Below are 123055 nucleotides of genomic sequence, written 5' to 3'. Positions count from 1 at the left end.
TTCCAGTGCACGAGGAACCAAGCCCTGAGAAAAGCTCCCCAGGCTACTCATAAATCTTCAAACCTCAGTTATAAATCATGTCTTTCCCTGGCTGCTTTTCAGCCTTGCTTACTCCTTCCTTGTTTGAATGTCTGCTCCTACAAAGGGTCATCCAAAGTGGAAGATTTCTCCCTTTGGGCTGGGCTGTTCCACCCCATGTGGCCTCAGACCTGGTCACCGTGGGTTTGGCAGCTCCCTCCATCTCTACTGGGCTCCCACCACAGCACCTACTCCCAAGTGCTTCTATTTATTTTCTCTGCTGTTCCATGAGCAACTGGGCCAGCTTGGCCTGTCTGGCCCGGCCCAATCTGCCAGCTCAGTCTGGCTTCTTTATATTTGCAAATCCTTTCCCTCCCCTGGGCTAGGTTTGCAAGCCTGAGTTTTGGCTAGATACATTCAGATTATATGTCAAAAATGGGTATAAATTAATAACCTGCTTTTGTGGGAATCAGGGTTTTTATTCCAACTGGGCCACAAAGTGAGCTCTTATTCTTATTTTTTGCTCATTAATTCTCAAGGAAAGGCTTCTTTCTTTTTTTTCTTTTAAAGTGCATTGTTGCATTACAAAAATTTCTTAGAGTCATAGGCCTGGCACATGGGGAGCAGAACTGAATCTGCTTCTTAGCCCTTATGAGAAAAGGCTCCAAAATGTGCCAGGATGAGTTCATAAATGGTTTAAGCCCCTCTAATTGTCCTTTTCTCTCATAGATTTGAGTTCTTTTGAAGAGTTTGCAGACTGTCAGTTTAAAAGACTTAAGCTGGAAGGCTTCTCTTCCTGCTCCCAAGAGGAGGGACAAGGTGAGAGGCAGTGCTGGGAGAGCTGAGGGGTCCCCATCCCTCACCCCAGTGAACACAGCCATGATCTTCCTGCCTGCTGCTGCACGGCTCCCTGCTCTTGAGGCCTGGCTGTGCAGATGGTGAAGAGCTGGACAAATCCATGCACAGAAGTGTCCTTGGAGTGAGCCACAGGCCATGTTTCAGGTGTGCTTAACAGGTCTCAAGTCCCACTGGCAACGATTTTGCAGTGTTGATATGAGCTCCCTGTGTAGGCAGGTCCCTGTGTCTCTCCATGCTGTTTTCTTCCTCAGAGAATAAACCCCAGCTAATCATCCTTCTGCCCCCTCTGTGTCCTGCGGTGCCAGCTCTGCAGGTGGCAGATGGCTGCTTGCCACCATGGGCTGGGTTGGAGCTCAAATCCCCTGGGGGTCTCGGGGTGCTCCAGCACTGCACAACAATCCCAGGGAGGGCTGGCAGGGAACATCTGGCTCCTGCAGCTGGGGCCATGGGAAACCTGCACCCACATGTTCAGGGAAAGCAGCAAGTGAAAGAAAATACATGCCGGGTTGGAAAACACTGAGGGGGAAAAGGTGAAATAACCACTGCACAGCCTTGCAGGCGTCGCTTCTGCACCAAATCCTGCCACTGCTCCCCAGCCGGCAGCGTTGCTAAGTGACAGCTGATTTACCACATCACTCACCATCCAGCAGGCAGCAGGAAAGCCGGGGAAGAGCTACAGACAGGGCTGCCCAGACCTTGTCCCCACCATGGCCAGGCAGTGCATAAACTACATCTGGACAGGTGATCTTGATCTTTCACAGGTGTTTAAGGTCAAACCCCGGTGTGAAACAAAGCAGGCAGAGAGATTCAGCTGCATGGCAGGAGCTGCCAGGACCAGTGGGATGTGTTTGGCATCACCAGGCAGTGGGAGAACTTGGCCACCAGCAGTTTTGTCCACTTGTGCCTTCTGCAACAGCAGCGCTTAATGCTCCTACAGCTGCAGGTTGTATAAGCTGCAGAAGGGAAAACATGCTCCCCTGCAAAATTTCCTATGCAAAATTAGCAGGGAATGGGGTCAGGATTAACAAAAAATTCAGCTGTCACCTCAACTTCAGCCTCTTCTGTATAAAAGTAATCAGTGAAGAATCTTCTCATAAAGGGCACACCCCCATATTTCATATCAGGGCAGTTGTACCACCCCCAGGGGAAGGGGTAGGACACCATCCTGAGTGGGAATGCCCAGGAGACGAGCACCCATTTCCCTGCTGGCAAGACCTGTGGTTTAAAAGGCAGAGCTATGCTGTGCACAGTACCAGTGGTAAACTGCAGAGGCACTTCTTTTTCCTAAAGTCATGAGTCTCTCCTTTTCAGGGTAAGCTTGGAAGAGCAGCAGAGGAAAAAGCCCAACACAACCCCAAAATCTAATCCCTTAGAATCATCCATATGTCCATGCAGAGCCAGTTAGAAGATAGAGCAGGGAAGGGACAGAGCACACCACCTGTCTCAGCATCTCTCTTCCTCAACACCAGCTTAGTCTGAATTAAAATTCAGGATAGAAATATAACCCCAAGGGCGTTTCCACACCCCTCTGCAGTGAGACAGACCACCCCTTGCTATCTATCAGTGTGTGCTTCTGAGCGCAGCCAGGGCCTCCACAGCAAGGATTTAAGGGTTCCCTGAACAGATTCAGCATCATCTTGGGTTCATTCCCTAGTGGTCTTGCTCCTTCATATCATTCAGGCTGATGAGTATCCCAGCACCTGGCTGAGCTGAGAGGGAAAAAGTTTTCGAGCAAAAGACTGTAAATAATTAATCTTAGCAGGAGAAGAAGAAACATAGCACAGTTTTGTGGGTAGGGCTAAAAGCCTCTGCCATGAGAAGGCAGAAATTAATGTCTGGGGAGTGTCCTCTTAAGGACAGAGGAGGAAAACAGATGAAGGTAGCAAGGGAGACCTGTTGGTGGCAAAAAACTCCCTGCTGAGAGGAAAATCTTTGTGTAGGAGCTAGAGATAGGGCCAGGACAGCCTTCAGGAAGGGGCTGAAGGCAGCTGCATGCAGCCCTTCTTAGTGGCTTTAAACAGAGAAGGCTCTGCTGGCCCTAACTCAGGGCAAGGAGCTTCTTTAGCGGAGAACAGCAATGCTGCAGTCCTAAAAATGAGACATTTAGAGAATTAGACAGCTGTGTAGTCTGGTACTAGTTTGCCTTGCAGTAAAGTCTGGTTTTTGGTGAATGCATAGCGTCTATTTAATGTTGGTCTCTTTCAGGCAATGAAATTGATGTGTTGGATGAAACTGAAGCCCCACAAGTTATTTTCCCTGTAGAACCCCAGAAACGGGTGCTGCAGCAATGTTGTACTGGGGCTGGAGCAGCTTGGAGACCTATGCAGGTCCCAGGCTGGGACCACCTGAGCAGCAGTAGGAACACAGGTAGCTGTTCACAAGCACTGAGTTGTGCAGATCACAGAATCAGGCTGGAAAAGACCTCTGAGGTCATCAAACCCAATCTATGACTGATTGCTACCTTGTCAACTACATCATGGCATTAAGTGCCGTGTCCAGTCTTTCCTTAAATACCTCCATCACCTCTCTGGGCAGCCCATTCCAATGTCTAATCACTCTTTCTGTGAAGAAATTCCTCCTGATGTCTCTCGGCCCAGGACTATGTCTTCTTGTCCTGTCGCTGGTTGCCTGGAGAAAACACTGACCTTCCATCGGGTTACACCCTCCTCTCAGGGAATTGTAGGGCGTGATAAGGTCACCCTTCAGCCTCCTCATCTGCAGGATAAACTCCCGTTCCACCTCCGCAGTCCTGGGGATGCCAGCGTGTCCCTGCTGCGCCTCTGTGAGTGTGAGCGCGCCCCGAGCGGATGCGTGCCCATCCCTGTGTGTGTGCACGGGCGCAGCTGTGCCGGCCGTGTGCCGCTGTCCCCGCCGCGGGACGGCTGTGTGCCCGCGGGCTGTGCCCGTGAGAGCCCCCGCACACACGCGTGTGTGGGACCCCGCGGGGGGCGCGCCCCGGGCCGCGCTGCCGAGGGGCGGCCCCGGCCCGGCTCCCGCAGCCGCGGCGCCGCCCCCGCTCCCGCCCGGCCCCGCTCCATCCTCCGCCCTCCTCCCTCCCGCAGCCGCACCGAGCCTCAGACCGCGGCGGGGCCGGGCAGGGCCGCACCATGACCGAGACCACCAAGACCCACGTTATCCTGCTGGCCTGCGGCAGCTTCAACCCCATCACCAAGGGGCACATCCAGATGTTCGGTCAGTGTCCGCGGCGGCGGGGCGGGCCGGGGGAGGGGGGAGGCCCGGGAGAGCGCCTGGGGCCGCAGCCCGGGGTGGGGATGGGGCCGCGGTGGGGCTCGGGGCGCGTTTCGAGGCGCGGCTCCGCTCCCGGGGCCGCGGCGGCGCCGGGCGCTGTCCGCGGCGGGTGGTGCTGAAGGCGCCGCAGGCGGGGACCGCCGGGGCCTCCCGATCCTGTTCCCCATCCCTGGCAGCTGTCCCCAGCCCTCTGGGGCTGTCCCCCTCGGATGGCCGCGGTCCTCTCTCTGCACTCACATTCTCACGCTCCCGCCCCGCAGCCCCCGGGGTCGGTCCTGGCGCTGTTTGTCCGCTGCTATTCGCCCTCGGGTCTGCGAGACTGCAGCCGCTGCAGCACTTCCATTTCCTCTGACCAGGGAGGAGATATAACCAAGCAGCCATAGCCAGGTACAAAAGTCAACAGAAATGCAGGCACTTAATGGAGATACTGGAGTAGTCAACCATTAGATTGATACTAGGTCGAAGGAATGGGAAACGTTTGTGTGAGATGATGGATAGTACCGGGCGTCCCTGTGATGATACAGATGATGGGAATGCTGGAATCACTGCTACAGCCTGGCAAGACAAGAGGGAGGGAAGGAGGGAGAGAGGAAGGGCAGTCTCCATCAAAGGCGGTCTGACGTGCCGTAGATACTGTTGGGGTAAAGCTCAAAATGCCTGGAAATCCCAATGCAAACTGTGGCTCGCTTGGCTGGGGAGGAGTCCTGGGAGGGTGAAGTGTCCACTGCAGACCACCTTGGAGTGCAGAGACAGGATTCATCCTTTATGTCTGATAGGAGATCTAAGGCTGGGAAGCAGATACTGAAGGTCGTGTGCTACCAGTGAGAAGCATCCCTGGGGTTTATAAAAGCTGTATATAGGTTTCTAAATATATAAACTATATAAAAATACTTGAAATCAGCTTGGGGTATTTATGCATTAGACCTTGTTTTTGTAGAACATAATGAGTTGCACACCAGGTTAGAAAATTATGCTTTTCTAGATGCAAAGGATCACATTGTTATTCCATTTCATAAGTGCCAGCAAAATGTAGGCCTGGACACCAATATGCTTGAAATTAAAAAAAAAATATATATATATATATACTATCCCCTAAGCAAAAAGAAATTGCCAATAAGGATCAAGAGGAACTATTTAAAAATAAAAACAATTATTAAACTAAATTACAAGGATTTGGTTGATGGCAGCAACCACTGATGAAAAAGATTTCTGTAATTCACATTGTCTTATTTTGATTAAGCAACACTAAAGATATCTATGCAGCCCTTATTCAGTGGACAAGTAACAACAAGTAACAAAATGTATTTTAGAAAATAAGGATCAGTGAGATATTAGTATTCAGTGCATGTTCTTATAGACTCACAGTAAGATTTTCTTTTTGCTCAGTACTCCTCAGTATCTTTATCAAAGATGTGAAAGAAAATATATAATCCCTGATGGTAAAAAGTGGCCATGACCCCAAAGTGGGCAGAATAGCAATTTCTGCCGGTAATGAGTCAGTTGTGCTGCCTAACTCTGGTTGTTTGATAAAAAGGGCTTGTTCAACAGCAGAGTCAAAGGCAAAGTCATATGTCCAGCAGGGAAGAACACACTTCAAATATAAACAAAAGGCAAATGTCTTCTGCCAAAGAGCAGCGGTGTCAAGGACTGAGGGGGGATTGTGCACAACCCACTGAATGCAAACTCTGTGTGGTGCTGTAAATAAAGCAGCAAATGTGACCCTTGTAAATATGAGCAGGGGAATATCAAGCAGAAGAAGAAAGGTTGTATTATTTTCATGTACAGCATTAGCAAAACCCTTCTCTGAGGAACAGTGAGAAGAATTGTGTTAGTTTTGGAAGCCAGGCTTTGTGACAGAAGAGTAGGGAGGCTCAGTCTAGATCCATCCTTAAATATGTTGAGGGGTATCACGTATCCCTGCCCTATGCTTAGGGGAGGGATATGTGATATGTGATGAAAGTGGGCAACTTTGCTCAGCAGAATAAGTACGGGTGAGATGCCAAGAGTGGATCATGCAACCACTTCCAACTACAAATCTTTTGTGTGGGTTTGAGTGAAGGTAATCAAGTAATAGGAGAAAGTACCTGGGTACCTGGTGGATTCTCTGTCGCATGAAGGCTGTAAATGAATACTCAGACATCTTTCAGGAAGACAGGTTTTAGCTTAAAAAGGATGGTTTGATATGGAATTTTTCTATGCATGCATCCTGTAGAGCTCCTGGAATACAATACTTGAGATACCTGATAGGGACAAAGGAGACTTCCATGAGGAAAGGACATAGAATTTAGCTTCTAAATCCATCATCATTTTTGTTCGAGGAACACTTCTCCCCCAAAAAAGTGTAATCCTGTGAAGTCGTAGGAATCTCAACCAAAATCTGAGTTACTCTTCTAGCTCTGCACTAGAGAGTCCAACCAAAACACTGCTCTATTCTGTAAATGATACATTTCAAACAGCTGAATTTGGGCAAAAATATTGTCTTCATAATTCAGACAAATATTTGGGCTTTGAGAACCTAATAGGAGAATTTTTTTGCTTAACATAGAGAAAGACAATTTATCTCTTTAACATATGGCACTAATTAAGCCAAAAGGAAGTACAATATTTGCTCAGGTATGTCACTGTAAGCACATCACTGTATGTCAACCATAATTTTTCTCAGTGTAGATTTTACCATGTTTTATTCAGACCAAAACCCAACCTTTTCCCATAGGATTTGTGCCTGAATAGGGGATTAGTTAATTATGTGGAAGTCTCTTCTAGTGGGGGAAAGATTTCCATTGAGTTATCCTTTCCATTGGTCATATGAGTTTAAGACTCATCATTAGGATTCCAGAAAGCTGGGATTCTTCTTACAACCCCAAATCTGCAACTGCATCCCACCACTGAACCTTGTGAGCAGCTGAACTTACTGCAACAGAGCTCCCTGCTTCATCTGCCAGTTAAAATTCTGGATCACTGGGGCTCCCCAAATAAGGCTGAATCGTATCTGTGTATACAAAATGAATATCATACATATAAATTAATACTTTGCCTAAGATATATGACATATAACAAAAAAGTAGGTGATACACAGTCATGTACAGCCATCCCTACCAAGGGGTTGAGACAAACACCCACATAGTCCTGAAAACACTCTGAGTTATTTGTGGTATCAGCTGCACTTTGAGAGGGTTCTGAATCACAAATTTCAGTTGTATCTTCCAGCTTTATGTGGCTATGAGGAAAAGTTTGGGATGTTACTGTGATGGGGAGGAAAGACAGAAGGACAGAGAGGGCAAAGGTTGTTTCCAAAGCTTGACATAAACATTGGTGGCCTTTAACCCAAAATCAAACTCCATTTATAGCCTAAGGAGGTATGGAGAAGAAAAAGCAGAGCCCAATCAAAAAGTCTTAATAACTGAAGAAAAAATAAGATTCAGAACAAAGTCCTGCATTAAAGCCACATAAAACCCCACCACTGTTGGATGCAGGGAGCCCACCTGCCCACCTCAGCCAGCACACACCAACTCCAGAATGTTCACTTTCCTTTCTGCTGCCACTCGGAGGACCACAGAGCATGGGCTGCTGCTTGCCCCTCCTGCCCTGCAGCCAGCTCAGGAGGGGAACCTCTGAGCATCCCCACGCTGATTTTAGGTCTCAGCAGAAGCACTGGGGCACACTGAGTGGCACAGACACCCAGCAGCAGGATCTGCTATCCAAAGTGCATCTTCTCCATCTTGGCCTCCTCACAGTTTGCCTCCTCCTCCCTTCCCATGCAAGCAACGCCACCCAAAGGACAAAAGCCAAGGCACCAACATCAAAAGCAAAAGCTAATCCATGCAGCTCTCCTCACACAGCACAGACCATGCTGGCACTCTGCCAGACAACGAGCTCGTGCTTGCTTTGACAATTAAATCGCTTCCCCATGTGGTCCCAGCTCAGGGAGCCCTAATACAACTGTGCCCAGAGCTTGAAAACCAAAAGGCAGCCCTATAGAGCTAGGTAGAGGGCAAATTTTTTAATTAAAAAAATATATAGTTCATTTTGAAGATGGTTTTGGTAAAATGCTGGGATTAAAGGCATCACCAGACAAGGTCAGAGGCTCCAGGTTCTCTGTCATGGTGTTTCAGAGTTAGAGCCAAAAAATAGCTGGATTTGGAAGGAAGGTGCTGACAGTAGTTTCTTTGTAGGTTCTGCAGTGGGAAGGGCTTGTACTGTCCCGTGGATAGGTGAGAAGTGGAGGATTGTTCTGATGATTTCTTCAAACTGAAATGTGGGTTTTGGTGAAGTGAAATGGTTGATCAACATGCTGTGTTTTCATACTGATTTTTTTTCCCCTCTCTATTTTCTTTAAATAATTTTTCCTCAATTGTAGTAGAAAAGGCCCCTCTGGAATTGCCCACACTCCCTATTTTGGCACTTTAGACATTTTTTTTTCTTGCCTTTTTAAAGTTCCAAAATTCTTCACAATCCAGTCTTTTCATGTGGAGACTTCTGTCTTCATTCACAAAGCCTTGCTCATCAACCACAGTTTTATTTCTACCCAGCTCTAAGAACAGCTTCATCTCCAGGGACTGGATGACCCCTCGATTCCCCTTTCTACCTCTGCTTATCAGCCTGCAAGTAGCAGAGCTTCACTGGGGCTTCCCTGCTCTTGCAGAGGAAGATTTTAGCCTTCCTCCCTTCCTTCTGGATGCATAGTGCCCACAGGGTCCAGCAAGGTGGAGTTTGGGGTCCATGGGGATGCTCAGAGCTGGTCTCAGAGGAAACAGGTTGGGTAACCCCCCCAAAAAATGGGACATTATCTGACGTGGCTTTTTTACAGCTAGTTTTTGGGTACTATGAAGCACTTGATGGCAAATAGAGGATTCTAATCAAATCTATATCATCTGACTGTATCCATGCTACATCTCCTACATGTGGATTTATGGGGTGATGGGTTGCTCCAGGTCAGCTTCTTTGGGAAGAGACCTGGAAGAGATTTGTAAGATGCCACTGCGATGTGGCCCTGTAATAGGGAATTTTGGTACCTCAGATACTTTAAACCTGTTTGACTATGGAGTTTCCCCACCTACCTCATTTCAAGCAGTGCCCAGGACCTGGACTTGCACAGAAAAACGCTGCCAGTAAATGGCCTGAACCCTGAAAGTCAGCAAATCCCCACCATTCTTTCCTTTTTGTCTAATTAAATTTTCCTTAGGTCCTATGTGCATCTGTTATTGAAGAGAGTTAATATCCCAACCAACAGTTGGGTAAAAAACATTTCTGGTAGAAAACAATGAAAGCGGACTCTATCAAAACATAAAACCCTCTTGCTTGGTCCTTAAGAAAACTTGAGCAATTAAAAATCTCAGCAGGCTGCTCTTTGATTATCCACTGCAATCCTTGTAGAGGAGCAGCACTGAGGGCTGCTGCATCCCATAGCAAGGGATTTGAGATGAAAGGATGGAGTCTCTAAGCAAAGAGGAATGAAGAGGCAGGAGCTGAGGCTTCTGTTAATGATGTATTGTCTTAATGTCCTGAATTTCAAAAATCACTTTTTCTTACTTGATTGAGATGACTGAACTACAGAGCAGTTTAATGAGAGCGTCACTGCCTGGGACAGAGCTGGGAGAAATGCCTGAGCAGTGTGACAGCTTCACCCTTTCCCCTTTGCTTCAACAAGAATACATGGGCAAATGTCCAGAAGCAAAATTCCTTCCCCCTCCATCTAACAAAAGCTGCTCAGGAGCTTGAGAGAGACTTTGCTGTCTGCAACACGAGTAAGAAGTGGGCCCCTGTGAGGCTGCCTCGTGGTTCCATTTCCTCCTCGGCTGAAATGGGAACGCGTAATGAGCAGGAGGGATCGATGGATGGAGCGGGAGGTGCCGTGCGGCTCCGGGAGGACGGACGGACGGACAGGAAGAGGCTGGCTGAGCTCCGCCCGGCTTTGGAGCTCAGCAGCATCGGCAGAGCGCAGTGGGGATGACTTGACCAGGGCAGAGCCAGGACAGATCTCACTTAAAACACCCGGGCTGCTGTACCAGACACGGGGAGCTGCGGCATCCCTGCTCATCCCTCCTCAACACAGCGGAGGAGCCTCCACTGACATCCGAGCCGCTGAAATCACAGCGAACAGCCGAAACCTTTCCTCGGTACAAGGGGTCTGGGAAGGTGAACTGTGCCGAGCGCCAAGTGCCCCTGGCTCAGTGGGGCAGCGACACCGGCCAGCCCAGCCTGGGGCCGCGGTGGCTGGGTCACAGCACACCTCCGTGCCCAGCACTCGACCCAAACACACTGAAACTGCAGATACTGGGTGCTGTGCTGGGAGGACAAAGCAGCACCGGCAGGACTGCAGCACCCATGGCTCTTCTGGGGACCGTTTTGTATCAGCTGATGTCACATTCCCATCACTGCACCCCATACAGACTCATTTTTCACAGCCTTTATCGTCAGCTTCCTGCATCTCAAGCATGTCCTCTTCATAACCCAGAGTGAGGAGTTTTCCTGAGCATGAGACTCATCTCCATCAATAACTATTCAGGGATTCTTTTAAAACATTTATGAGCTATTAAATATTTAGCAGTATTTATTACAGTCTCTGAGACATCACATTGGATCTATGATAATGCCACCTCTCAAAATGTGCCACATACCTTCTTTTACTTCCACTGACTATAAACAAACCTGGCAGTGAGAAATCCAGACCTACAACCTCATTCAAGAAGGAAACAGGGGCTTTGCTTCTATTTAAAAACCATTTGCACTCACTGTGATGCTCTCACCTTCTGCACTGTCTTCTCTGATGCTTTTTACCATCAGCCCGTGCAATGCCAAGGTATCAATTAGCTGCATGCTAAACACCAGCAGGCCACATCTCTCATGTAACCTTGGGCAGCTCATTTAGCTACTTGAGTGGTGCAGTGGGGGTAACCACATCCTTCTGTCACCAGGCTGCTGTGGGTCAGGTACCCCAGGGATGGGGGCCAGGGGTAGGAGTGGGTCATGACTGGGCTGATGCTCCTGAATCTGAGTGGTAACTGGCCCAAAATGGGCATCCTCACCTCTGAACGCTTTGGCTTCCAAAATCCCTTCTGGCAGCAAGGCTGGGGGGCTGCAAGAGGTCCTCTGAGCCAAGGAAGTGCACCTGTGTTGAAGTGTAGCACAAGTACCTCCACCCTTAATCCTAACCCTAACCTCAACCTCCACCTGGGACCAGGGAGCCCAAAGCAGCTCCGGGAAGACCCAACAATCTCTGAATACTGAAAAATCAGCATAAGATAGAGACAAAGCCAGGGCCCCTCTGGATTTTGACATGAGCATGCCCTCTCTGGTATTTATGCCCCCTCAGTCCAAGCACTTCCATGATGCCACCAGTGCCCAGCCAAGCTGGGAGAGATTTTCAGATGCCTGTGTGGAGAAAGTCAATAGTGCCCATCACAACCCTGAAAATAAACCAGAGCCAGGGCACAGCCTCTCATTCCAGTGAAACACTGTTGTTGCCACTAAGGGCAACCTGGCTCTGAAACACTTTTTTTTTTCCTCTCCCTTTTCAGCATCAACTACTATTCTTTAAGCTTGCACCACTGGATGAATCTTGGTCATAACAGCAGAAATTTGCTAAATCAATATTTGGGAACAGGAAAGCCTAGATTCTTCAGAAATATGCATTTTCAAAAGCCCCTGTAGGGCCTGCCCCTGGAGAAGATTAACTGAGATAAGTCTGTTTCAGAGCTGGACTAGGAGGCACAGGCAGTCCCCATGGGATAGGTGGAGAACCCATCTCCGAGCCAGGCAAGGAAAAACTTGCACAGCCCCTGCTACACAAAGGTTTCTATTTTCACTGAAAATCCAACAGCCCCTAATTGAGCTTAAGCCTTCCCTGAGGAGATGACGTTTCTCTGTGGTTCACTGGCAAGGGAAAGCAGAAAATCCACTTTTCCCAGGACGAGCTGGGTTGAGGATGTTTAAACACGCAACTATGCTTCTGGCACCTTTGCTTTGTGCAAAGACATGGTTGATGTTTCTTTTTGGGGAAAATGGGGTCTTGGGAATGAGTCTGCAAAGAGACAGGGTTTCACTGCTACACAGCTGCAGTAATGGGAATGTGACATCCCTCTGGTGTCACCTTGAGCCTGAAATCCTACCATGGCTCTGTCATCCCACACCCTCACCAGCCTTTCTGCCTCTCTGTAGCTGGGATGTTTTCTGCCTGCACAGTCCTGGTTCAGCCAACACAGATCCCAGACAAGGTCAGCATCTTCAGATACCTTGCCAGCAAAGGCAAGCCCTGGGTCACACACACGGGAGTCAGCTCCATGTGGAGGCAGCCCAAGACCAGCCAAGAGCTGCTGGACAAAGGCTCCTCATCCCTGCTACATGGGGAATTGGGAACCATAAATCCTCTGCTCCTGGTAGGATTGTGTGCCACGTGTCAACCCAAAGGAGCAGCACCACACATGCCAGAACGTAAAAAGCACTGCCTTTGATGTGCTACAACAGCCTGGAAATGAAAACAAACAGAGTGCTTCCACAGGGAAATTAGGGCACTGGAAAACAAGTGTGAAAGTCTGTTGGGGTTTTATTTCCCCTTCTTTTTTTTTAAAGGCACTGTGTGACACCAATTTCCCTGAGTGAGATGGGGACTGGGACCTCTCCAGGGATGTACATTAGGGTGCCTGTCCTATTTTGGATTTTTTATCCATATTTTGACTAAATTGACATATAAAACCATGGCAGAATAGTGAAAATCTTGCCTTTTGCTGCTACCCTTTTGCTGGGTGGGGTGACAGCTAATGCACCAGACAGGAAAACGTACGTGACCTTTCACTTTCCACTTCAATTCAACATATACAAAAAATCATCTTACCTAGAGATGCTTAATCCTTCTCCAAGGGCTTCTAAGCAAGTTGTTTCAGTGCTGTCTTGCAGAAGACTGTTCAAAAAACTTCCTTTAGGTGAAGGCCTCTTCTTCAGCCATTTTTAGAATCACTGAATGGTTTGGAAGAGACCTTAAAGATCATCTTGTTTCAACAGCATTCCCTAGACCAGGTTGCTCCAAGCCCCATCCAACTATCTGGTAAGAGTTGCTTTTACCTCAGTAAATGCTTTCCCTTACCTCTTTATCCCCAAAACCTCTAAGATACCCAGGTGTTGAACATCTCATGGAGGTATTTAACATCCACCCACTCAGCTGCACATACCTCAGGGGAGATCCAGCAGGGATCTTCCTGCTCTCCCTGAAATACCAGAGTGGAGATCTCCAAGCAATAAGTTATATTGCTTCTCTGTAGAAGTGGAGAGAGTGGCAGCACTGTGCTGATCACAGAAAACTAGGTCCAGTCCCTTCCTGGAGGAGCTGGTGGCACTTCAGCTCAAGAATAGCTCCTTGTACTTCTCCTTATGTTGCTCACCTGATGGGCATTGCCTGCTCCCTCTCCCACTCCACAGCAGCAGGAGTAGCAGCTACTGGAGGGAAAAGCATCTTGGCCTGGGTTGCTCTGCCATGCTTTTCCTCAGATGCTCCTTCTTAAATTCTAGGACCTGAGAACTCTTCTTCCTGGACTCCTGTGTCACTTCTCAGACACACTGACTCTTGCAATACTTCACTTCTAATAAAAGAGGGAAAAATAGGGTGTCTTCACTTTCAATTTCAATTATATCAAACAGGTTGTCCCTCTGCAGCTTCACAGAGGAAACCCAGATACTCTGGGACCAGCCAGGTCCCCTGCCCAGCCCCATCTAGCTGGGGCTCCAGGAAATGCTCTGCTATTTCTAGATCAGCTTACTGTGACTCAGTCTCCTACTTTTATTATTTTTAGTTAGTTGGTTTTAAACACCTAGTTTCACCTTTCTGCTTGAAGCCAGGAGTGATCAACAGATGGTGATAGCATGAGACTCATTAGTCATCACTTGTGTGGCTCTGAGCTGGACACTGGTGGGGACCTGGGTGGGCTGGCAGGGTCAGGTCCTGCAGCATCACCTCTCAGGGCCTTTCACAGCCTCCTCTTCCACCACAAATCTTGAGGCATTTTGTGGCCAGTGCTTTTTTTTAAGTTTATGAAAATCCGATAAAACTAATGTGCAGCAACACCTGAAGCCCTGTCACAGCACATGCCACAGCTGAGACAGCCACAGTACACAGAGTATCTGCATGCAATTTCAGAAAGCTTCAACCCATACAGAGCAATACCTTACCACTCCAGAAGGCTGCAAACATCCACCCTTCTGGTTCTTTAGCCCAACCTTTTATCCCCTCCTGTTGATGCACTGCCCCTGTGTGCCCTCTGTTCCCTTTGGTGTTGGTCAGTGCCCTCCATGGCTCATTGCTGTCAGTGCTGCTCACCTGCTGCTCACAGCTGTGCCCACTGGGGATGGGGCTGGGCCAGCCCCACTCCCAACCACCACAAACTGTGTGCCTACAAAGCCCTTCTCATATTTGTTATTTCCACAGTGCCTGGGTACAGCTATGGACTAATGGGGTGGGGGAAAGTGTAACAGAGCAATTAGCTCAGAGATTAAAATCTTTTAAAAAATCATTAGGGGGCTTAATGGGATTTTTCTACCAGCTAGAAGTCTCCTGAGAATCTGACTGAAATTGTCTAAGAGGCACTGAGCACGAGGTAGGACAGGTTATTTGGGTCAGTGGGACACTAGGATCTCCCCAGGCTTGCCTTGGGAAGGGCCAGCCCCACGGTGAAGAATCAGTCTCCTGCTTCTTCCCAAAGGAGGGACCTCTCTTGAAGAGCAGCCAGGGCTTGCTCTGGCAGAAAGGTTTCTTCTGGGATCCCAGGGAAGGGAGATGCCAACAGTGTCCCCAGCTCTAACCCAGGTCTGACAGTGAGTGAAGACACTGGTTGGGACCCAGAACAAGGCTCTAGGGCAGGCAGGAGAGCTGGGCTCTGCGAGAAGGACACCTCTGATGAATACATCCCTGATCTGGCATTCAGAGGGGGCTTTTTTTCAATATCTATATATATATCTATATATATACACATCATTCAATTAGACTGAGAGTAACTGCTGGCTCCGTGCCCACACTGAGCTCTGGAAGCACCATTTAGGTCCTGCAAGTGCTGCTAGCTTGAGAATAAAACAAAGTCTGCTGGCATATCTGGGTCACTCTCTCCTGCAGAAGAAGGGATTTTAATGGCCATGTCCCACCTCCTGTCCAAGGTTGTCAGAGGCCAAATTGCTGAAAATAAAAATGAGACACTTGGGAAATGGTTTTGCCTTCTCCATCACCTGGGGTTGTGCAACTTCTCTGTCCCACACCTCTCAGGGCCATGCAATGAAGGCTGTGCAAGGTTTACTTGCCTCCCTACTACCTTGTGTGTGTTTTCAGAGAGCTGGCACGGTGTGAGCAAGCTGCAGCTTCAATCCCCTCTGGAGGGAAGGGCATAAATCAGAGCAGGCCTGTGGCTTTACTCTGTAAGGAAAAAAAATAGAAAAAATGAAGTCTTAGGGGTGCAGATGAACCAGGTACAAAAGCAAAGCAAATACAATTTGAAATTACACCTTGAAAAATTGAACATGAGGAATATTTGATTTCAGTAATGTCAATTTAGGTGGTGGAGCACTGCCAGAGAAGCCCAAACATTGTGATTAAATATACTCAGTGAGAGCCTCCAAAAAGTAACATCTCTTAAAAAAGGATTGATTTCCTATTGGGCAAGCGGGATGCTATTTTTTCATTCAAACTGGACAAAACCATCCCTTTTCAGTTTTGTAGCCCTGGAGCATATCCTCTGACTGGTCTTTCTCTTGGAAAAGGAAAGCAGCAGAGATGAAAATAGCTGAAGTGCATTTGCAGGGCAGACGAGCAAAGCTGGGCTGAGAAAGCCAGAAAGTGTCACCAGTGCTGGGATGGGTCCAAGTGTCACCCCTGTCCCTTCCCTCCCCAACACAGCAAGGCTGTGGTCATCCAGCAGCTGCCAGGCACAGAGCCATGGCTGAAAGCTTCCCATCCCACAAGCAGGCTGCCAGGGGGCTAATGCATGTCTTGGCAGAGCCACCACCCCAAGTTTATTTATGTCAACAACTTTAAAAAGCCATACAAGCTGCCTGGAGCATTACAGACAATTTACTCCAGACAAGGAATGAGCTCTACATTTACAAGCTGACATCCTTGCACTGGTGTGGCAGGATATAAAGTGCTCATAGAAAATACTGGAGGGGGTTTCTGTGGTCTGGTGTAATCTCTGGATGTCACAGGTATTCAACAGGCAAGAAATGGGCTGGGAAAGGGATGGGAAGCTGTGACAGAGGACAAGAGGAATGGAAAGTTATGGGCAGGAGAGAACCAGAAGACAGGTGTTCCCATTCCCTACACTCTACTGCTGGTTCTTAGCCCACCTTTGCCCAAATGCTTCCTTTGCAGGGATTTAATTGTCAATAAATGTGTTCCTGTTTCCATGCATATTTAAATTATATGTGGTGTTTCTGAGGTAGACAACAAGCTCTTGGAAATGCAGATGCCAACTCAGAAAGCAGCCTCATTTTTACAGATTGTGCAGGTTAAAACCCAAATGAGCAGTTTTGATGGCAATACAGAGCAGCAGCATCCCTTTCCTGCCATCAGCAGAGCCTCCCTGAGCGCTGCAAGGCCATCAGCAACCCCTGAGATCCATGCCATGGGCAGTGACGCCTTTCACTAGAGCAGATTACTCCAAACCCCAGCCTACCTGGCCTTAGCCACTTCCAAAGATGAGGTATCCAAAGCTTCTCTGGGCATCCTGTTCCAGTGCCTGTTTTCTGCAGAAGAAATGTTCTGTTAAGGCAGAAGGTGGTGGTGGATGTTGGGTGTGAGCTGGGAGCTGGAGCTGAGATGACATGCCAGCAGCATGGGTCACATTGCCTGAAGATGTGGAGATGGTGCCAGGCTGTTTAAATACAGACCTTGAGATATTGGTAGCCAGGAAAAATTTTTGGCTTTTGCCACCAAGAACTCAAGGCAAATTAATACCATCAGCCACCCTTGAGAGCTTGAAGCAGAGTTTACATGCAAAGAGTTCAGCTCCTCTGAAAGTTGAACTTTATAAAGGGGTCATACGTGAAGAGGGACAGATGCATGTTTTTAATCTTCCTTTGGCAAGAAAAATCAAGTCAGGGCAAATCAGGAAATAATGAAAGGATGTGTTCATTTAAAACTCAACAGCATCTCTTTTGTTAGGGATTTCCCTTTTTCTTTTAATTTGCATTATGATAAAAAGGTAACTGCTGATCCATCAATCTTTGCCTCTCCCTACCTGTACAAAAAAACCAAATCCAAGCATACTGTGTTTTGCTGCATGTGATCTCATGGGATTTTGAGGGCAGGAAGGATAATTTTGGTGCATCCAATTCAGGCAATCAAATTTTACTCCCTGCACCAATCAAATGATTTAAGCCCACTTTTCCCTCTCTGGAGGCTGGTGTGTCCAAGGCACAAGAGCTGGGAAGGCAGCCAGAGTGAGGATTTCAGGTGAGTCTGAGGAAGAGGCTATATTAAGGCTGGCAAATTTCCCACAGGCTGTCACAGAGGCCTGAGGCTGCTCCATGCCCTCAAGGGGGAAAAAAGGTCCATGGCAATTATATTTCCTTAATTTACTTTTAACTGACAGTAACTGGATAATATTCCCCAGCAGAAATTTCAAAATTTGGAGGAAAAAAAAATATTGCCCAAGTGACTTAGAATCCTGAATGGTTTGGGTTGAAAGGGACCTTAAAGCTCATCCCATTCCAGCCCCTGCCATGGGCAGGGACATGTTCCACTAACCCAGGCTGCTTCAAGCCCCATCCAACCTGGCCCTGGACACTTCTAGGGATGTGGCAGCCACTGCCCCACTGGGAACACTCACCCTTTAGGAAGGACCTCTCACCACCTCCCAGGGCAATGCCAGACACTGAGTTCAGTTTCTGACAGATGTGATGCACAGTAATATCTTGGGATGGCTGATGAATCCTGGAATCACCACCTCCATGCAAAAATGCTCCTTTTATTTGCAAATCCAAAATATTTTGTAGATCTTGAAGGAAAAACTAACTTTCTAATGGCTCATCAATCTTATCTGCCTTTTTGCTCTTACCTTCCTTATTTTCTTTTCCCTTGCTACTGTCTCAATAGCTGGGGTAGACATGTAGGAGACCAGGTGAGTTTGGGAACTTGTCACCAGCACTTTTATCCTCAAATGTCATACCAGGTATGACATTTAGGTAAATACCAGCCTGAAACTGAACATCTCTTAGCATAGCTGGGGCATGGGCAGCACACGGTGCTGACACAGGCCAGGGAGGGATGGAGCAGCTGTGTGGCTGCAGGGGACTGGCTGGGCCATGGCTGGTGGCTGCCACGGTGGTGCAGGGCTCAATGGGTCCTGCTAAACCCCCTTGCACTCTTTTCCTTGTGCCCCCTCCAGAGCGAGCCCGGGATTACCTGCACAAGACCGGACGCTTCATCGTCATCGGCGGCATCGTCTCGCCCGTGCACGACTCCTATGGGAAAACGGTGCGTTGTCCCCATTCCCTCTCTGCCTCCTGGCCCACGTGGTATCTCTGAAATTAGGGCTGAGCACTGGGCAGCACTGCCTGACCCGTGCTCCCTTCATGGCCCTCTTCTGCCTGTGGAAGCTCCTGACCTTGGGAAAATCTCAAGAAGGGAGAAGGGAGAGGATGAAACCTCTCGCCACTGAGATAAAAACTGCAATGAGACCCTAAAATGAGCCAAAATACTTGACAGCAAAGAGAAACAGTCCCATCCAAAACAGCCGTGGTGGTGATGGGGGTGGTGGGGGTTTTTTAGTTGTTTCAAAGCAAATTGGGGGTTTTTTTGGGGGGGTGGGAATATCAAAGTTATGCAGATGAGTGACCTTTAGAAGAATTTGTCTAATTAGGAGTGGTGAGCTCACTTGTCTCCTGAAAGCTGGAGGAATTTCATCAAGAACCACCCCCTCAGGTTGGCCCCGTTGGAGCGCAGGTCTGGGAGTGGTGCTGCTGGGCGCCACCCGAGCACCTAGCCAGGGCTGAGCCCAACAGAGACTCCTCCCCTCCAGCAAACAGGAGCTTAAATAAACCTCTGTGGGCAGGAAGGAATCCTTCTGGCCTGTCTCACATGAGTGAGCCTGATGTTCTGCCCCAGAAGGGTTTGCAAGCCCAGGCTGGCCAGAGCACAAGGCTTCATGACTGTTCTTCCTTCCCTCTCTTGTGCAGGGGCTGGTGTCCAGCCGGCACCGCCTGACCATGTGCCAGCTGGCCGTGCAGTCCTCCGACTGGATCAGGTGGGTGGCACAGCTGGCACTGCCACGGCACCAGCAGCCCCTGCCCCTTCCCTGCACCATGGGGGCAAAGTCCTGCATGCACAGTGGAGATGCCACCAGCTGGTAGAGCTCCAGGATGAATTTCCTCTCTACCCAAGCTTGTCTAAAAATCAGAAACCTTCCCCTCCCAGTCCAGCAGAGAACAAAGAGGGTTATACTACCCTTCAAGGGAGCTCTCAGGATTTGGGGAGTCATTCAAGCCCCTCACTGAGCCTGAGGTGTCTGGGTGATACCCAAAGTCCCTCAGCTCACTCCTGCCTTGTGCTGTGGCACCTCCCCTGTCCACACATGTAGCACCAGCCTGCAGACTTTCACCTTCCCAGCACTGCCATGTGTCATCTGGTAGTTGAAGTGAGACCAGAAGCACCTTGAGCTGCTCTCAGAAAGAGATTTATGACACACATAGTCACATCCAAGCCAAAAAAAAGCTGGTTAGTTGGGTACCAAGCATGGAAAGATGACCAGGCACACATACAGCTCTCCAGAGCTGCTAGGGATCTCTGTGCAGAAGGGCTGGAGGAAGGACATGGTCCATGATCCTGAGGGATCGAGGATGGCTGCTCATGGCACTGCTGGCCAGCCCAGTGGGGAGGAGGTGGCACGGGCAGGAGGTCCAGGCAGTGGCCATGAGTGACACTGTTGCCTTGCTGTACTTCTGGCAGGGTGGACCCCTGGGAGTGCTACCAGGACACCTGGCAGACCACCTGCAGCGTGCTGGAGCACCACCGTGACCTGATGAAGGTGAGGCAGCCCCTGCACCGTGCAGGGTGCACCAGGGTGAGGGCATGGGGACAGTGCAGGGGTGGGGGTGCCCTTCCCCCAGCTCATGGCCATCAACAGTCAAAGCACATCAGAGATTGAGAGCGAGGAGAAATACATCAGAGACTGACAGTGAGAAGACTTGCAGGAACACAGTGAGATCCTGACCTGGAAGGGGTGAGACCTTGTCACAGCTGCTTTGAGGTCTGGGCCCTGATGGCAGAAGGAAATGGAGCCCTCCAGCTGGAGCCAGCAGCCATCCTGAACCCAGCAACACCAGGAGGGCAGCAGGGCTTCAGGCTGACTCAAAGTAGGGGTGGGCATACACCACATCATTAGTGACACCCTGCTTCCTCCTCCCTGAGGGAGGGAAGGGGGGGTAGAGGGGCCTGCCCACTCACCAGCTGAGCCAGAACTACTGTTTGAACCTGATAGAGAGATCTGACAGGAAAATTCAGCATCTGGGAAGTCCCCAGGGAGCACAGCCCCAGGAGGAAATGTTCGAGGCAGTCCTGAAAGACAAGGAGGAAGGTGACAGTCCTTGGGTGACAGGGGTAGCAGAGCTGCTGATGCACTCAGATATAGGAAGAAAACCAAAGACAGGAAATGGATGAAAGAGCACTGCACAAGCTCACAGACAGCCAAGACAGGAGGCACAGGAGTAGCATTAGCCAGCCCAGCAGGATGTCCAGCGCTGGGCTGTGATGCTGAAACCAGGTAGCTGCTGGTGATACCTTCCTTTTCCTGCAGGGATGGGTGGAGGAGAAGAGGACATGTATGCTCCTTGCTAGCCTACACAAAAAACTTGATACCACCTTAAACACAGGTCATTATCCACAGGGTCCTGATAGCCCCAGGCCCATTTGGTGAGGTTAGATGGGACTGGAGACCCTAAAGTGAGCTGGGATGTACCTGTAACAAAAGGTAACCTTGAACCAGGGGTGCAGAGCCTTGCTACAGGGTCAGAAAGGTTTTGTGAGGTTGCTGGGGTGAAGACACTGTTCCAACTCCACCCTTCCCTGATTGCAGAGAGTGACTGGCTGCATCCTCTCCAACGTCAACACCCCCTCCATCACCCCTGTGATCGGCCAGCCCCAGAACGAGTCCTCGCAGAACATCTACCAGAACAACAACAGCGTCTCCAGCAAGCCCACTGCAGGCAGGTGGTGGTGGCAGAGGGAACAGAGGGGTGGCTGCTTACCCCCACTTCCCAGCCAGGGCTGCCAAATATTAGAACAGTGCTCCATCACCTTAATTTTGGACAGGTGTCTCATCAGTCTTGGTGCAGCAAGTCCAGGGTGGGGCAGGGGTGTGATGCAGGAGTCAGTATCCAGCACAGCAAGCGCAGAAGGCAAGAACAGCTTAAAATGGCTGTGAAATCTCCTTGGACTTCAGCTGGATATTGTCCAGGCAGCGAGACCAACAAAAGGAAAGGCTACCTGGTACCAAGGGATGAACTGGCAGGAGAGATGATGTAGTGGGATTCCCTACAAGTCAGAGGGATGTGCACCATAAAGGTACTAGCTGAGAAGAGGGAACATTACTTAAATCCCATTAAAATGGACATCTTATGATTTTCTTCATGATTTTAGCTGCCTAGCTGGTCCCTTCAAGGCCCAGTGGAGCACTCTTGGGAGTTAAGACCAGGAGAGGAGGTGTTGGGAGATGTGGGAGTAGTTGTACACCCAGGCACAGGAGCATTTTGCAGAACCAGGGTGGCTGAAGCACGTGGAAGGGTTAATTGCACAGTCTCTCTCCCACTGATTTTCCTTCTTCCCCTTTAGCAAAGATCTTGGGGAAGGTGGGAGAAAGCCTGAGCCGGATTTGCTGTGTCCGCCCGCCCATGGAGCGCTTCACCTTCGTGGGTATGTAGAGGAAAGGTCCAGCATCACCTCTAGAGACCCCTCCCCACCCTTCCTCCCAACCCCTCTTCCAGGCTGGGCACCAGCAGCTCTCTTGCTGCCCTTTTTCAGATGAAAATGCCAACCTGGGGACAGTGATGAGGTACGAGGAGATTGGTAAGTACACAGCCCCTCCCCACACCGCTCCCACTCCTCTGGGCGAGCGCTGCATGGCTGGGGAGCATCTGCACGACAGCTCTGGCAGACACTGGAACAGCTCACTGTGGTGCCAGCTGCTGGGGCTCAGGAGTGCAACAGAAACTGCTCTCACTGGGCTGGGCCTAGTCCTGCTGACAGACAACAGCCTGAAATAAGGGAGTGCAATGGGAACACAGCCCCCAGCACTGGCACAGACCTGCCATGGCAGCCTGTCCTGAGAGTCCCTTCAAGTGCCATCAAACTTGGCCTCCCATGGTGGTGTCACCCCATGCCCACATTGCCTGCAGCCCTGCAGAGCCTCACACAGCAGCAGGAGAGATTTTGGCTGCCTGACCAGCCACAGTGCCCCTTGCTCTAAAGGTCTTTAGGGGTTTTAGCCCCACCAGACATCACCCAGAACTCTGCATGGGGAGTTTTGAGACCCTTTTCACACACAGCCTGGGACTACAACCACCCTAGCACTAACACCATGCAGAGCCTAAAGGCTTTGGCCACCTGGGAATGCCAAATAGGGAAGAATTTTCCTGTGTAGCCACTTTTTCTCACCCCTCTGGGGGAGAGGGGTTATGGCTTTTATCAGGCAGTTGTTCAAATAAATTAATCTTTATGGGCCTGCCAGAGCAGAAAACTCCTTCCCACAGCACAATTTTCTTGCTGAGCTGCAAAGTCAAAGTTGGGGGGGGGGGGAGGGGGTTCTTCTCAGCCCCCTGTGCTCCCACCTCTGGGCTTCTCTCCTCTCTTTTCCAGAGCTTCGCATCTTGCTGCTCTGTGGCAGCGACCTGCTGGAGTCCTTCTGCATCCCTGGCCTCTGGAATGAGGCAGATGTGAGTCACCACTGCCAGGCACCCCTCCATGCTCCTCCTCCTCTGCCTCCCACAGCCAGGGCTCCTGGGAGCCACTAGGTCCCTTGGGATGACAGGAGCCATGCTCACCATCTCCTCTGCCTCCTCCATCCCAGCCCTGAGTGTCATCTCCCCTACACATTTCCACAGGGCTCCCATGGCCCCAGCCCTGCAGAGGGTGTCACCTGGGGTGGAGGGTAAGCCCACCCCAAGGCATGTCCAAAGGCTGTGCTCCCACTCCTTGTCCCTTGGAAGGCCAGTATCAAGTAGATGCCAATCCCAACAGAGTGAGGTGTGCAGGTAGGAAATAAGGTATTTACAGGAGCGGTCCAGATGTTAGGAATTAAACATATTTAGAGCCAAATCAACATTTTTCACTGTTGGTTCTTGCTGGAAGAAGCTGTGTTTTCATGGGAGAACACCAGCCCGGGAGAGGGGCTGGGCTGCTGCCCCACCTGCTGCTCCTGGCAGCTGGAGCCATGCTGGCTATGAGGGCTCTCTCAGCTCCTCCCTGAAATCAGTCAGTCAACACAAACCTCCCTCCTTTAACTTCTCAGCCTTCAAAAATCAGTTACCACATTTCAATCCTTAACTTCTTTAAGCATTCAGGCAGCAGGCATCTCCTTTGAAGGGCTGGAAAAACTGAAATGAGCTGAGCCAAACCCTGAGCCCAGCACAAAGGATGCAGAAATGACATGAAAGCACAGGCAGAAGATGCACTCTGCAGCAGCACCTCCTCATAGACTCCTGCTGCCTGAATTTGCTGACCCAAAGCTGTTTTGGATGAGCCTGATTTGTCTCATCTGAGAGAGGTGTAAGCACTATGAGTGGTCCTCATGCAGCAGCAAATTTGGCCAAGCAAGCCTGGAAGAACAATCCTCCCAGACCTCTGTCAGGACCAATACATCCATCCTGCTCATGAACCCTTCCAGCGAGGCAGAGATCACATTCACCTTGGGCAACCTCTTCTGCCATCACCCCCTCTGCCTTTTATTTGATCTGTTGCTGACCATTTGCCTGCACAATTCCATGTTGCTGCCAAAGGCTGCTGACATAGCCTCAAAGTCCCCACCATCTCCCTCCAGACCATGGTCCAGCTTTCACAGGGTGGGCTGGGGTTGGCAGACAGTGGCAGGTTTTGCATGGGGTGGCTATAAAACTCTCCCCACTCTGTGTTGCTCCCAGATGGAGGTGATTGTCGGGGAGTTTGGGATCGTGGTGGTGCCCCGGGACGGAGCAGACCCCGAGCGGATCATGAACCACTCCTCCATCCTCCGCAAGTACAAAGTGAGTCAGCGGGTGCACCTGTGCCCAGGGAAGGCTGAGAGAGGACTCACAGTCTCTCTTGCCCAGGGGGACACTTTTGTCATGGGCCACAAAGCATCTCAAGGTCAAGTGCTCTCAGCTGGTGGATGGGATGAGCAATGGGTCACCACACAGCAGGGTGGGGAGGCTGGAGTGGCAGATAGCTCCTTTCAAGCCATCCCTTCACTCCTCTTTCCCCTACAGAACAACATCCTGGTGGTGAAGGACGACTCAAACCACCCCATGTCAGTTGTCAGCTCCACCAAAAGCAGGTGAGTGAAGCAGGGCTACTCCCACTACAGAGCAGGCTGTCTCCAGCCAGCCTCTCCATTTGCAGGGGCACCTGACCCACCCAAGTGGGCTGACACCTTTCTCTCTCCCCACGCCCCCAGACTGGCCCTGCAGCACGGGGATGGACACGTTGTGGATTACCTCTGCCAGCCTGTCATTGACTACATCCTCAAGAGCCAGCTCTACATCAACGCCTCTGGCTAAGTGCCCGAGACCTTGCAGCGAGACAGCCCCCGTGTCCCGCCTGCCTGCAGCTCTGCATCACTCCTCCCTCTCTCTCTCAGTCCGTGTCTCCATCTCTCTCCCCATCCCATGGCCTCCTGCCTGTGCCTGCCTCTCACCCCCAGCACCAACACTCTGTTGTGCAGCCATGTCCAGGGAATGGTTTGGTCTCTTGTTCCGGGGTACTGCCCTGCCCTGCGTGCATGGGGAGGGAGGAGGGGCTGGTCAGGGAGCGACGTGCTCCGTGTGCTCCCAGCGTGTCCCTGGGAAATGGTCCCCTCAGTCCATCTTCCCAGCATGCTCAGAGCAGGGGCTGCCTATTCTGCATCATCTTACACAACCTAAGCTCAATACATCTGGGTGGATTTTTTTTTTATCAAATAACTTCAGTGTGAGCCCTTTGGGCCTCTCAGCCCAGTGACCAACCAAACCCTGTTTGGCAGCAGACAGCTGTAACACAACCAGCTCAGCGCCCCGCAGCAGGGGAACCTCCTCAGGCCAGCCACGAGACAACCCAGCTAAAAAAATCCTTTTCCTGACCCTGAAAATCATAGAGAGGGCATTTCTAAAAGGCAGCAGAGGCCTTGGTAAGCGCTGCTGCTGAAGCATTATGCAGAGAATGTCACATCTCACCTTCCCCTAGCTGCAAGAACTGAAGCCACTCCCTAGGAGGGTGAAGTTAGGGTGATGCTCTATTCTTACCCAGTGTCAGAGAGGGGCATCCCACAGCACCTAGAAAGGGATCTGCCTTTTATGGGGCCAAGAAATTGGGCAGAAAGAAGCAGGTGGTGAGCCAAAGCCTCTGGTGAGAATTTGCCCCAAACCTGGCCGTGTCCATCCCCATCCCCTACCCTCCAGATCTCCATTTCTGCTCCATCCATCTTCTCCTGCCGCTCCTACTCTCTGCCTCTCCTTGAAGAGCTCATTAAATGCATGATAACCTCCCCCTCCCAAACCAGCCATGGCTACTTTGCACATTCCTTGGGACAAGCCAGGCTCCTGTGTTACACCCCCTGATGCCAGGGATGGATCCTAGTGGAGATGCTCACAGAAAAAGCAGGACAGGTAATGTGGAGCAGTTACTGAAGGCTTGTGGAGAGGAGGATTGCTGGAGCAGGGCCTTGTCCTGCTGATCATCCCTAGGGCACAAGGATCCTGAACAGCTCCTGGGGAGGGTCACAGCCATGGGGAAGGTTGAGCCCTCACTTTCTCCTGTCCCTTTGCTCCCTGTACCCTTGTATCACATTGGGTACAGTCCTTCTGCCTGTCCTCCAGGGTCTTTCAAGGAAAGATGTGAAAATTCTTTTATTTTGTCCCTTAGAAGTCCATAAAGGGTCACAAGTAACTTTCAGGCAAGCTCCAAAGGTGGGGCTTTGTGCTAAATTTGGTGACCTGCTGGGTGTTGCTGGCATCCCTGGAACAGCAAGGCACTTTGGACAAACAAGGAAATCCACAGCCACGGTGTCCTTGCAGCAGACAGGATACTAGGAGCAGTACTCAACAACTTCTCAGGAAGGCACAGCCCTTCCCAGAAAGACAGAAGTGATGTGACTCACCCAAAGGCCAGAAGAGGTGTTTCCTTGTCAGGGATTTCCCTCTGCATGGAGAGATTTGTTTGGTAACTGCTCTAAATTTGGCAGCTGAGTCCCTCAGTGCCAGCTCTGGTATCTCCAGGTGGTTGAGTACATATGTACCCCATGGGATGAGGAGATATGGAGATGCCAAAGCAGAGAAGGTGGTGACTGTGTGGGGGACTCTGCTCCAGGGAGGCCTTCAGCCAGGTCACCACTGCCACCACCCCACTGAGCTCGCCTGGCAGAGACACCTCTGAGTGCCCTGAGACACCCAGGGTACGTCAGCCACTCGCTGGACTGCTGTCTGCCTGCTGCTCTGTTTGTCAGCCTCCCTTCCCTCCCCACCCCAACACACAAGTTATCCCAGACAGCAGCCTCCCCTCCTTTCCAGATGTCCCTGTGCTCCTTAGCTCCAAGCCACAGAAACAGCAATGGTGGCAACCAGCCTCCAAAACACACAGAGGGACTGAACCTGCTGGGGACTGACACCTCTGGGGTGGGAGCAAAGACAGAAAACTAAACAATGGAGGGGGGAACGAAAGAGTCATGCCCAAAAGTCATCTCTGACCCTCCCTTCCTCCAGTACACAGAAAGGGACCTGGGAATGCCATGGCCTCCTGATCCACGTGGTTGGGATGGTGAAGCTTAGCTGTGGTGAGGACGCTGAGTTTGTTCTGTCCTACTGCTCTTACCTTTGTGTACCCACTCAGTAAAACTCACAGGATGGGGGGAGGGACGGGGGTTTGTAATGGGGCCTTCAGCTCTGGGACTGGTTTGGAAAAATGTCTTTGGGTGGGCATGGGAAGAAAATAATCATCTGTGATGATCCATGTGACCGCTGGGGAGGTGAGGATGGGGGTTTCCAGGGTGCAGGAAAGGTGTGGGAAGAAGCTCGTGGGTTTTGGTCTTTGAACCGCCACTTTTTAACAGTCAACTTGCTGAAAGTGAAATGAACTTCAAATGTCTTTTGGGAAAAGAAAATAAATAAAGGGGGGAGGGAAAGGGGTTGAAATTGCCATGCCACCAATTTCACCTTTGTCAAAAGTTTTGGAGCCTTTTTTTTTCTTTATTTCTGTTGCTAAATGAAAAACCAGTCATTGACAAAAAATACTTTATCAGCAAAATGTTTAAATTATGTAATAAACAAAACAAAACAGAGATGTTATTGGTGTGATTTTAAAACAGCCCCAAGACCGAGTCAGAACAAGAGAGCAAATGCCTGCACTACTGGGATAACCCATGGCCAAATCCCCACAAACAAGGAAGCCTGAAAAAAAAAAGTAATAAGCAAGATCTAGCCAAGAGTATTCATCATTTATTGACCTCTTACCTGTCACAGTTGAGACAGCCATGGTACACAGAGTATCAGCATGCAATTTCAGAAAGCTTCAGTCCATACAGAGCAACACCTTAATCACTTCAGAAGGCTGCAAACATCCACCCTTCTTGTTCTGTAGCCCAGCTTTTTATCCCCTCCTGTTGATGCACTGCCCCTGTGTGCCCTCTGCTCCCTTTGGTGTTGGTCAGTGCCCCTGGGCACTCCATGGCTCATTGCTGTCAGTGCTGCTCACCTGCTGCTCACAGCTGTGCCCACTGGGGATGGGGCTGGGCCAGCCCCACTCCCAACTACCCCCAGCTGTGTGCCTACACCTGCCTTTCAAAAAAGCCAAGTCATGGAAAAACAGTTTCCCTAACAGCTGTCCCTATGCTGTACAACAGGAGAAGGGACCATGCCAGGGGCTAAAATACATCTCACTTAAATAAAAGTGCAAAGCAGACGTAATACTCATGAAGCAAAAGCATGGATGGTGCTTTATCAGATACCATTTTATCAGAGGCTTGAGAGATAAGGAGGGGTGAGTGAGTCCCCAGTGTCCTTCTCCATCTGGGACCTCCTCTTTCACCACCATGCAGGGCAGGGGCTTCAGCAGAGCTTCAGCTTCCAGCATCTGGTGGCACTTATTTCCCCTGAAACTTCTTCCCTCTGCATGGCATCTGAGGAAGGTGGGAGCAGTGTGCAGTGTCCAGAATGCAGCTGCACCCACATGAGAGCTGCAGTGAAGGGTGAAGGGAGCACTGTGGGCTTTGCCTCATTCAAGCTCTGTTCAGAGGAACAGTGGGAAGCCCCTGTGGAGAGCTACCTTAGTGGTGGTGGTGGCCTCTGACAAACATACCATCAGGGAGGGAGGACAGGCAGCACCAAACCAGAGGTTGGTTTGAGACACACTCAAGACATCTTCAGTATTTTTAAACTAATGAAATCAGGTTATGGGCACTGCAGCAGAATGGGATGGCATTCTCAGGTACAAGAGCCACAGCACACCAGCACGGGGAGCACTGCCAGCCTGGGAGGAGACACCACATGGAGCATCACCAGTGCCACAACTCAGAACTCATCTCCCCCAGCAGCCTCTCATGCTGCTTGCTCCCTGTCGCTGCCAAAGGTGAGGAAAACCCCATGGAGAACAGGAGGAGGAGCGGGTGGTGGCAGTGTCAAAAGAATGGACAGAGACCCCAGTCCTTCTGTGTGTGCTGGACCGGGACAGGGCATCCACAGGTGATGGGAACCTGTCAGTTATGAGTTCAGGGTCCAAACTGTGCAAACTCACAAGGCTGACACCTAACCCTGCACCTCAGAGATGTATTGTAGGGATGGGCTGTTCTTCAGACAGTAGCACCTTCAAAACCAAGAGTCTCCTTCCTCCCATGAGCAAGGGACGGAGCACTTTGAAAAATTAGGGACTTTCCAGGGCCAGTGGAACATTGTGAACTTCATGTGCCACACTGATCTTGAGGGTAAGGATCAGTTTAACACAACCAAACACAGTTCTGCCAGATTTGGGGAGGCCCTCCTGCCTTCAGCCTGGCAGGTGCTGCAGCCTTTCCAGAGCTGGCTCACGGCAATTCAATGGCTTTTGTGTTGTAGCAGCCTGGAGGAAGACTCTTCTGGATATCCTCCAGGTTCTTAATATCAGCCAGGATGTCATCGATGCTGCTCTCCAGCATGTGCACCCGGGCCTTCTGCAGGGCTGCCGTCTGCTCCAGCTCTGACATCTCCACCTTCAGCTGCTTGCTTCTGCTCTGGGCTTTGCTGAAGTTCTCCTCGAGCTGCCTCAGGCCATCCTCATCCACAGCTCCAGGCTGGTCTTTTGCAGAGAAGGAAAACAAGGAAGAGGAAAGCACTCATGGAGGCTGAGGACTGGATCTTCCTAGTGCTCTATTCCCACCCTGCTGCCCAGCCTGTTCACAGGCATCACGTAATTTAGCTTCCCACTAAACTCCCAGAAGCCCTGCCTAGACCCCAGAGGGGACCTGTCTCCATCCACACCCCACAGTGCCATCACAAAACCTACTCATGAGACGCAGCAGCTCCTCCAGGGCACTCAGCACCTGCTGCACAGCTGCCCCTGCCTGGCCAGCCTTGTCGTGGACCCTCTGAGCCTCCTGAGCTGTCTGCAGGAGGAAAGGCAGGAGCCGTGAGGTGGAACCCAGCCCACAAGTCGACAGGGGAGGAGACAAGGCAAGGGAGATGGGGACCCACCTTCTCTATCACAGCAGCATCTGCCTCAGCCTCAGAGAGTTTCCTCTCAAAGGCATCCTCCACTTCCTTGGCCTCGAGCTGCAGGGTGGCCACTGCCTTCTCCAGGGCAAGGACGCCATCAGCCGTCTTGTTGGCTTCCTCCTTCAGCCGGGCAATGTCCTGGGGTTGTGTTTAGGAAAAGGCACTTTTAGAGGGCAGAACACAACCAAAATCCTTCTGGGTGCACATGAAAAGGGAACTGGTAGAAACTGATTCCTTCTACTAGGGATCCAAAAGATCACACGCTGTCCTCCTGTTCTCCCACCAACACTTCCAGAGAGATGTTTCTATGCTCATGGCTCAATCCCTCCCTCACACATCAGCAAATCCCTGGGGAATTATAGCACACATCTGGGAGGTGAACCCACAAACACCAGTTTTGGGACATCACAAGCCTGCCAGTGACTCTGGCTGCAGGAGTAAAAAAATCCCCTTGGTCACTGAAAGGTGGCTACAGTGAGATGCCACAGAGGCCCTCATGGAAGAAATCTCATGCAGACATCACCTACGGCCAAACTGGTATCTGCAGGACTCACTGCAGAGAAACTTCAGCTCAAAAATCAACCCACCAAGCACCAAGAGGTGCTTACCATCTCCTCTTCTTCCATGTTTTTCCCCTTCCAAACCCTTTTCTGCCAGCAATAGCACCAGAGTCTGTCCTCACCTCTTGGATCCCCGTGGTGATTTCCTTCACCTCCTCTGCCACGCTGCTGCCTGCCTTGGACTCAGAAGCAGCGCTGCCCACGATTCCTGTGGCTCGGTCTGTCTTCTCCCTGGCAGTGGTGACCATGCTGCTGATCATGGGCAGCCTCCTCATGGCATCTTTGGCTTGCCTCCTCTTCTCATCTGCTTGCAGGTTGAACTCTGGAAGAAACACACGTGGCAATGAAGCCATACCGCCTCTGTGAGACCCCAGATGGAAAGGAAAGTGAAGGGTTTCTGGGATGCTACCCTTGAGGCTCTTGAGGATCTGTTCCACCTCGTAGAAGGTGGCATTGCCAGCGCTCACGGCTTGCAGGGCTGTGCTCCTGGCAAGGGTGGCTCGGGACAGCAGCTGTGTCAGCTTCTGCAATGCACCAAGGGACACAAGGGGTAGGAGAAGGACACGGTATGGGAGCATCACACGGTCACAGAGCAGTCTGGGAGGAGCTGGGCTGGAAGAGACCCAAGAGTCTGTTCCCAAATGCTTGCTCTGGCCCCTTAATCAAGGCTACCACAGGCTGATCTGCCATCAGAAGCTTATGCTGGCACTCCTCAACCAGCTCCAGCTCTATCCCAACTCATCTTAGCTCTAATCTTTACAGGAGCAGGTCTTCATCCCGCCTCACATGGAGGAGACGTGCAGGTGAGACCGTGCACCAGCAGCTCCCTGCACACACTGAGGTCTGCAGAGCAGCCCCAAGGAAGGGCTCAATCCTGCACCAGGTAGGCAGGGCTGCCTTTGACAGCCAGGCAAGGACATGGTGGGGCCACAGGCACTGCCCCAAGGCTGCAGCCCCTGCTGGGGATGGGATGAGCCCTGGCCAGCCAGCCTCTTACCGCTCTCTGTCCCTCCTGCCCCTGCAGCAGCTCCTTGGCTTCCTGCTCCCACTGCCCCACGCGGCTCCGCAGGCCCCGGTACTGTGCCAGGGACGTGTCCACCAGCCCCAGCAGGGCACCTGAGTCGTGCTTCAGCCTCGAGGCTTCCTCCTGAAACACAGACACGGTGAGGTCCCCAGCATCTCCCCCGTGCCCACCAGGAACCAGAGGCAAAAGCGGGAAAAGGGTAGGAAGGTGCCTATCCAGGGGCTCTCCAAGAGGATGGAGCCCTGGGAAGGGCTGAGCTGGTGGTAGGATAAGCAGGGAGGGCATCAGGAAGAGCAAAAGGGGATCTCCTGGTCTGACAGGCACAAAGCCCTCACCTGAAAGGAGCTGATGTCCATCTCTGTCAGGCGGGACAGGGAGCTGAGGAGCACCAGGCTGCCCTGATAAGCCGTGTCTGCCTTGGAGGCCATTCCATCAGCATCAGCCTTCAGGCCTCCAGCCAGGGACTTGAGCTCCTCATACCTGTACAGATGTGAGGCTGGAGAGCCTGGTACCAGCCAAGCTGCCAGCCTCCCACCCCAGCATTAATAGCACCATCTGCATTGACTTGTTCACATTCTCCAGGGCTCCATGCAGCTTTATCACATGTAAAAACTCAATACAAGCATTCCCTGCATCCCAGCCCCTCCAATGAGCACGGAATCTGCTGGCTCCTTACTCCCACTCCAAAATCAGAGGTTGTTTCACACAGCTGAACCCTCACAGGCTCCATGGTGGCTCTACTAATCCCTGCCCTACCCCTGTATGTTTTCTCCTGCACATCCCTGTTTAACCTCTTAACTTCCTTCAAGGCTGCTGCTCACATCCCACCCATGGTGTGTAAAGTCCCAGCACCACCGTGGTGGGCTCTGGCGAGGCCAAGTCTGACCAAAGGAGACACCGTGGGCTTAAATTCACCCTTAGACTAAACCCAGCCAGATTTTTAACCACACATGGAAATCATCCCCAGAAGCCTGTTCACACATGGAGTGATGCTTCCCCCAGCTGCAGGCAGTCCCCAGGAGCACTGAGGGCTGTGAGGTGGGAAGCAAACCCTCCGCAGAGCTGCTGACCCTGCACCTGCACCCCTCAGACGTGCCAGCCAATTCCCTGCCTCCAGCTGCCCATTTGCAGCTCAGATGGGAAGGGGGCCGGGATCCTTGGCCATGCCCCTGTTCCTCCCAGGTGCACACAGAGGCTGAGGCCAAGGCAGGCTGTGCTCACCTCCCGGGCAGGGAGCCCTCGGTGCCCTCTCCGCCGGCGGCCGCGCGCAGCAGCTCCAGCGCCTGCCCCGCGTCCTCCCGCGCTGCCTTGGCCGCCTGGGCGATGGCGTTGGCTGCCTGCGTGTGGCTGCAGAGCACAGAGGGGCCTCGTCAGAAAGGGCTCTCACCCAGCTCCCTCCACCAGCTTCCTTTACTGCTGCATTCACTGATTCACCTCCCTGGGAAACACAGCACGCCTGCAAAGCCAACCTGTATTTCGCTCATTCTTCCTGCATCTCCCAAGGATAGAGGAGCATTGGCACAAGCTCTGTGTTCTAACTGGATATCCAAGGGGGAACTCTGATCCCAAAGATGCTTCTAAATCACATCCAATTACATCCTCAAAGACAGCTGAGGACAAGTCTATAGGGCAGCAAAGACAGCCCAGCAGCTGTATCTTCCCCTGCTCCAGGGCTCCAGATGTCAAACAGAACCCCCCAAAAAGGACCTTCTGGGCATCTAGCAGGATCTCAGTCCTCCTCTCCTCTCCCTTGGCTGGCAGTGGGAGCAACTCACCTGTTAGCCAGTCTCAGAGCCTCCTGGGCCAGCAGCAAGAACTGATTGGAACCCCCGGGAAAGCTTGAAACAGGAATGGTCTGAGGAAGAAAGAGAAGTGTGAGTGCTCCTCCCTGCTCTCCATCCAATCTGGCAGTGAAAGAGGCAACTACAGCATGTTAAACCTCCACTGCCCCAAGACCCTTGCCAGCTCCTCTCCAGGTCCTGACCCCAAAGAAAGGACCACCAGAACACCCACATTCACAAAACAACATCTGTAATCCTTTAAATCCTTGCTTTCTCTGTAGATCTTTTTCAGCCCTGAGCTGAACTAGGAGTGTGTCACACAGGATGCTCTTACCACCCGAAGGAGAGCGGCACCGCTGCGATCCAGGTCCAGCCTGGCTCTCTCCAGCAGCTGACGGGTCTCCTGCACCTGCCTCTCATACTGGCTGCCCAGAGACCTCAGTCTCTCCACTGTGGCCTTGACCTCATCCACACGACTCTGGGAGCTGGACCCCTGCCCCTTCATCCTGGCCACACGGCCTTCCAGAGACCTGTCGGAGGCTGGTGAGAAGGAAAGAGAAAGGCTGAAGGAAAACTCATTGCTGTGCAAAAAGGCCCAGGCAGCAAAACCCTCCCTGATACAGCCCAGATGGCCCCATCCAAGGGCAGCGGGCAGGTGGTACCTTGAAGGCTCAGGGTTTCCCTGAGGATGGTCCTCAGCGTCTCCTCAGCCACCAGCATCCTCCCCTCCAGCTCCTGACTGGTCCCACCGCCAGCTCGCACCTCTGACAAGAGCAGCTCCAGCTCTGCCAGCTGCTGCAGGTACAGCTCCACCTGCAACCACAGACCAGGCATCAGTCAGCAGCACACTAACCCCACGGGGAAAGACCAGGGGGAACCAGGGCCACAGTCAGGCCCGAGGACAGAGACCAAAATGAAGGCTCATTTTAGGATGGGACACAAAGGATCGGTTGAACCAGGTACAAAGCCAAGGCTTGAATTCACATTTCACCTGCACCAGGAGTAGATGCTTGAGGAGGACAGGAGGAGACCCTGAGGGTGAGCAAGTCACTGCACTCCTTGCTGCTCAGTGGCCCTGGGGCTGGCACAGATGCTCACCTGCACTTTCACCTGGCCATAGCAAGCTGGGCACTCACTCTCTTCACAGCGGGGACCCTCAAAGCCAGGTTTGCAGATGCAGCTCCCGTCACTCCTGCACTTCAGGGGCTCGGCACCAACCGAGTCGCAGTTACAGGCTGCAGGTCAGAGCAGCACAGGTTCAGGGCCCTGGCCCACCTCAAGCCACAGCACATCTCTCCCTGCTTTCCTCCCACCATTCAGCACTGTGCTTTGGTTCCTGCTCACCGTTCCCACTTCCCAGCATCCTCCTTCCCATCAAACCACTCCAAAGTCAGTCATGGGTTTTCTTACTCATCCCCAGCTCAGACTGCACCTGGGTCTCACCTCTGCACTTGTGAGCAGGGTCAGGGGCCAGGGGGTTCCCGAAGAAGCCGTCCTTGCAGCGGTCGCAGTAGAAGCCAGCAGTGTTGTGGATGCACTTGAGGCACTCGCCGGTCCGGCGGTCGCAGTTGCCCACGGCGTTGGGCTCCACGTTGCCATTGCACCGGCACAGCTGGCAGGGCTGGGAAGCCGCTGGATCTCCAAAATAGCCATCAGCACAGTACTCACAACTGGCACCTGGGAAAGGAGACACGAGCAGAAGTTAGTGCTTGTGCCCGGGAGGCAGAGGCTGACTCACTGCTTGTGCCCCACAGAAATGGGGGTGCTCAGCCCCATCAGGGCTGGCACCACAGCTGCTCTGCTGTCAGCACCACCACGGCCAACACACAATGCCCCACACAAGCTCTTGAAAACTGGGTGCCACAGCTGATCTTCTCCAAGTCATTTTGTATTTGTTTATTTCCTTATATTTTGCTCCCCTCCCTTTCCTACCCATCCTTTCTCCACCCATGTTACATTTAGAGGAGAACTTTTCCCAGAGATCTGGCTGTGTTTACCCAACCCTTGGGGCTCAGACACCCCGCTGCAGGCAGGAGGGGCAGCGTCACACACAAGCTGGGCTGAGAGGATGGTGCTGATCTGCCCAGCTCCAAGCACGCCTGTATGAAAAGGCAGAGCAGAGGCAAGAAGGGAATTACCAGCAGCTCCAGGAGGGCAGTGGTCACAGATGATCTCCTCACCCCCCGGCCCCACGGAGCAGCCCTGGCCGGGCCCGCAGGGGCAGGTCCTGCAGCTGTGGGGCTGCCGGGGGTCTCGGTAGGAGCCGAAGGGGCAGCTGGCACCATTGCCCACGTTTTCATCTCCTGAGTAACATTCACCTGGAGGAGCAAGGAAAGGGCTTAGGGCAGTTTACTCACATTCCTGGTGGGACATCCTCCACCACTGCAGCCACAGCGACAACAGCACCCATGGTCCAGCAGCCTCCACGAGATCTCCTCAGATCCCCAGCATGCCCACATCATGCACCACATAAAATCATGAAAGGTTAGTGTTGGAAGGGACCTTTAAAGGTCATCTAGTCCAACTGCCCTGCAACAGGCAAGGACTTCTTCAATTAAACCAGGTTGCTCAAGCTCTGTCCAACTTGAGGCACTGCCATGCTTAACTTTCAAATAAGAAGTCAGAAGTGAAGAAATATTGCTATCTGGGCAGCAGGAGATGGTTTTTCTCTCTCCAACACGCATCCAATTTGTTCCAAATGCATCTGACTGCAGTGCTTCTAGGCTCTGGGGAGTTTTGTCCTGGATGGTCCCCACATTTCAGACCCAAGTACAGAACCTCAGAATCACAGACAAGGCACAGAATCACAGACTCATTAAGGTTGGAAAAGCCTTCCAACGCCGTTGAGTACAACCCCTGGCAGATCCCCACCTTGTCAACCAGCCCAGAGCACCAAGTGACACATCCAGTCCTTCCCTGGACACCTTCAGGGATGATGACTCCACCACCTCCCTGGGCAGCCCCTTACAATTTCTAATGACACTTCCATGAAGAAGTTTCTGTGAAGCCAGTGGTCCTGACTCCCCTGTGTCCCTGTTCTCAGGACACAGGCAGCCTCCCTGCATCCCCACACATCCCAAAAGCACAGCGTGGTGCTGGCTTCTCTCACCGGTGTCAGGATCACAGGTTCCTCCCCCCTGGCAATTGCAGGGCACGCAGGTGCTGAAGGGTCCCTGGCCGGGGGCGTCTCTGCGGTAGCCGGGGGCGCAGCTCTGGCAGAACTGCCCGCGGTACTCGGCCGGGCACTGGCAGCGCTCCACCCACGGCGCGGGGACGCCGGGCCCGGGCTGTGCGGACACCAGGGTGACGTTGTCGATGTAGCCGGTGCCTGCAGGGAAGCAGGGCCAGTGACCCGCGGGGACAGCGGCTCCACCCGCCCGGCCCCCACCGCCAGGACCGGCACAGGGCGCGCATTCCATCGCAACGCCCAGGGGCAAATGGAGCAGCCAAATCCGGTGCTATCCTGCTCAATCTCTTTGCTATTTAATTTTGCCCCCTTGGAGCACTTACTGCTTTTATCTTTTAATAAATTTTAGCAAAGGTGTATCCATCCAGAGACTTCTTGTCTCCAACAACTAGGAGAAGCCGACCTTGTCAGCTCTCTCTGCACTTACTGTACTCCCCAAAGGTGGCTCGGATCCAGAGGGCCGTCAGGTTTCCCAGCAGCCTGCGAAATTCAAAGTGATTCAGCCTTGGGCTCCACTTGCTGCTTGGGTGCTCATCCAGCCTGCCATGGAAGAGGGAGGAAGTGGAACTGGTTTCAAAATACTGAGATGCCTCTTCCAAAAAGCACAACAGCCCTCGTCCATCTCCCTCCTGGGAGCTCAAGGCTTTGGGCAACGACCTCCATGTGTGCAACTGATCCAGAGCTGAGAACACAACCCAACCTCAAGCCACATTTTCTGCCGCCCCTCTCACAAAGTAACCTCCTTATTCGGGACAGAAGCACCTGAGATGCACCCAGCCCAAACCAGGCAGCCGTTTGCCACCACCAAGGGACCACAGCCGAACTCAGGACCTCCTTGAAGCTGCAACCATTCTTGCTCCCCCTGCCCCAAGCAGCCCAGCTTCCCACTTTACCTGAACGTGTACGTCTGGCTGACGCCACAGGGCAGGACCTCTCCCTGGGGCAGGAAGGGGGCAGTGACTCTCAGGCCGTGTCCCTCCAGGACCACATCATGTGGAGATGGCTGGCGGCCCCCTCGGTCCAGGCGGAAATCGAAGGAGAGCGTCTGACCATAGCTCAGCTGCTGGTTCCCAAGGAATTTTGCTGCAAAGGGAAAATCAAAGGCTTAAAATCTTTCCTTCCTCCTAAAGGCTCAGTTCATGGGATCAGAGCAAGCAAAGGGTTCACTCTGACCCCAGACCTACCAGGTGCCATAAAGTATATTGGCTCCGGTGTCCTTGCTGCTATGAAGGCATCCTGGTGGCGTGGGGACCACTGGAGCTGGGCTGGGGAGCCGCTTTCATGGACACCTCGCCAGCCCTCAGTACCTGGAGCACAAACAAGGAGCAGTCAGTGTGCACAGGGAAGGTATTTCTAGGACTCCAGCAACCTTCTAGAGCTGTGCCTTATCAAAACTCTCCAGCTTCCCACCCTGACCTCTGAGGGGGCAGCACAGTTATCTCCGTGCCCACACATCTGTAAATCAGCCTGGCTGGGCACAGAGACCTCCTTCCAAGTGGCAGGAAAGACATAATGAAGAAATCCTATGCTCCCCTCAACCCTTGGACTATACTTCTGCCTGTGACCAAGCCATCCCATCAAAGCAAGGTTGCTGCAGCCACAGGCAGGTGATGAGCACCCAAGGAGCAAGCACAGCTCAAGGCTGACTTCCAGCAGGGCCGTGAACCACGCGGTTCCTCCAGCCCCCTGAAGAGAAGGGATGGCAAACAAACACGCCCAGGAGCCATGGGGATGTCCTGCTTGGGCTTCACCTTGCTGGAAGGTAGAGGTGATGTTGTGGACACTGTGGTTGTCCGCACTGATGCACGTGCCCGAGTGCCCGTAGCAGAAGCAGGGGGAGCATCCTGCAGGGTTTCTGGCATCCAGGTTGTAGAAGTGTCGCTTGCACCTGGGAAAATGCAAGAAGGTGACAATGTTCAAGTTGTTTTCTCCTTTTACTGGCCCACACAACCACCCCTGTGGGGCAATACAGCCATCAGCAGGGTTTAAGGTCATCACTGGGCTGGGATGGCAACGTGGGCATGTGCAATGGCTTTGACCAGACAGAGGACAGGGCTAGATTGGACACTGGGAAGAAATTGTCCTGTGAGGGTGGTGAGGGACTGGCCCAGGTTGCCCAGAGAAGCTGTGGCTGCCCCATCCCTGGAAGTGTCCAAGGCCAGGCTGGATGGAGCTTGGAGCAACCCGGCGTAGTGGAAGGAGTCCCTGCCCATGGCAGGGGGTGGCACGGGATGAGCTCTAACGTCCCTTCCAACCCCAACCATTCTAAGACTTGGTGAACTGGGGAAGGGACTGCAGAGAGAAGGAGGCTGTGCCAGGCAGTGTCCAGCACATCCTCCTGCCCCTCACCTCTGGCACTGCTCTCCAGTGACGCTCTCCTTGCAGACGCAGTGCCCAGAGTGACAGCCTCCCACGCTGCCCGCTGGGTCACACTCGCACTGCCGGCTCCTGCAAAGGCACAGCAGGAACCTGGACCTGGACTTCCAGTTTGGCCTGGGAGCCAGTGCTTCCTGCTACTGCACAAGGCAGCAGAGAACCCTCCCAGCTACCATTCCCATGAAATAAGCTGCACAGCCACCTCTTTGCAGAATCTGGTGCTCTGTGGGTGCCAGGTTGAGCCAGTGCCCATTGCTACTGCTCCAGGGCATCCCAGAGCATCAGACCCGCCCACAAGTGCAAAGTGAAGCTCCACTGAGCTTAATAAAGCCTGGCTGAGTTTAATAGACCTTGGATGAGCTGTGCCAAGCAGCAGCACCCCAGGGAGGCCTGGGCAGGAGGCCAGGCCAGCAGCAGGACTGCAGGCAGCCTAACACCCTTTGCCTGCCAGCAGCCCCAAAGGAGCAATGGCAGGGTGAGGTGAGGAAGAAGAGGACACAGCTGAGGAAGTCAGATCAGAAACATTTCTCAAGGTGTTTAAACAACGCTTCATGAAAAGGAAGGGGTTGATTTTTGCATCTTATCTCCTTGTGAGTGGCACCAACATGAGGCAGCCCCACAATGGGCAGGTTTTGTTTTACAGGGCTGTAGCTTGTTGGGTGTTATCTGGATAATGAAACCATCACCTCAGAGTGTGGCTAAGTTCAGATTTTGATGGTGTTGCAGGACACCAAGCCCTGCAGGTTGGCAGGGAGGTCCAGCATCACTCAAACCCACTCTCTCCTAGCACGGTTGGCTTAAGGCTGTCCATGAGCTGCTATGAGACCAGCCCTGCCTTTGCAGGGGCTGTTTTCAGCCAGCACAGGCCCCAGGAGAGCTTTGGAGGCTGGCCCTCCCCCTGGCCTCATGGCACCGATGGTGGCAGCACTCACTGCCCACTCCTCCTGCACCCTGCCTCGGACAGGGACTCGAAGCCCGGCTGGCACCGGTCACATTTGTCCCCCATGGCTCCAGGCTTGCAGCTGCACCGGCCATCGCTGTCACACTGTGGGCCAAGGGAACCTGCAGGAAGACACGAGGGAGAGGCTGGGATGGGCACCTTCCAACCCCCATCATTCTGTGAGTTGGTGATTACTTCAGAGGGCAGGTGGGTCTTGAAACCCATGGTCTGGCAGGCAGGGGCTCAGAGCCTGCTCTGCCCTGGGGGTGCCCGAAGCCCCCTTAGCCAGGCAGGAGCTGTGCACGTACCCCAGGGGTGGCAGAGGCAGGGCAGGCAGCAGAGCCCCCCGTGCTGTCGGAAGAAGCCCTCCTGGCAGCGCTCGCAGCGCGCGCCCTCCGTGTTGCCCTGGCAGCCCAGGCAGCGGAACCCGTTCCCCGTCTCCCTCAGGAGCTGCCAGTCAAAGATGCACTGCCTGGACATCCCGTTGCAGTCACACACTGCGGAGAGGAGAGCAGAGACACGTCTCAGATGATGCAGCAATCCCCCCCTGAGGGGCAAGGAGCAGGGTGCAGGGGCTGCAAACCTCCCCTTCGTGCCCTGCCAACAGCGAGCTGCTTCCCCACATCTCTGTGCTTGTCCCCATGCCTGTGTCCATCAGCCCCCCCAGTGCCACTGGTGTCCACACCGTGCTCTGCACCCCCACACCGGGGAGGAATGCCCCATTTCACTGCTGAGGATGGACAAACCCAAGCCAAGCAGCCACAATCCACACAACAGCACTGCCAGCACTGTTCTCCATTCCTCTGCAGGTCTTGCAACACAACCGGGACATTGAATAAGCAGAGATGGTTTTAAAAAAACCCCAGTCTTGTCCTGAGAAAAGCATGGGTAACCTTACTGGAGACTCTGGGGAAAAGGGAAAGTTCCCTGAGGTTATCCTTTGTTTCACCTGGCCAGGAGTGAGTTGAGTAGGAAGAGTTCAACCAACTCCCACCAGGTCCCCCCACCCAGGTCTCAGTGCAGGGTGATGAGGAGTGGTCTGTGACCCAAGGAGCTTGGTGTAATAACATGGCAGTGTTATAGGAAGTGTGCCAGCCACGAGGGAGATTAACAAAAAAGATTGGGGTGGGATTGGATCCCACCCTCCCTCATTGTGAAGAAAAGCTGCAGCTGCCCACACTGCTGCATGGGGGATGTCAGGAAGAACAGGCATGAGACTCTGCATTCCTCTATAGCCAAGATAGATCATCCCTCTGGACATCAGACTCAGGCATCTCTCCAGATGTGCTTGCCCCAGCACTCCACTGCCTTGTCCAGCTGCTCTCTTGAAGCCACCTTGCACCTACCTGGCAACCCCTCAGCGGCCAGACCTGGAGCATTTAATCCCGAGGACCTTTACTCCAGACATGCTCCTCAGGGTCACTGGGGAGAGCAGGCACAGCCGAGAGAATGGTTGGCAAAGACAGGCAGGAGAAAGAAACATCCCAAGGGAAAAAGCCAGGTCCTCAGGGGCTCAGAGCCTGCTGAGGAACTGCTCCAAACCACCCTGATGCTGCCATGGGAGCCTCCACCTCCCTCTGAGGAGTTCTGCTCACTGCTGACCTCCCTGGGACAGGAAAGGCCACTCCCAGCTACCCAACCCCTGCCCAGGTCACCTCTGAGAGCAGGGGAGGTGGAGAGAGCCCAAAACCGGGCAGAAACCTGCTGCAGGGACGCAGACAGTGCCTGGTGCTCCTACACACGGAGCCTCCTCCTTCCCAGCTCTCTTCTGGCACAGCTCAGCCCCAGGGTACAACGTCCCCGTCCTCTGCATCCGTGATTCCTGGGGCCAGGCAAAGCCTCCTGCTCTCCTGCTCACACCTGGGCGCCGCCCTCCCACACACCCATCGGCACCGCATTCCAGAGGGAGGCACTCAGGAGCGCCTCTGCCAAGGGGAGAGGTGACCTCATGCGCCAGCTAATAGGGAGAGAGGCTTTTCCAACTTCAGCAAGCACAGCTCTTCCCTCCCAATCTGGCTGCCAGGAATCTGAGACCGAGCTCAGGAGATCTTCTGCCACCCTAGCCTGCTGGGAGGGGACCTGTGGGCACAGAATTCCTGCCTCTAGGGCCTGGGAAAGCAAATCCAGCCACAGAGAGCACCACCAGTGACCAAAGGGCATGGACAACACAAAGGACCAATGGAGAACAGCAGTGTGAGACTTTCTTCCAGTATTTGTGCTCACCTTCACAGCAAAAAGATCTCACTCGGGTCGATCCCACTCCCCATCCCTCTACACTCCAGCCAGATCTCAAGTTGGAAGGACAAATAAGGATCTTTGAGTTGAACTCCACCCATGCATCACCCTATGTCTACGCAATCCAGAGGATTTACTGGCTTGCTAAATTACAGGCATGAGCACCATTCCCCCAGGGAAGGAAAACCTTTCTTTGAGTGTTTCTCTACTGCTGCAGCATGTCAGGAACCAGCTCTCCAGCCCTGGAACAAATTCCTGTCTCGCTGATTCAAAGCCATTTAAGACACTGTGGCAGGTTAGTGCCACCACTGCACTGGTGTGTCTGCTCCTGGTCATCTCCCAGAAACCCAGGAGCTCAGGCAGGCTGCAAGGCACTGCAATTGATAATGAGATGGAGCAGGAAGGAGCTGCTGGAGGATGAGGACCAGCTGAGGAGAGGATCACTTCTGTATCCAGGTGCCTTCAGGCTCTGCTCTGAGATCATCTATGGAAAAGAGCAGGTTCCATTGGAGGAAAAGTTTTGCAGTTGGGTTTCTTCAGTGCTGTGTCAGGATGCAGGAGATCCATGGGTCACATCCAGCAGGATGTCATTCCCCCAGCTCCCACCCAAGAAGAAAGCATGAAAAGTGCTTGAAGGCTGTGCTCAGATGAATTCTCACTTGAGAAAGGCTTGGAGAAGAAGACAGGCAGCTTCAAGCTTCTTAAACTGTCTCCTTAAATTCACAAAACCAGACAATGAGGGTGGCCCTGGGTGTGTGAGGATCCAACAGCCCCTTACACATGAGCCAGCCTGCACAGATCCCTCCTTCCATCAGGAGAACAGCAGAGCTTTGCAGGCAGTGAAGGCTCCATGTCAATAAAGCCATTCCCTGCTCCTGGGACAGTGACCCACAAGGCTGTCCCATCTGCTCTCCAGGCTGGCTGTCCCCACTGCCCACCTTCACACTTTCTCACTGCAGGAACACCTGCCTGGGGCTCCCAGGGCTCCATCAGCAGACTCAGTTACACCACTGAACCCACTCGAATTTTTATGCTGCACCATAAAACCACAGCTATTACCGACCACTGGCTTTACATACACACAGAAAAGGGTTCAAGAGTCCCTGGGAAAGCAGCAGTTTCCCACACACTGCCAGGAAGGAGCAGAGAAAGAACTGATATCAGTATTTTAAAACTTAGATGTAATTAAGGTGATGTAATAATTAACCCAAGTAGCATCTACAGCAAAGCAGATATTTTTTCTTTCGAAAAAACCCCAAACCAAAAACACTTATTCAGCACTTATTTCCCATTCACCAAAATTAAAGCTGGTAAAATTCAACTTCAAGCCCAGCAAGCTTATTTCAGAACATCAGTACTGGAGAAAAAAAAAACTTAAATCACTCAGTATTTACAAAATCACTCAGTATTTATAAAATACATGCAGAAACCTGATTTTGGCCAAACATACCCATCTCCAGACTACAGGCCAATGAAACTGAAATTCAGATAGCTGAATTACCCCTGGGCTGAACATGTTTAAATCTCCTTCCGTGACACTCTGCACTACATGAGCTATGCATGTGCTAGAGGATCTGCTGGACTTTTAAAGCTGTGGACTGCAGGAGTCCCGTCTCCCTTAGGATGGGGCACCTCGTGAGCCCCACAGACTCGCACAAGATCCAAACACTGCCACGTTATTACAGCAAACTGGATCCTGGATGCTTCCAGCCCTTCCTCAGGCTCGGGGAAGGATTTGGTTCCAGCAGTGATGGGCAGATCAGCCACTGCCTGGGCGATGCTTGTGCTCACCCACATCCCACCCTGGGAGCAAAGCTCTACACCAACAGCAGGAAGGTAATTGCACACAAATAAGTTCTTGAAAGGCGATGCCAGTGGCCAAATGAAGACCAACTGCGCACGGGATATTTACCCTCGGGGGAAAACTACGAAGCACCTTCAGACCCAGAACCGATGCCGAAGGCAGGAGGGGAAGAGTGCCCCAGCAGGGTACCCCAGCCAGCTTCCAGCTCCCGGCCCTCTCCAGCACGGAGAGCTGCGAGCCCACCTGCCGGGGAGCAGGGCAGGAAGGGCCGCCCAGAGCCCCAGAGCCCCGGCCCCAGCCCCAGCCCCAGCCCCAGCCCAGGCTCACCTTCTCCGCGCTGCGCGCTGCGGGCTGCGGGCAGCAGGGACGCGGCGAGGCAGGCGAGGGGCAGCAGCCAGCGCTCGGCCATGGCTGGTGCCGGAGCGGCAGGGCCCGTTCCGGCGGGGCTCCGCACCGGCTGCCAGGTAGGTGCCTTTTTTTGGGGCGTTTTTTATCGCTGCCCCACCTGAGTCACTCCCAACAGGAAGAGCGCCTGTGCCGCGGGCTGACTCACGGCGGGAGCCCAGCCCAGGGAGCGCAGACGGGCGCCGGCCCCGGCGGGAGAGGGGCCCTGGCGGGGCACAGCACCCCAGGGACCCCCTGCGAGCCCCCTCCGAGGGAGATCAAACAGCCCCGCAGCTCCTGCCCACCCTCCTGCCCGTCCCGCTCCACCGGCCCCGCCGCCGCTGCCCCGCTGCGGGGCTGGCTGGGGACAGCCGGGCTGTCCGGGCACGCCAGAGGCTTGCAGGGAACAAAGTGGAGCAGGATGAGCTCACAGGAAGCCTGGGGAGGGTGGATGGGGGCTGCCTGCTCGCAAGCCAGGTCCAGCCAGCCAACTTGCAAGAGCAGGGCTCATTTCAGGTGACTAGCAGGACTGGAGATAGAAAGAGACCCAAGATCATCTTGAATAAATGCCTGTAAAGCAGATCGATTGGGATTTGCCAATTTGGGATAATCACAAAGTTCAGGAAATCCCCAGACCTGGAAATGAAGTGGAGGTGGAAATCATCACACATATTTGTCTGCTCTTGCTCCTGAGAGGAAAAATGAGCTTAGATGGGTTCTTGGCCTCACCTACTACATAATTTTTATGCTAGAAGAAGGATGAGAGTGGAGACAGGAGAGAAACGCTTGTCTGAGGCTGCTGACAGAGCCAGGAAGATGCCAGGCTCCACAGTCCCAGGTCCATCAGCACTTTGTTCTCAAGGGTAGCTGACAAGCCACACAGGGCATGAAGGCCAGTTCCACCTCACTCCTTGCCTTTGCATTGCAGGAGGACATGACCACTTCTACAGGGGAATTGAGAAATCTGGAGGGAGGGGTTCTCCACATCCTGCACACGTCATGACAAGCAGGACTCCAGCACATCCTCCTGCCCTGTGACAGCGGCCCATCAGAGGGGCACAGTGAGGGATGGGCCCTCCTGCTGCATCACAGCAGCTCCCCTGCCTAATGCCATGAGACTCCTTGTGTCACAAGTGACTGCAAATGGTGCAGGAGCATCTTTAAATACAATGGAAACACCTAACAAGTGCATCCCCAAAGAGACGAGTTGCCCCTTCTGCATTAGGGACTCAAACTCAATCCAAGTGTGACATGCTGCTCACTTCAGGCCTGACAGACCAGGGTGATTAACACTGAGCTCCTTGTCTGAGCCTCTTACACTGCCCAACAGCCTCCAGACACTCCAGACACCTGGAGCTGACTCACAGGGCTTTCCTCTGTGGCTCCTGCTGATCTCATGGGTGCAGCCAGCCCAAACACACCACATCTCTGCACCTCCCTTTGCCAACTGTACCTGCCTCTGCTGATTGAGTCAACTCACTTTTATAAACAGGAGGTTTCCTTTTCATTTCACTTGCTGGATCTTAATACAGCTCACAACAAGGAGCACAGCTTCCCAAACGCAAGAGTGGCGTGGTGGGTTTGGCATCTGAGGTTCTTTTATCTGGTTTTCACAACTAGTTTTTAGGTGAGATAAAATTAATTATGGTGTTCCCACCAATTCAGCAGTTCTTAGGATCCACTCATACCTCTGAGGAGACACCACCCCTAAGCACATCACTTGCCCACAACACCTCTGCTGTGTTCTTCCTCCTTGCTGACACCCCTCTGCTCAGGAAGGCATCTCCAGCAGCCTGGTCCGCAACAGCAGCTCCCTTAGACCTCACCCAGACCACATCCTTGGCTGACTTCTCTCCTGGAAAACCAGCCCTCCCCAGCAGGAAGCTTTTCCCTTATCTGTCTCCTCTGTGTTACCCCATTCATCGCACCCTTGCCACCCCACCTCTCACTCCACTTGTGCAAACAAGGCTGTGACAGCTCGCTCCTCAGTCATCTCTGCTTATTGACTCAGATGACTCTCACCTTGCCATCTGCCACCATGCTTCAACAGGACCTCTGGAAACCACATGCCATGAGACTACCAAGAATGTATTTCCTGGGGCCCTGATTTTCTAAACACATCTGATCTGGAACGAGCAGCTGCCCGTCAGCCTCCACAGAGCAAATGTCCCACTGCAACCTATGGCAGCACCCTCTAAAAGGGTCTCACACCAACACGATAACCAGAGATGTTTCACCTTTTAGAGTAAGCAAAGTGTAAGCAAAGGGAGGCATAAAGAACAGCTGTGCTCATCAGACACTGCAATGAAGCAGTTTTGTTTCCCTGGAAAACCTGTCTTTCAGTCTGCAACACAAGAAAAGTCCTTCTTGAAGATGGTTTATGTTCATTCCCAACAGAGCCAAAAAAGCTGCTCCTGCAGGCAGACCACTGTGGCTCACAAGTTCATTAGTCCTTGAAGATGTGGCTGTGGCAGAATTTACCCCTCCAAAACCAGTCTGAAACAACATCATAATCTAAACTTTGCTGATGGTTGCTGGTGAAAAGTGATGGGATGTGTAAAAACTCTGGAGTGATGGTTTTATTAATGTAAGCAAGGGAGAAAACCCATTTTGGTGACTTATGCCAGATGAACACCATGATGCTGTGAGGCCTTGCCGCCCAGGTCAACCCTTGCATCCCTAAGCCTCCTCCCAACAAGGGCCCATCTGATCTGCCACATCACCCAGGAGGAAATCCTCTGGGATTTCCCAGTGTGCAAAATCAGTGACCATGATGTGCTGGTATCACCAAACACAATGGAGCCTGCACTTCAGTCTCTCCTCTGACATTTGGGTGCCCTGGGAAGAAGTCCCCCTGGCAGCCAGAGGCAGCTGGGGCAGCGATCACTCAGGCAGCAGTGGGATGGGCAGAGGCAGGCAGGGATCAGCCGGCAGGAGCAGGCGGGCGGGGCAGGGCAGCAGCAGCGGCACAGCAGGGAAGCGCTGTCATGTCTGGCCTTGCCTTGCTGTGCCCTGCCCGGCCCAGCGAGGGCTGAGACAAACAGGGATGAAGGAAGAAGGCATTCCCCTCTCTGTCCCCATGCCCAGCCTCTGTGGGATAACTTTCACACGGCATTCCTGATGTTTTCTGGGATGGGGGCACGCACTGAAGGTATCAAGCCAGCAGCCAACTACAAAAAATAACTAACCAGAACATGGTCCAACATGTCACAGCTGTAGATGGGGTGCACAGGACACTGCCAGCTCGATGTGACAGCTGTATGACCTCCTCCACTTCCTCAGATCCACACAAACACACCAGAGACATCTCTCTCCAGGCAGTTTTTCCCAGCATTTTATAACCTGTAACAAGATCTTGTCCTCCCCAGAAATGAGAGGAAACCCAAGCTCAGGTCTGTCCATGCCCTCCCCACTGCCACCTTCTCACCAGGCCCCTTGCCTCCTGCTTCTCCAGAGAGCACATGAGAGACAATGGAGCTGGAACCTGGGCAGTGAGAAGAAACCAACAGGGAACAGGAGAATAAGGAGAATAAAGGTTACCAGAGCATGGCTTGGTCCCTGCTCAGCAAGGTGCCTCCTCAGCCACCTTGATGTCAGGTACTGGCTACACTGAGCAGAGAGTATCCGAGGAGGGCATCTCTACTTGGGCTTCAAAATATTGGTGGAACAGTTTGGCAACCTGTAAGCCATTATCATGGTCCCTTGGAGCTGGGCCTGCTCCTCCCTGTAAGAGATTTCTGAGCACTCCTCAGGTTACTCTTACCTTGTCATCCTCCCCTATCCTCCAGCATTACCTCTGGAAACCAGATGAACGCAAGGCTCATGCTCAAGGTCACCTCTGAGACACATTTGCACAATGCCCACACAAAACACATAAAAAAAGAAATCTTTATCTCCTGGAGAAAAAATCCTGAAGATAAAATAAAGAACACAGACTTGCTTCCTAATTTAAGCATGTTCACCTCAAAATGGTGAGGCTCCATGTCATCTTACAGCCCATGCAAGGTCAGAACTGTCCCACCACCCAGCTGTCTGCTCTCCCGGACTGCTCCCCACAATCCAGCTGAAACCTCAGCCAGATTTTACCAGCTGGGATTTGCTTCACAAAAACACTGGCAAGAAAAGAAAAATTACATATTTTAGAAAACAAATTCATTAGTGACAACTGAAGAAAGGTTGAAAGTACACAAGCTGCAAAAATGCAAAAAAAAAAAGAATTTACCAGCTGAGATGGGATTAGCTCTGATGCAAGTTAATGAGACCTGTGCATTTTCCTCTGCTGAGAAAAGTAACAGCAATCCAGATGGAGCTGTAAGACAGGCGTGAATGCAGAACAGCCTAGTCTCATCACTGCAATCTGTCCTTAAAAATTTGCTTCATTCAGGCCAGGCTCTAGGAGACAGGACCCAGGAACAACTCAGAGCACCCAGATTTGTGGCACTTCCCAGTAATTTCAGCTTTTTTATTCAGTTTTTTTTTCTTTTCCCAGGAGCCTTATCCTTTCCTACCTGTTTAGTAAAAAAGATTTTTCCCTTACAGAATAAATAAACTCTCGCCAGTTCCTCTGGACTTTCCAGGAAGACAGTGCCACTCCAACAGCATCAGCACCAACACAGTATGCTTTTAAGCCCTGGAAAACCAGCAGCTTAAAATCCATCACAGCCATGGCAGTGGAGCAGTAGATACAAGGAAAAACCATCATCCTTGTCATCTGTATCCCACCACATGCATTTCCAAGTTTCTTCTCCCTTGTTCCCATACCAAATCAAGTTGTCTAAGGACCAAGAGGTGAATCTTGCAACCGAGACACATCACCATCAATATCCTACCACCAAAAATAAAGTAATACTCAACAGAATTCCCAGGTATAAGGGGTTACAAATATTCAGACTTTATTATAAATAAGAAATACTGTTTTATACATAAAAACTGCAAGTGTTGCATTTTGTTCACCGCCCCAGACAGCAAGACCACAGATTAAGGCAAAAAAAGCTGGAGTGAAGGCACATACTGAGGGGGCCACAGTCAGGAATAAGGTGATGAAGGGATGTCACATGTCATCCATGACACCCAGCACTCCACCAGCAGCTGTCACATCATCACATTACGTAAAGAAATAACTGGACTTATACAATGAATAATGGCTGTAATGCAGTACTGATTAACAGGTCGCTTATAAAGATTTTTTTTTTATTTAAAAATAAAATTCTGTTAAAAACGGTTTAAGGAAAAAAAAAAAAAAAACAACACAAGAGAGCAGGAAACCTTAGGCCTGAGGTCAGCCAGGGCATGCACACATCTGCTCTTCTCACAGCCTTGGCAGAGGTGATGTGGTCACAGCTATCTTCCCAGAGTGACCCAATGTCCCTGTGTGTGCAGGCACAGGGAGCTCTCCTCCAGAGGTGTTTCCAGGCAGGAGGAAAATCCCACAATCATTAAGGGAAGGGATACAAGAGCAATGCAGAGTTGGCTGGGAACAGCCCCTGCCTCCTGCCTTGCACAGCGGTATCAAGACGTCCCCAAATGCAGCTCTCTGACCACCTCAGCGCTGGCCTGGTCTCCCAACAGCGCTACAGCTCCTCCCAGCTCAGCTGCAAAGCCACAGCCCCTGCTCCACTGCTGGCACAGCAGCCCAGGGCACAGGGGACACAGGACTGGGTGCTGCAGGCACCACGGGGAACAGGGCTGGCTTTGGAGACAGGCTGGAAAGCATCCACCCAACAGGCAAAGTGGTTATGGATGGTGCTGGGGATACGACAGAGGGAAGCAAGCAGGAGCCCAGCTAGGAGAAATCCCAAGGTTTAAGGGAATGATACAGAGAGAAGCAATACATGGTGCACCTGCCCCAATGGCTACAGGGGAAAGCACATAGAGGAGGCCAGGCTGTGCCACTCTGGAAATCTGGCTGAGTATATTTACACACACATACACACACTCAAGAGACTTCCTCACACTATAATCATGATAAAAAAATGGAAAAAAAAATCACATTCACACAAAAAACATAAATTTGAAATAATTAATAGCACCAGTGTGTGTCAGATAATAATTTCTTCCCCGCTACGCAAACGTACAAAGTTGCATAGTGTTTAAGGATAGATATATACTGGATCTCAGGGAAAGGGGGGAGGGATGCCAGGCTGGAGGCAAGGAGGAAGCTGCAGAGGATGCTCTTGTCTGGGAGCAAGGGGCTCCCTGCTGCTCCCAGCCAGCAGCAGTGAGCACTGCCTGCGGAGGGAGCCTGCAGGGAAGCCCTGGAGTGGTGTAAGAGGCAGAGCTGCCACCTGAGCCTGGCCTGAGGTCCCTGTGCTGTGGCAGCTTTATGGTGACTGGGAAATTCGGAGGCAAAAAGAAAGGAGGGCATCAGGAAATTCCAGCTCTTCCTCCCAGCTTTAAAACAGGCAAAAGGCAAGAGCAATGGCAGGAGAGATAAAAATCCCACTGTCCTCCTTCAGGAAAAAGACGGGGTGCCCCCTTCCTTCCCCACCCAAAGACATTCAGCATGGAGGCCAGTGCAGCTGTCAGAACTCTCTGGATGGCAGCTCTCCTCTTCAGCAAGACTCGTCCTGCTTCAACAAACTCATTTGTCAGTCTGACATTCCAAGCCCAGAAAACCAGATCCTCTGGAAATTCAGTAGCAACAGATGGGAATGCAGCTCGTGGCTTCCACACTCTGGCAGTCTGGACTAGCCAGCAGGTAGCAGCTTTCAGAGCAGACCCAAAACTTCTCCACAGAACAGAAGTGGGGCTGGCAAGATCCACCACTCCACCAGTATCCCATCTTCCCAAAGAGCCCTAATCAGAGGCTGCCTTTTTCTCGTAGCAATGCATCCTCACAGGAAGCATTTCAGAAAGAGGCTTCAGCTATTTTGCCAAGGCTACCAACACTGTTGGATTGGCCACTACGTAATGATGAAAAAAATAAATTCACAGGGTTAGAAGCTGGGAAGAAGGATCTGAATTGAGTGCAGCTATACTGGCCATTACAGTAATACTTTGGTAGCCATCCCCTTCCTTCATAGGGACAAAGAGCTCCAGGACTGAGGTTTTACAAAGGGAGAAGACAGGAGAGAAAGTTGTGTTAGTTTTGCCTTGCTGTATACAGCTCACATGGTTATTTCTGAACCACAGTATAAAGAGTCCAGAGCATCTCTCATCCTTGCACTAATCAAAGGGAAACTGTGTCTGAGGAAGGGGCAAAGGTGGAGTGCTCAGGAAAACAATCTATATAAAAAAACCCCTTTGATGCCCAAAGACGGATATTTAATTTGCTTCTCAAAAAACCCCCAAAGAAAGAAAGAAAGAAAGAAACAAACAAAAAAAAACCCCTACAAAAAGCCCCAAACAAAATAAAACATAAAACTTAAACAAAACAAAACAAACAAACAAAAAAAGAAAAAAAAGAAAAAAAACCCCACCCAAAAAAAAAAAAAAACCAACCAAACTTTCAACTTATCCTGATTTGAAAGGAAACAGTGGCTGTGAGCAGCAAAGAGTTGGGGATTTGGAGAAGGTAATGTGTGTTAAGGCACTCCATGGCTGAACCACCACTCACCAGGGCGATTCCCCCCACCCCCAGCACACCCTTAGGGCTTCTCAATGGACGGGGTGTTGAAACAGCCAGATGGCAAAGTCTTCCTGATGTCTTCCAGGTTGCTAATGTCCTTCAGGATCTCTTCAATGTCCCTGTTGTAGGCCTGTATCGCATCATCTTGCTTCTTGGCTTCTCTCTCCAGGAAAGACACCTTCTGGTCCAGGTCACTGTCTTTCATCTGGTCTTTGGCACTGTTCAAGGTACCTTCAATTTCATTCAGTTTGTTCAAGTCCACTGTCTCCAGTTGCCCTGAAAAGCCAGAAGCAAATAGTGAAGTGCATTAAAACCTCTATGACGCCCTGGGTGCTCACACAGCTGAGCCCACAGCAGATCTCCATCAGGACATCTCTAGCATCTGAAACAGGACCAACCATATGGGTGACATCTCCACTGTCTCAAGAAGTCTTCAGTTTCTTGAAAACCAACACAGAGCATTGCCAAACAAGCTCTGAGGCTACTTGGGAAAGAAAAAAACCCAAAGTCCTTGCCAAAAACACACAAACCCAATTTCAAGAGATAACAGATCCATCTAGTTCCTCAAACAAAATTGGCTGAAAACCCAGCACATCAGGAAAACACTCAAAGGCATACAGCACATTACAGACAGTCCTACCTAGTTGATCCAACAGGTCATTAATGACAGTGAGCAGGCTGTTCACAGAGTTCTTAGCTTTTCTTGCATTGTCTTCTGCCTCCTGGGCAGCCTGTGAGGCCTGCAGGATATTAAAAAAAATGAGAGCACAAAAAAGGTGTAGGGATTACAAAACTGTTGCCTCTCCTCTGCAGTTAGTCACCACATCACTGCCTTCTCACCCCAGGACAACAATCCTGCATAAAGATCTCTATCACAGGGCTGGGGAGAAGACTGACAATTTCAAGTAATCAGTTTTCTGAGTATTTCAGGATGGGGATCCCTGAACACTGAGAAGGATTTTTCAGTAAAGGGCAGGATGGAATCAATAGGGCTATACAGTCAGGTTTCAGCTATAATAAAAGGGAAAGCAGTTCTCAAATTCCAGCAGGGAGCCTATGCTAATGCACCAGAACTTGTCTCCTTTTCAGTCCCACTTACAACTTGGAAGAGTCAGAATACTGGCTGGACCCAGCGCTGTCTTTGCAAGAGGAGAGCAGGAGGAAAGGCTCCACTGCCAGGACAGCAGGGAGAAGGCAGCTCCTAGCCACTGCTCTCACCTGCCAGCAGTACTCACCTCATTTGCCATCTTCATATCCTGCTCAGCATCGGCCTGCTTCCGCTTCAGCTCCTTTTCTGCATCCTGCAGCTGCTTCATCATGTCATCCACCTCCCTGGCCAGGCCTGTCACATCAGCAAAGGTCTTGTCAGCTTCGGCTCTGGTAGCAGCAGCACTCTGCAGCCAACAGGTGGGAGAGGATAGAAAAAGGTGGTCAATTCAGGTGCAGAACTTTCTTCAATCCTTCTCAGCAAAACGCACTGACTTCCTATCTTGCCATATTTTGCATTTGCAGTGGGGAATACAGCAGAGCACACAGGGGGCTCACCAGGAAATGCTGCAACACGAGCTCCTGCAATCTCACAGCAGGGTCTCAGTGGGGTGAGCTGCAGCACACCCACCTTCTGAACGGAGCTGGCAATCTTCTCAGCATCATCTGCTCTGGCCTTGGCCTCACGGGCATCAGCAGCAGCGTTGCCCAGTGCCAGCTCTGCCTGGTGGGTCTTGTTGTTGGCCTCTGCAATGGTCTGGCTGATGGCAGGGATCTTCTTCAGCGCCTCCTCGGCCGCCGTCTTGTTATCGTTCACCCGCTTGTCAAAGTCTAAGGGGGCAAAGCAGATCCTTACCACGCGCTCCAGAAGAGCCTTGGGATGCTCCTCTGGCCCAGCTACCCAAGGCTTTGCTGCCCTGACATTGGAGGGACAAAGAGCAAACTGGGGTCAGCTCTCCCTATTGCACATTTTCTGATGCTAAGTAAGGGAGTTAAAAGGAAATTTCTGGACCCTGAAAACGCTTACACTTTTTCTTTAAAGAAAAACAAGCCAAAAGAACACACCCAACACTCAGGTAAGGGCAACAGCAGGGTGTCTTTAACCAGAATATCCTGCTTCCAAGTGACTTGTCACACTGGAATTGAAGGATTCACTCCAAGTGCTTCCTCTTTACCTTTCAGGTTCCTGAGAATGGTATTGGCCTCCTGTAGTGTGCCACTGCTCTTCCGAGCAGCTTCTTCAGCCAGGGCTTTTGCTGCATCTGCTCGAGCCAAGAGCTGGTCTGCAGTCTGAGGAGACATGACATGTACCAATGCATTCCCACTTTCTGAAGGACAATTGTGCAAGTGTATGAAAAAGCATTCTTAAGCCTCAAACAACAACACCATCCAGAACAGCAGCGCTTCCTCTGAGATCAGATGAGTGTGTGTACTTTGGGAATACTGCTCTGAATACAAAGTTGACACCACATCTGGCAAATATCTCCTATTTTCCCACACAGCCTCAAAGCCATTGCTTTTAACCTCTTTCTGCATCTCCTTTTTGGGGCCATTTTTCAGCATTCTTATAATCAATAAATAACACTAAGATGAAATAATTTGCATCTGGCCAGTTACTTGTCTTCCTTTTTTTTTTTTCCCCAGGGAACAAAAGCCTGCACAAAGTGGAACTGACCTGCTGCTCTGTCTTCCCTTTCTCCAAGAGGTTCTTGACTTCTAGCTCTTTTCCTTTCATATCTTCTCTCAAGTCCTCATAATCCTTTAGCTTCCTGGCAATTAGTTGATCCAGTTCCTCTGCTTCCTTCTTGATCTTATTTGCTTTATTCTGCAGGTGAAAATCACAGAGAGAGATTCCTGAATGTTAAAAAATTCCTGAACAGGTGGTAAATTTTTCCACTTCTTCATTCAAGCCAAGACGTCTGGCAAACACTTCAGATTTCTGTCTTTCAGAAACTGGGGGAGTTGGGGTTTATGTAGGTGGTTTTCTGCATTTACATCTCCTGCATAAATGTTGCAATTGCATAAAAGCTGGATTATGCCTAGATGGACAAGAAACCCAGAGAGCAGAGAACATTAGCAGAGCACATGTAAGGTATGCCAGCAATCCAGCAATCCTCAGGAAATAGTGCACATGATGGTGCCCACACGTACCTCTAGCCCAGTGGAATCCACAGAAGGCAGGCTGGTGAGATTAGCATAAATCTGCAGGGCTCTGTTTCCAGCTTCCTCTGCCTCCGCAAGCACCTTGTTGGCCTGTTTCTCTAGGTCTCGAGAAATATTCCTTGCTTGATTGTACCTAAAAAATCCCCAAGGATCCAGTTATGCAACAGTAATTTTTGTAGAACTGAGCTTAGTAAGAGAGTGGAGAGGCTAAGAAATCAAAAATCACCTCCCGCAAAATCCAAAGCATACAGAGGGTTGTCTTAGTTTTAAGCACTGTTCTAAAGTCAGGAAATAAAACCAATTTTCTGTTACTGACTCACTTCTGGTTGAGCTCATCAATATCAATTGCAGTTTGGTTTTCTCCAGCCAGGGTTTTCAGCAGCAGTTGATATGCTTCTGTGGAAGTATCATTTGCAGCCTTGGCTGTGCGAACAATCTCATCAGCTTCCTTTTTGTGCCTGATGACAGAAGAAAAATAATGCCATTGGATTGTCACCCAATAGTTTTTATCCCCAGTTCTTGATTTTATTCTCTCTTACTTTTCCTTCTTTCCTTCCCCCAGATTTACATATGGGAGATGCTGAAGCATTTGCAATGGAAGATGGTTGCCATGTCTGTCATCCACACGAGCATGCTTGGCCTCAGAGCTACCATCCCACAGCACCAGTCCCTTTACCAGCAAAGGCTGTGTGTTTCCCAGCCAGCAAATGAAATTCTGCTTCCCCTTTGCAGAGAGGAGCAGGGCCCTGACACAGACCACGATGAGTGTGTCTTGCCCCAGCCTACCTTTCTGCCAGCTTACGGGCCTCTTCTGCCAACTGAGTCATGTTGTTGGGGTCCCCGCTTTGCTCTGGAGGTGTAATGGACTGGAAGAGAAAAAGAAAGGGAAAAAAAACCCTTAAAGCTCTTTTTAAATCTTTTATTTGTATTTGCTTTAAGTATTTATTGTCATGATCTAAATGCTTAGAGATGTGTCTAACCTACTTCTCACTTCTCTGTATGTTTTTCTTAAGTCCATGCAGTTTCCACCACTGGTTATCCTTGAAAAACAGCGGTGCTAATGTTTATTGAAGACTTTTATGTTGGCTTGGGCTAAGATACTATCTGTGACTGACAGTGGTGAACTTCATTGATTTCCCATGATCTTGATGCAAACTTACTGTTCGAGGGAGAGAGCAAGTGGAGAAACACATCAGAGGCACAGAAGGAAAGGCCCTGAGCCTCTCCCAGCTGTGTGGGATCTCAGCACACACTCACCACGTTGTCAGCTGCCATCTTGGCCCTCTCCAGCATATCAGAAGCCATGCTGATCAGGTCCTCCGTGTCCTCCACCCGCACCCGGGCCTGCTCTGCCAGGCTCTCCGTGTCCTGCACTGTGCCCTGGATGTTCCTCAGCCTGTTCAGCTGACTCACTAAGGTGCTGTTGATGTCTTTGAGACGATCCATGAGACCCTGATCTACATCTGAAACACAGGACAAAAAAGAGAGGAAGCAAAATTAATTAGAGCAGGAAGAGAAGCTGGAGCAGCAGCTTACCACAGCAGGCACCATGTTGGTAGGTTAATCCCCTACTGGAAGAGAACCAGGCAAAGCCATTTCACAAGTCACTTAGCTTGAGATCAAAGTCACAATCAGAATGTGCAGCAAACAGGAGAAATGAAAAGCCATTAACTGCTAATAAGACAATCCCGCTGGGTGTTGGAACTGATTCTGATGGGAGATTTTGTGTTCAGAATCATGTTTTACCTCGCATGTTTACCTCATGTTTTACCTCTCTCATTGACTTAAAATGACAACAGAGCTGCTCCTCAGTAGGTATGAAATGCCTGTTTGGTGAATTCCCTTTAGCTTATCTCCTAGAAATTGAGCAGACGTATGATGAATAGTGCAGATGTACATTTTTCCACACTCAGGGCAACAATGGCTACTCTGAAGAAAGACCTATGGAGCAGCCAGGAGCCGTGTGGGCAGGGAACAGCTGGACTTAATCTTAAGGGTCTTTCCAAATAAATGATTCTATGATTCCAAGACAGAGAGAGCGATCAAAAATTCCACCACAAAACCAAATCCAGTGCCTCATCTTTCTCCAATCCCCACCCTGCTACCCCCTTATGTGGGACTATTATCCCGGCATGGATGCCAAGCAGGGAGTATAAATCTACCTCAGCTAAAGCTGAGAAAAGCTTAAGCAACCATTCTCACTGGCAGGAATCTTCCCAAGCAAATGCCAGCATTAGATGTGTTAGCTTTTTCCCAGCTTCACACAAAGGGGAAAAATTTTCCCAAAATGGTCTGAAATCACTGAACCAGCTCCCAGGGGAACATCTTTTACTGCAAAGTCAATAATCTTCTTCAGGCTTCTCTTTTCCAAAACACACATCATCTTATACATTAAAGAGACCCTAAGGACAAACCACTGTTACAAACATGACAAACATCCTGTGGTAGTGGTGACAACACAAGAATCAATTTGAAATGGAGTTTAACAGGAACAACAGCATTCTTCAGAACATTCTACACATGATGGTGGGATAATTAAGTTTGCCATCGGAATTTTGAAGCTCATTCTGATCACCAATGATCAGAACAACAAGAACTACTTGAGCCCAAGATGTTTGAGCAAATTTAAAGCATAAGAAGTATACTGGAAAGTTTTCTGCTTGTGTAACAAATAAAACCCTCCTTTGCACTGAGAGAAGAGGGTAACACATAAAATACTTCCATCCATACAGAGCTACAGGCAGATCTTTACTTCCATGTACAACAAAGACCACTGGTAGAACAGCATGGATAAAAGTACAGCCACTGTTGTTATGATATTAACATTCACTGACTCAGTGCTGCCTGAAATTGCTGTCAATTCTGGAGCACAAAACTGGCTTGAAATACAACACGCTGTCTCCAAAGGGACCAGGAACACCAGGCAAAGAACTCATTTAGTTGGTCCATGTCTGATCGGGTCAACTCACCTTTGCTCTTTTGTGCTTCATGGAGCAGCTCTGTAACTTCTCTTTCTGCCTGCTTCAACCGCTCTTCAAAGGCTTCATCTGTTACAGTTTCTTCTCTGCTACCCAGATTTGCTATAAGATTCTCCAGCTCCTGCAGCCTTTGACGTTGCTCTGCCACCTACAATGAGAGGGACAGAGCACAGCTCTGACACAGCAAAGCACCTTGAGCCACTCTGCTTTCAGCAATCACCAACAGTCATGGGCTGCAATGCTGCACAAGTGGACACGTGCCACCATCTCCAGTGGTACTAACAGCAGCGACTGTGGCCTTACCTTATCCTTCACTAGTCTGTAACAGGCTGGACACTCCTGGCAGCCAGGCCAGGAGCGGTTGTAGAAGTAGTTCTCCTCGCACTGGTTGCAGCGGCTCCCCACGAAGCCTTCCTTGCACTCACAGTGACCGTTCTCCCGGCACTGCAGGGACCGCGAGCCCTCGGGATCACAGTCACAGGCTGCAGGGGAGGGAAACCTCAGTCAGACTGCAGAGCAGGCAGAAATATCCTAAAACTCACAGGATGAGAGGATATGCTTAATACCCTAAAACACCTGCAAGAGCTATGGGGCACAAACCCACAGCTGGACCTCCCTCCTGATCGCAGCGCTTCCACTCACAAGCAGGATCCATCATTCACTGCGTGCGTTCAGTGTTGCTATTACCTCTGCCACAAAGCATCATTCTACCCCACTGCATTGTAACCGACTGCAGTTAGCTTTCCTGCTCTTCACAGGCAGGGATATCAACGAGGAAAGTTTGGATCATCCTGCTTTGCAATCATGTTTACAAGATCAGCTGCTCCTCAAGACAGAACCTGGATACTGAGGCCACCTGCACAGATTAACTGTGCAGGGACACATTAGGAAACAGGGCTGTTGGAGGCCAAGATGCAGAAAATATACTTACACCAAGGAGAAGTAGATATCTACTAATTTGGATATCTACTAAGTCAGACAAGAAAAAGATAACTGAAGAAGAAGGGGATAAGCTGCAGTACAGAAATCAAATTTCATCATGCACGGTGTGGACAAAAAAGTGCCAACTTCTGCTGTGATGAGGAGCGAGGTGACAAAATACCTTCCCAGAGGCAGAAGGAAAGCAAAGGCAGGGCTGGGTGTGCAACATCCTTCCCATTTGCCTCCCTGTGGCCCCTAAGACTTACGTTTACAGCCTTCAGAGCCAAAGCCGAAGTGGTTGGCCTCGCATCTGTCACAGTGCTGGCCGGTGACGCCAGGCTGGCACTCGCACTGCCCCGTCCGGATGTCACACTGCCCGCTGGTGGAGCCCAGCGCGTGGCAGTTGCACCTGGGGGAGGCAGGCACACGTCAGATGAGACACAGAAGGGACACGTGGGGCCCCTCTGAAGAGCACAGCTCAACATTTGCATTTGCCAAAAGCCGCTTTTCTTGCTGTGAAGATGCAGCAGGGGAGGCATTGAGCTTTTGAACCATGCAAGGTCACTTGCTGCCTGCACTAAAAAAAGAACCCAAGAGCCCCTGCTACAATCACGAAGTCATGTGGCAGTTTTCTATTTAAAACCCTGATTTAGAGCTCTTTATAAAGCTATTTATAAGTCAGGCTTTTTGTACAGCCTTAGTAGCTGATCCTTGACCACTGCTCTTCCCCACTCAGAGTGGCAGAGGCACACCTGTTACTTGTGACAAACATCACATTCCTGCACAAACAGACCCTCCAAGCCAAGCCAAGCCCAGCCAAACCTCACCTCTCACAGCCACGTCCACTCTGGAGGTTGAAGAATCCAGGCTCACAGGCACTGCAGTCCCTCCCAGTGACGTGAGACAAGCACTCACACTGCCCAGTCACTTGATTGCAGATCGTCTGCTGATTCACTGTGCCATAGGGATTGCAGTGACAAGCTGCAAAAATAAAAAGGTATGGAGGAACACGCACAAAGTTAGAAATCCCTTGTGGTGTTGGTACTTATCCTAATGGGACTGGATCCAAACCACATGGCCACCCAACCCCTGCATCCCACAATGCTTTTGCTTTGATAGCACTAAGTACCCACAAACACAAGGATTTTAGCAAGCTCAAACCACCAAATCAGGGTAAAGCCACACTGCTGCGGACGGGCACAAGTGACAGCCTGACAGCAGCTCCTGGGGACAGAACCATTTCTGAATGCAACACAAAGCAATCTCACCTCTGCACTTGTCTGAGGGGTCAGAGGCCAGGGGGTTCCCGAAGAAGCCGTCCTTGCAGCGGTCGCAGTAGAAGCCAGCAGTGTTGTAGATGCACTTGAGGCACTCGCCGGTCTGGCGGTCGCAGTTGCCCACGGCGTTGGGGTCGATGTTGTTGTTGCACTGGCACAGGCGGCAGGGCCTCACGGCACCGTTCCTGCCCAGCGGGTCTCCGAAATAGGCGTCATCACACAGCTCACACCTCTTGCCTGGGACACAACACAGACATGGCTGCTGCAGCAGAAAGCCCTGTGCTGCCATCTCACATGGATCCCCTTGTAGTCCCTTCTTAAAAGTAAATTCTTCACCTTCTTCCCCTTCATCCTTCTGTTGGGGCCAGACACAAATCCCTCCTCATGTCTAAATTCAAGCTGACTTTTCACTGGAACTTTGCATTTTTAATTATTGCTGTTCTTCCTTCCCCTTCTATCCCTTTAAGCCAAACCTATTTGCTGCAATTTGTTAATTTAAGAATCCCATGAGGTAGAGTTCCACAGGGCACCACTGCTCCAGGAAGCTCCTCTGCCAATGAGACCTGCCAAATCTCCACAGGAAGCCACTGAAGCATCCAATTCAGCAGCTTCCTACACTTACTGCAGATCTGACCTCCCCAGCCAGTTATGAGCTCCATTTCTTAGGCAGTTCTTGCACAAACAAACCTCCTTTTTCCTCACATCCCAAAAAGGTGGTGTGAGACAGGAGGAACTCTTCTGCAATCACATAGCTACAACACAGATCAGCTGCTACAGACACCTGAGCTGAAGGGAACCTGGGGCCTGGACTGTGCTCTGGTTCACAATGCAGTGGCACCCACAGGAACCCCCATGAGCTGCTTATGTGCTTGGTCAGAAGCTTTCCTAAGCACTCAAGAATGTACAGGTATTCTGTACTTTGTACTCTGTTATGCCAAGCATGAAATCAGCGGAGAACCATGAAGGCTGCCAATCATCCTACGGCTTCCTTGCTGCTTGCAGACAGAACAAAAGCTTTTGCTTAACAACTCAGTTACATGCTTGGACTTCACAGTTTATTGCTAAGAAAAAAAGATCAGTATCTGTTCACATATTTCTCTTAAAATTACTGAGCACAATTTGATCTTCTGGTTTTTTGGGCAGCATTTTGTGAGTCACTGCAGCCTTCCTGCTCTTCCTAGGAAGCATCCTATAGTGCCTCACTTGCTGGCAAACTGCACCTTCTAATTTTATTTCAGTCTGACCTGCCTTCCTGGCTCTTTTAAATCTATTTTCTGCCCAGCACCATGCCATCATCAGAGCTCTACTGGAAGGCAGCACAGCTCTCCTATACAGCACAGAAATGGTCAGACTTTGCAGATCAAGCCTTTTGTTCTCAAGAAACAGGCATGAAAAACATGCCTCACACAGGACAGAAAATAGGGCTGAGGAAGGGAGAAGGATTTGAGCCAGAAGACACAGCAGCTTTCAGAGCTACTCACTGTGGATCAGAGGACTAGAACTAGCAGAAGACACATTTCCACAAGCATGTGGATGTAGAAAAAGATGTTCTGTGTAGGAACACACCTGTAGTGCCAGCCTGGCAGCTGGTGCACACCACCTCCTTGGTGCGGGGCACAATGGCACAGCTCGAGGTGCCTGGGCACGGGCAGGGCTGGCAGTCCGAGGCTGTGCCGGCCGTGGCATCGCCGTAATACCCATCGCTGCACTTCTCACAGTGAGTCCCTGCTGTGTTGTCCCTGCAATTGCACATGCCTGAAACAGAGAGGGATGTGAGTTTTGCTTCCTTGTCCAATCCAGAGAAGAAGACCCAGCCCCTTGCTGCTCCCTGTTTGTCTCTTACCCGTCTCGGGATCACAGGTCTCGCTGTGCCCGTTGCACGTGCAGGGCACGCAGGGGCTGTAGGGCCCCAGGCCCGGGCTCTCTCGGCGGTACCCAGAGGTGCAGCGCTCACAGAACTGCCCCTCGTATCCCACTGGACACGAGCAGCTCTCCACCCAGGCCACAGGCACACCGGGTCCGGGACGAGCGCTTGTGATGGTGACATCATCCAGGTGACCGGCACCTAGAAAGCACCAAGGAGCAAACCCTCTGCAACCACAAAGGCTATCATCACCTCTTCCCCAAACACAGCAGAACAGTACGAGGGACAGACAGGGGGGTGCTTGCAGTTGGTAAGATGAATCAAGATGCAAAACCCTCCAGAAAGGTTTAGAGAGATGAGCAAAGATGCACTAAAGCTCACCAAGGGAAGGAGTATGCAGGGTAGGAAAGCTGAGAATGACAATATAGAGGAGACTATGAGAACAGCAAGTACAGTCAATTAAAATTAAATTATATTTTACATGTATATGGTTTCCATTTCCAAATCAAATACCAAAACCAATTCCTGGCTTTCCAGACAGAACAGACCATGTCTCTAACAACTGTAATACACCGTCTGCAAACCACGCCTCGGGACAAACTCTTCAACTATTCCTCTCAAGCCATTCCTTCTTCTGGCATTTCAGCACTTCCCTCCTCTACTCCCAGCCCCTTCCCTTGAGCAAAACAGAGCCCAGACACAACATAGCTGACTTTTAACTTACACCACTGTGTTTGTATCACTGCAACAGCTCCAGTGCACTGAGCAGAGCCCCAGCTCCTACAGATTAGCAGTGGCTACAGCACTCATGGATGGTTTGCTCCACACCTTTCTACCCATCCATTTCACAACCCCACATTCCTCATTATGGACCACCCCTCTGAAAACACTTGCAGTTTTCCCACTTTTACCAAATGCAAATTCATCCTTTGCATCTTTCTGCAAAATTTCTTCATCACACAGCAACACCTAAGGACCTACTTTTGCTTTTATTTCATGACCATTTTTATAAATCTTCATTATGAGGAACTTTCACTCAGGTTCTCCACAGGCAGCACTTTAGACCTTGTCCTTCCCATTTGTCAGGTCAAGGCAAGACCCAGAAAGAGGGGGGATGTAACCATTTCCAGTGCAGCAAAACTTAAAGCCAAGTGCTGTAAACTTCCTACATCCTCCTTCAGTACTCTGTACTACATATTTTCACCAATTGAAGGATAGTGGCTATTGAACAAAGAAAAATTCCCATGTCTAGAACAAGGAATCAGCAGTTGCTAAGTGTTCAGCTTTCAGACATTCAAAGACAACACTTTCCTTTCCTATATCCTCTTCAGGAGGCCTGGGGGAAGATGCTACACAGGAAAGCCAGGTGAAAAGCCATTGGCACAAGCTTTGCCAAATAAGCTGCCACAGCTGTTTATGGCTGGGCCCTACAATGAAGCAACCCAAGCACTAAACAAATGAGTTTGCCCCCTCTTCTGTAATGTTCTGCTCATCAACTTACTCCTTTCACTGTATGTCCCACGGATCTTGATGGAAGTCAAGTTGTGGAGAAGCTTTTGGAATTCAAATGCTGTAAGAGTAGGCCTCCATGGGTAATCTGCAGCCTCATGGAGCCTGGGGAGAAGAGCCAAGCGTGATCAGCACAGTTTTCAGCTGCTAACAGCTGCACCCTCTCAAAAGCTCCCTTTGCAACAGCGCTGTGCTATTGCAACACCACCCACATAAGTTTAAACCTAATGATCTCTGTTTCCTCAAGAGCTCAGAGGGCAAAGGCAGCCCAGGCCAGGTGACAGCTGCTCCCACTGTACCTGAAGGTGTAGGTCTGCACATTCTCACTGGGGTAGGAGTTGCCCTGGGCAATGAGAGGCACGGACACTCTCAGTCCAGCCCCTTCCAGCACCAAGTCCTCTGCAGAGAGGCGCGTGTCCCGCCTGTCCACGCGGAAGGAGAAGGTCAGGTTTTGCCCGTAACTCAAAACCTGGTTGCCCAAGAACTTGCCTGAAAGGGGAAGAAATCCTCACAGTTAGGGGAGAGAACACAAAGAGCACGAGCAGCACAGAAAGCCATACTTTTGGAATGACCTACGTGGTGCAACGAAGTACATGGGGAAGTAGGTGTCTGAGATAACGGAGATATCCTGGGTCTCGGCACTCCACTGCAGCAAGACTTCTGAGCCATCGCGCTGCTCAGCACGCCACTCATCCTCTCCTGAAGAATCAGATGGGCAAGAATGAACACCCTTGGAAGATGGAGATTTGCACACACTTCTTGCGTCACATTGTTCGTGTCTTAGCTAATCTAATGTGCGTGGGCACTGACAGGCTGCAGAAAGCAGCTGTGCAGAAGAATTTAGATAGTAAACACCAGCCTTCCAATTTAAGCCCCTGACTCAAGTTCTGACTTGAAACCTCTGAACTTTGAACCCTCTGATGACTACTTGTCCAAAAACTTCTTTTCTAAAGAGCTTAAGCAGAGATAGAAAAACCTGCAGGCCGCTACAATTTGTTATGAGCTGCAGCCTTTGTATGAACTGCTCCCCATTGGAATTTTAATGAAAAAGATGTTCTTTTCAGACTACGCAGCATGAAAACATGCATACACATGAAACTGACTGCATGAAAGAAACAGATTTTTCCTGGGCTTACAGATTAATTGGAAACACAACTGTGTTTTATCCAGAGCCATGTAAAACCCAAATCTAAAGTGATTTTGATCCTCTCAATCAGAAAGTCCTGACTTGGTTCTAGAACTGAGGAAATTCTGCTTTGTCAGCACGCTTCTCTGGCTAGAAAAAGTTTCTATTTGCAATTCCCACCTGCACCTGCAAGGTGTACAATAACTGTGTGCCTAAGGCCAGAACTGTGGATTCATGCCTCCCCATCTGAACAAACAAGCTGCAGACATGGAAGCTCCACGTAGCTTCAGCATTTCCAAGAGAGGGATCCTAGACCTGCCTGCCCAAGGTTTGTGGTCTTGCACAGAGAAGAAGGAGTTGGAGTTTTGTAATAGCTTCTGACTTGAGTCTACAGCCCAACCTGAGATACAAAAGGAAAGCTCAATTTTACCAAACTCGAAGTTGGAGGTGATGCTATAGATGCTGTAGCCCACAGCACTGGTGCAGACTGAAGAGTGCCCAAAACAGAAGCAGGGGGTACAGCCTCTTGGATTGGAGGACTCCAGATGGAAAAATCCAGGTTTGCATCTGAAGATGTGAAGGAAAGAGAATTAATTTCCCTGATGCTTAACCCCAGGTCCTCGCTCAAATGTTTTTCATTCTTGAAACAAAGCCATGGGAAGAAAAACTCACCTCTCACAGTGGAATCCTTCCACATTGTCCTTGCACGCACACCGCCCTGTCTCAACGTTGCACTCCCCTGTGCTGCCAGCAGCATTGCAAGAACAGGGCCTGGGAGAGTCAGGAGAGAGGATAGTTCAGTAAGAGCCACACGGAGAAAGCTTTAAAAAAAGCCTAGTTTTCCTTTTAGAGAGCTGCAAGCCTCCTTACCTGCACCCAGCTTCAGAGAGGGAGTGGAACCCTGGCTGGCACCGGTCACACTTGTCCCCCATCACACCGGGCTTGCAGCTGCACTGGCCATAGCTGTCACACTGCGTGCTGAGGGAGCCTGTGGGGACAGCAGGGACAGGCACCTCAGCACACACACACATATGGATGGCTCCATCAGCTACTCAGACTTCACACAACAGCCAAGAAATAAGGAAGAAGAAAGAGAGAAGCACGGCCTCAAGCTGAGTGACACCTTACCTAAAGACTGACTCTAGCTCACAGGGATTTTCCCCTTGGCAGCTCTAGACAGATTAACTGTTATCTACTCTTCCCAAATGATATTCAGCCTTTCGTTCCTACCAACCAACCTTTAAATATATAAAATATAATTTTAACTTCAAATTGCTTTCTCCTGCTTCATCCTCAGTGCTACACTTGCATGCCTCCAATTCCACATCTGTTTTACTCTGCAATATGTAATTTCCAAAATTTTATTCCCTGAATCCCTTGTGCTCCCCCATAATCAGCATCTTCCCTCACCCTGACCTCTCCCTTTCACACTCCAATTTCTTTCCTTGATTTCTAAGTTGCATTTAAAGACTAAAATGCCTCTTTGGAACAAGGCTGTGTGCGCCACTATGAATCCTGGTAAACTCATGAGCAAAACCCTCATTTTTGGAAGGATGCCTTCCTCAGTACTGCTCCATTCAAGTGGTCTTGCACAAAAAGCAGCAGTAGGTTTCTTTAATCCATAGTGGACAAAATGCTTTCTCCCAAGCATCCATGTAGCTGCCAGCCTCAGAGCTGTCAGCACTGTAAGAGTTAACTTGCAGGAGAAAAATATTTTAATATACAGAAATAGTTGCTTGTTTCCACTTCAATCCACACCAGAAGATTATAGCAAAGTGAAGAGTTATAAGATGATTAGGCTGGACGGGACAGAACAACTCACAAAAAAAACCTTTACCATATACAGCCAAAGTTCAAATCCCCTTTGCAGTCCCACTTAGGATTATTTAGGAAAAAAGAGTACTTGACAAAAAATACCAATCCAAACATATCCAGGAGATTGAAATACACCCTGGGTGTCAGTGCGTCATGGCATACAAGCTAACGGCTGAGTAAAGGCCTTTGAAAGCTGTCCTTAAAGACCTGAGAAGTCACCTCCCTGCATCTTTCCAACCACCTCAGCTCACACCAACCCACACCCCTCTTAAAATAAGGTCTAACACAAGGACCCAGGAAAGCTGTCAGAAGAAGAAAAGGCCTTTATTGGTCAAAAATTTCACAAGTGAATGACTCCTTGACAAAATTAGATAGGAGATGTACCCTGGCAGACCTCTCCCTGGCTGCTTTTAGGACATGCTGCAAGCAATGACTTATGTCAGCTTCTCTTTTGAAACCTCACATCATATCTTACTATGTGCTACCCTTTTCCCTCCTTCCACCTTACTTGCTGGTGTAGTTATGGGATCACTCCTTACAGGTTAAGTGGCTCCCTAAACAACAAAAGATATAGTCTCCTGCCACAATTACCCCCCATCCCCATTCATTTTAAAGGAGTCTAACTACATATTTTGAGTTTAATTTGTTTTATCTCACCCCACCCCCTTTTGTGTTTAATGTTTCACTGGTTTGTATTTATAGTGCTTGGATACTTGGTAGGAGAAACTGATGCAGCAGCTAAAGTTCACTACAATTTCTCAGCATGAACAACTTCCAGAAATACCCACTCACATCATCTTGGTTATTAAGAATTTAAATGAGATTTTTAGTACTGGGAGCATCTAGGGTAACACATACACAATGGAAAAAAAAATCTATTTCAGAATACATTCAAAGGAGTAAGTGCTGCAGAGGTGACATCTGCCCTTGCCACCCTAACTCCATTTAGATCCAAGGATAACTTAAACCAAAATACAACCCAATAAACATTTCCTACATGGAAAAAAAGAAATCCAAACAACCCCTCCCTCTTTTTACCCCGGAGCTGGCAGTGAGCAGCACGACGGAAAGAAGAGGTGGGTTTTGCGCGTGGCAGTTAGCCAGGGCAGTGCTCACCCACGGGGTTGCAGCTGCAGGGCAGGCAGTCCTGCTCGCTGGCCAGGCGGTAGAAGCCGTCGCGGCAGCGCTCGCAGCGGGGCCCGTCGGTGTTGCCGGCGCAGGAGGTGCAGTGCCCGCCGTGGCCCGTGGCGCGGTACAGCTCGGGGTCAAAGTAGCACTCCTGGGAGCGCCCGCTGCAGTCGCACGCTGCAAAGACAGGGCACTATCAGTGAGCAGCCTGCCCCCACAGCACAAATCCCACCCTGCACAGTTCGGCTGTAGATGAGTTGGGGAAGGAGCTTTTAACCACTCTGAGACCTGAAACAAACTTGGCACCAAGCTCATCAATGCCCAAAAGAGAACCAGCACTTGCTACCCCACTTCTTTCAGCATCAGGCTGCCACTTGCAGCCAAAATGTTGTCCCCCCACACAGCACCACTGACCTCTGTCATCCAAACAAGCATGAAAAGGTAACATGAGGCTACTCCACGCTGTAAGGAGAGCTTTTCCCCTGGACTGCAAATCCCTAGACAGCAGGACATCCCAATTTCACCAGTCCATTGAGGGAAGCCACAGACAGCTGGGACCTATCTAGACACACAGAGGTCAGACAGGAAGAAAACTTTTCTGTCTGAAAAAGCTTCCTCATAAAGTAAACTACCAGGAGCTGTAGTCTGGAACAAAACACCAAGCAAATTGGTGTTCTGTGACAGAGACCTGCATTTGCGGTCCGTAAATTAGGTTAAATAATCAACAAGTAACTGTAAAAACCAATAACCCAAACACAAAAATCAGCTGATGCTAAATGAGGAGCTTTTGAAAGGCCAATTATACTCCATCACAGTAAACAGACTTTTTTCCCATGGGTCTCATAAAGTACAAGCCTGTACATTTCTGCAGGCCACCTCTTTCTTTAGGAAAGATGGGTGGTTCCCATCCTTCTCCAGAAAGGAGATACCCATTCCTAGGGATCTACCAGAAAGCTCCCACAGGACAGGAGTGGAACGACCAACAGTCCCATGAACTGTGCTTAACGCTGGCTGTGACTGAAGTTAGAAGAAGGCAGGGCCAGTTTGTGGCTGACAGCAGAGGCAGGGAGCCCGCCCCAGCCAGGCTGTCCCAGGCGCAGCCGCACGTACGCAGGCACTCGTTGGCGCTCTCGGCGGTCGCTCTCCTCCACGGGCGGTCGTTGAAGAAAGGAAGGCACTTCTCACAGTCCACCCCAAAGGTGTTGTGCTTGCAGTTGCAGACCAGCTTGCCAAGCTCATTCTTCACACACTCACTCGCGTGCCCGTTGCACTTGCACCTGGTTTAGGAGAGGTAAGGAACAGGTAGTAGAACTCCAGGGCTCCAGGTCACTTACAAAGCAACAGCAAAAAACAGGGCCCAGATCTCAAAATCTGAGATGAGAGAAATTTGAAGATAAATGATTACAACAAAATTGAGAACAAAACTGCTGTCATTCAGCCTGGAGAAGAGGGAGCTTCATGGATATCTTATGGAGACCTTCTGATACCTAAAAGGGGTTTACAAGACAGAGAGAAACTTTTTATCAGGGCTTGTAGTGCTGGGACAAGGGGCAGTAATTTTAAACACCTTTCAAATTTTAATTTAGATTTGGCATAAGCAATCAATGAGGGTGGTGGGACAGACTGCTTAGAGAAGCTGTAGCTGCCCCATCCCAGAAGTGTCCAAGGCCAGGCTGGACAGGGCTTGGAGCAACCTGAGATAGTGGAAAGTGTCCCTGCCCACGATGGGGCTTGGATGATCTCTGAAGGTCCCTTCCAAACCTAATCATTCTATGAAACAAAGAGGTGCAGCCTGCTCTAGGAAGGCAGTTAGAAAGGGAAGAAAGTTAATCAAGTCCTTTGCAGTCTTCAGATTAACCTGAGTAGGAGAAGCAAAGATTTAGCTGGCTTTATGTTAGTAAATTTTCCACAACGTCTCTCCTGTGAGAGCCCAGAACACGGCAGGTTCACTGAGTGTGGGCTGTTCTGGTATCAGTAGGAAATTAAATACCACAAAGGGGTCTAATACAGAAGAGCCCAGGCACCTCCAGACTGGTGGTGCAGCCAATACAAATCCCCATGTGGCCAAATCCCAGTCTCAGGATTGCTGTATGCAAGCAGGACAAAACCCTGCAGTGGTCTCATCTCTGTTTAGTAAAACATTTTATCATCAACTACTTACGGTTAAAACATTCTATAATAGACTTTGGCAAAAGGAAAGGACAATCACAACCATGTTGTATGGTGTTCCAGACCTCCAAAGGAGATAGTTTCTTCAGTATATGTGAAGTAGAGACACTGAGATTTTCTACTTACTGTTATTTGAGAGTGCGGACACAGGAGTGAATAATTTAAAAACACATTAAAAACCACACAAGCCACAAAGCAGAAAAAAATTTCTTCTTTTGTTTTTCATTTTAGTTAGCTCTTTTTACCATTTACCCTCTCAAATCACTTAATATTTTGTCTATTCAAGGAAAAAAATTATCTCTGCCAGCCCTGAAGTTATGCCACAAAAGCTTATATACGATATTTGCAAATTATGTAAAATTCATTCTAATGCATTCTTGATTTAGGACAGTCAGTAAAGACCAGAGCCTATTGGTATGATGTGAATACAATGAGTATCTTCAAAGCAATCTAGTAAAACTAACCAAAAACTTTAGAGTTTTATTGTCTACTCACCTACCACCCACAGCAAAATCAGAAATTGCATAGTAGTAAGACTTGAGAACTTTTGGGTCATTGAAAACTTCATCTCCAAATGTGTTCAGACGGTTGAGGGTCACTCTAATATCTGTAGCTGTCACCCATTCCTAGAGCAGACAGAAATTCCATCAGATGAAACACTCTTTCCCTTGAGAGAGTACCAGTCATTAGCAGTTCTATTAATGAAGTCATTCCTCAGCAGCTGGTTCCTTCCTCATTGTTTTCCCCTCTGCACCTCGGGAGCTGTCACGCTCCTGCCCCAGAAGCCTTATGCCACATCCTCTTGGTTCAAATGGGTTTTCCTGACCCTTTCTCATCTCTGGAGACCCTTTCCAATGCCTCTTCAAATCCTGACTGCTTTCAGCTGGGAAGCACTGAGTAACCTCTCCAGCAAAAAGTGCAGGGCAGGCAATTATGCCAGCTTGCTAATTGTACATATCTGTCTGGCTGTAGTTTTCCTGCAAAGCTATGCAGCACCAATGGGAAAAGCTTTAGGGTACATTTGTCTGCAGGCATATTGCACCAGACTAAAAGATAACAGACAGACAAATAAGTGAGGCTGGGGGAGGCTGAGGAAGAAAAACAGACAGATCTGACTTGCAACACAAGAGTTTTTCATAATATTTACACAGTGTCTGTAACACACTGCCCTGCCCTCATGCAGCAGCAGCCAGCACACACAGCCTGTTGCCAAATTTCATATCACATTCTGCCAGCCACTGACATTGGCACCTCCTTGGTTTTATTATACCCTTCACAAAGCTGTTTTCCTTCAAACACCATAAAAAAGAACACAAAGAAACATCCATGTATGTACAACTGTGCAGCACCTGTGTCACTGCTCAGCCAGTAATACAGTGTTTATTTACTGAATTACAAACACTAATATAAACACATGGAAATACCAATTACAATATACACATTTACTTCAGTTCTAAAAGGCAGCACCAGGGCTTGGTATGTATTTTAGGAAACTGGTGGTCAGATCTCTCTATTCCTTACATAGAGGCGCTTATCAGAAAATTATACAATTGCTAACTTGAAATCTTGTTCACCTTAACGATAAGACATGGTTTTCTGCAAGGGTTGGCTACATCAATGAGGTGGCCAAACTGGTTCTTTTCCACTTCAGCAGTTCTTTGTCCTTTCCCATTAATTTTATTTTTTCATTTCACTTCAGTTTGCAGAGTCAACCCCACCAGATTCTGTGGTCCTGCCTGCGAATTGGAAACAGGCAAGCCCTGAGCCTGCTGGGTGCCTGTCTCAGACTACTCCTGCTACTCAAAGAGCAAAGGCAAGTGATGGTAATTACAGCTCTGAAAGGAAGACAATGAGTCCCAGTGAGGCAAACCCCACAGCTTTAGCTCCTTGTTGCAATATAAACTGGAGAAGTCATGAAGCAGAAGACAAAAACAGCCAAGTAAATCAGATAAACTGTATGCTCCTGACCATTGCCCAACCACTCCTTTGAATGCAAAAAAAAAACATTCAAGAATGTTCAACAACAAAAAACCCCTGCCAAAACTCCCTTGCCAAGCCACTTGTAAGAGAAAAATACCAAGGATAAAATCAAGCTTCTCTGCTTCAACACACATGTAAGAGAGGAAGGTAGGGATTCCTCTAATGCTTTATGTATTTAGAAGAATCTTATATTTCTTACTTTATTCTGCTTGGCCTATACATGTAGATGCCTCAAATATTAAATGGACTGAGACTTGACCTCCTCTGTATCCTTGTATCTGAAACAACAGCAGAATGTCCACAGCTGCTTTCTAACCTGGCAGAGATCTACACTCATCCTCTGAAGACTTCCTCATCCCTCCTGACAAATCACCCTTAATGCCTCCAGGTTTGCTTTTTTGTACCATAAATGTACTATCATTAAACTCAAAGAGTTCAACTCTTCCTTCGCAAGCGTCTCTGTGGATTGTCCAGCCCAGCTCAGCTGAGCAAAGGCCTTTCACTATGAGTAAGGGCTGCAGTGCAGCCCAGTCAGCACAAAGCCACCGTGCACAGCGGCTCCACTCAGCGACTGACCCAGTCCTGCAGACATACCTGCAACACAGGGCTGTTGTCAAAGTTGTAGGCGCTGGGACGCCCCTCCAGCGTGGAGAAGGCCACGTTGCCCCCGGTGAGAGGGGAGATGTCGCTGAACTCATCGGTGCAGAGCGCCTGCTGCTCGTCCTCGCCGGTGCGGATGAAGCCGCGGTTGACTTTGCGGTAGGTGCTCTCACAGGAGCCGCTGTAGTACTGGTAGGGCACCCAGGGGCCGTCCTCCCTCGTGCGCTTGTAGATGGCAAAGCTCTCGGGCCGGCTGGTGTGGAACTTGAGGCGCACGTACGTGATGTCAAAGGCTTTTCCTGTGGGGGAGAGGAGACACCTGTGAGATAGACTCGAAACTGAGAAAGAATGCAAAGAGCTGCGCTGCATTTCTCTCTCTGGAGAAACATCTCCCAGCATTATCCAGAAGGATGAGCGTGTCCAGCTACACCAGAAGTATCTCTTCCAGTCCAGTATTGTATCTCCAAGCAAAGACAAGGTGAAGGAACTGAAAGCAGAAGTTGAGGGCAGGCTGAATAGATAGACAAAGAGACCTACAAGCTTCTGTGCAACCAAACATTTCAGAAGCTGCAATTCTCTTCTGCATACATCCCTAACAGATGACAGACTACATCAGACCAATGAAGAGTTTGTGTGTATTTAAGGCCAGGCCCAAGTTAATAATGACATTTGATGTTACTTCTCCCAAATATATGCATGGGAGAAACAGTATAAACCAGAGAGGAGTAAGTCACACTGTAGAGCCTGGTTTGCACCTCTGCTTCCTCCTTAAATAGACAATATTTTAATCTCTTTTTACAGCTCACAAAGCTTTTCCTCCAGCACTGAACCTACCAACTACAGCCCTCTTCTACTCATTCCCTGGGAAAAACAAAATGAGGTTTGAGTTTCCCACATCATTTGACTATAGTCACCGAAGCATTTCTAAGGTCAGAGCGCAATGATTTCCAAGCTACACATGTTCTCCATCTCCTAGGAGAATGGAAGAAAATCCACCTCCTTGCCCTCTGTTCCCCTCCTAACTGGTCTGTGGCAATCAGCACATCATCCTCCCTCATTAGTCTTCTCCAGTGACTTCAGCATCTATCCCCATGCACATAAACCAAGTGCCTACGGGAGTCACATCCCTGAGAGAACCCATTAGGAGAAAAGGAACACAGCACTCTTCAGCCTCCTTTGTCTGCTATCCACACTGGCCAAGGGGCTGGCCAGGGGTTCCCAGGAGGAGGCATACAGCTGTGTACCAGCTGTTCTTGCTCCACTTCAGCAAGCAGACTGTGTAGAATTAGGACATCCTGGAGCATGTAGGGAGCTTGCTAAAACAACGTTGAGTTTGTTTGGAATAAAACCTCGGGTGTTTAGTCCCTGCCATGCTCTTTCATGCTCCCACCACTTCCAAGAAAAACAGTGCTCTAAGCAGAACTTGCAGCCATCACCAGTTCTTTCGCTGATCAAAAAAAAAAGCTACTTGAAGAGTTTCAGCTGATTGAGAAACAGGTTTTTTTCAACCTGCAAAAGTCACACATATTTAACCTCAACTTGTAAAATGAATGAACTGTACCCTGTTAAATTTTAACATGAGGCCTGGCACTTGCTGAAGTGTTCACCTCCTTCACACGTGAGAGCAGACCAGTGGCGCCATGGACCAAGAACAGAGTGTCCTCAAAGAGCACACGCACAGCCTGACAGCCATGAATTAGGTCACACACCACGGAGCTGCCCTGCAGCCCCCCAGTGATTAGGCCAGGGGCCAGCCTGCATTAGGCACGTCACACCCAAAGCCTGTATGGCACAAGGGAGGACCCAAAGTAGCGGGAGAAGCACAGCAAAGGGTCCAGAAACCAACACACCTGAAAAAATAAAGTAAAAATCAAGATACACAGCACTTGAAAAACTACATTCCCCAATGTGTTAGTTTGGCACAGCCTGGTTTTTGGTAGCAGGGGGGTCCACAGAGGTAGCTTCTGTGAGAAGCTGCTAGAATCTTCCACCATGTCCAACAGAGAGCCAGTTTCTGCTGGCTCTGGAGATGGACATGCTGCTGGCCCAAACAGAGAGATTGGTAAAGCCTCTGTGATGACAAGTTTAAGAAGGAACTCAAAACAGCACAGTTCCTTTCTCCAGGGCTGCTGAAGCGCTGCTGCCGGGGACCAGCCCTGGCGTGGCGTGACGCACCGTGACCAACGGGGCAGCCACCCGAGCCCTGCCTGCCCGGCCACCCCCAGCCAGCCGAGCTGCAGGCACAGGGGCAGGGCTGGCAGCTTCTCCTCCTGGTGCCCCACGGCTTGAAGAGAGGCACCGAGCAGCACCGGCACCGCGGCAGCCACCGCTGCCTGTGTGGCCGGGCTGCTTGGCCAGCAGCAGAGCCACGATGAGCAATTTCCCACATGGAACCTGGAGGAGATCAACTTCTCAGCACTGTGGGATCTTGCAACAGTCTGGATCAGTGGAACTTGCTGGCACTGGTACCTACAAGCAGCAGTTTTTCTTCTACTCAGAAAAGAGGAGGAAGTGAGGACACGTGAGAGAAAACAACATGGAGGCACCAAGGTCGGTGGAAAAGAAAGAGGGGGAGAAGGTGCTTCAAGCAGCAGAGCCAAGATTCCTCTGCAGGCCATGGACAGGACTATGGTGAAACAAACTGTCCCCTTGGAATGCATGAAGTCCACAGGGGATGCAGAGATCCACTCGCAGCCCACGGGAAAAGAGGAGCGGGTGGATGGCAGGGAAAGCTGTAGTCCAGTGGGAGACCAGACTAGAGAAAGAGAGGGCCCCTGCTTCCAGAGATAGAGAGAAAACGCCCTTGATTCCAAACTAGAGCAGTCAGTCCTTAAAAGGCTGCACCCTGTGGACAAATGACCCACACCACAACAGTTCTGGGACGACTATTTGCCCATGGGAGGGACTCCACAGCCTAACAGAGAAAAGACTTCTCTCCCTGAGCGAACAGAAAAAGATCTCGAATGACAAACTGACCAAAACCTCCATGCCCTGTCTTCCTGCACTGTCGGCAGGAAAGGAGGAGGGGCTGGGGAAAAACAGGTGCTTTAAAGGCCTCTTTTATTTCTCCTCATCCTCCTCTCACTCTGTTAACAACAAATTTACTTTATAACTTTTTTGTAACTATTGCCCTTAAAGTCTTTTCTCCCAGTCCTTACCTCAACTCATGAGCCCTTTGTTAAATTCCCCCCCCCCTCTACTCAGCTATAACAAAAGTAAGTGAACTTTGTGGATATCTGGTGTTTGGCCAATGTCAAACCATGATACCCAAGAATAGAAAAAGACCAATCTGGTGTTTAAACTACCCACCAAATAGTATTGTCTGTGTGTGACATGCAGGACAGCTGGGACATGATACAGATACAAGCCCCCTGATACTTCCTACAAAATACCCTTCCCTATTTATATCACGTGTGCATGGATCATGTATTATGGATGACCTAAGCACAAGACTGGAAGCCAGACATTCACAGTCGTGGTGCCTCTTGCACAGTACCCAGCTCACTGTTGGTTTGGGGTTGATTAATGAGATGATCTTACACACAGAAGACAAGTGAGAAGCAAGCACCACCATTATTGCCAAACTGCTTTCTTCCAAAGGATCAGCACTAACTTAGCTTAGGCATTCCCTCCCCTTCCTGCCCAAAACAAGAGACAAATCCTGTTCCTGTGCATTTGGAGTGTTTTTCTCAGGAATTGCAATAAAGGTAAGAAGCAGGAATCCTGTGTACAGATCAGACCCTCCCCCCTTCCCTGTTTCTCTTACTACATGGGCTCTTCTCAAAGGGAGCTCCTCACTGAAGGCAAAATATGCTTGAGGTAGGAACAAAGTGCACATGCAGGAACTCAAGACAGACACGAGATAATAGGCTGGAGACACACAAACATCTTCTTCAGATCCATGGTACACAAACCCAGGACACAATTCACACCTTTTCCAGGTAAGAGGCAAGGGGCCCAGGAAGCCAGTACTCTTTCTTCTGCAGGCACACCTCAGTGTGTTGACCTGCAACTTGGCAGCCTATCCCAGAACTTCACCAACATCTTGGATGGAGAGCAAGTAAAAAACACAACTACTATCATAGTTTTATCACTAGTAAAAGTGTCATCAGCTTAAAGAGAGAGCTCACATGGTAAGATAAAGCAAAATCTAACAGTGAACATCAGCCCTGGTGGGATTTCTTTGGGCAACCTTAATGACAAGTGAAAATAGGAAAACATAAGGCTAGAGCAGCCATTCCCTAAGTCAAGAGGGGATAAAAAAATAAGCCAGAGACAACAATGAAGGTCACTTCATTGAACAGTGTCAGCTGAATTGTCAGGAATACCCAGCTCTTTTGAAGTAGGGTGGTTAGTGTTCCACTAGTACTGCATTCCTCTGATGTGAAGCAAAACCCCTGGGTTCAGGCTTCATCAAGATGGGGAGGAAATGCTTCAAAAGAATCCTGGGAATGATGAGGGGGCTGAGCATGTGCTTTCACTCACACACACAACTTTCTGCTCTAGATGAAAGGCAGGGTCACAGGCTGCTTGCCCCAGAAAATAACTACTTTTTTCACTCTCCACTATAGCTGAATTATGATCCCTGTTTCCTGACAGGGTCTCCTACTGCTCCTTGTGAAAGCCCCAGCTCAGCTAAAGGCACAGCACATGCCAACTGTGCTCTGGGCAGCATGAAAACATTATCCCTGGGAACCCCTCCTGCTAAATGGCAAGGACCCTCCCTTTTTCATCTCCAGTTTTACATGGCAGGCCAAGAAAAGGCATTCAAACCCCTCCCAAGTGAGCAACCCATGTGAAAAAGACATTTATGGCAGCTGGCAGCATAACTCCTTGAGCAGTGCAGTTAATGGCATTACAGAGGAATGCAGTTAATGCACAGAGAGAGGCTGTGCAGTGCCTTGCTGGGTAAATACTGCTGGAACAATGGAGTTTACCCAAGACCAGCTGACACAGTGTGGAAATGTGAAATGTGTTCCCCCACTGTTCACACTGAACATAAATACTGTGCTTAACAGCCTGGCAGCTCTTTGAGGCTGCAGAGACTTTTTCTAGCAAAGATAAGCAGCCCAGGTTGCTTTCATGTCTTGCTGGCCTGAATAAACATATATAGCCATTACACTGAGAAATGGTGACAGCAATAACCAGGTGAAAGGCAGTTTTAGACATTACATTTAGAAGACAAAAAGACATTGTTCTCCTCTTCCTAGAAGCCAGTACTGACTTGGAGCTCAGTTTGGCTTAGAACTGTCTGATAGTCCAACTGTCAGGTAGTATTTCCCTGCATGTATTGAGAGGTGACAGATCCATTTTGCAGGAGGAACTCCAGATGCTGGAATCAGTGACCATGAGCTTAGCACTTCCCAAGTGCAACCTGATGTGTGTTTTAAAGCATACAGAGCTCAGAATCATGACCCACACATTTTAAATCTGCATCTTTTCTGAGGCACGGAGCTGTTCACTAGCAAGTGACAAGGTGGCAAAATAACCAGCCCTCTCTGACAATTCAGGATGACCAAAAAAACCCTGAATCTCTTTCTCTACTGTAAGCAAGCACACATACAAGCCTTCAAGACAATATTGCAATTACAGATTTAAAGGAACGAGCAAGTCCTGCACCTGGAGAGGCAGCAAAAGTGGCATTGAAAACGTTCAGCCTTGTTTCATTCAGGGCATATTGCCCCAAACAGCCTGCTCACATTGCTGGGCTTGCCCAGCTGTCATCAGCAATTACAGCCCTCCCTCAGCTGGGTCACTGCCCAACTCAGTATCCCAAGGTCCACCAGGAAATGTGCCATGCTAAAACCCATATAAGCCCATGCCATTTAGATCTTCAGAAACTCCTCCCTTTTCCCTGAAGTTAGGAATTCGTTCTATACACAAAAGACCTCCTTGTATTCAGGCCCCTCAGAACGGATGGATAATTTACATCAGGAAAACTGTCCCGCCAGCTGGCACGGTGACTACAAGTGTTGAATTGTGAGCAGATGCCTGGGTGAGATAAGCCCAGAGGACACTCAGCCTCCTTCATTATCCATCCACTCGAATCCCCTGCATATGGGACTGGCACATGGACAGAATCGATGCTACCTCTCCGGCATACGGCCACTGAGTTTTGCTGAGGGAAAAAATAATCCACCTGAGAAGACTGCACTGGGCAAAGAACCAAACCTTTGAAGATTTTTTTCCACAAAATCCACCGGGCAGTAATGAAATGGTTAAACTTTACTGTTTCTCTTTTGGTTGGCTCCTGTTTTAAGGCAGCTTTTCCCACACAAGTACTTGCAGACAACCTATGTCTCAGTAAAGGTTAAAAGAACTGAAAACACACCCAGTAACAAATAAAGCCTACTTAGTGTTTTTTGACTGAATTTCATTTCCATTTTGCAGTGAAGGGCAGAGAGCAATCAAATATAATTGGCATTTCATTTTGCTTTTTTCTTTTGACCTGTTTGCCCATCATTCCCAGGTAGACCAAAATGTGCTGCATGCCATTCACCCTTATTCCTGCCTCAACTCTGCCCTTCTTGAACCATCAGCTCTCCCAGCACCTAACCCAATGCTGGACCAGCTAAGAGCAAAACAGACTGGCTCCAATTCTTCCAGACACAGATCCCAGAACCCCACACAAGCAGTGTGTTCCTAGCAGGGAATAGAAACCTGGATGTCAGCAGACAGGGGCCAGCAAGTTCACAAGGTCTTCTTCAAGAGCTGTTGCTGCATCTTGAGCCAACTGGCCAGCCCAAGTTCTCACAGTATTTTTTCAGCCTCTCATGCTACAAACCCTGCCAGAGCCTTCCCTCCTGGATCACAGGGACAGCAAATGAGAGGGCAATATTTAAGGAGAATGAGTTATCCCATCTAATGTGAATGGGATAGGATTCTTCAGCATGCAGATGGGTAACAAGAGCAGGACAGCGTTAGAAGGAAGGGAGGAGAGTGAGAAACACCTGGAGACACTTGTTCCTTCAGAATAGAGTACTTTCACCAAACAACAACAGCCCAACACCTGCAAGACACATAAGTGTTGAATTATACTGCTTGCATCACATGGACATGAAAAAACCACACTTATGACCCAAATCAAGAAATTTTTTACGTTCTAGAGCAAATGTCCTTTACAACTACATCCTAGTTTTCTGAGAAAATTTGTAGAGGAGGAGGAAGATAAGAGCACTGGTTTGGCCCAAGCAAATGGAATATCCAGCATCTGAAAAATCAAAGTAAAGGATTTCCACTTTCTGAGGAATTCCACTAGGGAAACAACTCCAGGCAGAAGCACAGACAACAGGTCTCACATTCCAAGCTGTGGCCTTCACAGGAACACAAACTAGTAATAATAAATCTTAGGTTTATTTTCTTGTCCTCACCTGAAGAGCCTCAAGATTTATGCACATATATCATGAAAGAAAGCCCTGAAGAATTTTACCAGTTTTTTCTTAAACCATGCCCCACCAAACCAGAGATTCTGGCATGTGGAGCTCCACCACAGACGGGTGCTGGGGTTTTAAAAAAGCCTGACAGAGACACAAACATGGATTGTTTTTTCTGGGAGCCCGTTCTAAGATGGGGACAGAGGAAGGAAATGTGTTTGGGACACTGGGGGAATGAGCACAGCCTGGAGCATGCTGGAACGAAGGTGAACTCCCACCACCCCATTAGATCATGCATTCTTCCAGCACTCCCAAACAAAGGCACCATTGACTCCTGTGCGTGGGCGGCTCTGGACAGCAAAAGGCTGCCCAGTAAATTATTGCATGATAATCCAACATTGATAGGTCATCGAGGCTGCTTGTTTTAGTCATGTATCCAAAGGGGGGAGGCTTATTTCCCCCTGCTCTGGGCTGAAGGCAGCCTTGCGAAAAATGCATTTTTTTATTTGATCACTTTTAAGTCAGTGTAAAAGTCAGAAAACCTTATCCATTAATTCAGTACAGCTTGATGCCTTATTTGTACAGCTTTGATGCAAAGATGTTAAGTCCATTTCCCAAAACAGCCAGCTGTGTTTATTCACTGGGGACTGGGAAGATCCTATGTCTAACACAAAAATCCTTGCTGCACAGGAAGCCTCAAAGTCCTTTTTCAGCACAAACGATAAAAGCTCGTTTTAAAAAGACCCTTTATGCTTGGCAAGCACAACAGATCACAGATGATCAAGGATGCCGTGGGCAATTTTGGGGAGGGCTCCATCTCATTCACATATCAGGACAGCAAAGCTACCTCCTGCCACCAGTATCAGCACCAAAACAAGTTGGATTGGTGTTACTGTGGGCTGGCATCCCTGGAAAGTTCATTTGCTTGTATCAAAGGTCCAGAAGCTCCTCCACAACCCATACACAAGGTAAAAACAGGTCACTCCCACAACTGAAGAAACACAGGAAAGTGGGAGTTCACTCTCACAAAACAGGAGTTTTACCCAAGAAACAAAGAAAAAAAAAATCAGAAAAATTTATGTATGCAGAAAAGACAAAACTTGTCTTCTGCTTTTATTCTTGATAGAAGACTGCAGTTTTTACCTTCCTTTCATTACTGACAGTCCAATGACAACACCAACAGTGCATGCAGTAATAACAACCCTTGAAGACTGACAATTCCCACCCATTCCAAGTCACTGTGGGACCTTAGCGACCAAGCAAGGTTACATTTTCTGAAGAGTTTTTCTCATGTTGGAGATACAACTATCATCCAGTAAGATCTGAAGCAAGCAACCACCAGCACCACAGCCCCACAAAGATCAGAGCTGCTGGCAGCAGCAGTCCAGAGAAGATGCACCAAAAAGCTTTCTATCTAATTAAACACTTTCCATCCTTGATCCTCAGCAACATGGAAAAGCATCTCTCATGAATGTTTCTTGTGCAAGACGACATCTACACAGGAATCACAAGAAAGCAACAAATCTTACCCACGTTCAAGTCATTCTCATAGTCTTCAACTTAAAGAACAAATCCCATTTTGATAATTTCCCCTCAGAAATTTTAGTTTGACAGTAGGAGGTGCTGGAGGGAATATTTCTATGTTGAGCTCCAACTGTACCTTTTCAGAGGTACAGAAGCAGAGATGTGGGGACGGAAGAATAGCTGAGAAGAGACTAAAAACTACTTTCAAACTCCAAAAGTTTAAATAGCTACAAAAAACTGAGGTCACAGCTTCTTTAAATATGGTACTTGGCCAACTGGCAAAAACACAATTTCCTGTAAAAAGAAAAAAGTCTACCGGACTGTAGCGCAGTACCTTGCAAGAAATGTAGTATCAGATAATCTGGTGAGAATTGCAAAACCATTTCTTTAAAGGACAACTAGATTTTACTGACTTCTGAAGGGGGAAAAAAATGAAATAAAAAGCATTTTGTGAATGTTGTTAGTGCAGGAATGGCAGGTTTTCCTAAGGCCTGTTTTCCTTCTGCATACCCTCCCAGGAGCCTCACTCTTCAGCAGCTCAGTGTCCTCCCCCTGCTCTTTCAACCAGCACACCTAAAGTCAAAGCATGTGATGCTTCAGTTCCAGAAGTTCAACAAACCCAGATGATCAGAGCCAAAGGTGTCCTGACCAAAGGCAGCATGAAAATTATTCTGAATTATGGTGTCCATATAGGTGAGATGCCCCCTGCTCCATGCCCAGCACTCCTGAAGGTGGGCACACCAGCTCCCACTGGAGCACTGCTGCTCCACCCAGTTCCATGGCTCCATCACTTATGATAATCAGCCACTAATTTCTATTAAATAACATTTTGAAGCCTTTTCCCCTGTCAAAAGGCAGCACTTTACCCACTCACCCCTGACCCACATGTGCTCACAGCCTGCCACAGCTCTAACACCTGGCTTTGCTCCTATCTGAATTAGATATCAAAAACACACAGCTCGTATTGTTGAGCTTAATTAAGAACAAATTAAGTGATATGTCTACATACAGTGAGTGCTCTAAGCAGCAGCAAGTTCAGCAGCTCTGGGAGTAACATGACCCTCCAGACTGACTCACACACTGCTGGCAGTACAGCCACGGAGAGGCAAGAAATGTTCTTCACACAGAAAGTTGAATTCTTTGGAATTTTGATGTTTTACTCTCCCTTCAGCCTTTCCAACTCCCACTCACCAGCCCCAGATTTTTTTCAGACACAGGTCATAATTAACAGCACTGTTATTTGGGAATAATACTGTTGCTGCGAGCATCCATCACCTGGCCTGATGAAGAATCAACAGCTTTCTTTTCTCAAGTATTTAAGTTTTGCTCTCTTCAGTAAACATTTATGAAAACTAACTTTGATCACATTTGAATTGCGCTGCTAAATGCTGCACAGTTTGTGTTATCTCCTGCCTCTCCATCTTCCCCTCCTCCCAAGAGACTCCAGCAACGGATTTTAAGCAGCAGCTGACCTGCCTTGATGCTAACTTTTAATGCCTTTTCAGTCAATTACAGGCTTATGCACAAGCTACCATTATTTATGAAACACAAATTGCAGCAATATCCATAGAGCCCATTTCCCACCACCCACACACACAACGGTTTTGCTTTCTCAGCCTATTACGCTGGGGAAGAGATTGGGATAAACAGACTTGACAAAACCATTGCTGGAGCGAGGTCATTTCCAAAACAAAGCTTGCCACTGAGTTATGTTTCAAATATGTTTTGGGAATTTAGAAGCAAAGCTCTTCCAAACTTTTACTGAAGCAGAGAAGGAGCTGCACTCCAGTTTCTGATTCCCACGTAATAGCCAGAATATGCCTTCAACTTTGCCTCTGGAGAATCATTTGTACGCACTGCCAGTGCTTGTGGAAGTCACTGTTAAACACACAAGTGTGTGAGTTCATGTTCACCCACACATCCCATCTGGAGACACATGAAGGACAAAGCACTACTTAATGCAGTGGCTATTTCTGAGAAAAGAGTTTAGCCAAAACCCACAAGTGCTTGAGAAGGTAGCATGGCTTAGCATGAAGGGACAGCAACAATTCTGTAACATTATTTTGGAATACCATGAACAAAGAGAATAAAATTGAGTGCTTCCCTGCTGACCCTTCAAAGGTAATGCTACGTCCAGACTTCTTGATACATACAGCTGCAAAATCTGCAGCTCTTGATTTAATTGACAGATTAGAAGAGAGCCAGATCTGCTCCACATCAGGCTCTAAAACACCTCAGTGTATCCACACCAAACCTCAATTTGGAAAGCTACCTATAGATCAAAATTCCTTCTACAGGCTAAAGGCTGACCATCCAGGAACAGAGAAAACTATGAAAAAGAATGGGTACATGAACAGCCTTTCCTTACTGTTTTGTATGAGGGAGATTTCCAGACTTTTGCTGCTTTGTAAAGGAAGGATCGAGAAGATACCAACAGAGTTGCTGAAGTGAGACCAAACACCACCTGGGATACTGCTGAGACAGTATAACATCAAATGAGTTTCCTGGGAAAAGTGCTTTCCTACATCAGCCCCAGCAGATACATGAAAATTGAACATTAATGAATTTAAAAGAGCTTCTGCAGGAACTTCTAATTATCTGAGCTTATGTGGTGGTGTTGAAACTTGGGCCATACAGTGTGGTAGGAAGCGAAATGTTAGCACCTGGTTCCCAGTGTCAGGAATACAATGCAACCCTGGGAATTCCAGATGTGCAATTAATTCACCTTGTTAGCAACAAAGCAATGATGCAGCTGTGCTGCCAAGAAGAGGCTGAGCAGCCTGGTGGGAGCTATGCAAGAAATGCATTTCATGCCCAGATGGTTCAGAGCCTCTCAACAAACACCAAGGACCATGGTGCACACGGGAGGACAAACTCCACATCCCTCAGCCCTGTGTTAGGGGCTCGTGCCACAGCTTGTTGGACCACACCACACCCTCCCCAGTCCTGCACACGTTCTTCAAGCAGAACATCAAGCAGGGATTTCCTCAGGTAACAGCACTGCCCAAAAGGGGGTCATTGCACAGAAAGTGAGTTTAACCATCTGCACCGAATGCCAAGTGATGAGATTTTCTTCAGGCACACTACACTGCTGTGAAGCCTAAAGGAACTCTACCAGAGGAAAGATATTTTTCTCAGGAGAGGAACTTTAAAATTCATTTTCTTACTAGTATTGCTAAGTACATTGATTTTAAAAATGCTGAATCCCTAGGTAATGAAAAAGCTTTTTTTGAAGTTAGATGAGAACTCTCGTAACTCAGTAACGTAAAATACCATGCATTAAAGCTTCAAGTAATTTGCTGCCCATCAGTAGAAGCCCACAAACTAGGGGTCAAAAGAATTCTTTTCCCCTCTCCTTTCAGGGTCCTTAGTTTGCATGCTGACACTTTTGATAGTATTTTTTAGGAAAAGAAACAGCCACGTAGGCCCATCCGTAAAGCCTCTGCCTTTGTGAAGTCTCAAACAATACAGGGCTCTTAAGGCTTTGTTTTCACTTAATTCTTAAATTTAGTGATAAGTCAAACCCCAACCAACCTACCTGTGGTCCTTCAATCTGCAGACACCCCAAGAAAGACGATGAGCATCATGCTCTTCAGTCTACTGCTGAGGCTCAGCAGCGAGCGTTTGGCTTCTCCAAAAGCTCAGACTCCCAAGGCTCCACAGTATTCCATGTCTCTGTTCTTCTAGAGCTGCCTGGACAGGTACCTCACTCAGGAGTTGCAGAAAGCTACTATCACACAACCCCAAACGTTAATCTTCACAGTATCATTTTAAAAAAAGATCTGTACAACAGTGCAATAGAAATGGAGGAAAATCCAAAATATATCAAACAGTACAAATTCTAGCAGTTTGTTTCCTTGATGGTCTAATCAGGCAATTATTTTTTGAAGTTTACCACTTCTCAGTAGACTTCTGATTTCAACTGAATATCAGTCTTATCCTTAAAGCAATTAATAGGGCAAATTTTGCACTCATAGACAAAGAACCCTAAAAGCTAATTTTAAACCCTTAAGAGCAGCATACATCAGCCATGGTAGACAGCTTTCTTCTTTTGGCACAATGCATTTCATGTTGGGTCTCTACTTCAATGATATAAAATTTAGAGCCAAAACAGGAGATTCATCAGTTGCAAGAGCTTCTGAAAGGAGAAAATGAGTCAAACCCAGGGTCTGTCCATGTAAAGGCAATGCTGCAAATGCAGTGGACCAGTGGTGAAAGGATCTTGGGTACACCACAAACACATGCAACATTGACTCTTCCTTCTATCCTCAAACTTCTCCTTATAGAAGGCCACACTAAATTTTTTGAAAAGAAGTTTGAAAAGAAGACTTGCTAGAGATTAAAATCTTATGAAGGATTCCTTAAATGCAAGGCAGCAGATGGACACAAAACAAGCAGAAGAAATACTAATGACTGCCAAGATCCAAGTGGGTAAAGTGAGACATTTGCAGCCACTCACCAAAACTGAATTCCCAGTTTTGGTAAAACAGGAGGAGTGGGGTGAGAAGGAGCCCTGGGAGCAGAGGAATTAATAACACAGGGCTTCCTATGTGTCAGCTTCTTGGTTGAGTTTTAGGAGGCAAATCTTGCATCTTCTCAACTCCACAACAAGAATATCTTCAGAGTCACATCTGACTGCAGAAGTCAAAAACTGTGAGAGATGATGTTTGAATCCCAGTTCCCTCTTTGGCTGAATTTTTCCCTAACACTAAAAATAACTGTCATTATTGTGGAGAGCTTCTTCCTTCTACCCATTCAAGCAGAAGAGCAAACGGTTCAGAAACTATGCAAGACATGACAGGGCACAGACCAAATTCTTAGGTGAGTGATACTTCCATAGGGCAATGCATTCCAGCAGGAGGAACACAACTGTTTGCAAAGAGTCAGCTAACAGCTGTGCCTGCCTGAGTCACTGCAAATAACTCCATAAGCCTCTCAGGGCCACTGTCAGGAAAAAAGCTTCAACATACAAAGTTATGCAGCAATATCAGATAGAACAGCCTCCCTCTGGATGAGTAAATGGACAGTGATAACGTTCTTGGATGTCTCACTCCTCCAAAGACTTGGAGAGCAGTTTTACTGAATGGATTTGTTACCAGTGTCCAAAAAAGAAGGCTTCAAGTATTCAAATGTGTGGACAAGTTGCATGCTCAGATTTCCCCCCACCAAGGTGTGATGACCCTATATTTGCTGTAGATTATTTGTATTACCACAAAAACAAAAGTAGTATTTTACCTCAAAAAGCCTTTTTATTAAATAAGTAGTCTATTTTCTTTTACAAGTCAGGAAAAAAAAGTAATATTTAAGCTCATTCAATATTTCCACTACCAGCTCATACTACCACACAATACTTGCTGAATTTTCTTAACACACACACACACACACACTCACACACACACACACACACACACACACACACACAAAACAACTCAAGTACAGTCTAGTTCAATTTCAGGTCTCCCTATACAAGCCAATGCAAAGAAAAGCACTGCTATTAAAAGAAAAAAGGAGCCCTGAGCTCATGATTAGATACACTAGATTTCACAAAATGACAAGAAGAAAGCCTTATATCAATACCACCAATGATTTAATCACTTCCAGATCACATTGTTTTTCTTTTGCAAGAAATTATTTGAACTTTTAACGCAATTACTTTTTGGCAATCTAAGGATAGCAGTAAAAAGTAAATTTTCAGTTCACTAAAACCAAGCAATTAACATTTCTTTTAACAAGTGTATAAAGAGATCCAGTTCTGCACTGCTGATTTCTGAAGGACAGTGATAATGGTGGAGGTGAGGGACAAGAAGTTGACAGTGCTGACAATTTAGCATTTTCCTGGAATAACTGATTTTGCTGAGGATAAGGGAACGGCTTTCCATATACTTCACAGAGCAGTATCAGCCTGGTAAAATACTGCTAGACTAAGCAGAGCTTACTCTGGAAAACATGGGAAGAGACCTTCAGGGAGTTTTAGGATGCATTCATGCTTAACCTCCTACCTTCTCACTTCAGCTCAAGAGTGGAAATTATCTAGACCCCTAAGTACTGATGGTAAGCAAATATGGGGGAGATCATAAAAAACCCAAAAAATATGGAAGTCTGAGAGAGTGCAGCTAAAAATTTGCACACAAAAGTATTTTTCATCCATGTCAAGGTCACTGATAAAGAAATAAGTCACTATGCTGATCACACACTGCTTCATTTCCTCAGGTATTACTGAGCTGGTCACATAACCAGGTCTGTTTACTTTTTATGCTAAGTTCTGTTACAGAAAGACAAGGCAGCTGGACAGATTGGCTTCTTAAGTACATTTCAATCTCCCAGGAACATTAAGTACACAAATTATTCACTGCTTCATTAACCAAGTGACTAGATAGTAACAGCTTGCAAATTTAAACCACATTGCCCAACATGAGCATATCCTCCTCCAGACTTGCTGGTTGAAGAGTAATCTATGCTCCCCCAGTGCAGTCTCCCACAGCTCCTGAGAAAACACAGCCAGGCTGTTCCCAGCCTGTTCATGGACACACCAATAAGCTCTGGAAATAAGATGAATTTCAACAGATAAATCTGTGAGCATGAAGATGCAGAGGAAAATCATTGTGCTGTCTAGCTGCAGTCTTATATTACAGTGCAATTCAGAAAATAATTGTAATTGTTGGGTTTTTGTAATCAGCTCTTCTCAAGGTTCAGCTCTTCTCTCCAAAACACACTGAGCTTCCAAGGTCCCTCTTACACAGACACTTTTACAACTGAAAAAGGTGGATTTGCTAAACAAGGTTTTCCTAAATATGTCAATCTCTATAGCAAACAAACATGGAGCTGTGCCAATTCTATTTGCACAGGATAGTTTCCACATAGTGTTTAAATTAGCATTAAACTAAAAAAAAAAAAAAAAAAAAATCAGTAAGTCCTGGTTATGACATCTCCGAGCTTGCTCTCCAGGACTGGGTGGATGCTGAGTGCCAGCACAGAGAGGAAACTCACAGTTCCCCCTTTTCTCACACTGCCATTAAATCCTTTTATAAGCAACTAATTCACCCAGTTCCCACTTCTGAGTCTAACAATGAAGTGCTCCAACAGCTCTTTGGATAATCCCTCATGCCTAATATCCGCCACTAGCCACAGATCTTAAAAGTGTACTCAAATGAAACATCATTCAGGAGGAGGGAAAAAAAGTACCTTCAAACCCATGTAAAAGGAAGTTATAAACCAGTAAAAGCTTTATAAAGAACTTGCAGGCAAAGAGCTGGTTTAATCTTTGGTCTGCTCAGACAAATCATCACCACTCCTCAAGACAGTCACCATTCTCCCAAAGGGAAACTATTAAAAAATTAGGAAGAAATGACTACAATTCAGGTTTGCAGTGTGGTTCAGAGGCAGAAGCCTAATGTCCTGCATTCAGCTGAGTCTGCAAGCTCAAGAAGGGCTGTGCTCCATGACCAGGGCTTCCAAATCCTCCCAGACACACCACATCTGCTCCCTTTTGATCACTCACAGTCTGGACAGCCCAATCCAGCACAATCTGTACTAACATTCTTGGTTTTCCTCCTGTTTACCCCATAAACTTGCAGCTGCAGTGGGAAGTCTCTCCTCCTCACAGCAGCCCCACTGGGCCACAAGTTGCAGAACAGCACGTAGAGCAAATCCACCATCTCCACTCCCACGTGTCAGCTCCAGAGCCACAGCTTACCCCACCCCACTGAGCACAAGATCCAAACTTCCCAGCCAAGGGTCCAGAGCCCATCCTGACAGCAGGACCACATTTCACAGGGCAACTGCCAAGTGCCATGAGCCACAGATAAATCACTTGTCCTTCAAATTTGGAGATTAAATGAAAGAGGTGTCACCATAGAGGACATGCCCCATCCCTCTTCTGCACAGGAGAAGCATTTGCTTCTTCCCTTTTCCTCTTGTTTCAGCTTGCAGGCCCTTACCAAACACGCGAGGAGCTGAAGCCAATTCCAGCTACGGATCAGGGACAGGAAAACAGCCAGTGCTGTAGTCAGAGTGTGCTCCAGACTTGCACATTCCCCACGAGGAGTGGCAGGACAGCCAAGAGAAATTTCTGCTTTTGAAAACATGGCCATCTCCTTTGAGATGTATTAACAGGGGATAGTGGTGGTCACATTTTTACTCCCAGAAAACATCAGCAGAAGACTTCATATCAATTCAAGCACTTTGTGTGTAACATCAGGGCATTATCCAGCAAACCACAGCAGCATGCTGCTGGCTTAACAGTTGGAGCACTTCAGTGTTTTAAGATGTTTTCCTCCTTTCAGCAAATCACCATCCACTCCATCCCAATTTCAGAAAAAGGTAGGAAGGAGTTTTGAGACTGTATAGGCACATACAGTCTCTCAGAAAAAAATCAGCCCAGAGAGCCTTAACTGATATTCCAAGTGAAGTCAGCAGACTTTAAATGATCTACAGCAGTGATCCCTGGAGAATAAGGTATTCTGCACCAGGCACTCTGCCAAATGCTACCAGAGCCCCATAAGCTCAGAAATGAGGCTCCACAGACAGCAATACCACATCACTGTGGCATTCCCAAAAACATCCAAGATGCCACTTCCTATACCAGCTTTTCCATCTCAGGTCTTCCCATCGCTCTATTTTTCCCCCCTTTCTTCAACTTCTTGAAGTTTAATCCATGCTGTCAACCCCCTCACTTCCCCAAAAACCTTCTTAAAGTCAATCACCAAATCCAACCAGCAGAGAGCTCTTTAGAGTTACAGATTCCACACAAAGCTTGTGGAGCAGCCACAGTGGTACTGTGTAAGGAGCCACTGGACATTCCCATTATCACTTGGAAATTACTAAAATTAGAGCTGAGATACCATTAAACCCACTTACCCTTGGAGTTACACCAAATAATGCATGGCTGAATGTTTCTCCCAGAGTTATTATCGATATCATCAATAGAAGTGAATAACTCAAATGTTTCCTTTCCAGCATGCCATACAAAACACGTCCATGGGGTATTTTTATCTTCTGAGGTGCTACTGAACAATCTGATCTTGCTCCAGCCTTTTATGCTCCTCAGAAACCAAGTAACCAACTTCATTAGCAGTAACTTCAGTAGCTATATTATCTGAAAATATTACCTCTTCACTTTCTAAAGAGATTAAAAACCACAGATGCCAACAGAGGTTCTTGAGAAACCTATTTCTAACCTCTAATGAGTGACTGTACCAGTTTTTCCCTTCTCACCACAAGCAAAACCTGAAGTGTAAAAGCTTTCCAAGCCTACCCCATGCTCTAGCAATTAATCTCATAATTTTTTTTAATTCCAGAACACACCTTAGACAACTTCTTGGTTTTTTAATTTCACTGAAAAGGGGCAAGTTAAGTTTAGAAGCATCACTGCACTGATCTGCCCTTACCATACTCCCAGCACAACTTGGCCATGAGTCTCTTCCTTCTCTCTCCTAGAAAACCTGCTGCTCACCATAATACCCTCCTGGCTGCAGAGAAGATTTAAGGAAGGAACTGGGCTTTTTTTTTTTCCCTTCATTTTAAAAATCCTTAACATCACTGGAACAACAACTCTGAGGTGCTACTACTGCTGTCCCAGGATGGATAACTGTGCCCAAACCCTGTTAAACTCATTAGGACAGTGACTGCCCTCCCTTGGTAACACCTGGCATCTGGCAGGCTTTACCACCTGAGGCTCAGCAACAAAGAGCAGAAAACAGCGTTTGCATCACTTGCTCTACACCAAGTCAAGCCTCCAACTAGATGGTCATCAAAGTGACCCCATGTCTGCCCAGCAGGGCTCCTCCCAACACCTGCAGTGTTGAGTGGCAGAAACCCATCTAACTCATGACATCCACCCCTCAGGAGCTCAACATCCCCAGCTGTAATCAAAACATCAGCAAAAACAAGGATGGTGACCTGGAAAGGGAGACTAGCACACAGTGATCCATCCTGATGATGCTAAGAAGGCAGATGAAACCATGACCAAGGTTCATTTCCACTCCATCACAACAGACCATTTTTATTCCAAGCTTCAAAAGGGCAGATGGGCTTTAAGCCTCCCAGCCCAGCTGAAACAGCTGGAGTGACCCTGCCCTGGGCAAGGTCTGCCATACCAGACCAGCTCAGGGGGCTGCCTTAGAGGTGGTGGACTTGAGCAAAGACAAGAGGTGCGTGCCTGAGCTCCTTCTCCCACTCCTCCTCCTCTGCCCCAAGGTTGGGAGCAAAGTTTTGTAAAACACTGCTCCTAGACATGCAAACCAGAGCAGATCAATTAGATGTTAATATGTATTTACACACTCTGTTTACTAAAGTCTCTGGAATTAATAAGGTAAGTAATTTCATATGTCGCAGGGGGCAGAGACAGAGGAGGAAGCACTGTAAATTCAGAAATGAGCACCATCTGTTCCTCTGGCTGCTCAGCCCACCCTTCCAGCTTGGGTGAGCTCTTTGAAGCAGGCTCCAGCGATATGGAGAGGAGAGGTGCCTTCTACATCACCCTCACCTTCACACACACACACACACACACAAAGTATAGGCTTGTTCAGCCAACACTCCATACACACCTCCTACTTTGCTTGAGCTGTTACTTCTACTTCAGTTTCTGCTTTGCAAAAGAGCAAAACAACTCAAATGCAGAGATCAGTCTACTACTAACAGTAGCAGAAATCAGCCCAAGGAGATGTGGAGAGGGCTCCTAAACTGCCTGAAGAGGAAATCGCATTCCAGGTTTTTCCTAGCCACATTTCAAACATTTTGAAACTTCAAAGCTTTAAAGAAAGACTCGGAATTAAGGCTCTTCAGGCACCTCAAAACAGCTCAGGTCCTTTCCAAGCTCCAGTAACAGGATGCAACAGCTGCTCCACCACAGTCATCTATGAGAAGGGTCAGCTCCATCTACTCTTTCTTAACACTCAGTTGTGCAACACTCACCTTGCAGTTAGTCTCTGCCATACCAGAAGCACTCCCTAGCTCCAGGGCCCAAACACCACCGTTGTCTTTCAGATGCTTAATAACCCTTTGGGGAGAGGAGGACAACTGACACCTTTCATTTACTGCTACAGTTACTGCAACTGAGGTTCAGGGAACACCTAAAGAGAAGAACATCACTCATTTCCTTACCTGGCTTTGTAAACTTATCAGTTAGGTATTTGCTCCTTGAAAGAATGTACAAAGCTCTGCAGAAAATATAAATTGACAAGAAAATCTTCAAATAGGAAAGCATCAAGTCCACAAATTGACAAGAAAATCTTCAAGTAGGAAAGCATCAAGTCCACAGACCTTCAAAGCAAGCACATCCCACCAAGGGGACCAGGAGGGGCAACAAGCCATCCTTCAACGCTGCACATGTTTTGCACAAGCACTGAATGACATGTTCCCAAGCAGTCAGCTACAGAAATAAGTGACCCAGCAGAGGCCACCAATTCAACTTCTCCTTTTCCTTCTTTCCAGTCACTTAAGTGTTTTTTCTTAAGGCAATATCTCCATGTTACACAGATGTAAGCACCCAAACCAACCTCATCTGAAAAGTCATCTGATAATTGATGCTTAACAAGCAGGGGCTCAGCAGTCTGCTTTGTGATTGCTACCCAGAAATACATGACCAAGAAATTGTACAAATCCAAAGAGGCACAACTACACAGGGAGATGCTTTGGCATCAGCATCAATGTGAGTTACTGCACCACTTCATGAACAAACATCAGCAGGAGAACTTGGAAGTTTCCAGAATGAGACTGGACAAATCCCTGGGTAACCTGGCCTGAATTCAACACTGATCATGTTCCAAGAAGAAGTCTGGATTAGAAGTCAAGAAGGGTCTGTGGTCCCTTCTAAACTCACCTCTAATATGAACAGAAGCAGAAAGGGATTCTGGTCCAGGCTGCAGACAGATAAACTGAGAATATTCATGGCTGATCTCCAGTGAGAATCAGTGGCACCCAAGCTGAAGCAGCCAGGAGACTCTAGAGAGCAGCCACACTAAGTCAGCTGAAGTGGCCTCAGGGTTCACTGACCAAAAGCTACACCTAAGCTCCACATGGATACCCACCCCTGGGAGGGGATCCAGCCCAAAAACACAGCCAGAGCACATTCCAGCTGCAGGGCAACGTGCTTCAATGCCACAGCCCTCCATGCAGAGGACAAACATTTGGGTACACAGGGCTCCAAAACACCTTAGCAGCACACAGAGAGATTTCCTCATTAGGGCTGTTATCCTCCATAGAATAGATTGTTCAGGTCTGATTTTTACACAAAATTATACAAAATGAATGGGACTGCTGCTGAGCACTGCAGATGGAAACAAATGCTGCATCCTCTGAGCTGGCTCCAGGACCCTCAGCTCATCTCTGTTCTACAAACCCAAACCTGCCCCTGCAGGAAGTCTGCAGGCAGCAGATGCAAAGGCAGTGCTCCATCCTCGGGTCTTGCTGGGAACACACAGGGCAGTCTGGGGTAACATGGTCCTCCCTGCAAACTGCATCAAGCTTTCCAGAGTAAGTCAGTAAGAAATCACAAACCCTTTTAAGGAAACCATGAAAGCCAGAGAGAAGAAAAAATAACCAGAAGTGTTATCTGCAGATGACAGTTGTCTTTTCTAAAATAAGTATATTTTCAAAAATTGTTGAAGTATTAAAAGATCAAAATTATTTTCCTCCACCTACACAAAATAGTAACAGAAAATCACCCTCCTCTGTACCAGTACCACAGGACAGGCAGAACACAGGACCCTAATTCTGCCTGAAGCAGTTCAGTGAATCCCCAATCAAGACATGTTTGGTGACAAGAGAAGATACATACCTACCAGTCATACATGACACTGCACCTCACCAGCAATGGCAAGGGAATTGAGCATTGAGTATATTTAAAGGCTTTATTAACAGAGCCAAGGGGAAGACACTTCTGTTTCATAGCAACCTCCAAGGTTTTGAAGTTTGTTTCTGTTCTTTTTCTGGGACAGAAACAGAATGTCCCTGACATTTTTCAGGAACAAAGCTGTAATGAGTTATCACAGTTGTAGATCAGCACCTTGCTCCTTCCAGGGGCATCACCCCATGAGCAGGCTGGGTAGAGGTACAAAACATTTCTCACTCCAGAAAAATAATTTGGCATTTTCCCTACCAGTTCACTTCAGATCAAGAACTTGAAACCCTGTCTCTGCAATCCAGGCTTGTGCTTTAAAAACTAAGTACATAAAAATATTATCCTGCTACAGTGTCCAGACAACTCCTCTTCCTAAGGCTTTAAAGTCAGAGTCATTCCTGGTGATATACTGCTATTAAGCAGGAATGCTTATTTTGGCAAAACTTCATTTAGTTGAGAGTGCTCTGCTGAAGAGGTTAGGAAGGAAGTGTCTAGCTGAGAGCCCCCAGCAATCTCGGCTTGCTGACAAAACCCTCAACTTTAGAGCTGCCTGCCACTCCCAGATCCCCAGAAATCACAACCTTCTCCTCATCCACACAGACCAAGTGGATAGGAGGTGCAAAGGCCATTTTGATGGTCAGTTACTAGACAGCCCTATAACACATTCAGTCTTGTCCATTTCATCTTCTATTTCTTCATCGCCTATTGAACTTTTTTAGAGCAGGATCAGGCAATGAAGCTGTACGCCAATTCCCAGTACATGCACATAGAAGACTTTATAATTATATCATTGAAATTTTTAAACATTTTAATTCACCTCAAAGGCAGCAAGTGTCCAGCAGAAAAGCACAGTAACAATCAGTACCTGGCAATTTCTAGCTCTGCAAAGCCTCCTTTCAAGGGGCTATGCTGTCCCTAGAATACAAAGAAAAACAGAAGGAACTAAATACTGGTTTGGGTTGCATTTTACTTCTAAGCAGCAGGACAAAAATTTGAAAGCCTGGCTGAGCAAACAGGAAAGCTGCAGATCCCAGAAACAATAGGATCAGCCAGGTTCCTTTCCTAGGGTTTTACCCCTAATTGTTTCCCTGTGTTTTTTGAGAGAATTGTAATGCCTATGTGCTTAAGAAATCCTCAGGAAAAGCCTATAAGCTTCCAGCAGTGTGCTGGAGTAGCACAGGGCAGCTGGGCTGGACAACAGACCCTTGAAACACACCCTACAAGCCTCTGAGGGCCATGGCGAGCCTGGGAAGGGGTATTCCAGTATTCCAGCTAACATAGCACTTAGGCTGCTATGGATTAAGTGAACCTAGTTTGGGGGGGTTGAGTGCTTTTTGGTTCAGGTGTCCAACCTGGTGCTGGCAGCAGCCAAACTATGACACCTTCACAAAGCCCAGCAATAAGTAAAACATATAAAGGACTTTTTGCAGCACACCTGAATTTCCAACCCCATGCACTCTGGGCACCAAGCCAGGCATGGTGGCTTTCCACCCACCATCTACTTGTAGCATGGACCTGGCCGTGAGGTTTCCAGCTGGTCCAGTACCATTTTTACTCTTTTCACTGGAGCAGTACCTTGGAAAAGATTTCATGCTTGAGCATCCCCGGTCACTTGTGCTTGGACCACATGTCACCTCCAACATGCCCCAGCTGGAAGCTGTAGCCCAGCCAACCACTGGCCATGGAGTGTCCTGCACTGCCTCTGCCAGAAGGGCAGATGATCTACAGACCCAGGGGGACACATACTCCCACATGTTGAGCAATCCCTTTCGTCACCAGCATTTAATTTTGGGAAAATCACCAGTAAACAAAAGAGGAAGGCATGAAGAGCAGCTTGGCTTTTTACTGCCCTTTTGAAAGGAAAACCACATCATTTAACATGGCTGTTGAAGTCTGGGCATTTACAGCCAGGTGAAGACCACTGATCTTTGGGTCTGACTTTGTTAGTTCTATTTCTTTTAATAAAAATTTGATAGCTATAATACCATAGAGGAAAAAAAAATAAAATAGCTTATTTGTTAGTTTTTAAATGCAAAATAATCCTATGCAAAAAGCTGGAAAGAAACACGGAAAACCCCTGGATCTCTTTCACAGATTTTCATTGCTTTCTACACTTTCACCTCCCGCACACTTTTGCTTCTATCACACACTAAAAGCAAAGAACAATTATGTGGAGATTCCCAAGCTGGTACAAAGCCACAAGCAGGAAGCAGCTCTGAAATACAGGGGTTTAGCAAAACACAATGAGAAACCACAAAGAACAAAGGTAATCTTGGACATGAGAGGCAAGACAAACACTAAAACCAAGTGGCTGCAACAGCTCTACCACTCCAAGTCTCAATGTCTTCCACAGCTATGGAAAAGGTAGTGAATAGAAATGTACTGGAAGCAAAAGAGAAAAATATTAAAAAGGAATGGAATGAAGAATCTCTTTCCCCTCGACAGCTAAGGAGCTAAAGCCTGCTGTACCAACCTGACAACAAAGTTCCCAGGGAAAATGCAAGCTGCCAGTTATATTCCCAAATTTAGCACAGAAATATTGTGACCTATGGCAGTGACTATTTCATAACTTACGGCCACAAGGATAAATAGAAGCTTTAAAAAAAGGCTTACAGAAGCATGCTACTCATTTGAACTCCAAAAAAAGCCTCAGCATAACAGCATTTTCTCATAAAAAACCCATAGTCCCCACTATTTTTTAAAGAAAGTTGAATGCTCTTCAACTAAAAATCTCCAGATCTATTAAAATCTTTTTACAATTAACTTCTGAAGATGGAAAGTACATGTATGCACTCACTGAACACATTTAGCTGTGCTCCATGTGAAGTCAGAAAGCAGTGCTTCCCACCAGCTCCAGCCTCAGCACTGCCAACAAAGCAATAAACCTTAGCACTTTTGGAACAAAGGCACAACCAGTAAGCAGTAGGAAGTAACCCAGTTCTTTTTATCAAGATGATCCTGCTAAATCAGAGGGAATCCTCATTGGACAAGGAGGCAAAAAGGACATCTGTGCAGTGCAATGGAAGGCAGAAGAGAGCAATCACTACATTGCCAAAACCTGAACTTCAGAGAACCTCCCCTTATTCCTACCATTTTGGGAAGGCTAACAAAATAGAAAAGCAAAAAAGCGCAACCCCACAGCTTGCTACCTTTCCCTTATGTTTGTTCCATGTCCCAGTTTCCCACAGAACTGCAATTCCACACAAGTTACAGGTGACTTTCACAGCTGCACAAGAGACAGACAGACATACACAGGACAATACCTGGCAAGTGCCCACGCAGGCACTTAAGCCTGTGTGTCTGCTCACAGCACCAGACACAGTGCAATAAAAGCTGTGTGGTCACTGCTGAGATTTCCACAATGACAAAATGCAGATATTAACAGCTGACAGCTGTTTAAAGAAAACAGCTTGAGATGGGAGAATGAGGAAACGCTCTCCATCATTCCATGCACTATTTACATCTGGAATCTTGTCTCGGCAACCACGATGGCAAGAGATACTTGTGGCTCAGGTTTATGTTTGGGGACAGACATAGTTTCATGGATGAAGAATAAAGACCTTGCCTGCCTTTACCTTCTCATCTGAAAGGCATGGCTGTGGTTTGGGGCAGGCTCAGCAAAGTCAGGAGTCCTGAAAACAAAGAATTTGGTTTTTACAGCAGTTACAACTACTGGGGAAAGGGAAATTGCAAAAACTTATTTTTCTGTATGGTACAGATCACTACACTGTCATTTTTTCCTCTGTATCATCCCTTTTGCCTTGTTCCCTAATATATGCCTGCACAGCAATTGACAGGAAAAAAACCCAATTCTTCAGAAATGTCAAGCTCAGTCAATTACTTAAAATAATCACATGACCTAGTGAATAGTAGCACACTAAACCCCACTTTATCCAAGAGACAGTCTCTCCTTAGCTCAGAAAAGCAGCTCCTTAGTATGGGGTCAAGAGGACATCAGCGAGCACAACTCTTTCCAAAACCTGGTGCTTCTTAAAATACAAGACATGCTTCAGCTTTCAGTGAACCTGTCAGCACCAACACAATAGCCCCGCCTCGAGTGCTCTATTTTTAACATTTTCCATCCACGCAAAGACAGCTATTTAATAAATCTAAAGGAAGTATAACTAAATGAGAGTTGAACAGAACTTTCTTCAGGGCCAGCCCAAATCACACGAGCACAAGCCACAACTGAAGGCAGCCCAAATGATTTGCAGGGATTACTGAATTACAAACATACTGGCCTCAAAGACAGGAGAGATGCCAAAAACCAGTGCCTGGTCTTCTGGGGGCACACGGCAGAGTTGAATCTGATGCAAAGGTCAGTGCCCTATATGCCCATGTGATGCAGTGTCACCTGGTATGGCTGCCATTGGGAATAGGTGCTATAAAGGATAAAGCTGACCTTAAATGGCTCATTATTTATTGGATGCATCTGATTCCTTTAATTTTCCTGAGGATGTCTAGGATGACTGTAAATCAGAGTGCTTGCAGAGCTCCCTACCCCCTGGCCTGTGTACATGTGTGCACGCTATCTTTAGCTAACAAGCCCTTGCTTGCCTTGCTGGCAGGATTCAGCTTGTGCAGGAGCTGGAGACACCCTGCTCCAGAGCAGTCACAAACTCATTGCCTTTGGAGGTAAGGATGCATTTAGCATCAAAAATAAAAAGATCCAGAGATTTTTCAGCCTCTCCCAGCAGGAAGAAGGGCTCGGCACCCCAACAGCCCCAGCAAGACGCTGCAGCTCACATCTTCCAGGGACTTCACACTGCTTTTGAAACCAAGCCCACTGGGGACAGCTTTCAAGCACTGTCTGGGGAGGAGGGAGCTGACTCTTCACCACCTTTCTCCCAAATGTGAGTGAGAGGGAAAGATGAAGCTGCACTACAATGCTGCGCCTGGCCTTGCAAAGGAGCTTCCCCTGATCTGATGGAAGCTCTGCTTCCAGCCAGGATTAAACCAGAAATGTCCTTGGTGCACACTCTACACAAGCACCCCCAGAACCTGAACACCCCATTGGGGATCTCAGTATCTCTTCCCAGCACATCAGAGGCAGCTCCAGGTCAGGAGATGGGCTGGATCTTTCCAGCAAAAGTTGACTGGGCAGGAACTGCTGCATACCCATGCAAAAATGCATTGCTCTGGGGGTTTTCTTGCTCATCTTTAGCTCTGTGTGGGCAGGACATAACTAAAGGGAGACCTCAGTAAGAAAAGCCCTCAAGTATGCTAAACTTGTTTTCCATTCCTCCAGGCACCCGGAAGATTAAGGAAGTAGGTGAAAGTTGCATAAAAAACCTCAATTCTCTCTCTAGGACCAATAAATAGAATTCATTTGCAGGATCAAAGAACACCTTTTTTTTTGTCCCCAAAACCAGAAGGCATGACCATTTTTATTACTATAAACTGCAAAGATTTATCACCATTCATTGGCTGTCTCTGAAGAGCAGCTCTGTACAGGTGGCAGGTGACTTGCAAGAAAACCTCCTCCTAGGAGACACATATGCCAACTTTTGCTGAAAAGCTTCCTAAGAGATGAAAAGAAAGAAATGCTGATGCAACAGCAAGAGCTGTTTTAGTTATTAACCAAATCATTTCAGCCTCCCTCTCTCTTTAATTCTTAGATATGCAATGAGTATCAGAGGTGCAAAACTCCTTCATGAGCTTTGTCTCATCCATCACCATGAGAACTTCCAACTCACCAACTGAAAAGCAAGTTATTGTGGTGTTAATAATTCTAAAATGAATAAGCCTATAATTTTAATCGCACTGGAATCCACTAGCTCCATCTTCAGCATCATTTATGGGAAATTTTTACTTTCACATTATTTTTTAACAGCTTTTTGTGACGAAAAGCTTTAAGAGGACAAACAAGTGGACCATCTATCAAGTTTTTTTTTAGTCTAGATCCATCTGTTGCCCTTGAATCTGCTTCTACACTAGTCAAGCAAATGCAGAAATATCACCTGGCCCACGTAGTGGGCTATTATTAAAAAAAAAACGTATCTCATTATTATTCCTTATGCAAAGTCAGCTAAAACAAGCTTGGACAGCTCAATCTCCAAATAAAGAGGTTTTGCATAAAGTATAACTCTACAAGAATTCAGTTTTTTAACTTAAATACAGACATGAATGTCTTTTCTAAGAAAGCCCTCCCCCAGAAATGTTCTCTGATCTCTCTCACCTTTTTCTCGTTTCTTGCTTCACCTAATGAGCTGCTCCCATGTGCAAGACATAAAAGTGGAAACTTCAAATTCCTTTTATAGAAGTCTGAGTTTTGAAAGCTCACAATAGCTTCTCATAATCCGAAGTCCACACTTTTGAGTTTGTCATAGCATCAGAGAATCCCAGAACTGTTTAGAGTTGGAAAGGACCTTAAAGCTCATTCCACCCCCTGCCATGGGCAAGGACATTTTTCACTAGACCATGTTCCTCCAAGACTCATCCAACCTGGCCTTGGACACTTTCAGGGATCCAGGGGCAGTCACAGCATCTCTGGGCACCCTGTGCCAGGGCCTGCCCACCCTCACAGGGAGGAATTTCTTTCTCAAGTTCTTCTAAAAAAAGTTTTAGGATGTGTTCAAAGTTGTCTGAGACTAGTCTAAGCATGTCCCCCATCCCTGGGCTGTGCATCCTGGTGCCTCTTTCCCACCAGCCAGCACTTACCTGGCCACAGGCACATCTCAGCATCACCAAGACCACCAAAAGGTTATTTTTCCATCAAACTAACTGCTGGCACTTAAGCAAGCAAACTGATCTTACCAACCAAGGACTGTGCCCCCAGCTGCAATAAGTGGACAGGGCTGAGAGACACCAGCACACATGAAAGGCTGTGAAGTCACACCTTCATTCCTTGCTGCCCAGATTTCTAGCACTCCACTGAGCCCCAGGACAGCTACTCTAGAAGGGCACTGCACAATTCACACACACAAAATGCTTCTGCCTTGCACTCTGTTGTCACAGCAACTGAACACAAAGCAGGACTGTCAGCATGAAAGCCTTGGGTGGTGGAAGAAGAGAGGGGGGAAGCAGCAGATGTGCAGGACAAAAATGGCCGGGCGATACAGTACAGAGTTACATGGCAAGTCTTGGACCAGCCCCTGACAGAAAGCCCAAGCCCCCACCAGCTCATCCTTATGGCTTATGCTTCATTCTGGAGCATTATAGAATGGTTTGGGTTGGAAGAAAACTTTAAAGGCCACCCAGTCCAACCCCCTGCAACAAGCAGGGACATCTGCAACTAGAGCAGGTCTCTATCCACCACCTCTCTGGGTAATCTGTTCCACTGTTTTACCACCCTCATTTCTTCCTTGTATCTAAATGAATCAACCCTGCTTTAGTTTAAAAACATCCACCCTTTTCCTACCACTCTTAAAAAGTCTGTCCCCACCTTTTTTATTAGTTCCCATTAAGTACTGAAAGGAAGAAGTTTAATGATGATTTGATTGTTTTACCTTGATAAGATACCTCAAAAAACAGTGGTGTGTGTTCTTTAGGCGCAGTAAATGAAGATGTTTCAGGAATTGCTTACCAATTATTTATTAATCCTTTTTTAATTACTGATTCAGAATGACCAGTAATCTTTTCCAATAAGGACATGAATCTTCCCCTTTGGAATCTTTAAACATGCATTTCTAAAGGATGCAAAGAAACTAGGAGTTACACACTCTTTTAACTACTAATGTTTACACTTCAAAGCAAACCTCTGCTACTAGAACTAAATAATTAATCATCACCTCTATGACAAAAAGCATATGATGTTCCACTCTGCAAACCACGGTCACTTGCCTAAAGACTCTTTCTTCTCTGCAAGCAGATGCAAGAAGAAGAAAGTGCCTTCAGCGTCTACCTCAGGAAGCAAGACATGTGGAAAGCCACCATGGATTTTTTTATTATTTGTTTTTGAGGCTATTCTTATTTTACATCTGACAAGACACACTGTAGTACCACTGAAGCAACTGCCACTTCTTTCCCAGGGGTAGCCAAACATCAGGTGACTTGATGAGGAACATACGAGACCCTTAACAGGCTCCATGCCTCCTATCCAGCCAAAACCTTTTGCAATCCATTGCCATTTCTGGAGGGTTACCTCTGCTGAAAGTACCCCACATGAAGAGTACCCCACATGAAGAGAGGAGCTGAATGGTGCCAGCGCCGTGGCGGCGGTGGGGACCACAGCGAGCAATTCCCCGATAAGGAGCCCAGACAAGATCAACCTTTCAGCACTGCAAAACCCTGTAAAAACTTCTCAATTGATACAGCCTGAGAACGCACAAACCTACAACAACAATATTTTCCCGAATTAGAGAAAAGGAAAAGGTGAAGACACATGAGAACAACATGGCCAACACTAAGGTCAGTGAAAGGAAGGAAGGGGAGGAGGTGCTCCAAACGTCAGAGCTGAGACTCTTCTGGAAGCCATGGTGAGGACTATAATGCAGCCAACTGTCTCCCTGTAATTCATCAAGTGCATGGGAGGATGCAGAGATCCACCTGGAGCCATGAAAAAAGGTGCTCACCTGGATGCTAAAAAGCTCTAGAGACCCTAAATGAGAGAGAAGGGCCCTTGCTTCCAAACTAGAACAGCTCATCCATAATAGAGTACACCCCACGAACTAAAAGGACCCATGCCATGGTAGTTTGGGAAGACCATTTTGCCCATGGGAGGGATTCACGTTACAGCAGGTCAGGCAGGACTGCTACTCATGAAAATTAGAACCATGTTGAAGAAGTTTACAGAAAACTCCTCTCCCATGGGAAGGACCCCATGGCATAGCAAAAGAGACTCCTCTCCCTAAGTGAACTGAAGAAAGATTTTTAGAAGTGACAAACCAACTAAAAACACCATGTTTTGTTTCCCTGCACTATCAGTGGGAAGGAAGGAAGGGCTGGAAGAGGGGAAAAGGTGTTCTAAAGGTTTATTTTACTTCTCATTACCCACTTTTAATTCTGTTAATAAGAAATTTTCTTTATACTGTTTAAGTTTGAACCTGTTTTGCCTATGAAGTGTTTTTCTCCTAATCCTTATCATTTAGTCTTTCAGGTTTTTTTCCCCCTCCTCTGCTCAGCTGAAGCAGAGGAAAAGAAGTGAATGATTTTCCTGAGTGCCTGGCTTTTGGCCAGTGTCAAACCACAACAACAGTTCAGACTCTTACCAGCAAATTTTTCAAACAAGCCAGCACCCATGTCCCTCCTCAGAGGGGCTCAACAGAGAACATTTCACCCTGTGACGCAAATCACACACACAGAGCAGAGACGTGAATCAAACCCTTCATGCTTTCACGGGTCCAATGGCAACACCACCTCCTTTCCTGGGGGTCTCTCCCACTGCTCTCCTGCGTTTCCCAGAAGCCAGGAGCAGCTTTCTGCAGGGGCCCAGAGGACACGGTGGGGGGCTGAGCACCGGGGATGCCGGGTCCCAGCAGCTTGTGTTTGTTTGCAGGAAGGACAAACGCCAGGGGCTGCCAGCACTGCTGTGAATTTCAAAGCACAGTTCAAACTTTCCGGTACACAGCTCTAATGAAGCAGATTAACAACTTCAAATTCTGTCCCTTTCGCTGAACCACCTCTCTTCCCACAGCCGATCTCTGTACCCCAGCATTCAATAACGCTCCCATCCATGGCATCATCCTTTTTCAAAACACTTCATTCCCTCCCACTGCTTTCAAGTCAACTTTGACTTTTTCTGGGTAAAAGCAATAAAGAAAGTCAGGATTTGTAGGACAGAAGGACTGGAAGACAGGGTCCCTCCCACCCACCAGAGCAGCATGTTAATGTTCTAACACGCAGTTCACAAAAGAACATACCACAGCCCTGAAGTTACAAAACAGACTGAATGGCTGATATGAAGAAGGTGATAAATTCACAGACAAATTAACGAGGAGACATATTCAGTACAAGGTTTCACAACAGGAAGAATTGAGATTCCTATGAACATTTTTAACCTTTTCCACACAATAGTTAGCGTCACTGTCCAGGCAGAGATCAGTGTCAGACCACAACACTGCTCTAACTGCATATCCAAATCCTTGATAAATTAACCATTAATTTGTTGAGTAACTACAACAAAACCAGAGCCAACTGCTTCAAATACACCACAAAACTAGCCTAGTGCCTTCCCTGACACAAGAGTTTTTAAAGGCCTGTACCCAGCTGGTGACTGTGGTGTTCATGAGCTGTCAATGCCACAGCTGCACCATAGCTGCTCCAAGAAATTTTCAACACCATGGGACTATGAATTACGAGCAAAACATGACTTACCATCAAAAAACTGTTACTGCCATGTTTTTGCTGGAACTTGAAGAAAATCAAAGCACAGAAAGACAACAAACCCAGCTTTGGGAATCTTGTGATAGTCTTTCTCAGAGCTATCCTTGTACTTTCAGAGCCACAGAAAAACACATTTTCCTAGCGAGTTCTAAATGTATCAATGGATATCAGATTAAAGATCTTTTAAGAGTGCCTGTTGGAGTTTTTTAGAAATTGTGTGCTTCGTACTCAAAAACTGTTGGCAGTCTGCCAGAGAATTGAGAGAACCAATGTGGGGTGTGAAGGAGTGCCCCAAGTTCATGATTCACAGCCTTTCCAGCATCTCCCAAAAAAGTTGTGGGCTTCTCCTGACACAGCTCCTACATCTTACAAGGAATGGAAGTATAGGAAAATAGGGCCACAAGGAAATATGTGGCAGAGAAAATACATGTTAAGTTGCTAACAGTAAAAAAGGCCCTTACTTCCTGAAAGTACTACAAAGCTTTTGGAAAACTTCATCTCTGTATCATTACTAACAAATAATCTGTACTTTGTCCCACAAGGAAACAGGGTTTAGCTGCCCCAGGACTGTCCCTGCTCACCCCCCTGCAATGTGGGCTGGCCCTGGATGGGAGGGAGGGTGTGAGAAAGGGGCAGCACACAGGGATGCGTGCAGAGTCACTCTGCTTAGAAAGCAGAAGGGCAGTGACTCGTGTAATGCCTGTAAATTTGATCAGTAAACTCATGCCAGCAGAGCACGGATGGAGGGCACAAAAGAGCCATCCCAGCGCCCAGCAACCCTCCCAGCTCCACCTGCAACCCCAGAAGAACAAGGCAGGGAGGGCAAGCAGGGCAAAAACTAGATTTCATTAAGTAGACATTGCACAATGACAGTGGGTTGTGGCTTTATTCAGAGTTCACATTTTGCTCTGGCAGTGGCACCCACTCTGCAGCAGCTGCCCCATCCTTGCAGCCCCAACTCTCTGTACTCCAAGCTTGTAGTAACTTCTTCACAACCCTGCTGGGAGTCAACAGAGACAAACATTTGGTTTTATGACCAAAAAACTGGCTTCAACTTGTAACAGCCTTCTGATGAGGGGCTTCCATCCCCACCCAGTCCCTAACATGTGCAAGATGAGAAACCATGGAATACTGAGCATTTATGGATTTTGAACTTGCTCTGTATTTCTCAGTCTAACCAAAATGAAACCACCAGCACTTGTCTGTACACATGTACAAAGCAGTGAGTGTACAAGGGCAATGCTACCCAGGCAGACCAAGGCTGCTGCCAGGACTAGAACTGTGGGAGATCTCAGCTCAAAAACCTCATCCCAGGAAGGGGGTTACCCTCCCAATCTGCACAGCCCAGGGACATCTCAGTACCAGGAAAACAGGAGTGGGGAGGAGGGGAAACACAGGAAGACTGCAAGGAGCTTCAGGAAGGGGAAAAAAAGGGAGATAGGAGACAGTAAACAAACAGATCTGCAAGCTTTGAGCAACCACAGCCTTCATCAACAGCTTCTTAACAAGTTCATCAAGCAGATTCAGTGTTGAGAAATCCCTTGTCCTGTGTAACTCCAGCAAGGACAGCAGGAGCCATGAGACCATGGAAGGCAGCCAGTGAAAGCAGAGGAAGCAGCAGCTGGAGGGAAGCATCAGCTGCTGTCACACAATAAAAGGAGGTTGTGGGCCAAGCCCAGCACCTTGACAGCCACAGGCAGGAGCAGGACAGAGGGAGACATGCTGGATCCTCACAAATAACCCATGTTTTTTCAGAAGCTGAGAAGCAAGGGCAGCCTGACCAGGGCGGCTCCCCAGGGACCAGCCCTGCAAGCTGCTGGGAAGAAAATCCCACTGCAATATCCCACCAGATGGGAGCATGCAAAGGACTGCAGATGAAAGGACTATAAATAATCAGCATAATCAGAGCTGACCCAGGACAAGAACATTTTCTTTTCTCTCAGTCAAACAGTCCCACACAAAACTGACATCAAGAAGCATTTTGATGGTACTTTTTCCAGAAGGGGCTGAGTTTTCATTCCACTAATCTCAGTAAGAGATACACCCAAAACAAACTGAGCCTTTCAAAGTACATGACTTATACTGTATTTACAAGGTTGTGGAGTATAAGAAGGCAGCAAGAAAAGAGTCCCTTTATCCCTCTTGAAGAGTTTCAATGCAACCACTTCCTTGAAAAGACTCCAAGACACATTATCTTTTAATTCAAAGATAAGAAAGATTCACCTTCCTGAAACAAAGTATACAGGGAAAGGAAAAGTTTTTAAAAATTAAAGAACAACCTGTTGAGCACTTCTGATATTTTCCCCCCGCCAAAATTAACCAAACTGGACCAAGTGCAACATGCTGCACAAGCAGCTGCTCACTGAGGTAGGAACGAGATCTTTTTTGATGCCAAGTAGGTTGAGCTATAAAGCAGACTTTGGAAAAAAAAACCAAAAAAAACTTGTAAGAAGAAAGCAGTGCTTAGAACTGGGCTGGTGCCAAGCCCAAACTCCACAGCGCTCCCTCAGTCTTGGAGCACCAAAAGGAATGAGCATTTCAGGCAACTCACTGGGAAACCAAGGGCTACCATGTCCAGCCAGCCACTGCCCACTTGAGCACACATTTGATGAACAATCTCTGTTATCAAGCAAGTTTTAATATTTGATAGCTTTAAGGAGGTTTGGGATTTTTTTTTAAGAGGTGATCTTCGCACTACAGAGGGTTAAGAACAATGGAAGGGTCAGGTCTGCCTGCTTTGCACTTCAGGTCAGGTGCCACTCCTGAAGCTATTTAACCCTGGTTCTGCATCCTGGCCTTCCCACAGGAGCATCTCAAGCCCCAGAGGATGAAACAGCCATTTACCTTGTTCTCCTGTAAAACACAGGACCCACTACAAAGCCAAGTCAAATAAACAGTTCTCCAAGCACACCAAAGTCTGTACCAGAAATGAGAACATTGCAGAAAGCTGAGCCAAGAACCCACAAACCCTGGGTCTTTTCAAATTCTCAATATATCATCTCTACAAACATCTTAAAAGTCTTCCCCTTCCCCCACAAAAACACCAAACCCCCAAACAACTGTACAAATAAGGCCTCAAGCTCCCTGGAAATGTACCTCCCATGTACAAGATGGTACTAGTTTACCTGCCAAAGGAGAAAAGAAAAAAAAAAAAGTCCAATAATAGTTTTTGGATAGTTTTTGGATAATATTTCTAAATGAGGAAATTTTGAAATTCTCCATTGCTGAACACAGCTGTGTTGTGTCAGAACTGCAGGCATGATTACCACTGGAAACAGCTCTTTGATGACTATCACACTGGAATATCTAAAACAAGTAGAAGCATGGAAACAAAAAGTGCTTTGCCACCCAGTTTCAAACAGAATGCTGAAGACCACTGAATAATATATGAGGGGGTTGGTGGGAATTTGGGGTTTTTTGGTGAAAGATCTCTCGAATAGGGCTGGGCTGGTAGAAAAAAAGACTGAGGCTTTCTTTAAATTTAAATAAAATTACCTTGCTATTTCAGATCCTGTTGCAGCTGATGAGTTTTCACCATTTTCCAAGCTTCTAAATGAGAAAAATTCCTAGAAATTATGTTTTACCTCAAAAGTACCTAAAAGCCCACCAAGGCTACCAGCAGCTTGCACCTTTGATCTGGCAAGCTACAAAAGGCAGCTTCTCCTCTCATATTCCTGCTCCTGTTTGACACTTGCACATGCCTACTAGCAGCAGCTTTCTGATCTCATGGTTTGTTGGCAGCTGTTGTGAGGCTCTCATCAATGCTGATGTGACAACCAACGTCACCTGCACACTGCTAAAAACCCAAAGTTACTCATGGAATGCTGTGGACAATGAGAGCAATCCCCAGTACACCCTCTGGAAATGGCTAAGAGATTATCCTAATTTTACAAAGAGTTTCAAACACAGCTAGTGATGTCCTCAACAGAAGCAGCCACATTCATCCCTGCCTTAAAGGCTGCAAAGCTTGATTTGAGACACACAGGGCTATCTGGGGGGGTGGGGGAAACATATTCCTTTCTGTATGGTGGGACAGCAGACCCAGCAAGATTTGTGCAATTCATTATGAAACTAAGAAACTCATGTTATTTTCTGATCAAAACACACCATGATAGCCACCAATAAGCAAGATCTCATGGTTAAGAGATGTGTAATAGCAGGCTAGAATGGTTCTTTGCATGCCAGAGCTTACATGGGGGGCAGCAGCCCAGGGTGAGCTTCCAAAGGTTGTTACGGACCAGAGATGGTGAATTCAGATGTGATGTTTAACATGCCAGATCCCATACCCCAGTTAACCCACGGGAAGAGCATGCAGCCAGAGGGTAAAATCACTCGGCATGGCCTCACCAGTGGTGGTGAGCACTGAATTAGGGCCCCAGGACACAAGCAGGAGGTCTTCGCCAGACAAAGGTGGGAAGCATAATGCTCACAGCCTTTCTTCATATGGTGAATCCAAGATCCAAGTTTCCCATCCATCTACACTGGAAATTCTTTTCTCTAAGTGTTGTTTGCAGAGCAATCCTGTTTTTCATTTCCATGGGAAGAGGCAGCCTGGGATTTTCACTTGCAGACTCAGAGAGGCCACAAGAGCCTCCCAAAGCCTCAGGCTACAAGAGAAATGTACCTAATAAGCCAGAAGCTTTTCAGCACACTAACAAATCTGAGCAGCAAACTGTTTCAAAGCTTTAAACCCACAAAAGGAACTGACTGTGTGAAAACCTGCAACTACTTCTTCTACCAACTCAGGGCAAGCACCACAAATAGCAGCAAAAAGGTTCTGCAGAAAAATACCACACAGTTCCAGCTCTCTCTACCCCCCCAAAGTAAGTGTCCTGCCATGTATAGCATTCCCAAAGGCGTCAGGCAGAGGCATCAGCATCCCGAGACAGAGCAGGAGAACAACTTGGGAATTTGAAGTGTATGCAGGAAGTGATACCTTTATATAACTGCACTGAATAACTGCTGGCCACTAAAAGCCCCATCTCTTCAGTACTCCTGTTGAAACCTGCAAAATGTAAATCGAGCCTTTGCGAGACCAACTAAAATAGCGTCTCCCCGAGGGCTCCGCAAATACCACGGCAAAGCCCAGGCTCCCGACACGCCCTGAACACCGGCCTTGGAGCTGGAAATGCCCTCCCAACGCCTTAATTACCACTGAGCCTTTAAATTGCAGCTACACTAGGCAAAGCTTCACGTGCACACATACACCCTGCTTGCTTGCACTTGGTTTTTTCCACGGTGGTTCCCTAAGGAAAGCAGCAAACCACAGCCTCATAAAGTTTTAATGGGATAACTGGCAAACTGAGGGCATCGCTGCACTGGATAAAACAGAGCAACTGCATCCCAGTGCTATAAACTATCTACTTGATTTAAGTCCCATTTTATAGCTCTCCCTTCTGGAAAAAAAAACCCCATTGGTCTTCTGTACTCAAAAAAACCTCTGGCCTGCTAAAAACAACAGGCAAATCAAGCCAGGGCTGAGCATAAGAACTGGCAACTCGCCTGGGTTTCCTTGCAAATGCCTTCAAATGGCAGTCATGCCTCAAACCATGCTTTGCCGGCAAAGTATATATAACCAAGCATCCTCGCTCTCCTCAGAGCCAAATAAAGGACTGAGCGGGAGGGAAAGGGGGAGGGGAAGGACATGGGTAATTCATTTCTTTAGCAACCAACAGCTTTCACAAGTTTTTCTTTATGTATACAAGACACCATCCAGCTTGGTGACATGAGTTTCCACGCTGTTCTATAGTAAGGATTTCAGGAGCTGACATGCTGACATGTTTTTAACCAAGGCAACCAGCAATTTCATCTTTCTTCCAGACAGGCAGCCTACCAGAGGGCTGCTTCCAGCACCAAACACTGTCTTCTCTTCTGAGGCAATAACAGAAGAGGAAGGAATTGATCTTGTCTGCCTTCCAGATAGTCCTGAATTCATAGCCAGGCCACCAGCATCATCAGTCAAGCACATCTGGACACCATCCCCGCTGAGATGCAGAGGATAGTCACCTGCTCCAGGAACTGGACTGCTCCGAGCTCAGAGCTGATAAAAGCATGGCTGCTCTCAGTGGAGATGGAGTCATCACCCCACCATGGAACAGCCACCAGCATGCTGAGGAGGCTTCCTCTTTATCCAAGGAACAAAACCCTGTGATAGTAACAAATCACAATAGCTGAAATCAAGGTGTGAGAGTGGTCCAGAAAGTAAAAGTGGTGGGGAAAAATGAGAGGTGGCTCTAGCAGAGCTGCAAAGGCACATGTAGAAGTAGATTTTAAAAAGGGTAGAAACAACAGAAAGCACACAGAAATTAGAGCTGCAGAAGGAAAGAGTGGGAATCTGCTCTGAAAAAACGCACACCTTTGCCCCAGCAAGAGCACCCAGTGCCAAAAATATTCCATGTACCTCCATACTGCCTCTTTCCCCCTTCTTCCAGCGTTCAAGGGAGCATCTTCAACAACACGGCGTTGTTTCTGTGTGTCAGGGGTCTACAGCAATGCTGTGCTCAAGTGTATGCACACAAAGCACTGGGGAGATGCCAGAGCTATCCCAGGGCTCCCAGGACAAGCAAACAGCACAGACAGTAAAAATAACGTGACACCCTGGCTTCAAAAACAAAGCAGACAACGCACTGTTAAGGCCTTGGCTTCCATCTTCCACTTGAAAGCTGGCACCACTGCCTCAAAGTTCCTTTTTTTGGGAATATATGGGAACATAGTGGGAGAGCGGTAAGAAAAAAAAAAAAGACTGGCTGGGTCAAGTCTAAATAAGTAATAAATTCTGAGGAAATGGAAAATGGGGAAGCCAAGGGATACTTTTAAGAAATGCGGAAGAAAGGACACAGCAATGCTCTCCCCTCCTCTCACTCACTAACCTAATTATCCAGACACGACCCTATGAACAGGTTCAGCTCCCCCTTCTCCTGACTTACAGCTGCAAATTCATGTCTCCAGGCCTTTTACCTACCCTTACTTAGGGGGTCTTAATACCCTCTCATACAAAGAGAAAGAGCCTTTGTAACTCCAGATGCTCCTGGTGTGGGGAGTGGTAATTATCCCTATTCCCCTCTCTCCAGGGAGCACCCTAACTTCTGGACACAGATGTCATCCCCAAACACTCCCAGGATCTGAGCCTTTAACTCAATAGTAGTGATCTGTGCTGTGTTTTTCCTATCAGGCTTTGTGCTGGCACCTAGTCCCAAAACTAAAGGTTTTTGAACTGCACATTGTAAGGAGGTTCAAAGAAATCCACATTCACATGTTTGCAACAGACCTGCAGTTCTTACTGACCTTTTGCAGGCCCCTCTGAAATGTTAATGCTGTTCTACACGGACTGAACATCGCTGGATGTTAATCAAGATATCTCAAACTGCCAAAAAACTCAGCACAGGGCAGCATGTACATGAAACCTAGAGTCAATGCAGCTGGTGCTGACCAGGTGCAAAACAGCATTAACCATTCAGGACACCAACTCTTTCAGAAATAAAGGCAACTACGGCATCAAATAAGGATATGGGTCTGAGCACAGAGCTTAATCCTCAAAGACCAGGCAGAACTAACTGCATGAAAGGGCTTTGTGCCCCAGAATGCCTTTATGTGCTATCGAGTGCATAAATACTTGTCAAGCTCCTTGCCTCTTTCTCTTAGTGACGTCAGTAATTAAGTGTCCCACAGACCATAGTGCCTGCGGGCACACAGAACCCAAAAGCAGCACCCAGCAGCTCACTCAAAGATGGTTTTAAGACCTCACAAAAGTAGGGAAGAGCAATGCTGCAGAGAAGTTTGGGGCATTTCAGGCTAAAAAGGCACTGTCAGTACTCAACAGCTCTTCAACCTGCCACGAATTCAGCAACACAGAGAATCACACAGCACATGTGCAGAGAGCTAAATGCTTTGCTGCTGTCATCTTAAAACCAACTTCACCACCACCATGCCCACAACAAGCTTCTGATTCTTAAAAGGCTTTATACTAAAAATATCCCACCCAAAAGCCTAACTAGGAAAAATCAGACCAAAAAACCCACTCAAATATATCAAAGTTGGTCAGGCAGCTTCTGCTTTAAAGTTGTACTCTACTCAAAAAACACGGCAAAGCAAATTCCCAAAGCTCCAAGAGCCTGCAAACAAACCCGGAACACAGTGAAAGTGCTGCAGTGCTACAGTATTTTGAAGATGCAGATGTTTTCAGCAAAACATGTGCATTTCTTCAAAGCCCAGGACACAGCACACTGCTCCCAGTACTGTTTTTCAAAGAACACACATATACACATGGATACACAAAACCAAGGACACCAGTAATACAGATGGGTCTGTAAGTCTTGCCTTGATAATGAGAATTACACTGACTGTTATTAAAAAATAAGTTGAGATCAAATCTTTGCTTTCCAGGACTTTTCAAAAAAAAATTCCTAATGTACAAAGAGATATGCTTATGTGGTATATTTATATTGGAGCTCCAAACAGAAGGAAACACTTTAGGGCAGAGAGGCTTCTGGGGCACATGGATATGCTCATCAGGTGACCCCTAGTACAGGACTCAGTGCCATCAACTACATCTCACCAGTGCAGGTGAGAGCTCTCACAAGATCCAGCTCTCCAAGCCCTAACACCATTTTTCACCTGAATTAGAACTGTTATTGATACTAAACTTAATGCTCAACAGCTGCTCTCGACTAGAAGCTGTCAATGGCCGCAGTGGGGCTTTCTTTAATATTTACTTGATGTAATGACATGAGGATATAAGTTGTGGTTTCAACTTTCTCTCGGCTGGCTTGTCTTCCAGTTATTAAATGATTACTCTTCCTCCATGTCATGATAGCTTGAATAACTGAATGAACAGAAAAGAAAACCTTGTCCACAGACCTAAGTGAAGGCTATAACACTTTATCCCAAAGAAACCTCTGGAACTGACAACCAATCAGAAAACTCACCTCTTTTTTTGACTGGCTGTTGCAGTTCAGCAGCAATGCTGGCTGTTGACACACCTAACCCACCCAGCAATTAAAGGACAATGCTGCCCCGGGGGATAAGAGGATACACGGCAGATGTGCCCTTGCACACGTGATTTCCCACAGTGCCTGCCACTTTTCAAACCAACATCTCCCACCTGCATCCAAAGCTTGTGGTCGGGAAAACTCCATGATCCAATTCTGAGCTTGGCTGCACTGGGTTACCAGTGGGACTTGATCTTAAAGGTCTTTTCACAGAACCATAGAATGGTTGAAGTTGGAAGGGACTTTAGGCTCATCTCATTCCACTCCCTGCCATGGCTGGGACACCTTGCATTGGATCACGTTGCTCCAAGACCCGTCCAACCTGGCCTAGGATACTTCCAGGGATGGGGCATCCACAGCTCCTCTGTGCCAGTACCTCACCATCCTCACTGGGAACAATTTCTTTCTACTATTTTTCCAATCTAAATGGCTCAATGATCCCTGGTGCGTGGGGTGGGACATGACCATTGCAACCTGCTCCACTTCCAGGAACCTCTGGCAGTGCAGCCTCTCCTCTCACAAACCAACAGTACCTCCAATATAGACTGCAGTGGAGCAACCCCTGCAATATTCACTGGAAAATGCTGAAAATCAAGTTTACCAAGCAGTGTTGAGCAGATGTAAGCTACCAGCTGAGGGATGAAGAAGCAGCACGGGGCCAGACCCCTGGCTGAGGACATCCCAACACAACCATGGGGTGCAGGCAGCATTGATTAAGACCTGGTGAACATGGCTGAGGACCTGCAAAGCGGGAACTCAATGACATTCCCTGAGCACTGGACCACCCAGGGCCTGGTTACTGGCACTCACCCATGCATGGCCCCAGCAATGCCCACTGTGCAGGTACCTTTCAGCCCAGAATCACAGAATGGGGCAGGTCAGAAGGGACCACAGTGGGGTCCCACCTCTCTGCTCAGGCTGGGTACATGGCACAGGATTGTGTCCCAACAGGTCTGGAATACCTCCAAGTGAGAGACTCCACAGCCTCTCAGGTCTCTGTTCCAGTGCTTGGTCACTGCACAGGAAAGAAGTTCTTCATTATGTTCAGGTGGAACTTCTCGGGCATCCATTTCTGCCCATGGCCTCTCATCCCATTGCTGGGTCCCAGGGAGCAGTATGCTATGTCCAGCCTCTGAGCCCTCCCTGCAGACAGGGACAGACAGGGCTCCTCTCAGCCATCTCCTCTCTAAGCTGAACACTCCCACCTCATGAGAGAGATGCTCCAATCTCTCCATCATCTCCACAACTTCTGCTAGACCCGCTCCAGGTCCTAATGAGCCCAGACCTGGACACAGCATTCCCGATGTGCCTCACTAGGCCTGAGGACAGGGGCAGGATCCGCCCTGGAAGAGCTGACTATGTCGGCCCAAACGCCCCCGGGGACACCACTGCGCACAGGGCATGCTCGTGGACACCTCCGTGTCCACCAGGAGTCCCAGCTGCCTTCGCAGAGCTGCCCTCCAGCAGCTCACTCCCAGCTGCGCTGGTGCCCAGGCCACTCTTCCCCGGGCGCCCTCGCCCCCTGCCCGCTCCCCGTCCTTACCCAGGTGCAGGGTAAGGTTGACGGCGGTGGGGTGCTGCACGCCGGCCAGCATGGTGCGGCTCTGCCACCAGGTCGCGTCGGCCGGGCTGTTGTAGTCGGTGAGGAAGGCGGCGCCATGGCTCAGGTGCGGCTGGGCGGCGTCGCAGAGGTGGCAGGACTGGGTGACGCCGGTGACCCCGGTCTGCACGCAGTACTCCTCGGCCGGCGTCCCGCACGTGTGCGTGGCCAGCACCGTAGCGTTGAACGCCGCGTTCACGAACTCGGGCATGCAGCGCTGCGCCCGCCCGCTCCGCTCCTCCAAGCACTCGTCCATGGCAGCGCCGCACCGCGCGGGCGCCCACAGCCACAGCACCCACAGCCACAGCGCCCAGCGCTCGCCGCCGCCCCCCATGGCGGGGCTGCCGGAGCCGGCGGGGGCACGGACGGGGGCCGCTCGCTCGCCGAGTGCCACCGCTCCGCGCCGGCCGCGGGCTGAGACGGGCGAGGCCCGGCGGGGCGAGGCGAGGCGAGGCGGGGCGGGCGCGGAGCAGGCCGGGAGCGGAGTCCCGCAGCGTAGCCGGGCTGGAGCTGCCCCCGCCTTGCGGAATGTGCCGGCTTAAAGCGGCGATGGCGGCTGTGGGCCCGCTCCCGCAGCCCGGGAGGTGTCCCGCCCTCGCCCCACTGCAGCGCCGAGTGAGTGACGGCGGCAGGGCGCCGGGCCTGCCAGCGCCCCCGCACCGGCACACCCCCCAAAGCGGCGCCTTTTACACACTCACTGAAGCACTCAGGTTGGGAAAGACCTCCAGGATCAGCGAGTGCAACCTTCCACCGATCCCTGCCTTGTCGACCAGACCAGAGCCCTGAATGCCACGTCCAGTCGTTCCTTGGACACCTCCAGGGATGGGGACTCAGCAGCCCCTTCCACTAATCACCCTTTCCATGAAGAAATTCTTCCTAATGTTCAACCTGAACCTCCCCTGCTCGGCTTAGGACTATGTCCTCTTGTCCTGTCACTTGTACACTGGGATAAGACGCTGACCCCCAGCTGTCCCCTCCTGTCAGGAGCTGTGCAGAGCCACAAGGTCCCCCTTGAGCCTCCTTTTCTGCAGGCTGAGCCCCTTCCCAGCTCCCTCAGCCCCTCCTGGAGCTCCATTCCCTTCCCCAGCCCCGTTCCCTTCCCTGGACACGCTCCAGCCCCTCAATGCCCTTCCTGAATTGAGGCGCCCCAAAGTGGACACAGCTCTCATGGTAGCTCAGCAGTGCCAGGTGTAGGGAAGGAATCAGGAATCACTTCCGTGGTTCTGCTGGTCTCACTATTTCTGATTCCAGGTGCCACTGACCTTCTCACCCACCTAGGCACACACTGTCTCATGTTCAGCCAGCTGTCAACCACCACCACCAGGTCCTTCTTTCATTTAAATGCTTTTCATTAGGGAAAAAAAAAAGTTTCTTGAGAAATGTGAGAAAACTGGTTGTGGATTCCCAGCTAAACTATGCCAAACCTGGATGGTTTGTGCCATCCAAGGACATGATCCTAAGCAGATCTGAGGGGACACAGCTACTGTAATTTTTAATGAACTTTTGGTTATTTCCCTACCATAACCCAGATCTCTCTGTTGCTTAGAGGCATCCGCTTTGTCAGACCTGGCCATAGACTGCATTTTGGTTTTTAGCTATCCTAAGATCTCCCACAACTTTTCAGGTTAAGGAATTGTGTAAAGATTGTGTAAAATCCAGAAATCATGTAAAGCCAAAATGTCTCTGCTTATGGCAGGAAGTTAGACTTGATGACCCTTAAAAAGTCTCTTCCAACCCAAGGCATTCTGTGAATCTATAAAACTGCTTTTACAGGAGAAAGTGCCTCCAGAAGCCTTCTCGGTAAACAGGAAACTACTCCTTGAGAAAAAATTGATAGGGGAGTCAAGGAAAGGCCTTGTAAACTTGGTCATATCCCCAGAAAGCCTGAATGCAGCCTGTGGCTGAAAGAACTGAAAAAATACAGTCTGTTCTGGGAAAAAATGCACGATTGTTTTAAAGTAAACACGTGTATCCTACAGAAGTCCTTGCATTAAGAGCCTGAGCCGGACTGTTCACAAGGCCTGCACAGCACATACTGGTCAGCACGCCTGGAAATTATCCTGCTGCTGGGAGTTGTTTTAACATGTGTGGCTGTTATTACACATCAGTGGGGTGATTCCTCCTTCTGCCTCCCCACAGAGCCAGGGTGAGAATGTCTGTGCTGAGGGTTCTCCCGGCACCCCCAGCAGCCGCAGAAGGGACACAGTGCAGCACAGAGTCACCGCTGCCTCGCTATTGTTCAGGCTGGGATGACACATCTCCAGTGGAAAGTTGGATTTCCGCTGCTTCCCCCACTTTTCCTCCTTTTCTGAAAACAAGCTGTCTGTTGTGAAAGCAGTGCTGAGCTGATGCCATCAGGGCAGAAGCTCCAAAAACAACGTGCTGATGGAGCTCCTCAGGTTCAGCAACAGGCTGGCTGGTGCCTGCAGCTGAGAGTGGACACAGGAGGACAGGCAACGAGGAAGGCACATGGAACAGCTCCATGTGAAGAAGGGAAGGATTAGGATAGAGGTGAGAAGGGGGCAGGGACTCCAAGCAGGATCAAAGGGTGTTGCCACAAATCCCTATCAGCGATGCAATGAGATCATCTGTCCATATGCGGAAGGTTCCCATGGAAAATGGAAAAAATTCAGCTTCACACAACATTCTTGGGTTTAGAGATATCAGTCTTAGTACCTAAAAACTTACTTGGGTTTTTTAACTATTCAGTTTCCAACATTTTAAAGTACCTATATAGGAACCATGCTCCACAGTTTATTTAAAGTCCTCCCTGACATTTTAATGGTACTGATTGTAATAAATTCTGACAAAGAGATATTTGCTGATATTTACTATTTGCTGTCAAAATCCAGTTCATACTCTTAATGCAGTTTCACCTTAAAACACTCTGGCAGATCGAGTGATGCAGTTAGATTTCCTTCAGTAGACCTACACTCATTTAACTGAAACCAGAATTAAATCTCATATCCCTGTGAAGACATGATTTGTGTTTCCTTTTCCCTTTTTCCCTACTGAAATAATCTATCAAATCATTGTGACATATTCCCTTAAACCCATTTTTTTCCCCAACACAGAAAAAAAAGCATTCCTGTGTAAAATAACTGTGCCTTAAAAAAGCACAGAACCTAGGGAACTTCTGGGACTTTGCAATGCTTATAGGGCAAATAATATTAAAAGTACATTGGTAAATAAATTGTTATAGCTGGAAACACCCCTGATGCAGAGTGAGTCATCCTGTGTGGCAGAAGTGGCCTGGAAGGAAATGACATCCTATTTGATAGGATGGACACCTACAGTTAACCAGCTGTAAAATATGAGTATTTGTGGATAAGGTTCATGACTGTGCTGGGCTCAGACACACATATTAACTGTAAATTAATCATTACTGTAAGTTAGCTGTCTAAATGGGCATGTTCTTACTTCAGTTCTTTTTTGACATATACATATCGAGTTAAATGATTGAGAAAAAGTGGGGAGAGACTAAGAACAAAGAGAAGAATTGCAAAAAAGGAAAAGCAACATAAAAACCTGATAGGAAACAGCTTTTATAAAGGCAACTCCTACAGGAAATTCTGTCAGCTCTCAGAAGGCCAGAACTTTCAAGGCTGGCGGTCTCCCTCTTAGAATAGACCCCTTTTAGGGAAAAAAAAAAAAAGGGGGGGGGAGAAAAGGAAAAGCAGTTTTCTTTCCTTTTGATTAAAAAAAAAATTGCAACAATGTTATGTGTGCCCACAAGCAAGTTGAAATAATTAATTAGGAGCACTGTTGGCCTCTGTACTTCTACAGGAGGACAAAACAAATGCTAGCACAACCATGCACCAAGATATTTGACCTATTTGGGGCTTAGGAGGTCCACAATGTTTTTCACAAGAGTCACAGGGCAGCACTCATTTTAATTTTTACTCTTCCCGTACTGATTTAGCATCAGCATTTGTTCAAGGACAACATGCATGTGTACAGGAAAGGAAAAGGCTAAGGAAAAAGTCAGAAATTTCACACTGATAGCAGACCTTGGTTGCTCCATATCTATTAATTATTAAAACAGGTAAAAGCAGCACCCACATAACACCCACAGAGAAAAAAACCCTGCTTTTACTAATAAAAGTAAATAGATAGTTTTAGGATCCCCAAACTAAAACTGTTGTACACCCCAACATTTCATTACCAGTAGATGTCAGTTTACACTAAAAACTGAAGGACAGAAAAGCCCCAGGCCCACCATCAGCCTCATAGAGTTATCAGCCAGTGGAGGAGCCACCCAAACAAGTTTAGGACATGTCACTTCTAATAATCTGGCCGGTTTGGGCAATAGAAGAAGTTTCCAGCAGCTTCCTGCCCTGCTCTCTGTCATGCAGGGGGCTTCCCGCTGGCCCCAGCACTTTTCTCAGCAGACCCAGTATAAACAACAGTAATCACAGCAGACATCCACCCCCTGGCCACCAAACAGCCAAAAAGACTTAAAAGAAAGCAAGTGAGTCAGCAGATCCACCAAAGAGTTGGTGAGCATGACTCAAAACTCAGGCTAGGTGACAATTCAGTTGCTCTTACAGGTGGATGCAAAAAGAAACCCCTCTGCAGTCTCCAGTAGTGCACTGGGGACTAACACAGCACAGGATTGATGTCACAATATATGAGATACACAATTTCATATTAAAATAGGCCTTAAGGGCATCCTGCTCAGGAGAAATTCTTCCACAATCAAGGACAGGGAAAGGAATGTGAATTTTTTTGGTAAATGGCCCGAGGTAGTCACAATCAGTACAGAGTAAATCAGGCAACCATACTAGGTACTAAATATTCATATCTCACTACGATTTTATGGAAGCAGAAAGTTAATCTTATTAATAGAACTGAAAAACAGAGCTATTAGTCATGAAAGCAGAAGGTGTTTCATAAAATGGTTTCTTTATTTAGGTTTGACTTTCTTCATCACTCTTTTGCAGAATGTCCTAAATAATATTGTACAGCAATTGTGGGTAGTTGCTGTAAAGGTGAATAAAAATATATCTCTGAATCTGTTCACGTGAGGTAAGCTGCTTTTTTACAAGTTTCTGCAAACCCTGGAGAAATGAAAGATGTAAGTGGATAATTTTATCTCTTTTCTCAAGTGGGTCTGGGATGCAGCCTCATTTTTTCTTCTTAATACTGGTAATGTTGGGGAAAAAAATGTGCTAAAACAAAAATAAAACATGAAAGGCCTGTGCAGCTTTCCATTTTCCTATTGTGGATTCAAACACAACTCAGCCTTTTAACAATTTTCATGTATATAAATTGAATTTGTAATCTTTTATTCCTAGCAGATAAGATTTGTATATTTTATCTTTACTCCCTGCTTTTATTCTGCCATGTACCCCTGTGTGGAATTTAATCAAACACATCTTGCAGTCTACGTTAGACCATGGCAATAACATCAGTCACCAAACTATACTCCCATCCCTCTCTGAGCTCTCCCCTTGCCTGTCCCACACTTTCCCATGGAGAAAGACATGCATGGATAGGTGTGTTCAGCCTTGAAACATCCAATGGATCTCTTGGAGAAGAGATGTTCCTCAGCATTTCTTTTCCCTTCCCTTCCCTTCTCAGTCCATTCTCAGACAGTGCACCGGGGGAATTGATTAGATTTATTTCTGTATGGTATTAAATTTATAGTATAGAGACACTAAATCCTCTGAGAATTTAGCCACCAGCATCCTTGCACTACAGGGTCTGCTGATGGAGTCTCTGCCACCAAAAAATTCCAGCAATATTTAGGTTTCCAGCATGCTAATGAAGTTTGCTTTGTAAAGAGCAGGACTCATTTACCCTAATCCATTTGGATAATGCCTGAGTCCTGTTCCTCACCAACTTGCTTGGCTACACAAATCCTTCGAATGCATGAGCTGGGCCTGTTTACACTACACCAAAACATTCTCAGTGAAGCTATCTTCCAAGCCTGATAACATGCATCCCAGAAAGCAATGTGTGCATTGGAGGTGGTCATGGGACTCTCACCATGCAGGGTGCATGACCACAATGAAGTTGTTAAACAACTTCCTGGCTTCCCAGCAGAATTCCCAAGATTGTTTCAACAGAAACAGGGATGAAATTTTCATCCCAGTAAGTTCTTTATGGTCACAGCCTGTCTTTTCATGGCATCATCTGCCAATCAGTATTGCCATGACTATAATTTCATTACCACTGAATTGTGATGTTCTAGCATTTGTAAAACCCTTCGTTTCTTCATATATGATGGCCCTTGAGAGCAACCTTGGTAGAAGTGTCTCCCTGATTACAAGAGCTCACCTTTGCAGTCTGATGTTCTTTATGCCTAGTTTTCATGAACTTTCCTTTGCTTTTAAAAGCAAAAGAAAAAAGCAGTTTCTGAGAAACTCCATCTTCTTTTAGATCTTTATTTTTCCTGTAAAAAACCTGTAATGCCTTGTATACTTTATGCTCTTAGCCTAAGGTCCCTCTTAGCCTTTGGGCTCATCCAAGGTCAGCTCAACCATCTAATAGAGGAGCCATTCAAGGTCAGTCTGGACAGGGCTCTGAAACATTTGATCTAGTGGACAGCGTCACTGCTCACTGCAGGAGGGTTGAACTAGATGACCTTAAAGTTCTTTTCCAACTGAAGCCACCCTGTGCTTCTCTGACAGTCGATTGAGAAACCCAGTCTTTTCAATGACAAACTTTGAATGAGCAGAGCTCCTGTTTCTCCTGCTAAATAAATAGTTGTCTTGACAAGCAGGCGGCAGTTTGGTTTGCTGTTCTGCCAGAAGAGTTAAACCTGGATGTCCACCTGGAGGCTGGGAAGACTAGATGCAATATTGGGATCTGAAGATCACTGATCTGTGCCAGCTGCTTGTCCCTCCCACATATCTCAACAATTTGTCTCTGCTCCCACATAGACTTATAGCAGAGCTGCTTCCCTGACACATGACAGGAAGAATACAGTGAAGGGTGAGCAACTTCAAGGAATCTGACCTACAGGGCTGCTTTTGGGACACACACCCATGTCCTTGGCTGTCTGTCAGCATGTCCCAGTTCTAGTCTTGGTACCCCCAGCTCACTATGCCTCCCCTGCATCGCTCTGTTGATGGTCAGACAATTACCAGTTGAGAGGACAGCAGAGACATTCTCTGAACTCAAAGCCCCCCTGCCACCAAAGACTAAATAGACAAAAGAAGCCATTGAGGGAAAATCTGTCTGGTCTCTGTGGCCAAGAACCAAAATGAAAAAAAAAAAAAACTTGGAATGAACAGAATCTTCTGAAAATATAGTTCTTATCTCTACAGAGTCTTTCCAAAGCTACAGAGCATACATGAACTGCAATTTTTAGAGGTTTCTAACCCAGCCATCCTTAGGTAGATGCTTGCAAGAACACTGAAAGCTTATTCTTAACATCAATACCATCCCCATATCAAACTGCCATTCAGATCAGAGTCACTGTGAAATATGTCCAGTGGCTTTGATATAAATTGCATGTGCAAAATAAAAGAAAGCACTTAATTTACAATTAATCCTGATCCCTAAGGCAGAGTGTTGGAACCTCATTCATTGGGAGGAACTGAATCCCTGTTTCCTTCTGTACCCATAATTTTTTTAATAACAAGAGGATTTTTCCTGCTGGTTTGAGGTATGCAAAATGCTGTGTAAACACTCACATGGCTACTTACAGATCATCAAAGCAAAGAGGAAAATCAAGATTGTTGGAAAGGAAATGATATTTTTAAACTCATCACTGCATACCCTAAACACTGGGAAAATGTATAAAATACTTTATAAATAGACTGTTTCCTGCTAAAGTACCTCCTTTTTTTTTTTAAGTTCCACTAGCAAACTACCTAAGGAAAAGATATTATTATTATTATTATTATTATTATTATTATTATTATTATTATTATTATTATTATTATTATTATTATTATTATTATTATTATTATTCAGTAGGCAAGAAAAAACACAGGTTTTATAGCTGTAGGCTGCATTTTGCTTTCTGGGAACCTCAGTGTACTACCCACATTTTCATCCCTGACACTCAGTTCATGGAAATATCAAAGGAACAAAGTCAAGTGTTCAGCAAAATGGAGTGGTTTTAAAGGGATGGGAAATTCTATACCCT

At 48.2% G+C, this 123055-nt stretch overlaps 3 protein-coding genes across 3 annotated transcripts; 1 reads left to right on the top strand and 2 right to left on the bottom strand.

Moving 5' to 3' along the window:
- Window positions 1-3983: 3983 nt before the first annotated feature.
- Window positions 3984-24840, top strand: NMNAT2 (nicotinamide nucleotide adenylyltransferase 2; the record flags this gene model as incomplete). The annotated part of the gene is made up of 11 exons (XM_084211572.1): window positions 3984-4068; window positions 18483-18571; window positions 19273-19340; window positions 20042-20120; window positions 21168-21297; window positions 21923-22003; window positions 22112-22156; window positions 22946-23022; window positions 24226-24327; window positions 24550-24617; window positions 24738-24840. 11 exons carry the CDS (start codon window positions 3984-3986, stop codon window positions 24838-24840), a joined length of 927 nt encoding a protein of 308 aa, XP_084067698.1.
- Window positions 24841-29327: 4487 nt separating this feature from the next.
- LAMC2 (laminin subunit gamma 2) lies at window positions 29328-44310 on the bottom strand (the record flags this gene model as incomplete). The annotated part of the gene is made up of 23 exons (XM_084211541.1): window positions 29328-29578; window positions 29786-29885; window positions 29974-30132; window positions 30677-30876; window positions 30964-31078; window positions 31552-31701; window positions 31914-32058; window positions 32800-32925; window positions 33354-33433; window positions 33694-33899; window positions 34022-34172; window positions 34458-34594; window positions 34803-35036; window positions 35498-35677; window positions 36469-36687; window positions 36974-37086; window positions 37440-37629; window positions 37731-37853; window positions 38298-38434; window positions 38896-38994; window positions 39855-39984; window positions 40171-40359; window positions 44229-44310. 23 exons carry the CDS (start codon window positions 44308-44310, stop codon window positions 29328-29330), a joined length of 3516 nt encoding a protein of 1171 aa, XP_084067667.1.
- Window positions 44311-49159: 4849 nt separating this feature from the next.
- Window positions 49160-115396, bottom strand: LAMC1 (laminin subunit gamma 1). Its single transcript, XM_084211637.1, has 28 exons — window positions 114898-115396; window positions 72364-72668; window positions 70285-70415; window positions 68731-68897; window positions 67609-67797; window positions 65548-65665; window positions 65350-65448; window positions 65108-65244; window positions 64128-64250; window positions 63851-64040; window positions 63544-63656; window positions 62022-62243; window positions 61745-61933; window positions 60170-60415; window positions 59729-59882; window positions 59168-59310; window positions 58284-58462; window positions 57972-58128; window positions 56260-56465; window positions 55789-55868; window positions 55323-55460; window positions 54991-55135; window positions 54515-54664; window positions 54015-54129; window positions 53471-53670; window positions 53088-53246; window positions 52493-52592; window positions 49160-52128 (listed from the first exon to the last, which is right to left on the bottom strand). The coding sequence occupies exons 1-28, from the start codon at window positions 115286-115288 to the stop codon at window positions 51872-51874; spliced, it is 4803 nt and encodes a 1600-aa protein (XP_084067763.1). The 5' UTR covers window positions 115289-115396; the 3' UTR covers window positions 49160-51871.
- Between the last annotated feature and the right edge of the window lie 7659 nt (window positions 115397-123055).

Source organism: Fringilla coelebs (genome assembly GCF_963513975.1).
Source record: "Fringilla coelebs genome assembly, chromosome: 9".
Classification (NCBI taxonomy): domain Eukaryota; kingdom Metazoa; phylum Chordata; class Aves; order Passeriformes; family Fringillidae; genus Fringilla; species Fringilla coelebs.
Note: the sequence above shows the minus strand (reverse complement) of the source record. Positions and strands in the feature narration are given on the sequence as shown.

Coding starts and splice junctions, on each gene's coding strand:
- LAMC1 (XM_084211637.1), bottom strand. CDS start 115,288: ATGGGGGGCGGCGGCGAGCGCTGGGCGCTGTGGCTGTGGGTGCTGTGG. Junction 67,798..68,730: donor GAGCGCCAACGAGTGCCTGC/GTACGTGCGGCT, acceptor CTGTCTTTGCAG/CGTGCGACTGCAGCGGGCGC. Junction 52,129..52,492: donor TGACCTGTTGGATCAACTAG/GTAGGACTGTCT, acceptor CTGGCTTTTCAG/GGCAACTGGAGACAGTGGAC.